At 37.1% G+C, this 144,179-nt stretch overlaps 2 protein-coding genes and 1 non-coding gene across 5 annotated transcripts; all 3 read right to left on the bottom strand.

Annotated features, from left to right (window-relative positions):
- Positions 1 to 61,964: 61,964 nt before the first annotated feature.
- Positions 61,965 to 82,403, bottom strand: LOC133882248 (MADS-box protein JOINTLESS-like). Of its 3 annotated transcripts, none has more exons than XM_062321371.1 (9): positions 82,301 to 82,403; positions 81,784 to 81,994; positions 73,913 to 73,994; positions 66,030 to 66,091; positions 65,840 to 65,939; positions 65,710 to 65,751; positions 62,847 to 62,885; positions 62,629 to 62,768; positions 61,965 to 62,338 (listed from the first exon to the last, which is right to left on the bottom strand). In XM_062321371.1, the coding sequence occupies exons 2-9, from the start codon at positions 81,963 to 81,965 to the stop codon at positions 62,320 to 62,322; spliced, it is 666 nt and encodes a 221-aa protein (XP_062177355.1). In that variant the 5' UTR covers positions 81,966 to 81,994; positions 82,301 to 82,403; the 3' UTR covers positions 61,965 to 62,319. The 3 variants fall into 3 exon arrangements, with proteins under 3 accessions (XP_062177355.1, XP_062177356.1, XP_062177357.1); XM_062321372.1 differs by having other exon boundaries at positions 62,629 to 62,762; XM_062321373.1 differs by having other exon boundaries at positions 62,629 to 62,759.
- A 14,919-nt stretch (positions 82,404 to 97,322) lies between these two features.
- Positions 97,323 to 143,968, bottom strand: LOC133882249 (MADS-box protein SVP-like). Its single transcript, XM_062321375.1, has 6 exons — positions 143,672 to 143,968; positions 105,970 to 106,048; positions 105,582 to 105,643; positions 105,391 to 105,489; positions 105,250 to 105,292; positions 97,323 to 97,512 (listed from the first exon to the last, which is right to left on the bottom strand). Exons 1-6 carry the CDS (start codon positions 143,851 to 143,853, stop codon positions 97,417 to 97,419), a joined length of 561 nt encoding a protein of 186 aa, XP_062177359.1. The 5' UTR covers positions 143,854 to 143,968; the 3' UTR covers positions 97,323 to 97,416.
- On the bottom strand, positions 121,115 to 121,219 carry LOC133882977 (small nucleolar RNA R71). Its single transcript, XR_009902791.1, has one exon. It is a non-coding gene; the product is annotated as a small nucleolar RNA R71 (small nucleolar RNA).
- Positions 143,969 to 144,179: the final 211 nt, after the last annotated feature.

The raw sequence follows: 144,179 nt of genomic DNA, 5'->3' as shown, positions 1-144,179 counted from the left end.
AGTTGGATCAACGCCACTCTTGCAGAGAAGGTTCTATCCACGGCGTATGGCATGACAACTTCTCGCCAGGTGTGGTCTCATCTCGCCAAGAAATTTGCATCTCAGTCCAAGTCTCATATTGCCCATCTCAAGCGACAGCTTCAGCATCTTCATCAAGGGTCGAAGTCATGTACTGAATTGCAAGCTGCCAAAGCATTGGCTGCTCAGTTGGCTGTGGCTAGAAAACCACTGGATGATGATGATCTCATTTCATTCATCATCAGTGGATTAAACAGCAATTATACTGCCTTTGTTACTTTCATGTCCTTTTCTACAAGAAATTCTGACATTTCCTTTGATGATTTTGAGACAGAATTACTCTCTCATGAACTCTTTTTGGAATCTCAACATCATTCGGTCCCTCCTTCACCAAATACTTTTGCTATGCATTCTAACAAATCTTCTTCCAAGCGTTTTGGCAATAGGATACCGAAGGGTTGTTTCTCATCACTTCAGAGGTACTCTTCTCCTTCATATCAGTCAAGGCCGCAAGTTCAAGTCTCCACCTACTCAGCTAAACCACCTGTTCCAGTGGCCTCACACTCAGCCCTGTCATCTTCACCTCTGCCTCATGCTCCATGTCAGATTTGCGGGAAACAAAATCATCAGGCGCTGGACTGTTTTCATTGCATGGATTACGCCTTTCAAGGCCGTTGTCCTCCTCCCCAACTTGCAGCTATGATTACTAGAAATAATGCTGCTCTTGAGGATCAACAGTGGTGTGCCAACAGCGGAGCCAATGCTCACATTACCGCTGACTTGGAAAATCTCCACCTGCAGACACCATTTAACGGTCCTGACAAGGTGGTTGTTGGAAATGGCTCGGGTCTTCAAATACAAAATACAGGTTCCTCAGGTCTCTGTGCTGCCACCAACAAGTTCAACCTTTCCTGAATTTTGCACTGTCCTTTAGTATAATGACAAGATAGTATGTGTTTGAAAATGGTCTGTATTTCTTGATGATATTACATTCAGTGTTGGTCATATATATACAATAACTTTGTACTGGTTTATTGCTTTGCAATCCCACTGATCGTGGGTGTATTAAAGATGATTGAATCAATTGTTCCTTATGTATTGTTGACAAATTTCCTTGCTGAGCTGCTTGCTGTGGGTGTGCCTTGATCATCGCATTGCATGCCTTGACAGGAAGATACTTGCCTTGTGTGATGTCTGTCATGAGCTGGTGCTAGGCGCGGGGAATCTTCACTGAGTATGGTATGGTCCTGAATAAACGGAAGTGCCTTAATATTTAGCAGCCGCTAATTTACTTTCTATCAATAGATTTTGCTTAGACAATAATAGTTATTTCATCTCGACTGGCTCTCATTTCTTTGTGGTTCACATGCAGACGGGCAAGGTTCTACTTGATGGACCCAGCATTGATGGTCTCTACCCAATAAATTTGCGGCAAGTCTCTCACATATCTCCTGGTTCCTACGTTGCCTTTCTTGGTGTTTCTGCATCTTTCAATCTTTGGCATGCCCGCTTGGGTCATGCAGCCTATCCAATTGTTACTCGCATTCTTCGTTCCAGTCGTCTTCCTGTTTCTGCTTCAGCAAATAAAGCGGCTGTGTGTGTGCCTTGTCGGTATGGGAAATCCAAACAACTTCGCTATGTTCCTTCTTCTCAAGTTACTTCTTCTCCATTGGAGCTAGTTCATTCGGATGTTTGGGTTTCTACTGTCTTCCTTGGTGGTTCTCACTACTATGTTCTCTTTATTGATGATTTTACACGGTTTTGTTAGTTGTATCCATTGGTCAATAAATCTGATGTATTTCTTTCCTTTACTGAGTTTAAATCTCTTGTTGAGAATCAATTTTCGTGTCAAATCAAACAACTCCAATCTGATAATGGTGGCGAGTATTTATCTCATTTATTTGTTAATTTTCTAGGTTCACATGGTATAATTCATCGACGTTCATGTCCTCATTCTTCTCCCCGAAATGGGTTGGCTGAACGCAAGCATCGACATATTAGGGAGATGGGTCTCTCTCCACTTGCTCAATCACATTTACCTTCCCAATTTTGGGTGGATGCTTTTCTTATGGCTATTTTTCTCATCAATCGACTTCCCACTCTTGTGTTAGACCATGAGACTCCCTTCTCCAAATTATTTCACTCTCCCCCAGACTATAACATCCTACGTGTGTTTGGGTGTGCATGTTACCCTCATCTGAGTCCATACATGTCTAATAAACTCTCTTTCAGAAGCAAGCAATGTTTATTTCTTGGGTTTTGTTCTAATCACAAAGGGTATCGTTGCTTTGATCCTGTCTCTCAACGTGTTTATTTGTCCAGGACTGTGGTATTTGATGAGACTTGTTTTCCTGCAAAAGGTGGACCTTTGTTGGCTACTACCTCAAGTGGAAGTGCACCTGCTGCTACCCCTGTGTTAATCTCGATGCCTCCATCCCTTATCAATTCGGTGACTCCACTGGTTTCTTCTCCTCCAGAAACTGTGACTTCTTCATTAGCAGGTTCTCCACCAGTCAATCAACATAACATGGAGCTTGTGTCTTCTCCAATTGCTCCAGCTACATCACTACCGGCTGGGCCACATACTACAGCTATCACTCTGGATTTCTCTCCACCCATGGCTCCACGGCATCCTATGCAGACTCGTTCCCAGACTGGGTTTCAATCCAAAATCTTTCCCAGACTATCAGCTATTTTATTCTACAAAGCCCAATACGGGCTCTACATTCAATGCTAAGCATCTCTGAACCCAACTGTTTTACTCAAGCTTCCAAATCACCTGAATGGATTAAGGCCATGCTTGCTGGATATGAAGCTCTTCTGGCCAACAACACATGGATGTTGTGCCCCATTCCTCCACATCGACGTATTATTCGCAACAAATGGGTTTTTAAACTCAAGCAAAATCCATATGGGTCTATTGAATGTTATAAAGCCCGTCTAGTGGCCAAAGGTTTTGATCAACAACATGGTGTAGACTACATCGAAACTTTTAGCCCGGTCATTAAGCCTGCTACTGTCCATGTTCTCTTAGCTCTTGCTGTGCAGTTTCAATGGTCGATTCAGCAGCGGGACATATCCAATGCATTTCTTCAGGGTCATATTCAAGAAGTGGTATTTATGGACCAACCCCAGGGCTTTATTCATCCTGATTTTCCGCATCATGTTTGTAAGTTGAACAAAGCCATCTATGGCTTGAAACAAGCACCTTGTACCTGGTTCACTAGACTCTCGGACTCACTGCTGGAATTGGGCTTTCTTCCATCTCTTGTTGATACTTCATTGTTTGTCTATCACCGTGGGAATGAACATTTGTTCATACTTATATATGTTGATGACATATTAATCACAGGGACTCATTATTCTCGCATAAGGCTGCTACTAGATCCTCTGAAGATGGATTTTGCATTGAAGGATCTTGGCTCTTTATCTCTCTTTCTTGGAATTCAAGCAACCCGTGACGCTCATGGCTTGCACTTACAGCAATCCTGTTAAATTTTAAAGTATATTTTCTAGAATCACAGTGATTAATTATTTTATTTTAAGTGATGTAGTGAGGAATTAATGTAATTTTAAATGGGGGGGACTCACTTGCACATGATGGATGACACATGTCATTCTCTCTTTCTTAGACTTTCCACCCTACCATCTTCTACCTTGGTCATCTAACCATCACTACCCTTATTCAACCCACTTCATCTTTCAATACAACCTTATACCTTCCCAAGGAACATTATTATCATTTCATGTACAAATTCGTTGTTCTTCCTTGGTCACATGAAAAGTCATGCTTATCTTCTTTGTTAAGTGTGAGAATACTCTAGAATCCTTCCCTAACCCTTATATATACCCTAGGCATGCTTCCAAGTCTCTCATTCCATCATATCCCACCAAAACCTTTTTCTATCTTGTGCAAGTATTCTCCAACCCAAGTTTTTTCTATTGTTGTATTATTTCATAAATAAGAAGTACATTTTCCATTTAGTTTTGATCTTTCTTCTATTTTTGGTTGTGAGTCCTTGGGCAAGTGTAACTTTGTTGCACTACTTGAGAATCGGTTGTTGCTAATATTTGGACACCGTATTTCTCTACATGGTATCATAGCTTCAAGGGTGGCGGTGATTCATCCTTGGTGAAGAAGATCAATTAGTGGTGTGGAAATGGATTCGGGTGGACGGTTTAACAATTTTGGGGTTGAGGTGCTCAATCATTCTAACTACAAGATATGGAGATCATGCATGGAGTCTTATCTTGTTGGAGAAGACTTATGGGAGGTTGTTGGTGGAGGTGATGTGAATCCTCCGGAAGATGCTCCAGAGAACGTTGATAACTTGGAGAAATGGCGGATAGCGAATGCAAAGGCGGAATCTATCTTGAAGAGATCTATTTCCCATGGGCTATTTGAGCATATCATTAGGTGTAAGTCGGCCGGAGAGATTTGGACTACCCTTGATGGGTTGTTCAATAAAAAGGATGTGGCTCGATTGCAACTAATGGAGAACGAGTTGGTAAATACAACTCAAGGCGATCTCTCTATTTCTCAGTTTTTCTTGAAGATTAAAAATCTTTGTTCGGAGATTTCTGCCCTTGATCCAGAGAAACCTATATCGGAGGCACAAATGAAACGTCATATTATTCGTGGTTTAAAAAGGGAATATATTCCCTATGTTACGTCTATTCAAGGATGGGCTGTTCAACCCACCTTGGTAGAGTTTGAAAGTCTTCTCACATCACAAGAATCATTGGCTCGACAAATGGTGGGATGCTCTATTCCGGGAAGTGAAGGAGATGCGCTCTTTTCCAATAAAAAGAAAATTTTTAGCAAAAGTTAAAACGATGGTTCTAGCTAGCATGAAGATGGTGGAGAATCGTTCGAGAAGCGAGATGTAAATAAAAAAAGTGTCAAGTGTTATCGATGTGGTAAACTTGGACACATAAAGAATAATTGCCGTGTGAAACTCAAAGGAGGATACGTAGCTAAGAAGGAAGGTGAACCTGAACATGAAGAAGAGTGGGGAAAGTGCTTTATGGCAGGAACCACTACGATTGATGCCTTGTCATCAATCGATTATAAAAATGATTGGGTCGTTGATTCAGGTTGCGGGCATCATCGCACAGGCGACGAATCCAATTTCTCAAGCTTCCGAGATTACAAAGGAAATGATGCAATCGTCACAGCGGACAACTCCATTCATCCTGTTGAGAAGGAAGGCGTCGTGACTATCAAAGGCAATGGAGATGAACAAATCACACTTAAAAGTGTGTTTCAAGTTCCCGGGATGAAAAAAAACCTCTTTTCAGTGGTCAATGCTGTTGATGCTGGTCACTATGTCTTGTTTGGGCCAAAGGATGTGAAGTTTCTTCAGAATATCAGAATCTTAGATGCAGTTGTCGTTCATACGGGTAAGAGAATTAAAGACTTATTTGTTTTAGCATCCACAGTTTCTTATATTGATAAAATGAGTACAAATGATGGAGCATCAATTTGGCATGCTAGATTGGGACATCTTAGCATGGATAAATTAAAAGTTATGGTTCTAAAAAATTTGGTGAATGGGTTGCCCATGTTGACTACTTTTGGTAGGGATAAAGTATGCGAGGGTTGTCAATATGGAAAAGCACATCGTCTTCCATTTGACAAATCATTTTCATGGTGCAAATCACCTTTAGAACTTATTCATGGTGATTTGATGGGGCCTTGTACTCACCATCATATTCGGGTTCTCTTTATATGCTTGTTCTTGTTGATGATTATACACGATTTACGTGGGTATATTTTATGAAAGAAAAATCCAAAGTATTCTCCAGGTTCAAAGAGTTCAAAGCAACTGTGAGTGTGCTCGACAAGAAGATTAAAAGGTTTCGAACTGACAATGGAGAAGAGTTCACTTCTATCAACTTTCACAATTTTTGTCAAGAGCAAGGCATTCGAAGGGAGCTTTCATGTGCATATACACCACAACAAAATGGTGTGGCAGAAAGGAAGATTCGGCACTTGGTGGAGACTTGCAATAGTTGGCTTTATGCATAGAACTTACCCAAAGCCTTATGGGCGGAGGGTATGGCATGTGCTGCTTATGTGATTAATCGGGTGCTTCTTAGCCCGATAAACATGAAATCACCATATGAGCTAATGTTTGAAGAAAAGCCTAGTGTCAAGCACTTCAAGGTTTTTGGCTCTATTTGTTATGTTCATGTGCCGGATGCAAAAAGAACTAAATTGGATGCCAAGGCTCATAAATGCATCTTTATTGGATATGATGAAAGAAAAAAAGGGTGGAAGTGCATGGAACCCGAGACCCATAAATTTATTGTTTCTCGAGATGTTGTATTTGATGAAGTCTCTTCATATTATAAGGCGGAAGGTGCTATTATTAGGAGTACTGCTGGTGACACTAGTATTCATAATCAGCCGCATACAAAAATCAGTTTACCATTGTCACCTAATGCTCCTATGCCATTAGACAGCTCTTCTTCTTCTTCTTTTTCACCTACGGAGGAGCAATCCAATAGGAGGAGCAGTGTTGATTGCCATGAGCTGGAAAGACAGCATGTTGATAAGGAAGAAGAAAGTGTACCACCTCTTAGGAGACCTAAGAGGAAAGTCATATTGCCGGCTCGGTATAGGGATGGAAATTTTGTGAGCATGCACTCATATTTTCTTGCTAATCCTATTGATGATTGTGAACCTTCTTGTTTTGATGAAGCCACTGGTGTTAAGGAGTGGAATAGTGCTATGAATGATGAGATGAATGCTCTCATAAAAAATCAAACATGGGATCTCGTGCCAAAGCCTAAAGAAGTGAAGCTTATTACTTGCAAATGGGTTTACAAAATCAAACATAAGGCAGATGTCAGTGTTGATAGATACAAGGCAAGGCTAGTTGCTCGCGGATTCTCACAAAAGTATGGGGAGAATTATGTTGAGACATTTAGTCCAGTTGCAAAGATGATTTTTGTTAGAGTTGTTATTTCCTTGGCAGCACATCATGAATGGAAGCTATGGCAACTTGATGTAAAAAATGCATTTTTATATGGTGAAGTTGACAAAGATATCTACATGGAGCAGCCTGATGGTTATGTTTCTCAGTTGCACCCGGAATATGTATGCAAGCTGAAGAAGGCCTTATATGGATTAAAGCAAGCACCTAGAGCTTGGTAAGGTAAGATTGCCGAATACTTACAATTTTGTGGCTATTTTGCTTCTAACTCAGATTCTAGTTTGTTTGTTAAGAAGCAAAGCAAGGTGCATGTCATTGTTCTCTTCTAGATTGATGACATGATTGTTACCGGCAACGATGATGAAGAAATTGCAAACCTTCGAGCTAAACTTTCTATTCGGTTTGAGATGAAAGATTTGGGGGAGCTTAGTCACTTTCTTGGTTTGAAAGTTAGCTCTCTCAAGGGTGGAATATTTGTGTCACAACAAGGTTATGCAAGGAAGCTTGTAGGAAGATTTGGGTTGAACCAAAGCAAGTGCTGCTCCACTCCTCTTGATACGAACATTAAGCTAAGGCGTGAAGAGGGCGAGCTTCTTCCCGATCCTCGCCCTTATCGGGTTCTTGTAGGAAGTTTGATCTACTTAACTATTACAAGACCCGACATTGCATTCTCGGTTGGCCTTATTAGTCGTTACATGCAAGCACCACAAAAACCACATTTGGAGGCGGCAAAACGTATCTTGAAGTATGTATATTCTACAATTGATATGGGTCTTTTCTTTAAGAATGGAGGTGCCTTTGAGCTACATGGATTTTCCGATGCTGATTTGGGTGGTGACTTGGATGACCAAAATTCTACATCCGGTTATGCTTTCTCATGTGGTTCATCTTATATTTCTTGGTGTAGTAAGAAACAAGATTCAGTTTCTCTTTCAACAACTGAAGCAGAGTACAAAGCGGCTTCTCTTGCTGCACAAGAATGTGTTTGGCTACGTCGGCTAATCGAGGATATTTATTCACCGATTCACAAACTAACAATTATCTATGGTGACAATCAAAGTGCTTTAAAGCTCGCAACAAATCCAGTTTGTCAAGCAAGGACGAAGCATATTGAGATTGAGCATCATTTTATTCGTGAAAAGGTGCTAATGGGTTTAATTGAAGTTTTGGAGGTGAGAAGTAAGGACAACATTGCTGACATCTTCAACAAGTCGCTTTCCAAAGGATCGTTTGAATCTCTAAGAGAGAAGCTTGGTATCATTTCTAGAAAATCACTTTAAAGGGGAGTGTTAAATTTTAAAGTGTATTTTCTTTTTTTTTTGATAAGTAATTGCAATTATATTAAAAAGCGCAAAGGGGCGCAACCCTTATACACGGGAAGTATACAAGAGAACCCCTAACAGGGATGAGCAGGGAAAAAATTTAAAAATTCTACATAAGTAAAAGAACTCAAACTATGATGGGGCGCTATCCAAGAATATAAAGTATTGAGCAACCGCTTCCGAAGCTCCACCATAGATGTCTCTACATCTTCAAATAGCCTAGCATTCCGCTCCCTCCAAATACACCACAGCAAGCATAAAGGAGCTAACCGCCAAGCTTCAATAGCTAGAGCACCCCCAAACGCCGCCCCCCAACAACTCAGCAACTCCAACACCGTACGTGGCATAACCCACTCGACCCCAAATAAGGTAAGGACAAAGCTCCAAAGAGCCTGGGCTACCTCACAGTGAAGCAACAAATGATCAATAGACTCCCCACTCTTTTTACATAAACAACACCACTCAATTACTATCACCTTCCTCTTACGCAAGTTATCATGCGTCAAAATTTTGCCCAAAGCAGCTGACCAAACGAAGAAGGCCACCCTAGTTGGAGCCTTAACACGCCAAATATTCTTCCAAGGGAAACACGGGACAACAGGGCCACCTTTCCTAATAAGCTCTTTGTAGAAGGATCTCACCTCAAATAGACCTTTTCTAGAGGGATTCCACACTATCCTGTCACCCTCCCCATGCCGAGCCGAACTGGAGTATAGACGATCGAAGAAAGAAATGACCATATCCACCTCCCAATCCTGAATATGTCTCGTGAAGAGAACATTCCACTGAATAGCCCCATTATGAACCACCAAATTATCTTCTACCGTCGCATCTTTATTCCTTGCTATACTAAAAAGAGCTGGAAAGCATTGCTCCAAGGATCTATCCCCACACCACCTATCTTGCCAAAAGTTAATATTTGATCCATTCCCCAGTTCGAACCGAACAAAGTTACGAAATTCCTCCCACCCCCTCCTAATATGCTTCCATACACCTACTCCAAATGAACCCGAAGCCTCTTTCGAACACCACCCCCCCTTTAAACTCTCAAACTTGGCATCAATCACCAATCGCCATAAAGCCTCTCTCTCCCTACCATATCTCCACAACCACTTACCCAAGAGAGCTCGATTGAATTGGATGAAATTGTGAACTCCCAACCCACCTGTAGGCAAAGGTGTGCATATCTTGTTCCAATTAACTAGATGAAATTTGGTCTCGTCACCAATGCCACCCCACAGAAAATCCTAGAATCCACAGTTATTAATTTTTTTGTTTGGAGTGATGTAGTGAGGAATTAATGTAATTTTAAATGGGGGGGACTCACTTGCACATGATGGATGACACATGTCATTCTCTCTTTCTCAGACTTTCCACCCTACCATCTTCTACCTTGGTCATCTAACCATCACTACCCTTATTCAACCCACTTCATCTTTCAATTCAACCTTATACCTTCCCAAGGAACATGATTATCATTTCATGTACAAATTCATTGTTCTTCCTTGGTCACATGAAAAGTCATGCTTATCTTCTTTGTTAAGTGTGAGAATACTCTAGAATCCTTCCCTAACCCTTATAGATACCCTAGGCATGCTTCCAAGTCTCTCATTCCATCATATCCCACCAAAACCTTTTTCAATCTTGTGCAAGTGTTCTCCAACCCAAGTTTTTTCTATTGTTGTATTATTTCATAAATAAGAAGTACATTTTCCATTTAGTTTTGATCTTTATTCTATTTTTGGTTGTGAGTCCTTGAGCTAGTGTAACTTTGTTGCACTACTTGAGAATCGGTTGTTCCTAATATTTGGACATCGTATTTCTCTACAAATCCAAGTATATCTTGGATCTTCTGCATAAGGCTTGTATGATTGGGGCCAAACCGTATAGATCCCCATGTGTTTCTGGTTCAAAGTTGTCTTCTCATGAAGGTGAACCTATTGCAAACATCTCAGAGTATCGCCAACTGGTTGGGGCTCTTCAATATTGCACCTTGACCCATTCAGAAATTGCATATTTAGTCAACCAACTTTGCCAATTTATGCACAAACCCAGCTCTAGTCATTGGACTGCCTTGAAACATGTTCTACGTTATCTTAATAGTTCTATTGATCATGGTTTGTATTACTCTAAAGGCTCCCTCTCTCTTCAAGCCTTTTGTGATTCCGATTGGGCGGGTGACCCGGATGATCGACGTTCTACCTCTGGCTTTGGGGTGTATCTTGGTCCATGTTTGGTTTCTTAGTGTGCTAAGAAGCAATATGTAGTTTCTAAATCCAACACAGAGGCTAAATATAGAGCCATGGCTGCTGCTACTGCTGAACTTTATTGGATTCGTATGTTACTTCGAGGCTTACATATTCCTCTTTTCCCTCCACCCACAATGTGGTGTGACAATCTTGGAGCTATGGCCCTAGCCTTGAATCCCGTTTATCATGCTTGAACAAAACATATTGAAGTTGATTATCATTTTATTAGGGAGAAAGTGCTTAACAAAGATATCTCTCTTCAATTTATTTCTACCCATGATCAACCGGCTGATATATTTACCAAGGGGCTTGCTACATCCCGATTCCTATTTCTTCATGACAAGCTTTTGGTCTTCAATTTTTCCATTCGCATGAGGGGGGGCGTTAAAAATACAAATATGATAACAGCAAGTGTTTGAGTAGATACGGAACTCCAATAGTTGCCTTAGTTATCTTATACGTTAATGGTCATTTACTTCCATACTATCATGTATTGAAGATAAGATAATTGTAACGTAACTTTCAGTTGTAAGGTCTATAGGCTCTTAGTCTCTTAAATGTACAACCTATATATGATCAATGATATACACTGTTTTGCTTAAGTTTTGCCAAATCAGTTTCACAACTTCTTTCACATTGGACCATAACTTGGTGAATCCAACTATCATTGAAATCGTCAAGACAGAATCCCATCTCACAAAATCATAGGCCTTTATTAAATCAACCTTCAAATCACACCAAAGGGATCCTTTATCTCGGTGGTAGTTTATCAAAAGCTCTTTGGCTAGAAGGATATTGTCTCCAATTTGCCTTCCACTGATAAAAGTTGTCTACTGCTTCCCAACAATATCACCAAGCACAATTCAAAGACGATTACTCACCACCTTACCTATGCACTTATAAATCATATTACAACAAGATATAGGCCAAAAGTCTCTCAATTAGGACAGACTAGGAACCTTGGCAATTGAATTAACCTTTCTAAGCATCCTACCCGAGCCAAAGAAAAATTTCACCACTGCAATGACATCCTTATAGAATACGGTACTTATTTGAATTTTGACTGCACACTTTTCCATTGATTTACACAGAATTGATACAACGCATTAGGTTAACAATACTTGGAATGCTGAGTGTAAAAAGGAAATGGAGATTTGTTTCCTTTGTTGTGTGTGACTAGCCGTTGGTGTTTTCCTTACGTGTATTAGCCATTAGGGATTGCCTTTCCTTTTGAGATTGTGTGTGAACTGTAGATTCCTCAATACGCCCCTGCAAGCAAGAGAAGGGACAAACCACGTTGAGCTTGGTAAGTGGGAGAGAGAAGTGAGGTGATGCAATCAGTTTGGTGAAGATGTCAGCCAAGTTGTCTTTGCTGGAAATTAAGCAATCGACTACGTTCTTGGAAGACACACAATCACGTAAGAAGTGAAAGTTAATCTCGATGTGTTTGGTACATGCATGGAAGACAAGATTTACCCTCAAGTAAGCGGCGCCAATGTTGTCGCACCATAAGGTAGGAGTAGGAAGGAACATGTCGAGATCACGAAAAAAAATTTGAAGCTAGATGAGTTCAGCAGTAGTAATAGCTAGTGTGTGGTATTCAGATTCGGTGCTGGAGCGGGCTATGATACGTTGTTTGCGAGAGGACCTTGAAATGAGATTGGGTCCAAGGAAGATACAGAAACCTCTAGTGGATTTTTTGTCATCTGGGCACCCAACCCAATCGACATCAAAGTATGCCTGAAGAGTTTGGGTAGGATACCGGCGAAGCAGTAGGCCATAGGAGACAATGGACTTGAGATACTGTCAGATACGCTTTACTGCTTGCATGTGGAGAGAAGTGGGCTTATGCAAGAATTGAGAGATGTTGTTGACGACGTTGAGAAGTTGGGGCGAGTGAGTGAGAGGTACTATAAGGTTGGAGTAGATGGGTCAATGAGCGGACCTCTAGAGAAGTGATATAGGGTGGGCAGAGGTCATGGAGAATTTGATAGGCTTGGCATCAAATTTGATGGCAATCAACATGGAGACATTGGACAAGAGTGGTAAGTTCATGCGGTTGACAGCCGATGAGGAGAATGTCATGAACATAGATGAGGATGTATGCTGTGTGTTGAGGTGTACGAAGAATTAACAAGGAAAAATCAAAGTAGAAGCTAACAAAGCCAAGTTTCAATAGGCCATCACTGAGCCGAGAGTACCAGGCACGAGGGCCTTGCTTATGACCATAGAGTGCCTTATGCAATTAATTTGCATACATGAGTGGGAAAGTACGGATGAGTGAAGCTAGGAGGCCGAATCATGTACACATCTTCTGAGAGCCAACAATGTAAGAAGGCATTCCTGAAATCAATATGACGAATAGGCCAATCGAAGGAGATAGCAAGGGAGAGAACAAGGCGGATGTAGGAGAAAATCATGCATAAGATTTGAAGATTATTTCTTGAATAAGAGCAGCCCAAAAATAGAAAGAATCATACAAAATATTTGAAGATTACTTTTAGAATAATATATTTTACTTTCTATATAAAAATCTTACTTTGTCTCCAACTTTACGGTTATGTTTTTTATTTTTATTTATTTATTTTTCTCTAAGTATTATGTTTGAAAAATACTCAAACTTTGCCTATATAAAGGCATGTCTGTATTATTCTAGAATCCAGTTTTGACGTATCAATTAAACTTAAGTCTTTCAAAGTTATTTCTTTGTTTGATTATTTGGGGCAATTAGGGTCTTTCTCTTCCCTATTAGTTATTTTCTCTTTTCCTGAATCTCCTTTTCAATCTTCAATTCTTAGTTTTTGCTGCCATCATACGTTGTTAAAACAATTTTAGTTCTACCCGAAGTCAGTTGTTATCAGAGCTCATGCGTCTTCTTGGGGTGAATTTTCATCAGTTTTCATGACTGGTGGTTGTGGTTTTTGTTGGGGTGGACTTGTTTCCAATGAGGAAGCCTCATATCATGAACACAGCTTACAAGACGTGATGATTGAAGATTTGCAGAGGCAGGTTGCGGAGTTAAACCAGCGTCTAGCAGCGCAAAACATGGAGATGTATTGGGATATTGATGGTCACAATTCAGAATTCAATTTCGAGAACCTATATCACAGTCTTGTTCTGGTTCAAGAATAGGGTGATTGAGGTGAAGAGTTTCAACATGAAGAAGGTGTTCAAGATCGTTCTCAATGTTTTGTAGATTGAAATTCTCCACAAATTTATGATACATATTCCTAACTGATTATTATCCTATCTGGTGCAGTACAACACCATCCACTCACCCTCGAAACCTCCACCCTTCCCCGAAGCTTCCTTGAACAACTTGTGTCTCTGAGACCCTGGGCGGCCTGCGACACTGTAGCTAGTGGCTATATGAGTCGTCACGTGGTGGCGTAGCTATCACGTCCCCCTTTAGGGGTTGCTTTGTGAGGTTGGGGATGGAAAGCCATTTCTTTGTGGAGACTAAATCTTTCCTCTTCTCAGTGGTGAATGGGTCAGATCGATGAGCTTAGGGTGGTGGAAAAGAGGAAAGGATTTTCTGTTGGGCTCGCGATGCACTGCTTGATTGGTTTCCATGGTGGAATAAGTATTGCGTGATACTGTTTTTGAGGATTTCATTAAATCCTATTGGGAGGGTTCAAAGGTGACAATTGTTCGAAGAAGTGGGAATAGATTCGGCCGGTTTTTGGAGGTGGCGGTCTACGCCATGGGCGGTTGAAAAGGGGTTACCCTATTTCCTTAAGGCCGGGATGGGAGGGACTAGAGCTGTGTTTCTGGGGAGCTGAGTAAAGCTCTGGCTTTTCTTGAAGCCACGGTAGAGGCTCCATCTTCTGGTGGAGATCCGGTAGGGGAATTTCTGGGAAAGGCAACAGGCCTTTTGTCGTTTGCGGAGGCGATGCGCTCGTAGTCAACCGTCCTTGCCTTAGGTGGTCGACCTCTAGTCCAGTCGGCGGAGGTGGATTGGTGCAAGGTGGAGAAGATTCTTTAGCTGGTTCTGGAGCAGGTGACGGTCTAGCAGACAGTGGATTGTTTCACCTTTGAGAGGACTCCTTCTGGTCCTTTGGGTAAAGATCATCATGCTGATGGCTCTAAGGATCAAAGTTGTAGAGGGTGCAGGAAGGCATGCTCGAAGTGTAAGGTTTCAGAGAGTGACGTCGAGTGTGAATGTGACGCTTAAGGGCAAGAGGAAGGGATCTTCAGGAAGCTTCTCAAGACTTTTAGTGACTGGCTGGATTGGGTGTGTGGGCGTTCAACGAACTTGGGCAGGACCTCTTTGATACGGACAGCAAGCTAGGGCGGATGTAGCACTATAGCAGCAACCCCTAAACCTAGCCGCATTTAACTAGAGCCGCCTCTAGCGTAATAAGAAGCCTCTAGCCAAATAAGGAATAGAATACTTCTCCATATTTTCTTTCCTTAAGTGTCTTAGCTAAATAAAGAATGTATTTCCATTCTTAGTTTATTTTCCTGCAATGTGTTATAACGGCTAGACCTAATGATTAAGTCTTATGACTTCATCTATTTAAGTGTAATCCTACTCAATAAATAAGCATGCTGAATTATAATCAAACATAGACCTTTTTGGTTGTTTTGGCGATCAAGGCTCTCTCGAAGTAGCCCATATCTTATTTTTCTTGCTCTTTTACTAGTTGATTGTATCAAGTGGTATCAGAGCCGGGGTTCCTCTCGTTAACAACATTGTTAAACCTTGAGGTCCAGTTTCCTTCACAAGAAACCATAAATATTTTGAGAAAAATTCCAGTTATTCACCATAGGCCGTTCCCGCAACAAGACCAAGGCCTACCTGGATTTTTTGGTGGAAGCAAGACCAGCCACGCCTTCATTCACCCACCGACACGAACAGCAAGCTATGGAAGGACGCATGGGCAGCTTGGAGCAATCTGTGCAGGCCTTAACAGCAGAAAACCAGCAACCTAGGGCCCAGATTACCGAGGCAATTGAGATGATGTCCGCTAGGGACCGACGTGATGCAGAGGAGAACGGGCTTAGGAGTCCACGTGCAGGAGAAGGAGAAGAATTCCAGGCTGGAGAACGGCCTCAGACATTCGGACGTCCCCATGTTAAGCTGGATTTCCCAAGATTCAATGGAGAAGAAGACCCAACCAGTTGGGTTTGTAGAGTGGAGCAGTTTTTCAGATTCCAAGGAACCCATTAGGAGGATAAGGCGGCTTTGGCTTCCTTCCATCTAGAGGGAGAGGCCCAACTATGGTTCCAAATCCTGCTACATGAAGGAAGGGAGATAGGCCGGCCAGAATTCAAGGAAGGGGTATTCGCTTGTTTTGGACGAACCCAATTCTACGATCCCTTTGGAGAGCTCACGAAATTTCAGCAAGAAGGAAGTATAAGGGATTACCAAGCCAAATTCGAGTCCCTACTCTCAAAAATAGGAAATTTATCACAAAGCCAATAAGTTAGTTGTTTTGTAAGCGGCCTAAAGGAGGAAATCAAGGTGGACGTCACTGCTGGATGACCCCTTACGCTCACCTCAACCATCGGCCTAGCAAGGGTCTATGAGCCCCGTAACATGGCTCTTGCTAAAAACATTCATTCGGACACGCAGAGACCACCATCAACCCCCCGGAGCATCATCGGCAAGCCACCGCTTCCAATCAAGAGGTTAACACCGGAAGAACTTAAGGAGAGGCAAGAGAAGGGTCTTCGTTTCAAGTGCAATGACAAGTATGGACCCAGGCATCGCTACAAGAAGTTGTTCATGATTGAGACATACTTGAGAGAAGATGGAGATGGGGATGGGATAGCACAAGATACAGAAGAGGTGGATACTTCGGAGGTTTCCTTGCATGCCATTACCGATAAGGACCCCATAGAAACCATGACTTATGGGAGGATTGGGCTATCAACATTTGTAGTACTCATTGATTCGGGCAGCACTCATACTTTCATGAGATTATCCCTTGCCCAAGGGTTAATTACAACCTGCAGAAGGAGGGGTGGATGTGACCATCGCCTCCGGGGAAAAGATCCCCAGTTCCGGTAAGTGTATTCAAATTCCAGTCGGGTTGCAGGTAATGATTTTTACCGTAGACTTTTATATTATGCCAGTAGAAGATTATGAAGTTGTGCTAGGCACTCAATGGTTGCGAATATTTTATATTTTGAGACCTTAGAGATGCAGTTTGAGTAGGATAAGGTGCCCATAATAATACATGGCATTAAGGGTAAGCCGAGCAGGTCAAAAGAGTTCAGGCCCCTCTATCTAGAAGCAGCCGAAAACAGCAAGAAGATGCTGGAGCAGAATGTGAAAAAGAATGAAGAAGAGTTGTAGCCAAGGGTGGAAGGGTAGGGAGGGAATTGTGTAAAGCTGGAACTCTTCCTTGGGGACAAGGAAGTTGTTAGGGGGGAGGGATGATATGGACAACAAGCTAGGGTTGATGTGGCACTGCAGCAACAACCCCTAACCCTAGCCGCATTTAACCCTAGCCGCCTCTAGCATAATAAGAAGCCTCTAGCCGAATAAGGAGTAGAATACTTCTCCATATTTTCTTTCCCTGAGTGTCTTAGCTAAATAACGAATGTATTTCCATTCTTAGTTTATTTTCCTGCAGTGTTATAACGGCTAGACCTAGTGGTTAAGTCTTATGACTTAGCCATCATCTATTTAAGTGTAATCCTACTCAATGAATAAGCATGCTGAATTATAATCAAACATAGACCTTCTTTGTTGTTTTGGAGATCAAGGCTCTCTTGAAGTAGCCCATATCTTATTTTCCTTGCTCTTTTACTAGTTGATTGTATCACTCTTCTTTTGGGCTGAAGCAAAAATTGGGTTATATGGGTTTAGGCCGGGTGTATAAGCACATTTTTTCAATGCTTAGAGGGGTTCATTTACAGGTTGGATCCAAGAGGATGGGCTTTATGCCCAACATCAAGAAAGCCAAAAAGATGGGTTTTGCGCCAATTTATGGATCCGACGCATTCTTAGCGGGTTTGTGTTCTGAACATTCGAGTTAAGGTGTGTCTTCGTCTTTAGCAGACATCGAGGGTTCTTCTCCAGTGCTGGAAGCTTTGGGCTTCTTGGTTGCTACTAGTCCTGCGTTTTTAGAGCATTCCTCTTCCATTCCTTTGGAGGTTTTTGCCTTAAGACTTCCTTGGATAAGTCTTCTGCAGAAGCCTATAGATGCCGAAGTTGCAATCTTGTTGTCGACGGCTGCTACTCTTTTCCCGTGTACTTCTGATGGATTTGCAGGTCTGGCGATCAAGTCTGGATCGTAGTCAGCAGGGTCTAGGCAGGTTTCGATGGGGGCTTCTCCATCGGCTTTGTGCTCTGGTGACCTTTCACAGGCTTGGAAGGCAGGTAATGGGTCAACTTTTTTCGGTGTCCTTTCAGGAGAGGCAGCGCTAGGTGATAGGCTCCGCCTTTCGAGTCTCGTGATGTCGGAGGCTAGGGCGCCTTTGAATCCATTAGATTCCAAGCCAGTGTTGAGGTATTATCGAAAGAAGGATGCAAAGTTGATCAGTTTGATTGTGGAGTCCGTGGAGGCATCCATTGTCTCTCCCGGAGGAGAGAGGCTTTCTTCGGTGGGGGTTTCTTGGTCTGAGTCCCGCTGGGCATGTTATCTCATGTCCTCTAAGATTGTCAAACCATCACAGATGGGTGATATGGATGGGGCTAGTGTTGAAGAGGAGGTACAGGTGGGGGTTTTAAGGTACCCCGAGGTTGTGCAGGATGCAAAAGCGTGTTATCACACTATAGGGATCCCTTTCAAGGGTGATGAGAATGGTTTTTTGGATTTCTTGACTTTGATTGATGAGGGTAAATGTCAAGAGGATCCTGCTTCTGTTCTTAAGACTAAAGGGAGTAGAGAGGTTAAGAATTTAGAATGTTTAATTGTCTTTAACTTTGATGCTAGGCGTGTTCGTTTTAGCCGAGGTAAAGGCAAAAGGATTTTTGATGTAATATAGTCTAGGGTGTTTTTTGTAGGTTTAGGGTTTTGGCTTTGGGTCTTGGTTTCTCGGCTATTGTGGGTTTTGTGGGTTTTCTCTTTTTCTTTTTTTGCTTGCTCGTGTTTAGTTTCCCTTGTATACTTTTTGTATGCTTAGAGGCGCCTACGCTTTTTTAATATATTTCTTTGCTTACCTATCAAAAAAAAGTTTTTTGTCATATGGTCAAGAGGTTGAACAAAAAGTGGATAATCATGTGTTTAATATATATATATATATATAGAAAAAACTTCACATTTGGAGGCAATAGGATATATCCAAGTGAATTTTCTAAAATGGTCATTAAAAGTAACATGATAGAGTGCACTATTATTTGACAAAATAGGGTGGGTCCCCAAACATCGAAAATTATTAATGTCAGAGGAACACTAGATTTATTTTTTAGACATGCAGGACAGACAAGCCACTAATCATTGGTCACAACAGGAAGTTGAAATTTGGACACGACTTGACAAAGTACCCGATTAGCGAGATGACGGAGACATTCGCGTTAGTTCATTGGAGAAGACACTGAATGGTGCAGCTAATGGAGATGAGAACCTGTGGTACAATCCATTTATACTCAGACTGCTGTGCAGAATTTTCCCAGACATGCGATCCTTGACAACAAAACAAGATGGGTAAAATTCCACAAAAGCATTATTATCATAAGTAAATTTTTAAACAAGTAATTTTTTTTTTTGTAATTTTGGGAAGATGTAAAACATGGGGTGAAATAAATGTTTTTTTTTTTTTTTGATAAGCATGGTGTGAAATAAAATTAAAGAGAAAGAATTTGGCGGTGCTAGTATTTATTATGGCGAGGCGAGTACCATTGTCCACTTGAATCTGATCAAGGCCATCATATTCCTCTGATTGGAGATTCAAATTGCTAAGATCAGAGGTGATATGGTGAGTACCATAGATGTCACAATACCATTTTAGGTCCCGTGGTTGGGATGAGGTACAACATAGGCAGTGGGGTTTGGGCGGCTTAGTAAGCTTGGTAAGACCAATGGTAGCAAACTAAGATTGTGAGGCCCATTTTTCCACAAACCTAATTAGTAGGTCTTGGGCCGAAAGGTGTGTTCATTCTTTTTTTTTTTTTTTGATAAGTAAGAAACCAATCTCATTAAAAGCTTAAGGCGCCCTTTAGTACACTGGGTGTATATAAGAAAAGCAAGCAAGAAAGACATCAAAACTAAATGAAAAATAGTGCACATAAGCCGTAGTCCAAAGGTACAACGTAAGATAAATCAAGGATAAAATCTCTGGCAAGGTACTTTCCAAATCCTCAAAGCTCCTATTGTTATTTTCCCTTCATAAACACCAAAAGAAACAAATAGGAGCCATTTTTGACACTACAACACTCATTGGCCTTCCAAAGGACCACCAACAAGCTAGCAAGTTGATAACCTGTCTAGGCATAACCCAAGACATCCTGAAACGACTGAAGAGAGTACTCCACAAAGCAAAAGTCACATCGCAATGAAGAAGAAGATGATCCACGGACACCCTAGTCTTCTTACACATATAGCATCTGTTTATCACAATAACATGCTACTTCTTGAGGTTATTTAGGGTAAGAATCTTGTAAAGAGCCATTGACCAAGCAAAAAGGGCCGCCCTTGAAAGAGTCTGAGTGCACTAAGGAAAGCGACTACCTCCAGAGCAAGCCAAGGAGTAAAAGGACTTGACCTTGAACAAACATTTTTTGGAGTAGACCCACTACATCTTGTCTTCGCTACCTCTTCTCACTTTAACTAAATGCAACGCCTGAAGAAAGAAAGCAAAAACATCCACCTCCCAATCGTGGGCCTCCCTAGTAAAGCTCACTTTCCACTAGTTGGAACCATCCAAAAACTTCTAATTATCCGCAACAGAGGTGTCCTTCACACAAGCAATACGAAATAAAGCTGAAAAAGCTACCTTAAGAGCCATGTCCCCACACCACAAATCATGCCAACAGTTGATCTTGGTTCCATCCCCCACAACAAATCTAGTGAAGCTTGAAAAAGAATCCCAACATTTTTGATGTTCTTCCACACCCCCACTCCAAAGACTCCTATTGGCTCAAGAGAGCACCACCCGCCCCATAAGCTGCCGTATTTGGAGTCCGCCACTACTCTCCACCATGCATTTCTCTCAATCCCATAATGCCACAACCACAACCATTCACATTCCAATGGTTCATTTTATTTGAACTCGAGAGTCTAGTAGCAAGGGTGTTATTGTGTTGCCCACACCCCTGTGATCAACAGCTATTGTTGGATGGAGAGAGGTTGGAATTGAGGTGGCCATGATGGAAATTTTTTACATGGGTGGAGACATTGGCGGCAGGAAAAATGGAATGATTGATGATGTTGCTCGAGCCTCATCTCATGGGCGAGCAACTGACCGAAGAGGTCATCCATGGTGAGAGGTTCAACTCGAGTAGTCACCAAAGTGACAAAGAGGTCATATTCGGGACCTAGGCCAGGGAGGAGATAAGAGGTGAACTCTTAATCGTTCAACAGCTAACCGGCGGCGGCAATTCGCTTAAGACAGTGGAAATAATCAGTGATAGAGGAATTTCCTTTCTTCACAATGGCAAGCTAATAGTGGAGGCTCATGGTGCGAGCACGGAAAGTGGAGGTGAAGGTGCATTCAAGGGTGGACCATAGGTCATAGGTGGCTTTGCAACCAAGGACCTGTGGAAAAATTTTGTCAAAAATGGAGGCCATGAGCATGCTGAGGATCGATTGATCCTGTCGAGCCCATCAAAGCGTGTCTAGGTTTGTGGTGATGGTGAGGGAGCCGTCAGTGGCGGTGGAGGTGTTTGGGTTTGGTGGGCTGTTGGTGTAGTCAACAAAACCGTAGAGGTCATGCCCTTGGAGGTAGGGTACGATTTGAGCATGCCACACAAGGATGTTTCCTTTGTTGAGCTTGGTGACGGATTGGGGGAAATTGAAGATGAGTGGTGTTGGGTTGTTCTGCTGCATGGGGGTTGGGTTTGTGGTGGCACAGGTTAAAGACAAAGAGGCCATGGATTTGCAGTAGGGGTGTTTGATAAAAAAAGCTCCAAAGAGAAAAGGGATGGAAGTGGTGCAAGGGGACGACGTGGGTCGTTCTTTTCATTGTTTTGATTCCATATAGAATCAGGTATTTCAATTGATTTTGTTGCACACTAATCTTATTAATTTACAGTCAAATTATACAGGTTGCAATTGGTTGTGATTACAAAATGGAAAGAAAATACAAAATTAATTTAAGTGAATTTTTGTTTTCCTTCATGAGATGTGCTAGCCGTTGGGTAATTGATTCTTGCCTTGTTGATGCTAGCCGTTTGGGCGATTTGAGTTTCCTTTGTTGGTGCTAGCCGTCGCTTGAGTGATTGTTTCCTTGTTGGGTGTGTTTCCTTGTGGGTTTGTTTGTTCATTACAGACAATGAAATATTCAGGCTCATTAAATAAATTCTCTCCCAGACAAGACAGTAAATTTATAAACAATCCACTTACTAATTCTCTCTATTTTTTATGTATTATTAGACTAATTCTCAATGCGGTTATTCTACTTGTGTTCTTAATGGTTTATCAAAGAGTGGAATAATTCTTTTTCTTCTCAAACAAAAATACTATTGACAATCTCAACTACTTCATAGATTGCACACACTTTGAACTTTCTCCACACATTCACAATGCAAGTCTAAAGGTGTTATTTGTTAGACGACACTAGGTTGATTTTAACAGGTAAATATGACTATAAAACATAGGAGAAGGAATTAACTAAGACCAAATCGAACCAATAAGCTAATTACAATGTAATGGGACAGGTATAAATTGAGGATAACAATAAGACGACACAGTTTGGTGGCTTCAAGATAAGGATTTGTCTTCTAAATTACTTATTTTTCACTCTTAAATCAAATGTTTTAATATCAGAATATATTCCTAAATTAGAGCATCACATCATTCATTTCAAAAATGCTGTCAACAGAGGGGAAATGCAAAATTACAGAGATCGCTAAGCATTAGAGCAAGAATTGAAACACCTAATTGAAGTTCTACAATAATTAAATGCAAGTCTATAATATGGGGGGAAAGGAAAATAGGGTTAAATATAATTTAGCCCCCTCAACTTACACTCATTTTTTTTTTAAAGCACCACGAACTGACAAGTGACATGCTTTGGCCCTTCAAACTGCCAATTTGTTACAACTTAGACCCGTCCTTCAGTTGACCATTATGTTGGATGGAAAATCAAATTTGACCAAAATATTTCGAAAATACCCTTATTTTGATCATTAAAAAACCAAAAAGTATCATTTGTCTTTTTCTACTAATTAATAAATAAAAGGGTAATTTTGATTTTTCAATGGTCAAACTAAGGGTATTTTCGAAATATTTTGATTAAATTTGATTTTCCATCCAACATAACAGTCAAGACTGGTGAAGGGGGCTAAATAATAACAGATTGACAATTTGAAGAGCCAAATCATGACACTTATCATTTTGTGGTGCTTCATAAAAAATAACTATTAGTTTAGGAGGCTAAATAATATTTAACCCAAGAAAATAATAAGTATAAGCAAATAGACTATGGTTAGCTGTGACGCAACAAAGTTAGTCACACATTAAATGAGTTGATGGGTTATAAAGTTGCTCATGAGTGTTAAGTTCTACATTATTTATTTTAAATAAAATTAGGCTTTATAAGTAATTATGTTTTTTTAGATTGATAGGGTAGATTGGCTTACACTTTTCCTAAATTGTTATAAATCGTATTAGAGCAACCAAGTAGCACCTAGTTATAATACCTTCTTTTTTTCTTCATTATTTGACGTGTCATAGTACATATATTTCAATCATCAAAAAGAAGTATTAACATCACGTCATAATACTTCTTCTTTTTTCTTTATTTGATGTGTTATAGTACATATTTTTCAATCCTCTTGTTTGTTCAGTCTTGTTGCTTAATGGTTCTTTATTTTGGGCAGCTAGCTCTACCATATCTCTTTCACAGAAAATGATGAAACCATGAGAGAATGCATGAATAAAACGATCTAAAGGTACACAAAATGGCATATTTTGCTATAAGTAGAAAAGATGTTTCTGTAAGTACAAAGATCGATGAGTGAGAGAGAGAGAGGGAAACCTTGAGCTCAAGGAGCTTTCCAGTTGAAGAAAAGACACAGAGTTATTTCAGCGTCAGAAAGGTAGCTCAGCCCCCTCCGCCTCCTAGAGAAAGTCACTTGCCTTGCCGTCGTCCTGTAGATCTTCTTGATCAGGATTTTTCTTTCTCATCCTTTCAAGGGAAAAATGGTCCGACCCTTTACATCAGACAAACCAAATTATCAGTCCACTGTTGTTTTCCATTAAAAATTTAGAGAGAGAGAGAGAGAGAGAGAGAGTTACGAAGTGATATGTAGAGAAATGCGAAATAGATTTTATGGGTTTCAGATGGTATAGAAGAAGAAATCAAAACTATACTTGTAGCAGAGAAGAATCACACTGCACTTGCTCCCAAGATAAAATTCAATCTACCCTTCACACAAAAATCTCTTCTGCAAGTGTTCTAGTGATAAAGCATCTCTGTAAATGAAAAATGTAGATAAAGAGAGAGGAGGGAGAAAGGAAAAAGGAAAAAGAAAGATGGGTTTTGCTTAAAAAAGTATCAAGAGACGCATTTTGCCAAATATAGCCAAGAATCTGAAACAAACCCTAGTTTGCACAAGCACCGCGGAGGTGAAGAAGAAGAGGAATGAAGCCTACCAATCCAAGTTCATCGAGCTTGCAACTTGCGAGGGGCGGCAGCGGCGACAGGGATTGGCCTGCTTTCCTTTCTTTCAAGGTTGTAGTCGTTTGCAGCGATGTTGACATCGCACACAGAACCAGGCACGAAGCCACCAATAGTTTTTCGCCATAGACGGATCTTAAAGAGAAGAAAGAGAATGTACGAGACAGAGGGAAATTAATTTAATGCGCATCTTAAAGATAATTATTTTATATAGTGAGGTTTGATTTCCGTGCAAATAGCCATGCCTCACATGTCAAAAAAAAATATAATAAAAAAAAAAAAAAAAAAAAAAAAAATAGCCATGCCCCATTCCCCGAGAGAAATTATGAGGTGTCTGTACCCTCGTACCAGTCATATCACCCGATTCACCCCCAAATCCCTCCGTTTGGGAGTTTCTAAGCATTTACAAACCAGGAATGGGGAGCTAGTTATTTTATATTTTTAGCTAAAATAGATAATAAAAAGGTAAAGAAAAATATTTCTATCCGATTATTCAAAATTAAATGCAAAATTCGTTCATAATTCGTAAACGATGTGGCGTTTGACATCGTAAATATACACATAATTATTTAATTGTGTAAAAGTCTAAAATAAAATAATAAAGGCGAAAGTAACTACGAATTAGCTCTAAGAGTTACATTGTGCTCATTAATTTGTTTGTCTAAAATACAAAAGTCCTTATTTATAGGATTTAGAGTAAATACAAATATAATAATCAAATCTTTATAGTTTGATTACAATTCTAATATTTAATTACAATTAATCTGTAAATAGAGAATATTTCAATATCAGCCAATGAAATATACAAAAAAATATAATTTTTTTTATATATATTTTCTAACAAATTTTTTCTCTCTTTTCTTGTTAATGAACATAGCAATCTCTCTCATACACTATTACTATCTCTCTCTTCTAAGCAACTTGCTGATTGGGCGATGATACCCTTGCCAGCAACAACGTCTTTGGGAGGCTTGCAATCCAGCCCTCGCCAGACCAGCGACCCTCCACCACCAACAAGAAGTTGCGGTAAGAAAATAAAGAAAAGAAATTCGTCTTCTTCGTCTTTCTTGTAGGACTGCTTCACGACGAAAAGAGAATAACAAAAAGAAGAGGAATCTGAAGAGGAACATGTAGAAGTACTTCAGGATGTGAATTAGGGGTTGGAAAATTTACAGACAAGGAGAGTACTAAACAAACAGAGAAATTTCTGTTTAACAATCCAAAATTAATCATTTGGTGATCCTTATTATTTATGGAGTTGTATGTGTATTGTAACCTAAGAGTAAGTATACATTAATTTGAATTCTACAGCCTATCATTATAACTGAAGATATCTACTTGTTTGAAATACATTCATGCTTATCTCATTTGATAAGGATGAGTCATAGTTGGTTGACAGCATCAATTAAGAGTCCTTAACTTTTAGCTTGGCTGTTGAGAGTGTTTGAGTTGAACTGCATTGGTGAAGAATCCTCAATAGGTAAAGTTCTAATAAGTACTAGATCCTGCGTTCTAGGTTTGGAGAGAGTGACCCGCCACCACTAACAGTATTTGTTGGGTTTTGGTTAATGGGTCTTGAATTTATTGTGGGTTTGGCTCCTGGAAATTTTGTGAGATTGCAGCTATAGGGTGGGCCTTGTTAATTTTGGGTTGTTGTGTTGAATTACTTTTATGTTTGGGTGTTTTGGTGTTGTCCACGTGTGGGTAGAAAGAGATGACTTTGATTTTAGGTTGCAATGGTTTCGATCCAGTGGAATGGATTTTGCTTTAGTTGAGGGGGCATTTTGATGTGATTTTCTTGGTTGTTGGTTGTGAGATGTTTAATTTTTTGGTGGAGAGGCATTTGATTTTCTTCTCATTTTTGGTGGAGAGGCGTTTGATTTTAGTCTGAATAAAAAAAAAAAAAAAAGTAAATATACTATTCTAATAAAATAGAAAATAAATTTAGATAAGCAACTGGATAGATAGATGTTTTTAGAGTATCCTCAATGGCTTAACCATTTTTCCTTTTTTGTTAAACTAGCTAACCCTTCCTCTGAAAACGCTCTGATCTACTAGATTATGCAAAGAAAAAAAATAAGATTTTTTCATGCATTGGTGAACAATGTCACTATACATGTAGGTTGACACTATTCAGCAATGCATAAATTTTTTTTTAGTTTATCTCTTCCTCTCTTTTTCTTTATGATTTTACTTCTTCCTCTTTTCATTTCTCTATTCCTTCCAACAAAAAACACACATTTCTTTGAAAAATATGATCATTAGAAAAAGAAAAAGAAAAAAAAATGATCGCTGAAAAAATACAATCCTTAGAAAATAAATAATAATAATAATAATAAATAATTTTTAAATGATCTAAAAAAAAAAAAAAGAGATAATCAGATGTAGGGTTGCATTTTAAAAGCCATTGGCTAAAATATATAAAGTAGCATTTAATTAGTCATTTTAGATAGAAAAGCCACTTAAATATATTTATGTTCTTTACTTCTTTTATAAGGATCGTATTTGTTCAACGGTCACTTTTTTTAAATGGTCATTTTTCAAACGGTCATATTTTTTATACAGTCATTTTTTAGCGAGCTTGCATCATACAGACAAACAACAATAAAATCCTCAACCTTTAAATCAAAATTAAATGAAACCCATTTGAAATCTCACAAAAACAAACCAAACCCACAAAAGACAATTCCTCACACTGGCATAAAAAGCGTACAATCAACCTCAAAATAAAAATTAGAACGAAACCCAGTTAAATTCACATCAAAATAAACCAAATCCACATAAATGCATACTCAGCTAAACCAAACCAAGGAAGTAGAATTGAGAAAGATTGGCCTCCTTGGTAGATAGCTCGGAGGTATAAGGGAGCACTAAGTTGAGAGTTAGCTTGGACGAGATAGAAGGAGTGGGAGGGCGAGGCTGCATGAAGGAGAGAGAGGTCTTGGTGGGTTCCAAGTTGGGACCACTTTCTTCCACATTGTGAGGCCCCAATTCTATACAATCGAATTGTAAGTAGTCATATTTGATCATTAACGTGACGTTAATTACGACATCAGAGATACAATCTCGCAGCATAATATATATTTATTTCTAAGAATACCCCACATGGTACAATAGAGTTGACGGAAATACTTAAAGATGAATATTAACTTATTTTAATTACACATAAATGCATACAAGATGTATCAAATAAAAGTAGTGCCCCTTACAGCACTTAGGCATACATAATTAAACAATACTAACATAAACTAGGTCATTGTCTTTTTACATAAACAAAATAAGATAAACATAAACATAACCATATAAAACTAGTTGCTCAGAGGTTAGCAAAAGACATGCAGTAGATGGTATAGTAACCATCAAAGTTGGCGAAGGGACCGTCGCCCTCATTCTTGGGCCAAAATTACTTATTTGAATTTGGATTTGTACCAAATGGACATTAAGACGACTTTTCTTCATGGAAAAGTAGATGACGAGATTTATATGGATCAACTAATTGGCTTCGTGGTCAAAGAACAAGAGTGCAACGTGTGCAAGCTCAAACGGTCCATTTATGACCTAAAGCTATCATCTAAACAAAGGTATCTTAGATTCGATCAAGACATCCTTTCAAATCAGTTTAAAAAGATTGAAGAAGATCATTATGTCTATGTTAAAAGGTCTAAGAGAAGTTTCATAATTTTGTCATTGTATGCCAATGACATATCATTGGCCGGGGATGATAAGGAGCTGTCACCACCAAAGGGTGGTTGTTCTCCACTTTTGAGATGAATGTCATGGATGAGGCAGATTACACTGTGGGAGTTAGATCTTCGGGGGTCATTCAAAGAAATTTTTAGGTTTGTTGAGACAAACCTATATCAAGAAGGTTCTTGAACACTTTCAAATGTATGATTGTAAGCCAACCCAATTGACACTCCTATTACTAAAGATGAGAACTTGTGTTAAGAGATGTGCATAAAGACTCAAGATGAGATAAAAAAGATGACTCATTTTTCATATGCTAACGCGGTATGCACCTTGATGTATGCTATGATGTGTAATCGGTAAGACATATTAATAATAGCTTAATTATGCATAATTATATCATTATTAAAAAGAATTTTCATACTTAGTTTGTGTTAATTCATGCATTTTTTATATGATTATAGAATAATATTCAATATTTTATTTTATGGTTAAAATGAGTTTTAATGCATGGATATGTTTTTGTAGAAATTTGGAATTAGTACTAGCAAAGAGCTTTACCGTCGCAAAAAAGATTGAGAGCTATTTTAGTGAGGGTAGAGAGGCTAGAGCTCAAGAGCCTTCTTAAACAGCATCCTCTTTGAGACTCAATTGCCTTGCCGTGGTCTTGTCGATCTTCTTGGTCTGAATTTTTCTTTCTCATCATTTTTTGAGAAAAATGGTCTGTCACTTGATACCAAACAAACCAAATTATCAGTCCACGATTGTTTTCTAAAAAAATTTAGAGAGAGATAGAGAGATACAAGTGATATGAAAAGAAATGCCAAACATATTTTATGGGTTTTAGAGATAGTATAGAAGAAAACTATAATTTTACCGAAGAGGAATAATTATCTTTCATAAAATCTAAACAAGTATAAGACCACATTAGCATAGCAAATTCGAAGTCCTAGAAAGGGAGTCATTACTCAAAATCAAAGTGTAATCTCTTAGAGAAAGGCATGTTATTTGTATATCTCTCATTTGACAAAAAGATTGATGAGAGATATCAAGGACGAAGGCAAAAAATATTTTGAGCAGGGACCAAGGCATTTTTTATAAAAAAAAAAAAACAAAAAACAAAAAAAAACAAAAACAAAAGAAATTGTACAAAATAAGTGTTTCATAATACATTAAGTTTCAGTCAACATACCTATCAAAATGGAACCCGTCATTTTTTTGAATCCCGAAAATCGTCTATGATTGAATCTATGTTAATTGTTGCAGCAACTTCTCTTTCGATGTACACTATTAGAGAATCCGTCAGAAACTCATATTCAATTTTGTTGCGAAGCCTAGTTTTGACAATATTCATGGCTAAAAATGCTCATTCTGTACTCTGTAGTTGCGGTAAAAACTAGAAGAGTAAGCACAAGTACAATAACTCGAAATACAAGTTGATAGATACTTGATTTTTCCGGTACTACCCAACCATTGACACAATTCAGAAAATATTTCACAATGCTTGGAAACTCGAATGTTGAACTACATTATGCTTATAATTGTTAAATTCTATTTTCAACTGTTCATTTTCAAGATCAGTAAAATCTTGTGAATAAAACTTGTTTACCAGCTGACAAATATCAACAATTCTAAAAGATTCACGTGCAACTCAAGGATCAAGAGCTGAGCCGAGAATAACCAACTCCACCGCATGCTCACTAAATCGGTGATTTAATTCTTGCAATTGAAAATCTATTGAGGCACAAAAAAATCCACTCGATGATGTTACTCAATTGTAAAGTCAGCTTGTTGATAGCGAGCTCGACCTCGTCTCTCAACATAACAAGCATTCATATCTAGGACATCTATATTGCGTTTCTCACAAAATGACTTCACATTGGTAAGTGAATCATTCAATTTATCATCTCTATATTGTTGAATATATGCTTTAGTTGACGAAACAAGATGCATGGCACTTAAAATGTTTTGATATTTTGATTGCAATTCTTGACATAGATGATTAGTGATCTGCATCGTTTCTTTCATGAGATGCAAGATGAAGACGAATTCAAATGAAGTTATTACCTGATAAATTGAATCTGCTTCTGCTCGTTGGGAAGAAGTAGTTCCCACATCAATGATTTTAAGAATAACTTCACAGGTTGGACTAAATTTTTTGATCAAGTTAGAAACCGATCTCAAGTGAGAACTCCAACGAGTATCTCTAGCCCGTTATAAAGTACTAATTTGATTAAGTCCCCTTCCACTCTCAATCTCATCAATTTCAATCAAGTAAGCAATTTCAGTAGTTTGGGAAATTCGCAATTCTTTAAATCATTTGCATGAGGCACAAATAATATTGACAATAGAATTCGAATTAGTGAAAAATTAATGAACAGGAATAAGTTCTTTTGATGCCACCACTAATGCCAATTGCAAACGACGTGCAAAACAATAAATGTAGTAGGCATATGGACGATCATTTGAAACTAAAAAGCTTGCAACCCATTCCATCCACCTTGCATGTTACTTGCGCCGTCATATCCTTGTCCTCGAGTATTTTCAATGGCTAACTTATGTTGAGATAATATAAAATATATACCCTTTGTAGGGTTAATGCTGCATTATTATGGACATGGACAAGCCCATAAAAAAGTTCCCGCACAAAACCATCTTTGTCGACAAATCTTAAAACTATAGCCATTTGCTCATTCATTGACTCATCACGAGTTTCATCAACAATTATGCAAAACTTTGCATTACCAGTTTCTTTGCGAATTGTCTCATTCACTTTGGTTGAAAAAATATGTAAAATTTCTTTTTGTATCATTGGTGATGTGTAAGAGGCATTTTTTTGGAGCTTCAGCTATCACTTCAGCAATCTGTTCATTATATGAAAACATCAAATTCAATATTTCAAGAAAATTTTCATAATTCGTTGAATCCACACTTTCATCCCAACCTCTAAAAGTAACACCTTGAAATGCAAGCACTCGAACAACATCAATTGAGGCTTTTAACTATAGTTGATTGTTTGCAATTTGTTCAGAAGTGAAATTTTCAAACACATTTTATATGTGTGGAGACTGATTCTTCAAGTCTTCGTATAACTTCTTAGCAATTTTGTGAAATGAATTAGGATTTTTTCCTATATGATTGAGAAAAGCACAATTTTTTCCATCTCTAACTTTCTTTCAATTCTTGAATCTATCTATAATGAATACACGTTGCGTAGGATGCTCAGATGGCTTATTAAAGAGAAAGCATGGTAAACAAAATGCTGCATCTTTTTTACGCGAATATTCAAGTCATGTAAAAGCTACAAAGATGATTTAGATCTCCGGATTTTGGGTACTTTGTGAGGATAAATTCATACGAACCAACTTTAATGTAAGCTCGGCAAATATCATCCCATTGATTAACATTATACTCCCATATCTGACAACGCAATTCAGGATCAAACTCCAATGAACTAATATCAAATTCATTGACGTCAACTCTTTGAGATTTTTTAGAAGAATTTTCAAAAACTACGATATTAGAAGTTGGCGATGATGCATCACCAACATTGGCATTTGAACTTTGTGTATTTTTTCTTTTGAAAAAATCAATTATTGTATTTGGCTTTCTCATCATATACAAATAAATTTACATGATTATATTGGAGTCTTTAGAAAAGCAAGAAAATATATTTGTAAGATAGCAATTAACAAACTCACATAAAGAACAAATTGAATATAATAGCTTTCACGTGTCAAATTCTCAAATTAATTGTTTAGACTTCTAAATATTTAATAACCATAATATCCAAATTACAATACCACTTATATTAGGAATTGAGCTTAGAAAACTAACCTCAAAAAGTGCGACTTGCGTAGAATGGTTTTGCACCGCTTTTATGTTGCGAATTAATTGTTGTTCTGTGTCGTAAAAATCAAATTAAATCAATAATTTTCAAAATCAAAATTTATAATACTATAATGTAAAAATTAATAATAATAATAATAATAAATCGTCAACAAGACATTCAATAATCATTAAATAAACTATTTAAGCTATTTAATAATTCTCACCCTTACTGATTTTTTCTTTTTTAATTAAACCATTAATTCTATTTGGACCACTTTTCAGATCTCCAACTTTAAACATTATTATAATTTATCAATAACACAAATTAATCTCACAAATGACACAAATAATCAGTCTCACTTTCACTGTTCTCAACTTCTCACGATTCACAAGTAAAATTAGGGGTTTTGAACTTTTGGTTTCTCCTAATTCTTTTACTATGGGCGTGAGGTTTGAAATTTCTAGGGTAATAAATTGCCTGAGCAATGTAGACACTTTTTGACTTGCTTGTCCATCGGTCTACTGTAGCAGATGGAGAAAAAGGCAAATACAATTATACAACGGATACAAATTATTTTCCTTTCCCTAACTTCTTGTCTTCTTCTCTTTCTCTAGACTCTTCTAAACTCTTCTTGTCTTCCTCTTCACATTTTCAATTTTTCCCAATTCACATTTTCAATTTTTTTTTTTTTTTTTTCCTTCAGCTCTTCACCATATGATCAGAAAAAATGATTTTCTTTTTAGGAATTTCAGATTTGAGAACTTACAAAACGATATTATGTTGGCTACGTTAGAGAAGAAGCACAAATCGACTGTTAATTCCCTGGCTCTAAGCACCGTGGGCGATGGGTCTGTTGACCCTGTTCTCTATTCCGGTGCCTGTGATTGGTTGATTCTTGTGTGGGAGAAAAATGGTGAATCCAGAAGTGGTGATGGGCTTGACGGCGGCTTTTGATGTCTATAGCAAATCTGTGGATAGTAGAGGGTTTTTTTTTTTTTGGTTTATTTGGTTAAGGCAAAAAATTTAATTGGGTAAGGGACAACATAATTTGTTGAGAAGGGGCTAATGAAAAATAACATTTCTCATTAGAAAGAGTACGTCAATTTTAGATGGAATGAATAGAAGGAAGAATCAAACTCCACTTGCTCCCAAAAAAAGAAGGAAAAGTGAAGAAAGATCTTCCACAAGTGTTCTAGTCATAAATTGTCTTGCATTCCTATAAGATAAATGCTACACACTTCTATATTCTATGATATGACTTTTAAAATCCTAATTGAACTAAAATCGAACAGTGATCCACATCCCAAATATAATGATCATTCTAAAAGTCAAGTCAAGAAATGTGCAAGTGAAAATATATGTAGTATTACTCTTTCTATAAATGGGAAATGTAGAGAATATGAAGAAAATAGCTAGAAAAAGAGAGATAGGTTTTGCTAAAAAAAAAAAGTATAAAGAGAGGCATTTTGCCAAATTTAGCCAAGAATTAAACATTGTGTTTGGTAAAGGCTTTTTAAAATTTCTTTTTAATAATAGTAATAAAGGATTGATGTGATATAAAGTAAAAAAAAAATTAAAAAATTTAAAGTTTTTTGTTAAAAAAAGTAAAAAAATTTTGTTTTGTACTGATTTTTTTTTAATATATATATATATATATATATATTTGTCAACTAAATTTTAAATTCATAAATTTAATAAAAAATTTAAAAATAAAATATAAATTTACTGCGCATCCACGATTAAGTTGATGATTTTTATGGGTTATTTTATAGGAATTGTGAGGTTTGATTTCCGTGCAGATAGCAATACCGCATTCCTCGAGAGAAAATTAATTATGGCATGTTTGTACCCTCGTAAACAGTCCTATCAGCCCAAATCCCTCCATTTCTAAATTTCGTACCTTTTTTTTTTTTTTTTTTTTTTTTTTTTTTTTTTAATTCTATCTTACAATTTTATTGTAAATATTAATTTAAAAATAATCTCAAAGTAAATTGAGATTTATGGGTAAACAATTATTTTAGACAAAAAAAATGCGGAGCATGTTTAATGGACTGTAACTAATTAAATAATTAAGTAGATAGCCTGTACTGCTTAGGAAAAATAAAAAAGTACACGGCCTTTAAGGTTATATATATTTCATCTCGAAATTTCCATTTCATTATATTTTATCTTTTGCTTCTTTTTATTTTTATTTTTAATTATTTTTCTTTTACCTTGGTTTGGTCATTCAGCTAGTTTTCTGGTCCGAATGAGTTTCCTTTCGACCACGTTATTAATTTGTTCATGACTCTTTTGAGTTCATCAAAAACATTAATGACAAATAAAAACTCTAATTGAAATCTCACTTCTCTGTATGTTCAATTTATTTTGAACCACTTCAATATGAAAGATAGCTACAATATGTCATTTCTCATATATATCCTTTTCTTTTATTTTTTGGCAAGTTCCATTTCTCATTAGTTCTTGCTTTATACAATTAACTTCAAATTTGTTCATAAGGTATAACATGTATATGAACACCATAAATTGTTTATTTGATTGTTTATTATTATTATTATCATGGCGACGAGCCCTTCCAAGGGAAAGTCATTTCGTGTACTCACCATTGAAGATTAAACCTTGGATCCGTGCAATGCACCTTGGCAACCACATGAATTGGTAAGTCACGGCTTTGCTGCTGGACATGGCCCCAAAGAATCATTTACACCCAAAGAGATTCGAATCTTAAACCTTGTGAGAATAACCACCAAAGTCCAAAGTCTTCACCACTTGAGCCCAACGCTATGGAGTTATGGGCACCATAAACTGTGAATACCCCAAACTTGGTGAAATTAGATTGACTAAAAGTATGTGAAAGACCAAAGACCAATGCACCATCAATTTGGTAGAGCAACATAAACTCAAGCAAACTCAAATGAACATTACAACCAACTAAAACAACCGGAGTAAATAAATCACCCGCATGTATATACATGCATTAAATACAAAAATAATATATAGGATTAGGGTTTAGAATTCTATTTGGCATAGGATTTGATTTTAAGAAAACCAAAGACAACACTCGGACAAAATTACCTCTACGGGTTTCGACTAGCCGGCTTGGGCTCAGGGCTCCAAAAAATAAATTCGATATCAATTCCATGAATTATCATATATACTATAAGTTTGGATGAAAATAAAACGTCCATGCAAACCATGTACATGTGGCTAGGGTTTAAAATTTCTACGGCTTTTAAAAATTTTCTAACCCTAACATTATTAAAATTAATTTTAATAACACATTACTGACATTTAGCCCATTGAGTTAGATTAATCTATTAATTCTAGGGTTGGGATGTTACAGATTTAGAGCTTGTTATTTTCCACTCTTCTTTTAATTGAAAAAAAAAATAAAAATTGTTAATTACATGCCTCACATGCAAATTAATTAGTAGATAAATACTAGTTCCTCACAAGCAAACGTTTCGCTCAACTGGCCAAAACAACCGATCCATGGTTGATCAGCAGCTGAAATAGATTTACATTTTATAAATACCACAGCTTTCTTTGGTTCTGCACGTTAGAATATAAGATATAGTTCCATAAATAGGTATGTATTACTTATAAAATTGATTGTAATTAAGTTTGATTATAATCAAATCATTTAATTTGATTACCATACTTATATTTAATTTTACCGACCCAAATTCTCCAATAAATATAAATTTCATCAAATAATAAGAGCAAGATGTAACCTTTTAGGCTCTTCTTAGTGGGGGATGTCGTAAGTGTCTAACTAACATCGAACCACCTAAAAATCTCTCTTTTCTCTCTATCTTTTCTTTTCTATTTCATTTTCATTTCATTATGACTTTCTTCACTGCATTCGTTATGCAGCTTGAATGTCTACTTCAGGTTGAACATAACGAACAGAAAACTTGCAATATTTCATGCACATTGATATTCACATTAACAAAGAAAATAAGATAAAAAAATGGCCTGGATGGAGAAATCATCCACTATGGAAACCCAAAAATAGGTCTATGGACCCTAATCAATTAATTAATAACTATTTTTTGTCCAATAAGCAGCAATGGTAATATGTCGTATATTTAGTAATTATTAATTTTGTTATGCCTTTCAGGTGGTTTTTGTTAGGGTTTTATTGTGAGGCTGACATTTATTGATAATTGGCAGCGTAGAGCCTTGCTTGGTCCTTAGTATCTCTCTATTGGTCATTTTTTATTGCTCATCCTTCTTCTACTTGCCCCTTCAATCTATTCTTTCCTCTCTCTTCTTCTCTCAATATGATGAAAAAAAAATCATATCTGCAAATCGCCCCATGTCTATCAAACCCTAAATTTCATTCCCAATACTTAACATTGTAAAACACTAATCTGAGTCTACATCAAACCCTAACGACCTTAATCCCACCATATTAGAGCAAGTAGTTGCAGGATTCAACCAAAATAAACCCTTATCAATAGTGAAAAAAATATACTTCATGCTCTGATAAATTCTGTCCGTTTGGCTTAAACTCAAATAATTCATGGATGGTTTAAAGTGACATGCATCCCTTAACATATGAGAAGCATGCACATTTTTTTTTAATAACATGTATTTTTCATACGTTTTGTTATTATAAACTGGTTTGTAGGAATTAACTATAAACCGGTTGCTAGCTAATATTTGTGCACATGCTTCGCAAATCCTTGTCCGAGAAAATGTTTCACACATTTTAGCTATTAAAGAAAATTAAGGATTAGTTACTTTGGAGGAGACAAAACACTTGATTAAGGTGATAAACAAACAATTGTGAGAAATATGAAATCCAACAAATTAAAGTACCTGTTTAATCTAAGACCATGAAGATAATGTTAGTCTACGGCTACTGATCGTTATATATAGAGGTCTATGGACAGTTATAAGCCTCAAAATATTTTAAGGTATCACACTTAATTGTCAGAATTTTCACCCCTTGCTATAGAGGGGTTCTCTAATTGATTATAATACTGTTATGACACTGAAAAATTCCGAAAAATGCAAAAATGAGAAGAACAATACCAACTATCCAAACTTAGAGAATAATAATAAAGCCCCACTTTCTAATAATATCAGATAATCCCCAAAATCACAAACAACTTCAAAGAATATAACTTTAAGGTCAAAATTCCCAGACTACTAAGAACAACGAACAATTATACAAAGATCAAACATAAGGGTAATTGATCTCACAACCCAAAAGAAATCCGCCTAAGGCCTAAGGGATACATAGTTGTAGAGATGACCACTCAAAGACAATTTTCATGAGATACATAGCAAAGAACACACTCACCACTCAAATGGAAAAATAGACTATAGATACAGAGCACTCAAACGAAGGAAACTCTTCAAAAAAAAAAAAAAAAAGAGTCAACGGCATAAACTTTTATTTTCTCAAACTTGAATGAAAAATAACACAGAACATGCATGGCTTTATGTAGGGCCTACTAAACTAGATGTAGTGTTGAATATCTCTTGTAGCAGGTGGTCCAGGTGGAAATTTATCAGGTACAATATGTAGGGTATCTATGATAGGAAGCAGCTCACTCTTCTCCTCATTTTCCTCTAAAACAAGAGCTTAGGTTTCACTAGACTCTACTATGGCCTTTTGGACTTCGGCCTTCGACAAAAAATTATTTCCCTTCCCTTTAGAAGGCTTGGGACAACTCCCTATTTTAGTAGGCCCTAGCACAAAGCTTCACTGAACCTTTCACAAAAGAATTGGCACTTTTGAACTCATCATGTACCACTTTTCTATAATATATACTGACAGGCATCCATAGGTATAACATTACATAATGCGTACCTCATCCGAATATTTCTTACCAATTACTTGAACAAGACAACGCTTGAGAATTTTTACCTCATTACCTTTGCGAAGAAGCCAAGAAAGCTTGTATGGTTGAGCTGATCTTCTGTTTTAAGATTCAATTTCTAGCTCCACCCACCATCTTTGTTGCCACAACATTCTCACGTACAGCTTTTCCCATCAATGATCACATCGCATACTTTGTCATGAGAAGTACACCTCGTATGGAAGATGTTGCGAAGCCAGTGGTTATCTTCTACATGGGCTGCACTCAAGCTCCTACAAACCAGCAAAGATTTCTCTTGGTCCGCATATACCACTTCCTCATCACAGATTGGTTGACCCAAAACTTCTTCTTCGCGTTCGTCTTCCTCCACAAGAGAAATAATTTTATAGTTAATTAGGACAATCTAAAGCAATGTGATGAATACCTTGGCATTTAAAATATGGATGATGTTACGATCTTAAGTAACTGAACGCGTAACTAGTTTATGAACTGGAAAATTATCAAGACCGTTCTTACTTAATTTTCCTATTTTAGAGGAAAGAAAGAAAAAACAATTCTAGTTGTAGGATTTTCGAGGAATCCTTGACCTCCTTTGTTAGAGCAATTAGAGAAGTTCTGGACTCGTACAAACACAAGGTTTGAATAATTTCTTAGTTACCTTCGTTCCATAGCAATGCAGCTTATTTAAAAAAATACAATAGAGTTCTACTTAAAACAGGACACTAAGACTCCTAGTAGCATACCCGTGACTTACATAAAGATAACTACTGACAAGAAGATTAACAAAGAAATAAAGATAACAGCTAAAAAGCTAGAGATAACCTGATAGATTGCTAACAACAAGCCAAATAGAATTGAACTACTAATACCCCACATAGATAAAGATAAACTAGAGAAATTACTATTGCATTGCAATCCACCACTCAGCATTCCAGCCCCTTAGCCACATACAAGTAACACTCCCTGACCCTTGAAATTGTCCTTGTCCTCAAGGACAAAAAATGGGAATCGATGCTGCATGTCTTCTAAGTTCTCCCAGGTGGCATCAACAGGTGACATTCCATCCCAGTGAATTAAAACCTCAGTAACTCCCTTTGAGGTGCGATAATCTAGTGTCGCCTTAGGTTTTGGTAGTAACCTTCCATCTGCATTGTCTACATAAGGCAATGTATCTTGTACCATAACAGCTCACCCACTTGCTTCTTTAATAAGGATACATGAAAAATAGGATGAATTTTGGATCTAGAGGGAAGATTGAGTTTGTAAGAAACCGCACCAATTCTGTCTAGAATCTGGTATGGGCCATAAAATCTGGGAGACAACTTCAAATTCTTTCTCACTGTTACTGACATTTGTCTATACAGCTGGAGGCGCAAATAGATCCAATCGCCAACATTAAATTCCTTCTCTTGGTGGTGTTGATCATAGTTTTTTTTTCTTCTCATTTTGGCTTGAGCTTCTTTCAGACGTTCTCAAGCTTCTTTAACAATGACATCTCAGCCTACCAATAGCTGTTCCACTGCTGCCACCTTCGATGTACCGGGCACATATGATAGCAAAGTAGGTGGTTCTCTTCCGTAGATAACCTGAAAAGGAGTGCACCCCAATGAAGAATGTAAACTTGTATTATAACAAAATTCCACTCAAGGCAGCCATTGAACCCAATCTCAAGGCTTAGAACTAGTAAAACACCGTAAATACATTTCAATGGTACGATTCACCACTTCCGTTTGGCCATCAGTTTGGGGATGATAAGTAGAACTGAAATTGAATTGTACTCCATTCAAGCGAAAGAGTTCTTTCCAAAACAAGCTTGTAAAGGCCGGGTCACGATCACATACAATGGTCTTTGGAATATCATGTAATTTGAAAATATGTTCAAAGAAAACTTGTGCCACAGCAGGGGCTGTATAAGGATGGCTGATGGGAGTAAAATGACCATACTTTGATAATCTATCAACTACCACAAATATGGCTGTTTTTCCCTTCGAGGTTGGCAAGCCATTTATGAAATCCATAGAAATATCGGTCCATATCGCCTCCGGAATTGGTAAGGGCTGTAACAGACCATTTGGTTGAGTAGTACCAACTTTTTGCCTTTGACACACATCACACCCTTGAATAAAACTCCGTATAGTACCTCGCATACCCACCCAATAGAAAACCGATCGTATCCTGTGGAGTGTTTTTGTGGAAGCCTTCATGAGTGCTACAATGATATTCCTTGATAACAATAGGAATAAGAGGTGAATCAGCTGCAAGATAGATTCTGTTTTTGAATAGAATCAGCCCACCTTTGTATTCCCAAACCCCTACAGCCTCGTTTGCCTCAATTTTCTTTACTAATTCCTGCAACTGTGGGTTGGAAGTAACTTATTCTTGAATTGGTTCCAACCAATGAGGTATGGGATGAGACATGGCAGCCAAGTCTCCATATTCAACCCTTCTTGAAAGTGCTTCTGCTGCTGTATTTTCTTCAGCCAACTCTTCATATTCAGCCATTCTTGAAAGTGCATCTGCTGCTGCATTTTCCACGCCCTTCTTATACTCAATGGAAAAATCATAACCAAGCAATTTAACCAACCATTTCTGCTGTCTGTAGTTGTGATAGCTTGCTGCCATAAATAGCGCAAACTTTGGTGATCTGTACGAATAATGAAGTGGCTGCCCAGCAAGTATGGTCTCCACTTTTGTACTGCAATGACTAACGCCAACATTTCCTTCTCATAGGTGGATAATTGGAGGTTCCGTCCCTGTAAAGCTTGGCTGAAATACACAATGGGCCACCTTTCCTACATTAAAACAGCCCCTATACCACTCCCACATGCATCACATTCAATTACAAACCCCTTAGAAAAATCTGGTAATGCCAAAACAGGAGCTCTAGTCACGGCCTTCTTCAACTCCTCAAAGGCATCCTCTGCTAATGGTGACCACCCAAAGGCATCCTTTTTGAGTAATTGGGTAAGGGGTCTCGGTAATTCTCCATATTTTCTAATGAATTTCCTATAATACCCTATTAATCCTAGGAACCCTCGTACAACCTTTATATTTTTAGGGCTAGGCCAACTCATCATTGCTTCTATTTTTTCTGGATCCATTGCTACCCCTTTTCGATAACAACATGGCCTAGATATTTTACTTCCTCCAAGCCAAATTGGCATTTTTCCCTCTTTACAAACAATTTGTTTTCTTTCAAAATTTCTAATACAACTCTTACATGACTCATGTGGTCCTTCCAGTTTGCACTATAGATTAATATGTTGTCAAAAAAAAAACAAGAACAAACTTACGTAAGAATTTGGAGAAGATGTCATTCATGAGTGCTTGGATGTAGATGGGGCATTGGTGAGGCCGAAAGGCATCACGAGAAATTCGTAGTGCCCTTGATGAGTCTGAAATGCTGTCTTGTCTACATCCCCGGCATGCATTCTGATTTGATGGTAACCGGACCTCAAGTCCAATTTAGAGAAAAATTTTGCTCCATGCAGTTCATCCAACAGCTCTTCAATCACCGGTATGGGGAATTTGTCCTTGACTGTGATATGGTTTAGTGCTCAATAATCAACACACATTCACCAAGAACCATCATGTTTCTTTACCAATAATACTGGTGATGAGTAAGGGCTAGTGCTAGGCCGAATCATCCCTGTTTCTAGTAATCTAGAAACTATCTTCTCAATCTCAGTTTTTTGATAGTGGGGATATCGATCTGGATGTACACTAACTGGATCCGTCCCGTGTTTAAGTGGAATGCAGTGATCATGATTCCTCCTAGGCGGCAGTCGTTGAGATTCCTCAAAAAGTTCTGCAAAATGCTCTAGCAATTGAAGCAAGTCCGGGTTATTCGAGCTAAGACCACCTTGAGTCATGCTCAGATTTATGGAAAACAGAATGAATCCCAGCTGCTGGTTTTGAACTCCCTGCAAAATTCCCTTAGAATCCACAAACCTATTCCTAGGTACACTCATCCCCCATAACTCCATGTCCTTCCCCTTCCATGTAAATTTCATATACAAGTTAGCAAAATCCCACATAATTTGTCCTAACATTCGTAGCCATTGGGCCCCTAGCACAGCTTCACAACCCTCCATTGGCAACTGAAAAAATTCCAGAATAAATTCAGCATCATTGATGCATACCTGGGCTCCAACGCATCGACCTTCACTGTGTATTCACTCCCCATTTGCTACAGCCACTTCAAAACTTGCAGCTACCCTTGCTTGTAGACCCAGTTTTCGTGCCATACCAGTACTCAAGAAGTTGTGCGTTGAGCCTGTATCCACCAACATCATGACCCTTCCTCCTTTGCATCGTCCTCGCACCTTCATCGTCTGAGGATGTGAGACTCCAGCCAACGCATTGAGAGAGATTTCCGGAGTTTCACCGCCATCGCCCATGGATTCTGGTTCCGCCTCAGCCCCATCGTCTTCTCCGTCCCCCAATTCCTCTGGGTAAATCCCTTCGATCAAGAACAACTTCTTGCAACGATGACCCGGTCGAAACTTCTCATCACAATTAAAACATAGCCCCTTCTTACGTCTTTCTTTCATCTCTGATTCACTAAGCCTTTTAATGGGTGGGCTGTTGTTCCTTGATGAAGATGAAGCTTGATAGGAATTGTGTGGTTGAGATGGCTTCTATTTGGAGTCAAAAGAAAATTGAGATTTCTTTTGTGCCATCACACGTGCCTCAAAGAGACGAGCTAGCCCCACAGCTGCAGTCAAAGTCATTGGCTTTGCAGCTTGCACTTCAGTCCAAATAGCTTCCTTCAACCCACTTACAAAGCATCCCACTTGATGCCCCTAAGAAAGTTTTCCCACTCTATTGAACAATTTCTCAAATAAACACTGATATTCCTTAACACTTCCAACTTGCCGCAATTTTGACAGATCTCCAAAAAAATCTTCAAATTGTGTAGGACCAAATCTTACATGCAATGCTCCCTCTAGAATTTCCCACGAAATATCTTCCATGTCTTCTTTGAATATCTGATACCACAATTGTGCCTCTTCCTCCAAATGATAGGCTGTCAATAATACCTTATTTTCTTCCTCCGTCTGCTGAAAATCAAAGTACTGTTCGACCCTACAAAGCCAACAGGTTGGATCCTCGGTTCCATCATAGCGCGGAAACTCCATCTTGGCCAATTTTGTATTGGATGACCCCTGTGATGAACCTAAACCTCCTTTATTTTTGCCATGTTTAGAGGATGATGTATCCTCATGGCTTTTCTTCTTTGACAGTGCCTCCTTCAGTTGTGCACTCATCTGAGCATTCAACCCTTCAATTAATTCTTGCATCTCTTTTCTGAGAGACCCCACTTCAGACTCTAGCCGTTCCAGACGTGGGTTTGACATGCTTGGCTCTGATACCACTTTGTTACAATCTTGAGTGACTGAACGCGTAACTGTTTTGTGAACTGGAAAATTACAAGGATCGTTCTTCCTTAATTTTCCCTATTTTAGAGGAAAGAAAGATAAAACAATTCTAGTTTGTAGGATTTTTGAGGAATCCTGGACCTCCTTTGTTATAGAAATTAGAGAAGCTCTGGACTCGTACAAACACAAGGTTTGAATAATTTCTTGGTTACCTTCATTCCATAGCAATGCAGCTTATTTAAAAAAATACAATAGAGTTCTACTTAAAACAGGACACTAAGACTCCTGGTAGCATACCCGTGACTTACACTACTAACAAGAAGATTAACAAAGAGATAAAGATAACTGCTAACAAGCTAGGGATAACCTGATAGACTACTAACAACAAGCAAAATAGAATTGAACTACTAATACCCCGCATAGATAAAGATAAACTAGAGAAGCTACTACTGCATTGCAATCCACCACTTAGCATTCCAGCCCCTTAGCCACATACACTTAACAGACGACTATTAAGGGTTGGAACTACTAGGACCAACTGCTGGAATTTTTGGTTTTGGAGGGGGTTTGGATGATGATGTCTTGGCAGAATTAATCTGAAGGGTCACGACTTATGGAACGAAGACCTTCCTTACGAGACTCTTTCAATTGCTTCTCAACCTTTGCTACAAGCTTCCACACATCGTTAAAACTCCAATAAAGCTGTAATTGCACCACATCACAAATTTAAGCACTAAACCCGCCAAGCTAACAGGCTATACATGGTTTGCTCCTCGAGCTTCACAACATCACACCACAACATTAGATACTCAAATTCATAAGTATAATCCTCGATCAATAGATAATTCTTTTTGTTTAAAACTATGAAACCTTTAAGGAAAGAATCTTTCTTGTAATTATCTAGAAGAAACTTCTTTTTAAGCACCTTAATCGCATCTTTCCCATGTCACAATTTGATTATTCCTTTCACGTGCTCTTCTCTTCTTAAAATGTTCCTTTAAGAATATATAATTTAAGAAAGATATGAGAACAAAAAAGAGAGACATAGAATTAAGGTGGTTCGGTCTATGGCCTATATCCACACATCAAAGCCTTTTTTTTTGCTACATCTTTCCTTAATTCATTTGATTATGTACAAGACTTTATTCTATTTATAGATAAATAGTTTGGACGTTACAAGTCTCTTCTACTTCTACATTAACAACAATAAATTTAATTTATCATCTTGTAACTCTTCTTTCTCGAGTTCTTGTAACTTCTATCTCTTGTGTGCTTGTACCTTTTGTCTCTTGAATAATTGTAACTCGTCCCAACAGATCCCACTAAATTGAGCCATGTTTCTTCAACTTGATTGCCCCAAATTTCACCTTGCAATGATCTTGTATATCCTTGTATTCAAAGATTCTCTCTACCGTATGCAACTAATCAATGAATTAATTTGGATGCGCTTTCCCTTCGAATTCTAGAGTATCAACTTTAATGTCCAATTCTCGTTGAAACCCATAGTTCTTTCGAGATCAATTGGATGTCAAGCATAAAATTGAAACTTTCTAAACTTTCTAAGTGTTTTACTAATCCAAATATTACGGTTCAATAACTAGAAAACACCCAAACTATTTCTTGAATGTTACATCCTCCTCATGTTACTGATTCTCGTTATGAATCATAGACACAATCACTGTCTTTGTATGATGGTTGTGGTTGTATTGTTGATTTCGGACACTCTGGTTGGGTCATTGAGTCTTTTATTGTCGTTGAGGGACCAACAATCTCTTTCGTCGCGCATTGGGTAGCGGCTCGGTCAATGGCTTGTCACGGATTGTATGGACCTATTCTGACTGTCCATCTTGCTCTGGCCAGCTACCCAATATAATATGATCTGGGGTACATGACTATAAGCTAGCCAATGGCCCAATATAATTTGGTTTCGGGTATGTGACCAATTGCCTAATGTAATATGATCTAGGGTACATGACCATATGCTAGCTAATTGCCCAAGAAGATATAGTTAAGGGTATATGACCTCAATCTCATCAATTGTCCAAGGTAATACGATTAAGGGTACATGATAATGCTATGGTTAATTGCCCAATATGATGTAATGTAAGCCGCATATCATTAGGAACAGTTCTTCACGAGTTGAGTTGTAGGCTTCCCGCAGTAGTATGCCAGGACTGTGCGTTCATATTCCTTCAATGATTGCACATTGGCTAGGTTAAGGGCTTTTTGTTGGCACCGTTCATTAGGATTATGGTCATCATCAACCTTACAATCGTGCATAAACAATTTGTAGAGCCCTTGTTGATATGATTCAATGGGATTTTGGTCGTCTAAAGACCTTTTGGTTGTACAGCAGCAATTGGTTTAATAAGATGTATGTCGGTTCACTGCCAACTCTTATCTGTCGAGAGTAGCTCGGTGGGGCCCTTTTGCTAACTCATTAAGATGAACTTGGGGCACTTCTTGAATCTGGTCTTCTTTTAGTTTGGCATTGAATGTAGGCCAGTGCTTTTTGGGTCCCAAAAAAGTAGCCCTCGGCATTTAGCAACCCACTTGTAACCTAGTTTTGGTTACGCTCAGCGAGTTGACAAATGACAATTTTAAATCAGTTATGTTGTGGTGCATGAGTCTTCAAATTTTTCTGCTTCCTAGAACTGTCGAAAAGAATTCATGTTCATCCATAACGGGATAGTGGCAGGTTTATGTCAATCAATCATTTTGTGGAGTTATTAGCCAGCCGTTATCCTTCGTTTATATGACTCCCCCCTTAGGCATCCTTTGGGTTCTTATGCCTTTTCATCATTTCTTGGGTTTGTTTTTGTAAGCCGTGTCACACTATTTTCTTTCAAACCTTGAACCTTTACTTATTCGTCTTTCCCCAAAGACAGATTTCCTGTTGGAGTATAAGAAGCTTGCTGCTTAAAAGATTCCACTGTTGGAAATCATTGAGAAGATCAATTCCAATGCATACCAGTTGAAACTTTCAAGTCATATCAAGACATCTGATGTATTCAACGTCAAGCATCTTTTACCATACATGGAAGACTTATTTGATGAGGGGGTGAAATTCAAGGGCGAATCCTCTCCAACCTAGGGAGGATGATCTAGACCAGTTGGTGTTTGATTTCATGAAGAAAACGGGCAAGGACGTTGGCGTTTAGACGAGGCCTAAAACCTGTCAGGACAAGTTTACTGCGAAGACATTGGAAAGGGGTCTAGAGAGCTTTGTTTAGCATGGAAATACGAGATGCTTGTTTGAACCAGGTCTAGACGACGAGGGGTTCATAGGAGATCCAAGACGTGCGTTCTGTAGTTCATTCGGAACAAGTCTCGAGGAGAAGTATCACGCTACTCATCCGAACAAGTTGATAGTCCCGTCCGGCGGATATCGCAAAAAACCAACTTAATTGTGTGTTTCAGTAAGGCTGCAAATCTATTTACTATTAAGCTAAATAAGGACGGCTTCGGCTGTCAGTTCTGTGTAATTTTCATGAGTTTTCAATAAGAAACAGTACTCTGGGAATGATTTTCTATCTATTTTCCTCAAATCATTGATTTTGTTCTTTGTTTTGGGAAGAGTTGTGACTTGTGAGTTATGTGTGTGTTAGTTCTGCTACCCACAACTTTTTTTTTTCCTCTATTCCAACTATGCCATTCAACTCAATTCCTCTTCTCTCTTCCCCACGACCTCTCCCTGTCCTCGCTGTATCCTTTCTCTTGCGCACATTTTGAACAGTCTCCATACATTCACAACACAAGTTAAGGTTTTGTTTGTTGTAAAATGACAGCAACTAACTTGATATTAACATGTACATATGACAAAATAGAAAAGAGCTATATAACTATTGGAAATTGGAAACCGCACACACACTAAGAGAGAGAATGAAAAGGAAGAAAAACAATAAATTAATAGCGAACTTTTTATTCTTTTACTTAACTTTTTGATTAAAAATATCTTGCTTACATGGGTATTTATAGGATACAAATGACTCTTCTAACTTCTTCCCATTAACTTCATTCATTTACATCTCATATAACTCACATGTAACTCCTATGTAAAATAACTCTTGAAAACCCAAAAGACGCAACCTCTTCAAGTCACTTAGTAACTTATAAGAATAATAAAAGACTCAAATAAATGTTTTTAAAATTAAGTTTATTATTCAACACCCCTTTTAAACTTAATTTCTAGTGACTCCAAGTAATGCTTGTAGCTTATTAAAAATCTCATTCTTTAAGAGCTTTGTAAAAATATCTACAAATTGATAATGAGTCTTCACAAACTTGAGTTGTACCCCCTTCTTGATAATACTCTTTAATAAAATGATATCTTGTGTCGATGTGTTTGTTCCGGTCATGGAATACCGGATTTTTTGCCAATGCAAGTGCCGACTTGTTGTCAAGAAAAATTTTCGTAGCATCCTCTTGTGGCATGTGTAGCTCTTTCAACAATTTCTTCAACCAACTTGCCTGACAAACACTTGATGTAGCTGCAACATATTCAGCTTCACATGTTGAAAGTGTCGCAATTAGTTGCTTTTTAGAACTCTAAGTAAATGCCGAACTCCCCAAATAGAAAACAAATCCAGTGGTGCTCTTTCTATCATCCACATCTTCAAGTCAATCACTATCACTATAATCCACAAGTTTGAATTCATTAAAAGATGGATAAAATAGACCAAAATCAATTGTACCTTTGGCATAACGAAGAATTCTTTTAGCCGCCTTGAAATGAGTTATGGTAGGTGACTCCATATAGCGACTAACAAGCCCAACACCATAGAGAATATCCGACCTTGTGCATGTCAAGTATCTCAAACTTTCAACTAAACTCCTGAAGATTATTGGATCCACCTTTTCTCCTTCTTCATGCTTTGATAATTTAATTCCACATTCTATCGGAATGTTAATAGGTTTGCAATTGTTCATCTTGAACTTTTTGAGCATTTCCCTTGCGAAACTTCCTTGAGAAATAAAAATTTCTTTCTCCATTTGCTTTACTTCAATTCCAAAATAATAGGACATGAGGCCAATATCTGTCATTTCGAATTCTTGAGTCATTACTTTCTTAAAATCCTGAAACATACTTGGATTGTTGCCTGTAAAAATTAAATCATCCACATACAAGCAAACAAACAAAATATTTTCATTTTTACACACCTTAGCATAAAGAGTATATTCATGAGGACATGAAGCCATTCTTTTGAAAATAGTTATCAATTCTACTATTCCATGCCCTTTGTGCTTGTTTTAAGCCGTACAACGCCTTTTTGAACTTGAAAACTTTCTCCTCATTCCCTTTGATGACATAGCCTATAGGTTGTTCAACATAAATTTCTTCTTCAAGAATTCCATTCAAGAAAGCGAATTTTACATCCATTTGATAAATCTTCCATTTATTTTGAGCCGCAAGAGAAATTACCATCCTTATAGTTTCCAATCATGCAATAGGAGCAAAAACTTCACCATAATCAATACCGGGTCGTTGACTATATCCCTTGACAACCAACCTTGCTTTGTATCTCTCGATTTCTCCTTTAGCATTCTTCTTTGCCTTGAACACCCACTTCACTCCAATGGGTTTTTGCTTTTCTGGAATAGTCGTCAACTCCCATGTGTTGTTCTTTTCAATTGCTTTGATTTCCTCATTTATGGCATTCCTCTAGTTTTCATCTTTCAATGCTTCTTCAAAAAACCTATTGGTTCACAATCCACAAAATGACAATAGAGAGTTAGATCATCATTTAAATTCTCTGTTACCTCATAGAGTTTTTGAAGACTTCTTATGTGTGGTGGCATTTCACTAGAACTTCCTCTCGAAGATGATGACAATGGTGTACTAAAATTTATTGGTGATGGAGAAGGCGTAGTGAACTCTTCGTTTCTTGACTCTTCTTCTTCTTCAAGAAAAGGAAAGAAATCATATTTTTCGTCCTCTTGAATGCTCCAATCCCAAAAGTATTCTTCATCAAACTCCACATCTCTATTAATTACAATTTTGCCAGAATTTGGATTGTAAAGCTTGTACTTTTTAAAACTTGAGTCATAGCCAATAAAAATGTACATCTTGCTTTTATCATCAAGCTTGAACCGCTCTTGATCCGGTACGTGTATATAGCCAATGCTTCCAAAAACTCGCAAATGAGAAACACTTGACTTTCTTCCGCTCCATGCTTCTTGTGGTGTTTTGTTCTATAGGCTTTTTGTAGGACAACGGTTTGATAAATATCTAGCACAATCAACAGCTTCCGCCCAAAATTCTTGAGGCATTCTCTTTGTCTTAAACATACTTCGAGCCATATTGAGAATTGTCCAATTCTTTCTTTTAACAACACCATTTTGTTGTGGTGATCTCAGAACCATTAAAGGACGATGAATTCCACTTGCTTCACAATATTCTTTAAATTCATTATATGTGAATTCGCCTCCTCTATCGGATCTCAAGGATATAATACAATAACCACTTTCTTTTTCTACAAAGTCTTTGAATTTTTTTAAAACTTCAAAAACTTAAGATTTTTCCTTCAAAAAATAGACTCAAGTTTTTCGACTAAAGTCATTAATGAAAAGGAGGAAGTAACGGTTTTTACCGAATGAAGATTGCTTAATTAGGCCTCAAATATTTGCGTGAACAAGTTAAAGAGGCTCATTTGCTCTTGTAGTAAATTCTTTTGAAAAGTTTTTTCGGAATTGTTTGCCGACAAGACATTCTTTGCAAAGTTGATCTGGTTGACTAATGGAAGGCAAGCCATTCACCATCTTCTTTTGTGCCAACAATTTTAATCCGCCAAAATTTTCATGTCCAAACCTCAAATGCCAAAGCCAAGATGAATCTTTCAAAAAAGTCTTGAGACATTTAGCCACATCCGCTTGAATATTTAATAAAAACATTCTATTGCTTGTCATGGGAACTTTGGCTATCAAATTCTTCATGTCATCTTTTAGTAAAAGACTAAGTTTTTTCATATGAATTTCATAGTCTTTTTCCAAAAGTGGTCCCAAGCTTAAAATATTACTTTTCATACTTGGAACAAAGTAAACATTTGTAATAAATTGATGTTCTCCATTTTTCAAGCAAATTAAGATTGCACCTTTCCCTTTTATTGGAACTTTAGAGAAGTCTCCAAAAGTAACATTCCAGCTTACCGATTCATCAAGCTCCACAAACTTGTTTTTGTCTCCACACATATGGTTGCTTGCAGCGTTATCAAGATACCACGAGTTCTTCTCTCCTCTTTCTTCTCATTTATAAGCTAGCAAAAAAGTGGGCTCTGCTTCCTCGTTTTTAGTATAATTAACTTTCTCTCCAACATTGTTAGTGTGGCTTCTACACTCCCAAGCATAATGACCATATTTTTTTGCAATTATAACATTGAACTTGAGATTTATCATACCTTCTTCCATATTGCTTCAAATTATTTCCTCTTCCTCGTCCGCTTGATGCTTGACCTCTCTCTTCGTAAATGAAACTATTTCGTCCGCCTCTTCCTCTACCACAGCCACGTCCTTGTCCTCTTTGACTCATTTCTTGTTCTTCTTCCATATCTAATGACCATATTTTTTGCAATTATAACATTTAACTTGAGATTTATCATACCTTCTTTCATATTGTTTCAAATTATTTCCTCTTCCTCTTCCTCTTCCTCTACCACGGCCACGGCCTCATCCAAGTCCTCATCCACGTCCTTGTCCTCTTTGACTCATTTCTGGTTCTTCTTCCTTATCTTTGAAACAGATATTTGTAGCAAGAACTTGTTCCAATGGCTCTTCTTTCTTCCGCTCCATGCTTCTTGTGGTGTTTTGTTCCATAAGCTTTTTGTAGGACAACGATTTGATAAATATACAGCACAATCAATAGCTTCCGCCCAAAATTCTTTAGGCATTCTCTTTGTCTTCAACATGCTTCGAGTCATATTGAGAATTGTCATATTCTTTCTTTCAACAACACCATTTTGTTGTGGTGATGTCGGAACCATTAAAAGACGACAAATTCCATTTGCTTCACAAAATTCTTTAAATTCATTAGATGTGAATTCGCCTACTCTATCGGATCTTAAAGATTTAATATAATAACCACTTTGTTTTTCTACAAAGACTATGAATTTTTTTAAAACTTCAAAAAATAAACCCAAGTTTTTCGACTAAAGTCATCAATGAAAATGAGAAAGTAACAGTTTTTACCAAATGAAGATAGCTTAATTGGTCCACAAACATCCGCATAAACAAGTTGAAGTGGCTCATTTGCTCTTGTAGTAGATTCTTTTGGAAAGCGTTTCCAAAATTGTTTGCCAACAAGACATCATTCACAAAGTTTTTCTGGTTGATTAATGGAATGCAAGCCATTCACCATCTTCTTTTGTGCCAACAATTTTAATCCGCCAAAATTTTCATGTCCAAACCTCAAATGCCAAAGCCAAGATGAATCTTTCAAACAAGTCTTGAGATATTTAGCCACATCCATTTGAATACTTGATAAAAACATTCTCTTGCTAGCTTGTCATGGGAACTTCGGCTATCAAATTTTTCTAGTCATCTCTTAGTAAAAGACTAAGTTCTTTTATATGAATTTCATAGTCTTTTTTCAAGAGTTGTCCCAAGCTTAAAATATTTGTAAACATTTGTAATAAATTGATGTTTTTCAAGCGAATTAAGATTGTACCTTTCCCTTTTATTGGAACTTTAGACAAGTCTCCAAAAGTAACATTCCCGCTAACCAATTCATCAAGCTCCACAAATTTGTTTTTGTCTCCACACATATGGTTGCTTGCAACGTTATCAAGATACCATGAGTTCTTCTCTCCTCTTTCTTCTCCGTTATAAGCTAGCAACAAAGTGGGCTCTGCTTCCTCGTTTTCAACATAATTAACTTTCTCTTCAACATTGTTAGTGTGGCTTCTACACTCCCAAGCATAATGACCATAGTTTTTGCAACTATAACATTTAACTTGAGATTTATCATACCTTCTTCCATATTGCTTCAAATTATTTCCTATTCCTCGTCCCCTTGATGCTTGACCTCTCTCTTCATAATTGAAAGTATTTCGTCTGCCTCTTCCTTTTCCTCTACCATGGCCACAGCCTCGTCCACGCCCACATCCTTGTCCTCTTTGACTCATTTCTTGTTCTTCTTCCTTATCTTTGAAACAGGTCTTTGTAGCAAGAACTTGTTCCAATGAGTCTTCTTTCTTCTTATTGAGCCTTTCTTCATGGGCTTGAAGAGATCCCATGAGTTGATCAATACTCATGGTTTCTGAATCTCTCGACTCTTCAATAGTGACAACAATATAGTAAAATCTTTGTTGCAAGGAACGAATGATCTTTTCAATGACTCGAACATCCTCCACTCTTTCTCCATATCTCTCCATCGCAAAACTTCAAATTCGCCTCTTAATGTTTGAAGGCGAACTTTCTTCACTTTATCAACTCCTTAGTAAGAGTTTTGGAGAATCTCCAATGCTTGCTAAGAGGTAGTTGCATTCGCCACCTTCTCAAACATAGCCTCATGTTGATTGTTCTTCCGAAGTTTTTGCAAAGCCTCTCTTTGATTAGGACTCAAAGAAGCTTCATCGCTAGGCTCACAGTAGCCTTTTTCTACAATCTCCTAAGTATCTTGAGATCCAAGCAATGCCTTCATACGAATGCACCAATTATCAAAATTGTCTTAGGAAAGGTGAGGGAATTGAAATGGAAAGGTTGAATTGGCCCTTTCTCCAGGATCAATAAGCTGTGCTCTAATACCAATTTGTTGAAAATTGGAAACCACATACACTAAGAGAGAATGAAAAGGAAGAGAGACAATAAATTGATAGAGGACTTTGTATTCTTTTATTCAACTTGATTAAAATAACTTGCTTACATGGGTATTTATAGGATACAAATGACCATTTTAACTTCTACACATTAACTTCATCCATTTACATCTCATATAACTCCCATGTAACTCCTATGTAAAATAACTCTTAAAAACCCAAAAGACAACCTCTTCAAGTCACTTAGTAACTTACAAGAATAATAAAAGACTCAAATAAATGTTCTTAAAATTAAGTTTATTATTCAACAATAGCAACATCAAACAAAACCTAGAAGCCAATTAATAAGACAACATTTTGGTGGCTTCGTGATATGGACTTGTCTTCTTAACACACATACTTTGCACTTTTAAATCAAAGATTTTAGTCCCAAAATATGTTCCTAAATAGTGCATCATGTCATTCATTTGGATATATATACTCTGAATATTATGAAGAAATACTTAAAGAAATGGTGTCAACAGATTAGTACAAGGACAACAAATTAAAGTGGACTCAATTAGGAGGAAGTGAATAAATGCAAAGAACGTTAGGAATGAAAGGAAAAGGCTGAAACACCGAATTGAAGTTTTACAAGAAGAAAATGCAACTTTAAAACATCTGGAAAAAAAAAAAAATATAGTAACTATAAGCTAATAGGCAATAGTTAGCAGCAACAGACATTAACCCATCAAGCTGATATTAATATCTCTCTTTCTCTCTTCCATGAGAATTGTTTGTGTTTTGCATAAACCATAAGATTAATTATGTAGTACTTTTTTATTTCCATGTGAAGTACCATAGTACATTCTTTCAGTCATTCGTCTAGTTTGTTCAGTCCTGGTACTTAATCGATCTTTATTTTGAGCGGCTGGCTGTCTCATCATCATCTCTCTCTAGAAATGATACAACCATTGGAGAATGAACAAACGAAAACGATTTGAAGGCATACACAATTAATAGGATGATGCATGAAAGAGAAACCTTGAGCTGGCGCACTCAAAGAGCAGTCCTGTAGCAGAAAAGACTATTTTAGCTTCGAAGAGTTGAAAGCCCCAAAACCTTCTAAGCAGCCCCGTCCTCCAGGAAAATGAGTAGAAAGAAGATGCATATATATCAACAAGATCCACAACACGATGGCAAGGCTCTTTACATCAAACCAACCAAATTATCAGCACCAAGTAGTTTTCTAGAATGAGAAAGTCTCTTTACATTGAAAAATTTAGAGAGAGAGAGAGAGAGATGCAAAATGGGTTTCAGATGGTACAGGAGAAATCAAAACTATACTTGTACCAAAGAGGATCTTTTATACAAGTTCAAATTTAGTATCAGATCAAACTAGTATCTTAGAGAGAACAAATTCGAGCTCCTGTGAATGGAAAAAAATAGTAATGGACAGAAGCTGAAATGTGAATAATAAAGAAAATCAAAAAATGAAAAAGCAGGAGTTTTCCTTTACACAAAACCTAAGTATGAGACTAGACTAGTGGTTTCACGGAGAGAAGAGGAGAGGGAAGAAAGATCTTCTAAAAATCAAATAATCAAACTGAAAAAAAAAAAAATCAATTAATTTCGTATATATATCTTCGACAACTCTTCCAGTTTTAAAGTATTCATGTACATGGAAAATGTAGAGAGAGGGAGAGTATTTAGATACTAAGAATAAAAGACAAAAAGAAAGTTTGCCAAACACAAGTCTTCCAGTTATAAAGCATTCCTGTTCATGAAAAATGTAGAGAGAGAGAGAGAGAGAGTTTGTCGATACTAAAAATAAAAGACAAAAAGAAAGATGGGTTTTGAAAACAGTTTGCCAAACACAAGTTGTAAAGCATTCCTGTACATGAAAAATGTCGAGAGAGAGAGAGAGAGAGAGAGTTTGTAGATACTAAGAATAAAAGACGGAAAGAAAGATGGTTTTTGCAGAAAACACGAGAAGAAAGATGGGTTTTGCAGAAAACACTTTGGCAAACCCCGCCAAGAATAAGAAATGAACCCTACCATTACCAATCCAAGCTCATTGAGTTTGCAAGGTGTTCGTCGTTTGTAGGGCTGTTGACATCTCACACAGAACCAGAAAATTAAAAGCCTTAAAGCCACCAATGTTCGAGAGAGAGGGAGACTGAAACAGAGTGAACAAGTTGAAAACTTTTTTCCTGTTTTGGCCAAGCAGAATGTTCTCTGAAATTTAGAGCTTGGCGATACGAAAAAAAAAAAAAATAGAAGAAGAAGAAGTAAAGGGAATTAATGGTCATCTGACTCATCTTTGCATGAAAAGTGAATGGTTTGCTTTCCGTACAAATGGCCATGCCGGATCACTGGACAGAAATTATATGACATGTTTGTACCCTCTTACACTTGTGTCCCCCGGAATCCTCCGGTTCGGATATTGTGGTAAATATCTACAGAAGATTTATTACTGTGTCGTCAAATCACAAGTTTTTCTTTTCTTTTCTTTTTTTGAAAAATAATAAATACTTTTCACCTATTTGTTTATACCGTTATTCTTTATTAGTAGACAATTATTTTCTTTGAAAAAAATAAAGAGAATTATTTTAAGGCATAAAAAAATGAAAAATAGTACGTATTATAATTTTATTTAACATTTGTTTAACAAGAAAGATGTGATATTCTTAATTAATTCTTAGACTAATCTTTATAAACTTTAAAATAGAAAAAAATATTCAATCGTTAATTTGAAATTTTATGTCAATATTATTGGACAATGTACAATAAATATATATATGCGCGCTTGTGTGGGGTTATGCTTTATTTTGAAAACTTGGTTTTGTTTAGTCTTTTGTTTTATTTTTGGATTTTATATTTTCAAGATAAATATTATCTACGTAAAATAAATGCCAAGAAAATAAAATTTGTTTCGATAGTTGTCATTTTCATTATTTTAATTGTCCAACTATTTTAATAACTTTCAATTTAAAATAAGGAAAAACTTCACTTATAACTCCTGATTTTTCATTACTTTTATAATTAAGTATTCAAATTTTAAAAATTGTCAATTTATGGTATCGATCATTCAATTTTTTTCAATTTCAACCTTCCGTAAGAATTTTTCATTAAATCTTGTCAAAATTCTTAAAATACCCCTATTTGTTTTAGGTGCTAATAAAAATTTAACGGAATTTGCAAAAATATCCATGCTTGAATTTAAAATTTTTTATAATATTTTTTTTTTAAAAAAAAAATAGGGGTATTTTAAAAATTTTAATAGGATTTAATGAAAAATTCAAATTAAGGGTTGAAATTGAAAAAAAAATAAAATAAAATTGAAAGATAGACACTTTAAAGTGATTCTTTTTAAAGTTTAAGTACTTAATTGCAAAAGAGATGAAAGATTAAAGGCTATAAGTGAAGGTTTTCCTTAAAACAACTACTTAGCACCATGTTATTGCTCATAAAAAATAAATAAATAAATTTAAAAAAATAAAAAACTGCTCTCTAAATGGTCTAAACTGCTCTCTTGATGATAAACTCGTAGCTTAATTACATGAATTCCGTACACAAACGTTGTAGAAAATAAATATGACCATGAAAATTTTAGAATTCATGTTATATATTAAACACTTTTAGTCGCGTCCATTAATTAGCACCATATATGTCTCAAGTACTAACACGATTTTGTAGCCTCTCGTAACAAGGACAGACTAAAGATAGAGGCCCACCAGAAATCCGGAGAAGGTCCTCACCGTTTCAAATGAAATAGAAAAAATCCAATTGATATATTTAGGAGGAGTGTAATAGTTCAAACAATTAAAATGATAATTTTACCTCCGGCCCCCTAAATGAACTAACCGGTTCCTCTCCATTTCAGAATCAGGTTAGTTTATTTATGAGGGAAAAATGGTTATTTTAAATTTTTGGACAATGAAGAGGATCCATTTTCCAAAAATCTTACATTGCATCAATGGTTTTAGTTACATTATTGTTAAAAAAAGAAAAAGAAAAAGATTACGGTAGAACAGCTTGTCAATCATCTAACGTTGTAGCTTCAGCAATGTAGTGCCCTTCCCAGTGTACTCATTGATGAAATGTCCTAATGGTATGCACCGGTAATATGTCTAAGTAAAGCAGTGCTACGGAGGAGCAAAATTTCCTGAATTCTCCATGGCATACTTGTAATTATTATAATTACAGGTATGCCATGGTCAAGCAATTTCCGGAAATTTAGCTTCACCCAAGTATTACCTGTCTAAGTACCCATATTACACAGTCCCCGATGAACCTTTTTGCACTATTGGCACGGTGGCCGTGGCTGGTTCCACTGATGCTGTCGGTGGGCTACGGCTGAAATGGGCAATGGGCGCCCATGGGCTGAGCTCTGAGTTAGGTAGCCTCTAACGACTATCCTCTTAACCACTGCCAATCCTTCGGATAAAGAGCATTGGACAAACGTCCTCTTCCTCTATTCAACCATTTCAGCCAGTCTCCTTGAGAGATTCTTCAAATAAGGAAGCTCGGTTTTCCTTCTTCATAAAAAAGAAATCATCTTCCTTTGTTCTGCCGTTGTGGCCTTGATCTTCTTGATCTGGAAGCAAGCCATCTGGGTCCTAATCCGAGGGTTCAGGCCTCTTTTGAACGTATTCCCCTTCTTATCCTCACCCGGGATGAGTAACATAATGTTAGAAGATATGAAGGGCTATAATATATGGAAAGTATAATATACTTTCCATATATTCCATATTTGATTGATATTGTAATATTCTACATTGATGGTGTGTTGTAATCAAATTATGGGGATTTAATTACTATATTTGATGAGAATTTGATTACCATATTTGTATTTACTTTACACCCTATAAATAGGGACCTCTGTATTGTAAACAATTAAGCAATAAAGAAGCACAATGTAGTCTATTATAAGCTTCCGCTTTCTCTCTTCCTCTCTCTCTTTCTTACATAAAATTCTCTTGTCTTTATTCTATTATTCTACTATTTGTCTTTAAGTTTTCCATCCTATCATATTTTCTTTCATGGTATCAGAGCTATAGGCTAACGCCAGTGTTTCATCTAATGGTCTTGTGAATTTTTTTTTTTTTTGTTTTCTTATATTTCATTTTTCTCTTGATAGTCATTATTTTGCAGATCTCCTCACCATAAATTTTGTGTATTATTGACAAAAAAAAAAAAAAAAAATCTCCTTTCCCCGCAGATGTCTTTTCTTTTTGTATTGTTGTTCCTTTTTTTTTTATTCCAAAAAAAAAAAATCAAATCAAATCAAATCTCACTCCAAAGCAGAACCTGTTTTTGCTTCTTTTTTGTTTTTCTTCATTTTCCTTTGGTTTGTGTTTTCTTTTTCTTTCTTTTTTTTCTTCTTCTTCAAACAAGTTGTGCGCGTGAGTTGGAGATAAGCTTTACTCCAACCCACGCCACCTGTGTCTCCTACAATCCAAAACCCTTGTCTTGTTCTTAATCTTTCATACACAGCAAGCATCAGATATTGCTTCTCTCATACACAGCATGCGTCAGATCTTACTTTGTTACTGTTGATCTCCGACAAACCTAGCCGAGTTTCGCACTTCACAGTCGGGATCGGTCTCTCTGCCGCCGTCCACTTCTCAGATTCGGCGCCTTCTCCTTCGGTTGTGCAGGCCCAACGTTGGCGCCCTTTCCTCTGGTCATCCATGGCCCGTTGCAAGTAGAGCTTCTCCTCACCCTCGCAGTCACCATCTTACCGCCCCTTTGCCGGCCGTCCATCAGTCCCACCGTCCCCTTCAAGGTTGTGCTCGTATCTGCTTTTATTCCTGCGAATTCTTGTAGGGTAAAATGTTTGTTGCTACTTTGGTTGTTGTTCAGGAGAGAGAGAGAGAGAAAAAAAAAAAAAAAAAAAAGATGTAGTTTTGGCAGTGAATGCCCAATGGGTAGTCTCGAGAAGATAAAAAAAAAAAATAGAAAAAAAAAAGAAGAAGAAAATAGAAGTGAAAAAAAAAAAAAAAAAAAATCAAAATCAAAAGAGGCCAAGTTGTCCATATTATTCTTGCCCATAGTTGGCTCATTTTCTTTTGGTCCATAGTTGGCACCATCTCTCTTTTCTTTTGGCATTTGAGGTATTCTCTAAAACCCATGCCCATTTCAGCCCATAGTTGGCTTACTTTCTTTTGGCCAAAAGTTGGCCCCATCTTTCTTTTCTTTTCACTTTCTTTGGCCCATAGTTGGCCCATTTTATTTTGGCATTTGAAAAGTGATATCATGCCTTATTTAGCCCATAGTTGGCTCACTTTTTCTTTTTGGCCCGTAATTGGCCCAATCTTTTTTTTCTTTTCTTTTCACTTTCTTTGGCCCATAGTTGGCCCATTGATATTTAAGGCGCATCTTCACCGTCGCCGACTTCCTTCATTCATCGTCGTTGACTGTCGTTGATCGTTGTCATCTCCAAAAGAAGAAGAATAAGCATTTATTGCAAACTCAAGATTCCAGAATCTTTCACCTTGAGTTTGAAGGGGGATGTTAGAAGATATGAAGGGCTAGAATATATGGAAAGTATAATATACTTTCCATATATTCCATATTTGATTGATATTGTAATATTCTACATTGATGGTGTGTTGTAATCAAATTATGGGGATTTAATTACTATATTTGATGAGAATTTGATTACCATATTTGTATTTACTTTACACCCTATAAATAGGGACCTCTGTATTGTAAACAATTAAGCAATAAAGAAGCACAATGTAGTCCATTATAAGCTTCCGCTTTCTCTCTTCCTCTCTCTCTTTCTTTCTCTTTCTTACATAAAATTCTCTTGTCTTTATTCTATTATTCTACTATTTGTCTTTAAGTTTTCCATCCTATCATATTTTCTTTCACATAATGAGCCACAGTAGCTGGGTGAACTTGGTGGCGTACTCAGCTACAATCACACCACCCTGTACTAGATCCATGAATTCTCTAGCCTTTGCCTTTTGTATCACCTTAGGAAACAAGTGGTCATTAAACTCCTCATATGAGGCCCAAGAAATGGCTCGCTCAAGAGAAGTCCCTTCCTTGTAGGGGTGTAAACTAGCCGATCCTGAGCGGGTATTGCCTGTTCGGGCTCGGCTCGTTTAACAAACAGTAAAGCTCGAGCTCGACACGAGCTGAAAAATCTTGTGCGAGCTCGGCTCGCGTAACAAAAACTATTGTCCAAGCTCGAGCTCGAGCTCGGCCATTTTGGTCGATCCTGAGCTCGAGTACTCGGCTCGAGCTCGGCTCGTATCATAATTTAAATTATTGACTTTAGCAAAAAAAAAAATTAAAAATTAAAATTAAACCACAAATTTTCAAAATAATGTGCACTTGCACGTATTAGAATTTTGCAATAAAAGCAAACAATAAGGCAATTGCCAATGAGTCTAGAATCTGAATTACAATTATCTATGAATCTATAATAAGTAATTAAATATGGTCAAATTGATCATTATGAATTTATGAGTCATAAATCATAATTCATAACTACCTACTAATAATACTAATATTATATGATCATACGATCTAAGTATTATCATATGATAGCATATTTAATGTATTAACATGATTTAACAACTCGTATGATCTTAAATCTTAGATCTTAGATCACGTGATGTAATGATTATTAAGTATTTAATGATAAACTCATAACATATAATAAAGTGATTGCATATTTTATATTTACATGTCATATGACACAATGTTATATTATTATATGATCATATAGCCATATAATCTTATTATATAACATGAATAATATGATTAAGTATACAAATTGTCATTATATCATATGACTAATAATTAATTATTGATATTATTCACTTTTATTATTTTATATACCTATAACCAATTAATATATACTAACTAATAACTATTGTTATTTATTACTTAATTTATGCTTGCATATAGTATATTATTTATTAATATACTATATTATAAAACTAGTTTTATATATATATATATACGAGTCGAGCCTTAATAAACGAGTCGATCCTTTTACGAGCGGGTTCACGAGCTTTAGTCGAGTCGAGTCGAGTTTATACGAGTTTGCATCGTTTAATAATCGAGTTTGATTTTCGTGTTCACGAGTAGCTCATTTAATAATCGATTCGAGCACGAGTCGAGTTTATTCGAGCCGATCTCGAGTAAGCTCACGAGTAGCTCAGCTCGTTTACACCCCTACTTCCTTGCTTGTTACCACCTCTTGGCTTCCCCAGAAAGCTTATAGGCAGTGTAAGTTAGATTATGCTCCTTTGTGCAATCGGTAGCCTCTAGAAGCTCCTCAATATCGTTGAGTCAATTCTTTGCGACAAGGTACTCTATGGTACCATTGAAATGATGAAAGTTGTAACACCCTAGTATCATATTAAGAAGATTAGTAACTCACATAGAGTAGATGATTTATAAAGATAGTCATGAATGTCAAATTCCATATTTTATAATTATTAGGTGAAACTGAGATTTATAAAGAATTCTGGAGAAACTTCAAATTGACTAAGTCCTTTTGGGATGATAGCGCAGATGTGGCTAGCGCTTTTTCTTGGGTCGTTACAAATGGTATCAGAGCCACTTAGTAATGCCAGACCATGTGGTACTGGAGTGTTGCATGACGTGGCCCTAACAAGGACGTCATGAGTTTAAGATATGGAACTTGTAATATCTTAGTTTCATATTGGGAAGATGAGTAACCCACATAGAGTGGGTGATTTATAAAGATAGTCATAAGTGCTAAGTCTCACATTGCCTACTTATTAGATAAAATTAGATTTATAAGAAATTTTAAAAAAACTCCAAATTGGCTAATCTTTTGGGGTGATAGCGTAAATGTGACTAGTGCTTTACCTTAGGTCGTTACAAAATAGTTGGCTATAAAATTCCCGAAACGAGCAAACTCTTCAAATTGGTTTTCACTTCATTACCAAATCCGTATATTATTTATTCTTCTGCATATTTTCATTTGGTGTATTTATACGTGGTCATTGTTTTGATTGATTGGGATCAATTGCAAATTGGGGGTCTAAATTCGTTTTTCATAAATCAATCATTTTGATAGGTTTGCCATTTTTTTGGTCGTATGAGATCGCCTAAAAGAATCTACTAATATGTAGGGCCATAACTTCAAATCTCTCTTTCTTTACAACAGTTAAAAAAAAATAAAAAATAAAAAAATAAAAAATAAAAAAAAATAAAAAATAAAAAAAAAAATTAACCCCTTGTAATCATTCAATATCAAAGTCAGACCAGAAACCAAGAATACAAAAAGCACTAGTTTAGAGAATGTGGATATCGTCAATAGCTTCATCAATGGTACATGATTTTATGCATCTCGTCAATAGCTTCTTTTGAAATCAGTCTCAACGGTACATATATATATATATATATATTAAGCATTATCTATTGCTGATCACCAAATTCTTTTGATCAACTTGTGGAAACAAATCTGTCTTACAAGAATTTTTCTTCAACAGTGAGCTGCATGGGTTTTACTCAGACATGCTTGTTTTTCAATTGAGGAAATGTGTCGCATGTAGTACTCGCTCTTGACCTTCTTTAATCTTTTTCGTTCAAACTCAGTAAGGGAAACTTAACCTGCAAGACATAAATAAAAGATATACCAAGGTAAATACTCTGTCTTGCCATTTTGTCACCGACCAAAGCTATTGATGGGTCCAAACGACCAATCTCACACAGAGACAGCAGCCACTAATTTCATATTATTCTTATATTTCTACATAATATAAGCCCAAGTGTTAAAACTATATATATGCTTATGTAAATATCAGTATCCCTGGATTGAATTCTTAATATTCTAACTACATATTATAACCAGAAAAGTAGAAAAACAAAATTAGTGTTGTAAATGTTGCAATTAAACTTACCCCAACTTGAGAGAAGTATCGTCGTTGTCTTGGTGTTGAGGAGGATCAGCTGAGCTGCAAATATTGGTGATTGGCACAGATGACTGACCTTGTTCAGTTACATGTGTTTTAATCATTAACTGATTCTCCATCTGCTGAAACTGACATTTTCCATCAATTGAGAAAGTAGGGAAACCAAAAAACAGAAAAAAGAAAAAAGGAAATTCACGACCTGATACCTGTTTTAGTCGCTGATTATCCTCCACCAGTTGGGCTCCCTGCATTTAAAGGGACAGCAAGTAACACAACTTACAGCCCAGCAACAACCTCACAAAAACAAAGGTAGGGCCAACCTCAGGCACCTACAACACATCATAAGAGAACAAAACCAACAACATAGAAACCCAAAGAGTAAAACTGATAGAATATTTTATTCTCTATTTTATTTTCTAATATTACGTTTCAGGTTTATTTCCTACCTAAATTAGTCTAGGGTTTTGCGTTCAGGTTCTCCATTTATAGAGACTATTGTAATACATTATGATATATGTTGATACAATATAATTTTAGGAATTCCCAAAGAAGCAGAAAATAGTATAATAGAAAATAACACAATCACACAAGACACCAAGATTTAAGTGGTTCGGCTTAACAAGCCTATATCCATTGGCGGAGCCAATCCAGAGTAAATTCATTACCAAAAGATGGGAGTACAAAATGTAATACAGAAAAATTTACTCAAACCCAAAAACACCCAAATCTCACTCATACATAAAAGAGAATTAAATAAAAAAGTGAAAATACTCTGCACCTTACGGCCAAAAAGTGAGAAAACTGAAAGGGAGCTGCTCTTTCTCTTCATTGTCATTCTCTCTTCTTGTTTTTCTTTTTCTCACGAAGTTACTGCGCTCTATCTTGCTCAAAATGACAGAATGTGTCTTTAAGATGTAGTGACTAAGTCAGTCAAAAAAACTTCACCATGAGGTGAAGTGTCGAATGCTTCTCCAAGAAGTAAAGAAGAGGCAAAATGTGGCTAAAGAATGACCTCAAAACAACCAATAAAAGGGGCCACCACAAGACTTGTGAAATACAAGACGTTTCCTTCTAGGGTTTATTTCCTACCTTTATAATATTCAAAGGTCTATTGTTCACTACTCTTAGGTTCTCTATTTATAGACTGTTGTAACACATTATGAAATACTCAATATACAGGATGTAGCTCATACGTGTCTCTCTGTTTCCGCTCGTACTCTCTCTCTTCCTTTCCTCAATATATCTCTTCAATATAATTAACATAGTGTCAGAGCCATTTTCTTGTGGCCTTCAACGTCCTTGACTTTTTCCAGGTGTTCTTTGCGTGCTCTACGACTGTCTCATAATTCTATTAATCCACACGCTGCCGCATGCCTCTAAAGTCACTGCCAATCTCTACCATGCCTTCACCGCAACTCAATCTGGAAAAATAATCTCAAAATCAACCTTGCGAGGTACAGATTGTCGAAGAACTGCCACCAACGGTGTCCAGACGCGCAGCCACGAGCTGTCTGAAGCCTCTACCATGCGCCTCCAAGCTTCCCTGGGTAATCACGAGCCGGTGTACCCCTTCAACGTGTCATATTCACTTATGCGCATCTATTCACGATCTTACAACGTGACACATTTCTTCCACGCGTGTTCATGGATTCGGGCCGCCCAATTCGTCATCCTGTATCGGGTCCTTTTTAACTTGATCCACTAGGCCCAATCTCTAACCCGGTCCATAGAGCTTTCATATCAGATCGACGTTGTAAACGCTCGGTTCATTGGGTTTAGTCAAGTTAACGACCTGACCCATGGGTTTAGTCCCAGTTTGCCCAAACCAGTCTAGAAAGCTCAGCCGAATAGGTCAACTAGTCAACCCGACCCATCAGGTTAGACCAAAATCCTCCACCCGGTTCAGCCTAGCTGCCCATGTCAGTCCCACTCTCAAATTGGTCTAGAAGGCTCAGCCGAATAGGCCAACCAATCAATCCGGCTCACCGGGTTAGACCTGGTTCAGCTGACCAGAGCAACTAGGTGGAACTCAACCCGGTAAAAAAAGAAACCCCGAATTCAACCTGGCTCAGTTGTGCAGTCCAGCTGGGTTAGCCCATACATGGGCCAAATCAATATCAACCTGATTAAGTTGGCCTCCGGCCCAAATCCACGACCATCTTTCTCAACCCGGTCTAGCAGGATCAAGGCCAATAGGATCCTATTTCAACCCGTCCAACTGGGCCCAATAAATCTAGCCCAGCCAGCTGCCGCCAGCCCTCGCCTGCTGCTAAACTCCAACCACTTCGGCGACTTTTTGGCAGCATATTCGACGAATTTTCTGCCATCTTCGGGCAGATTCTCCGGAGAAAAAAAATTTATTTTCCTTTTCCAAACTCAAGCTTACACCTTGAGTTTGAGAGGGATATTAGAACATTTTATTTTCTAATATTAGTTTTCCTTCTAGGGTCTATTTCCTACCTTAATTAGTCTAGAGTTTCTTGTTCACTACACTTAGGTTCTCTATTTATACAAACTATTGTAACACATTATATACTCAATATACAAGATACAGCCAATACGTGTCCCTCCGCTTCCGCTCTTCCTCTCTATTCCTTTCTTCAATATATTTAATATCAGGCACCTACAACACATCGCAAGAGAACAAAACCAACAACATAGAAACCCAAGGAGTAAAACACTAGTACTGTTAGAAAACCCCAGACCATAAAAATGTTTCTGTTAGTGAGTGAAGGAGAAAAGCCTTACAGGGAACACACTCTGAGTCTAACTGGCAAAACAATGCCTTGGAACGTTTCTGCTTCTTATAGAAAGTAACAAAGCCAATACACATACAAAGACCTTGGCATAACGAAGACAAATTGTCTCTCTATGATTTTTATGAACTTGCATCAACATATTAATTTCTAGTTATCAAAAACTTTGCTCTAAAATTAAGTAATTGTGTCCAACTACGTATTCACGAATATCATCACCTAAGAAAGCATAAAGATGTTTTACATTCTATATTTTTCAAAATTATGATAACTGCATGAAATGTCTTAAAACATTTAAAGTTTGGCACATGACCTTCCGCTTAAGGGCACTGATCTCTTCTAGAAATCTATCATCCTGAAACACGTAAAAGCTTGTCACATTAACAGAAATTTCATCGCTCCATTATAATGCCAGCAAACAGAGACAATAAAGAGAGACAAACCTTTGCCTTTAAAACGCGCCTCAAGCCGGCGTCGAGAAGTTCCTCTAGTTTCTGTAGTTCTTCTATATTCAATAGTTGGAGCTCTTCTCCCATCATCTGCCTGTTAGGTGAAATCATTTTAACATTAATTCAGTGTGGCATGTGCATGCGATTACTGTAACAACTTGATATAGCAATGTCCTTACAATACCTCAGTCCATGAGTCTTCTCCACGATTTCATTGCTCAACAAGGTGTAGGTACTGCTGTCAATCTAAAAGGGCACAAAGAGTAGTCATTCATGAAGATTTTTAGTATACGATCTGTCTGCAAGCACTTTTAATATAGCAATAGTTGCTAAATTTTATTTTATTTTTTGACATGTCCACACAAAAGGGGGAGGGGGGATTCGAATTAGTAACCTCCACTTCAAGAGGCATGGTCCCCAGCCGATTGAGCTACCCATTGGCGACCAATCGTTGCTAAATTAAGTAGGCATTTCCTGCCTTCCAATAGAAATATTTAAAGATGTCATAAATGTTAGGGTCATCATTCTGAAATTGCTACAAGTAGTTTGTTCTCAGAGTTGTTCCACAAAAGACATCTACCTTTCATATTATGGTACGATTTTCTTTTACATGTAAGTTTCAAAAAGTTACATGAAGAAAAAGTCAAATTGTGGAAAAGAAATTTGTATTTATGATGTATCAAAACTGAACAATAGAATGACCTATTTATAGTTGAAGAGGCCAAAATAATGGAAATACAATAATTACATAATCATAAAATATTTCCTAGCATATTTACGGTAACTAATATGGTAGCAGATATTATCATAATATGTGGAGAATAATTCCATAATATATTGAGAAGATTATGAAAATATTTTGTCATAATCATGGAAAATATATGGTAATGTATGAGAATATACAATAATATAGTACCACATGAAAATTTCAGATAACAGTTTAATAAACAATATTCCTGACTCATGTTTCCTTACGATTGCATTAACATTTACGTAAAAATTAAGGAAATAAGACTGAAAGACGTTGTAAATAATGTAAACCCATAAGTTTAGAGGTATAAATCAACTATTTGAAGAGACTTTTAAGGTTTCTATTGTTAATCTGAAGAGTAATGATTCACCACCACCCAAAGATACCAATTTTCACCACATTACTTATGTGGCAAAGTGGTCCCCCACTACCTTTTGAGTTTTATAAATAAAATAAGGTGGTGAAAAGTGGTTTTATTACAAAAAATCTAAAGATGAGGGTATTATGTCGTGGATAATGTTTTTTTGATAAGTAATAAACTGGTCTTATTAAAAGCGTAAGGCGCCCCAAAATACACTGGAAGTATACAAGAGAAAGCTCTTAGCTAGAAAGCGAAAAAGAAACAGCCGAAAAAAAGAAGAAAGAAAACCCAACAACCCTAAAAAAACCCAAAACCAACGGAAGACACCAACCCTACACCATTTGCACATTTCCTTTCCTACGCTGGGAGGACGCGCTAAAATCACTGTAGTTGATGGAGCTTACCAAATTCAAAACTTCCCTCTTACCCTTGGTCTTTTGACGTGTTGCCTTAACTCCCTGATGGAAGTCCTCTTCAATGGCTTCCAAAATTGCCAATGACGGATCCATATCCTCATCACTGTCCAACTCCCAATCCAAAGTCAAATCTGGATGTAAAACACCCAAGGGGCAAGTGAATGTGTAGCCTAATAGGGCAGCTTCGAATATGCACCACCACGTTTCAAATCTGGTGCGCCTGGACATAGGATGGTTGAATGTAGAAAAGGTGTGCTATGATAAGGGATTATTTATTGAATCTGAGGAGCATGTTGATGATAATTTTGTTGATACTGAACAACGGCCCACTTATGATGCTGGGGAAGAATGTGAGAAGGAGATTGTCCAAGGAGATGAGAGTCCTTTGTTATTTGTGACTAGAGCGTGTTTCGTACCCCTTAAGTCTAAAGAGGATGTCTAGCGCCCCAATATTATCTTCCAATCTACTTGTACCATTGAGGGTAGGTGCGCAAGCTTGTAATTGACTTGGGGATATATAAGAATATGGGTTTTGAGGAAGCTGTTTAGAAATTGGGGGTGTAGACAGAGAAGCATCTTAGTCCCTACAGATTGACTTAGCTCAAGAAAGGAAACGAGGTAATTGTCTCTAAACGTTGCTTGGTGTCCTTTTCTATTGGATCAAAATATAGAAATAGTGCATGGTGTGATATGATTAGTGTCCTTTTCTATGGATACTTGTAAGATGTTTGTTCGATGAGTTTGATGATGTGTTTCCTGATGATTTATCTGAGGGCTTATCGCCTTTGAGGGATATACAACATTGGATTGATTTGGTGTCTGGTTCTAGTCTACCTAATTATCCCATTATTGCATCAGCCCTAAGGAGTACAGAGAGCTTAGGCGTTAGGTGGAGGCCATGTTGTCTAAAGGCCATATCAGGGAGAGTCTATGTCCTTGTGCAATGCCCGCTTTGTTTATGCCCAAGAAAGATGGGTCATGGAGGATGTGTGGATAGCCATGCTATTAATAAGATTATAGTTAGGTACAAAATTACTATACCTCGGTTTGAAGAGTGGGTATGAATGACCTTACACCACATGGTATTACTAAGTTGGCTCTAAGACTATTTGTCAAAAACTATGGAAAGCACTAGCCATATTTACGCTATTGCTCCAAAGGTACTGGTCAAAGTTGCAATTCAAACTCCTTAAAATCACTTATAATGCATAGTCTCACCTATTAAAGAACCAATACGGAACTTATAAAGTAAAATTATTTAAAAAAAAAAAAAAAAAACTATTTTCTTGAGTGTCACAATTTTCAGAATTACTTTGTATAAAATACCTTTTATTTTCTTCTTCTTCCTTTTATTTTATTTTTTATTTTTTATAAACATCATAAAAAGAAGGAAATGATTAATTTTTTTTGATAAGTAATGAAAGTTTTATTAAAATAAAAGCGTAAGACGCCCCTAAGTACACAAGGAGAATACAAAGGAACAACCAAAGCTGACCCACAAAGAAAACCAACAAGCCCACAAAGACTAAACCCAAAAGAAACACCCAAGAAGCAGCCCACAAAAACCCAACGAAACCCCAACAAAACCAGCCCATAAAACCCAGAGACTAAAACAACAAAAACAACACGCCCTGGCTAGAACCAAAACCACTGGCTTCAAATTACATCATCAATAGTTAAATTACAGAAACTTAGGATCTTTTGTGGTAAATACATCACATTATAAATATGTTTTCTAATATTCATGACTATTCCATCCCAGCTAACATCAAAAGTATTAAGGATCCTACCTAGGAAATCAACTTCTACTCAAACTCTAGTGTTAAGCTAGATAAGGTTCAGTTATATTAGAATTCAAACTCTATGATAGATAGATAAGAGATAAGTTAGATAAGAGTTCTAGTTCTATTGTATAGGAAGTAGATGCAGTTATGTGTTGTTATTCAAACTCTCTTGTAATCTTCTATATATATCAATGAGAACTCACATAGATGAGTACGGTTTTATAGCCAAATTATCCTTGTTCTATCATGGTATCAGAGCCCTCTCACCGACTAACGTCGTGATCCATGGCCAATTCAGACTCCGAGTTATCTGCCTCGGCAGCCTCCAACGCTTCACAGCCTCCCCCGCCATCTACCCAACCCACAGTTGTCTTCACCGTCCCAAATATGAATCACAACCTTAGTATTAAACTCTCCAAAGGCAATTTCAATGCCTGGAAAACTCAGATTCTCGCATATATCAAGGGCCAAGACGCCTATGGCTTTCTTGATGGCTCCTCACTACCTCTTGCACAGACTATTCCCAATCCCAACTCAACTGCCGGTGCTCTTGCCACCATAGTCAACCCTGACTTCCTTGCCTGGACTCTGCGTGATCAGATGATCCTGAGCATCCTTATTTCCACCCTGTCCGAGCCCTACGTCGTCCATGCTATTGGATGTGTCTCGGCTGCTGCTCTCTAGAACACGTTTCTCACCATGTTTGCTTCTCAAGCTCGTGCCCGTGTCATGCAGATTTACTTTCAACTCGCCACTGTCAAGAAGGGCTCCAACTCAATCACTGAGTACTTCTAGACTATCAAGACGTTAAGCGACACCCTTGCGGCCGCCGGTCAGCCTCTCAATGATTTTGAGAGCGTGTCTTTTCTTCTCAAAGGTCTCGAGTCAAAATATGATCCCTTTGTGACGTCTGTCACAACCCGAGTCGATCCCTTGTCCATTGATGAACTCTACGGTTACCTTCTCGCCCACAAGATGCGCCTGGACCAGCAACTTCCAGCTGTTGATGCTCTTCCCCCGGCTGCAAACTTCACCACCCGCAGTTCACCATCTCGGGGACGTGGATTTCGCGGACCTGGTGGTTGTCCTTACAACCGAGGCCGTGGGTCTTACTCCAGCAACCGCGGCCGTAGTTCTTACTTCTCTCAAGATGCAGCTTCTTCCACTCGGCCTTCAGTCAGATTTGTGGCAAACCTGGTCACTCTGCTATTCGTTGTTACCATAGACAGGATATGTCCTTCTCTGAACAGACTCAGCCACCACAACAGCAGCTCTCTCCACAGGCCTACTATACATCTCCGGTTCTACCAGCTGAGGAATCTTGGTACCCCGACACTGGGGCTACCCATCATATGACGAATGCGTTGCAGCATCTTAATGTCTCTCATGAGGACTATCATGGACAGGATCAAATTCGTGAGTGATGGAACAGGTTTGCCTATATCTCATATTGGTTCAACTTCTTTAAATCTTTCTCGTCGTACTTTTGTCCTAAATCAACTCCTTCGGGTTCCCTTAATCTGTAAAAATCTCCTTTCAGTTAGACAATTTGCCCTTGATAATTCTGTCTTTTTTGAATTTCACTCATCTTACTTTGTAATCAAGGACTCTCAAACCGGGATCATCCTCCATCAAGGGCGCACTAAAGATGGTCTCTATCACCTTCTTCCCTCGTCTGGGTCTTCATCAATAAATCAAGCACTTGTTGGTGATTGTACATCACCTGCTTCTTGGCACAAGCGCTTAGGTCACCCTGCATTTCGAACAGTCCACAGAGTTATTTCTCAGTTTCCGCTTCCAGTTCATTCCAATAAGGCATTCACCCCTTGCAAGATCTGTCCACAAGCTAAGGGTCATCAATTGCCGTTTTCTTCTTCTACTTCCAGCATTTGTAAACCTCTAGAATTAGTTTATTCCGATGTATGGGGACCTTCCCCAACTCTTTCAATTAATGGAAATCGGTTTTATGTGTCCTTTATTGATGCTTATAGTCGTTACACTTGGGTTTATCCAATTCAAGCTAAATCTGATGTTATGCCAACCTTTCTCCAATTTCAAACCATGGCTGAACGTCTACTAAATTCCAAAATAATAAGCGTTCAATCTGATTGGGGTGGCGAATATTGCAACCTTCATTCTTATTTTCAAACTCATGGCATAACTCATCGTATCTCTTGCCCTCATACAGACCAACAACAAGGATGTGTAGAAAGAAAACATAGGCATCTTATTGACACTACTCTAGCTCTCTTGGGCTGAAAGCCATCTCCCTAAAAAATTCTGGGATGAGGCCTGTCTCACTTCATGCTATCTTATTAACCGATTGCCAACACCTTTGTTACAAAATAAATCACCTTTTGAGAAACTCTTTAATCAAATTCCGGATTATAAGTTTCTTAAGGTGTTCGGCTGTGCTTGCTGTCCAAACTTAAGACCCTATAATTCTCATAAATTTTCCCCACGTTCCAAAGAGTGTCTCTTTCTTGGGTATAGTCAACATCATAAAGGCTATAAATGTCTTCACATTGATTCTGGGCGGGTGTACATCTCCCGAGATGTCATCTTCCATGAAGATCAATTTCCTTTTGCTTCTGTCTCTTCTGTTTCTCCTTCTCCTTCACCAGTTCAGGCACCGGTTCTTCCTCCTTTACTTCCAACACCTCCTGTCACTTCTAAGCTACAAATTCCAGCAGTTGTCTCTTCTTCTAATTCTTTTTCCAGTTCTCCTTCTCCTACCTCTGCTAAGATTAGCCTGCCCAATTCTAACTCTCACACGGATAGTCCTCCTGTTCGGGTACATCCCATTCGTACAAGGTCGATGAATCAAATTTTTCAGCAAAGACAACTTACAGATGGCACCATCCGATACCCAGTTCCACAGGTTTTAGTGGCAGAAACACATTCAGCTCTTGTTGAACCAACTTGCTTCTCCAATGCAATAAAAGTTCCGGAATGGAGAAATGCTATGCAAGTTGAATTTAATGCTCTCCTTCAAAACCAAACTTGGTCTCTTGTTGCTAAGCAGCCTTCTCAGAATCTTGTAAGCTGTAAATGGGTATTCAAGCTTAAGAGGAAAGCTGATGGGTCCATAGAACGACATAAAGCACGTCTAGTTGCTAAGGGCTTTCATCAACAGGCCGGTGTTGATTTTGGAGAGACCTATAGTCCTGTTGTCAAGCCTACAACCATTCGGACAGTTCTTTCTCTTGCCTTTTCAGCAGGTTGGTCACTAAAGCAGATTGATATTCAGAATGCATTCTTGCATGGTTTTCTATCCGAGGATGTATACATGGTCCAACCACCTGGTTTTCTTCATCCTAGCTTTCCTAATCATGTGTGCAAGCTTCAAAAGGCGATTTATGGCTTAAAACCAGCCCCCCGTGCTTGGTTTTCTCGCCTCAGCAATAAGTTAATTCAGATTGGTTTTGTGGGTTCTAAGGCCGACACTTCTCTCTTCATTTATCGCACCAAGACAGTAACTATTTATCTCCTAATTTATGTCGATGACATAATAATCACAGCATCGGATCCAGCTGCAATTACAGAACTTTTGAAGCTTCTCAATGTTGATTTTGCCGTAAAAGATTTAGGTGATCTTCAGTATTTTTTAGGTGTTGAAGTCAATAAAGTTGAAGCGGGTCTTCTTCTCTCTCAGAAACGATATATATTGGATCTCTTGAAGAAAACAAAAATGCATGAAGCCAAGCCTATCTCTTCTCCAATGGCGTCTTCTTCAAGTCTCTCTGCCTTCTCTGGTGATCCAATGGAAGATCCAACCTTATATCGCAGCAGTGTAGGGTCATTACAGTATCTCTCCCTCACCAGACCAGATTTAGGGTTTGCAGTCAATAGAGTGTGCCAGTTTATGCACCGCCCTCTTCAGCCTCATTGGCAAGCAGTTAAAAGAATCCTTCGGTACTTGAAACACACGCTTTCTCATGGTCTTCTTATTAGTCGTACTTCTTCTCTTCAGTTGCAAGCATACTCGGATGCTGACTGGGCTGGATGTCCAAATGATCGACGATCCACAGGTGCATATTGTGTTTTTCTTGGTTCTAACTTGGTATCTTAGAGCTCACGCAAACAACCTACAGTATCTAGGTCCTCAACAGAAGCAAAGTATAAGGCAGTTGCAAACACTATTGCCGAACTCCTATGGATTCGTGCTTTACTTCAAGAACTTGGAATCAGTTTACATTCTCCACCAACACTTTGGTGTGATAATATTGGGGCTACATATATGTCGGTTAATCCGTTTTTTCATGCTCGTACAAAGCATGTGGTGATCAATTTTCACTTTGTTCGTGATCGGGTAGCTGATAAATCCTTGGAAATCCGGTTCATTCCTAGTTCAGATCAACTTGCTGATGTTCTTACTAAACCACTAGTCTCCCAACGTTTTCAGCAACTATGTTTCAAGCTCAACGTGCGATCTTCCCCGTTGATCTTGCGGGAGGGTATTAAGGATACTACCTAAGAAATCAACTTCTACTCAAACTCTAGTGTTAAGCTAGATAAGGTTCAGTTATATTAGAATTCAAACTCTATGATAGATAGATAAGAGATAAGTTAGATAAGAGTTCTAGTCCTATTGTATAGGAAGTAGATGCAGTTATGTGTTGTTATTCAAACTCTCTTGTAATCTTCTATATATATCAATGAGAACTCACATAGATGAGTATGGTTTTATAGCCAAATTATCCTTGTTCTATCAAAAAGAGACATTATTCACCCACTAAAAAGTATATATCTAACCTGGAACTCGAAAGATGGTTGGTCCATTTTGTCGAGATCCTTTGAATGCAGATTTTTTCGTGTTTCAATTACCTGCTGCATACTTCAAACAACAAACGAATAGCGATTTAGTTCATTCCTCTGTTTCCTAAAAATAAAATAAAAGTAGACATTAAGTTAAATTTTTTTAAAATATACTACTTTTACTTAAAATTTAAGATAGTTAATTTTTTCAAATGATATATATATACGGGCTGCTGACTGAAGATGTAAATCTCATATTCACATATCTGTTGATGTCTGAGCAGTTGAAGAAACCCCCTAGCTTCATGGAGAGGTATGAGCAGATAAATAATACTTTAGGAGGGGGTACTTGTGATTCTGCAAGTACTCGAGTTTGTTTGAATCTCGCTCGAGTGTCGCTCGATAGTTGTTCAACCAAGATGCTACGAGAGACAAACAGAAAGTTTCCATGATGATTTGCTCGACCTTCACTTGAGTGAGATTGCGACTAATTGCCAGACATAAAATTCACTCGAAACTCATACGATGATTCGGTCGATCGAGTTTGCGATTATTTTAATTAAAGGCTAGTTTTGTAATTTTTCTTTCTAAGTTGCAGCCCTAACTTCGATTTAAGCACAATAAAGACAACTTGGCCGCCTGGTTGATGTTATTCTTCAATTTGATTAATTAGAAACACTATTGAGAGAGTTTTTCCACCATTGCCTATAATTCTTAGAGTTTTCTAGGATTTTATACATGAGTTGTGAATTCTAGTCTGCAGATTCAACTTCTAACTATGCCACACTGCATAATTTGATATCATAGCCTTGATACTTTCCTACCATGGCACGTAGAGGAGCACATGGGGGAAGACATACAACCATTGGTTACAAACACAATGAAGCGCGATGATCTTGCAGAATCAGACGATCAATTGGTTTCAAGTTACACTAGAGGTATTGAACAACAGTTTCAAGACTTTAAATTTCATTCATCCTGATAATGTATCTGACGCCCATCAAAGGGCCCTACATTTGATGAAACTTTTAACTGCGAGGCCAGTAGGTGTCGTAGAAGGGAATAATGGTGGTATTAGTCACATAAATCCCACACCCCCTCACCGCAATGTTGTTCCCCTAACTGCACAGATTAGAGGGCAAGCAAAAGCGCAGACTAAAAGGACAGCTTCAACTAGTGCCCCTCCATGTTATTTCAAATGTAGTGAGCCGAGACATAGGATGGTTGATTGTAGGAAAGGAGACCGTTGTGGTAAGGGATTATTTCTTGTGTAATACCTCGAAAAAAAAAAATCCTTTTTATTAAACACGTGGATTTTAAAAAATCATTGGAGAGCATTAATTTCATTAGAATAAAATTTTGTAATAATGTTTTTACTAAAGAAAATAGCTTTTAAAATGCGTACAACAAGAAACTTTAAACCCTTGAGTAACCAAAGAGCTTATTTTATTTATTTGTGTGATTAAGGGCTGAAAACCCCAATTTTTGGGAGTGATTGATCAGTGCCTGCTTAGCATGCAAAATCAATGTGCCCAAAACATGAGGAGACACAGGTCTTTCCCTATAAAATGGCCAAGAATCCTAGGGAAAGTCATTTTGTTAGGTTTTTATGTTGCCCTATTTGTTGATCAAAACAAGTGTTGGAAGTCATTAATGTAACACCCAAAGAATTTATTAGGATAACTAAAAGTATTTTGGTATAAATATTGGTATTAAATTAGATAAAAGATTGAAACTGCCAGAGACTGCTCTTTGGTAGAACCTAGGACTAATTACCTATCTTCACAAGGGGCGAAAGGGCAGAGGGAATTGAACAGGTTGGCTTGGTCCATTAACTATGAGAAGAAAGGGGTTCACTTTGATAGAGGCAGGCATAAGGGTAGGGGTTCATCCCGTTTATATGACGCCTAAAATATTAATTTTTTTGATAAGTTTTTTTTTTTTTTTTTTTTTGGAACATTAAAGGGCTTAATGCGATTGAGAAAAGATTGGAGATTAGAGGGCTTCTAAGGGATTGGAAGACGGATATTTTATGCTTGGTAGAAACAAAGATGACAGTTATCCCAAGGGAGGTGGTGCAGAGTTTATGGGGTTGCTATCATGTTGAATGGTGCTATTTGAGTGCCAATGGAGCATCGGGTGGGATAGAAGGGTGGTGGAGAAAGTGTAGGAATGTGTAGGTAGATACATCGTTGCTTGTTCTTAGTGCAACTCTGGAGATAATGTAGTTTGGGCTTTGGAGGGGGGGGGGGGTTATGGTCCGAATGATGACAGGGATAGGATTACCATTAGATTGGGCGTGGGATGAGGATTTTGCGTTGGCTGGGGACTTTGGGGAGGAAGCTATGGCAATTCGAGATGCCATGGAAGAAGAATTTCAGCGAGACAAGATGATTGCGCGCCAAAAGTCCAAAGGAAAGAGAGAGCTCCTGAACCTGCATAGCTCCATCAATTATGGCGATGATTTTATTCCTGCCAGGCGTAGGAAAGGCAAGGCCCACGTGATGTAGGCTTTGGCGGGTTGTGGGTTGTTTTTCCGGTGCTTTTTGGTATTGCTTTGTAGTTCGGTTTGGGCTGGCTTGGGTTTTTGGGGTGTCTATTGGGGTGTCTATGGGTGTCTCTGGGTTTTGTTGTAGTGGGTGTTTTTTTGGGGGGAGGGGGGGGGGCGTTTTTAGGGTTTTGTGGGTGTTGTTAGGGTGTTTTGTCTTCTGGGCTTTCGCTTTCTAGTTAGGTGTCTCCTGTTGTATACTTCTAGTGTACGTAGGGGCGCCTTACGCTTTTAATAAAACTAATCTTACTTATCAAAAAAAATGATGACAGGGATAGGAGGGATTTGTGGGTTGAATTAGCTGGATTGATGAGTTCGTGGGAGTTGCCTTGGTGTATTGGGGAGGATTTTAACGTGGTTTGTTTTCCTAGTGAGAGGTCTAGTGGTGCCGGCTATTCTGCAGCCATGGAAGAGTTTTCAAACTTCATTTTCATGCATAATTTGGTGGATCTACCCCTTGAAGATAGCCAGTTTACTTGGTCAAATAATCAGGAAGGTCAAATATGGTCTAGAATCGATAGGTTCTTAGTTTCTCCGAAGTGGGAGGAACGCTTTCCTGATGTGTCATAGAGGAGATTGCCTAGACTTCTCTCTGATCACTTTCCTTTGTTTTTGGATTGTGGGGCACCAAGAGGGGGAAACAGGTATTTTAAGTTTGAGAACATGTGGCTGAATTATGAGGGTTTTGTTGAGCAGGTTTAAAAATGGTGGATGTCTTATGAGTTTTCTGGTTTACCAAGTTTCATTTTGGCTAATAAATTGAAGGCTTTGAAGACAGATTTGAAGAAACAGAATGAAGAAGTGTTTGGTGATATAGGGAAAAAGAAGAAGGAATTATTGGAGGGTATTCGAGAGTTGGATTTAGTTGAAGAATGCCGTTGCCTAGAGGAGGACGAAAAGGTTCGAAAGGTAGATATGTCGAGAGAGCTCGAGAAGGCTCTTCTTTTTGAGGAAATGAATTGGAGGCAAAAATCTAGAGCTTTGTGGTTGAAGGAAGGGAACAAGAACACAAATTTTTTTCATAGGGTGGCCAACTCACATCTTAAATTCAATCAAGTGGACTCTTTGAGTATTAATGGTACAATTTCCAAGAATCCTGTAGAGATTAAGGAGCATATAGTCCAATATTACAACAATCTGTACTTTGAGAATTGTTCATGGCGGCCTAGGGTGGAGGGCCTATCTTTCTTATCCATTGATGAGAATGAGAGCTTTTGGTTAGAAAGAGCGTTTGAGGAGAAGGAGGTGTGAGATGTGATCAGGGATTTGAATGGAGATAAGGCGCCAGGTCCTGATGGCTTCTCTTTTCTTTCTGAAGTGTTAGGATTTTTTAAAAACTGACATTATGGCTGTTTTTGCAGAATTTCATGCTCGAGGCAAGTTTGAAAAAAGCTTTAATGCTACTTTTGTCTCTTTGATTCCTAAGAAGGCTGGTGCCATGGAAGTGAGAGATTATCGCCCTATTAGTTTGGTAGGGGGGATCTACAAAATTATTTCAAAGGTCCTCGCGAACAGGTTTAAATCAGTTTTGGGCAAGATTATCTCCAACTCTCAAAATGCGTTTATTGGTGGTCGACAAATATTGGACTCAATGCTTATTGCCAACGAATGTGTGGATAGTCAAATTCGATTAGGGGACCCTGGGCTGCTGTGTAAGTTGGATCTGGAGAAGGCTTATGATCATGTGAATTGGGATTTCTTGCTCTGTGCCGCACCGTTGTGGATTTCTTGCTCTATTTACTTAACAATGCAAGGTTATATATTTTGATATATGTCTATATCATAAATTGTTGTGTGGGTGATGGGTCTCATATTCGCTTTTGGCATGATCTTTGGTGTGAGGACAAGCCTCTCAAGCTTTGTTATCCAGCTTTGTACTCTATTGCGCATTCTCCTGATGCTTGGGTGGTGGATAATTTGTCTGTGGTAGGAGGCGTGGTTCATTGGAATGTTCTCTTTACGCGCTATGCTCAGGATTGGGAGGTGGAGATGGTGATGTCCTTCTTTGATCAGTTATACTCTACTCGAGTTCGGCATGGGGAGGTTGATAAGGTGGTGTGGAATCTTTCCAAGATGAGGAATTTTGAAGTGAAGACTTTCTACAAAGCTTTAGTTTGTCACGAGGCAGCCTCTTTTCCTTGGAAGGGTATATGGCGTGTTAAAGCTCCGAAGCGGGTGGCTTTCTTCGTTTGGACAGCGGCTTTAAGAAATATCTTAACTCATGACAATTTACGTAGGCGTGGTATTGTGGTGGTAGAGTGGTGTGTTATGTGTAAGAAGTATGGGGAGTCTGTTGATCACATTCTTCTTCATTGTGATGTGGCGCGGGTTGTTTGGAGTTTTTTTTATAGCTTGTTTGGGGTGGAGTGGGTGATGCCTAGTAGTGTCTTGGATTTATTGACTGGTTGGGGCACTTTGCTGGGTCGTGGTCCTGTTTTCCGTATTTGGAAGCAGGTTCCTTTATGTGTTTTATGGGGCTTGTGGCGTGAGAGAAATTCTAGGCTTTTTGAGGATGTGGAGGTTTCAGTTGGGGCTCTTTGTAGAAATGTACTTAATATGTTATATCTTTGGGTGTCGGTGCATAGCCCAGGTAGTATGTTGTTCGCTGACTTTTTACTCTCTTGTTCTTTTATTTCCTCTGTATAGGGGCACTTTTGTATACTTCTTGTGTACTAGGGTTGCGCCCCTCTGCTCTTTTTAATGAATCCTTACTTATCAACAAAAAAAAAAAAAATTGTTGTGTTTGTTGTTTGTTTTCTTCTACTAAGTTGGGGTTTATATTGGGTAAACCATTACAACCCTTGTTGTTGTACTGGGATTTTCACTATTATCATCTCCTTGTCGTAGTTGGAAAGAATACAACTTCTCAAAGAAAGATACTACCACCTCCACCTCCCAATTCTAAACTGGTCTAGTAAAAATTACATTCAATTGAATAATCCTTTCTCGAATTGCATGTTATTCGCCACCCACACACCGTTCTTTGAGCAATACTAAACAAATCCGAATAAAATAACTTCAACGGATTATCGCCACACCAAACATCATGCCAAAAACCTAACCTTTGGTCAAATCGCCCTTACTCTCCTACCGATCGTCAATGTTTTAAATGCCAAGGATTCGGTTAGATCGCTTCCGATTGTTCTAAGCATAAAATTATTTCTCTTGTGGAAGAGGTGGACGAAGAAATAGAAGTCATCTATGCCGATCAAGGGAATCTATAATGGTTTGTGGGAGCTTGAGAGCAGGCCATTTGGAAGACGATGATTTGCTTCAAAATAATATTCTCATACTCGAGTTATAATTACTTCTCATGGCAAGGTATGTGATGTTATATTAATAGGGTAAGTTGTAAGAATGTTGTGGTGTTTCCTTGATTTCCTTGCTCGTTTCTCTAGTTAGGCATTTCCTTTTGTATACTCCCAATGTACTAAGGGGCATCTCACACTTTTAATAAGATTGACTTATTACTTATCAAAAAAAAGATATATGGTGGAAAAATTGAAGCATAAAATGGAAGATAGTCCTCAACCATACATGATTTCTTGACTTCACAAGGGTAATTAGGTAAGAGTACATAAACATTGCTTGGTTCAGTTTTCTTTTGGAAAGAAATATGCGGATGAAGTGCTGTCTAATGTTATTCCTATGAACGCATGGCATTTGTTACTTGTTCGTCCACAGCAATATGATAGAAAGGTTATTCATGATAGGTGTAAAAATACTTAATTATTCTTTTGTGAAAGATAGAGTGAGTGTGGTTTTAGAGCCTAATAAAATGGAGAGTTGTCCCAAGCCTCCTAAAGGGGAAGGAAATAATTTGTTGTCAAAAGCCGGAGTTGAGAAGGCCTTAATGGAGTCTACTTATCCTATGCCATGAGGAAAATGAGGACAAAAGGGAGTTACCTCTTATCATGGATACATTACTCCATGAGAAAAATGAGGACAAAAGGGTGTTACCTCTTATCATTGATACATTCTTAGCGCATGTGTGTTGATAGTAAAGCAGTGAATAAAATTACTATCAGGTTGCGGTTTCTTATTCTACAACTTGATGATCTCTCTGACCAATTGCATGGTACTATTGTTTCATTTGCAAGATTGATCTTCGAAGTGGGCATCATCAAATCCAAATGAGACCGGAGGATGAGTATATAGAATACCACTTTCAAGACTGGAGATGATTACTATACCATTCAAACTTTTTAATGGTTCTTGTAATTTTATGTGCCTCACGAATCATGTCTTTAAACCTTTTATTGAATTATTTTTTATAGTTTACTTTGATGATATCTTAATGTAGATCAAGCAGACAGATCAACACTTGCTGCATTTTCAGCAGAATTTTTCGAAGCTTCGAGAGAACAAAAGTTTTATACAAACTTGAAGAAGTAACACTTTTGCACAACCAGTCTGGTGCTCTTGGGTTTTGTGATCTCTAGTGAGGGAATTAAGATGGATTGGAGAAATCAAAAAAAAAAAAAAAAAAAAAAAAAAAAAGAAGAAGAAAGAGAAAGAAAGAAGATGGATTGGAGATAGGTGGAAGCAATCACAAGTTGGCCTGTTCCAAAATCTATTCATGCTATCAAAAGTTTTCATGAGTTAGCTAGTTTCTTTTTTATCGTTGTTTTATCTGAATTTTCAGCACTATTATTGTACCTACAACTAAATATTGCTGGGTTTTGAAGGTCGATCTTAAGAAGAATCAGGTGACTGAGGCTCCCGTTCTTATTTTACCATTCTTTGAAGTACCTTGTGATGCTTCTAATATGAGTCTTGACGCTGCTCTTAGTCAAGAAGGTAATTCCAATGTAATAGGACACGTGTAAATTGAGGATATATATCAACAAGACAACAAAATTTTGTAGCTTCATGATAACAATTTGTCTTCTAAAGCATGCGATATAATTCCAAACTATGTTCCTAAATTAGTGCATTAATATCATTCATGTGATAATATCGACATCAACTGTTTTAATCCCAAAAATATTTTCCTAAATTAGTCCACCGTATCATTCATTTGGGTATACGCTATATTTTAGTAAGACATCATTAGAAGGAGAATAAATTAAAGCGGAATCAATAAATTAATTATGAGGAAGTGCAAAACCGCAAAGACTGTCAACTCTAAAACATCGGGAAAGTAAAACATTGATTATACATGGTAAGTGAATAGGCTTATTGACGTATATTTTTCTCTTGCATGAAAGTTGAAAAATGTGCTTTGGAAAAACCATAAGACTCTTTATTTGATGAATCCTAAGTAGAAAGATGCGAGAGAGAGAGAGAGAGAGAGAGAGAGAGAGAGAGAGAGAGAAACCTTGAGCTGGCGTAGTGAAAGAGCTTTCCGGTAGCAGAAAAGACTATGAGAGCTATTTCAGCGCCGCAGAGAGTTGAGAGCTCCAGAGCCTTCTTAAACAGGCCCCTCCTCCTCTTAGAGAAAGTCACCTGCCTTGCCGTCGTGTTCTCGATCTTTTTTATCTGGATTTTCTTCCTCGTCATTTTTGCGACAAAAAATGATCCGACGATCCCTTTTACACCAAACCAATTAACCAAATTGTCAGTCCGATCGAAATCAAAACTATACTTTTTACTACAAAAGAGGAATAATTATCCTTCACAACTGTTTTCAATCAAAGTATCAGATCAAACAAGTATCTCAGACAGAGCAAATTCAAACTCCTACACATGAAAAATATAGAAAGGGAGAAGCTTTAATGCGAAATCATATAGAAAATCAAAACATCGGACAAAAAACAAGAATTAACCTTTACACAAAATTAAAGAAAACCAGTCTTTCCATAAAGAGAAAGAGTATAAGCTAAAATTTAACCTACCTTTCAGACAGCAATCAATTAATTTAGCAGATCTTCCACCAGTCTTCTAGCGATTAAGCATTCTATAAATGGAAAATGTGGAGAGAGAGAGAGAGAGAGAGAAAGAGAGAGAGAATCCAAGGAAAGAAGAAAGATGGGTTATGCACTTTTTCCAAATTTAGCCAAGAATCTCAAACCAACCCTAATTTTCAGAAGCACTGCGGGAGTGAAGAAGAAGAATAAAACCTAGCAATCCAAGCTTAATGAGTTTGCAAATTGCAAGGGGTGATGCCGTGGGAGATATATAGCGAATGGCATGAATTTCTAGCTTCATTGTTCGCCTACTTTTCCTTCTTGTCGTTTTGTGGGGCTGTTTAAATCAAGGCCACCAATGGCTTTCTGCGACCAGATGTTTAGGGAGAGAGAGAGAGAGAGAGAAAGTGAATGAGAAAGACATAAATAAAATTCACGTTTTTTTTTTTTTTTTTTTTTTGGGTCAGGCGGAGGGGGTTATCTGCAATTTTAGAAGGTTGTTGATTAAGATAGATAATAAAGTGCAGGATATTTTTTTATATGGTGCGGTTTTCTTTCCGTACAAATTGGCAGGCTGCATTACTGGGCCGGAATTATGACATCTTTGTTCCCATTACGTCCCCTCAACCGTCCATTCTCATGAGTCGCTCTATCAATGTAAATGTATATCTTAACTCTTAAGAAACTAATCGTCCGCTTAAGTTTGCGATTTCAAAAAATACGATTTAAAATCACAATTTTAAAATGTAAGATTTAAAAAAAATAATAATAATAATTTTTAAAAACACAGTTAAGCGTTTGGCAAAATCACAGTTTAGCATTTAAAATCGCAAATTAACCTTTAAAATTTCGCGTTTTCAAAAAAAATATCATCTTAACTGTGATTTGAAAAAGCATATTTTATGCGTTTTCAAATCGTAATTTTTAAAAACGCAGTTTCCAAACGATTCATGTTCTAGGATTTGGTTTAAAATCGCACTTATTGTCTAGGAAATCGCAATCCCAAACGCACCATAAAAAGAAAAAAGAAAAAAAAGCTTTTGAAGGTGACTCCGATCATACTCATCATGTCAGCTAGAAGATACAGTATTGTTTGTTTCTTGCTATTTCTAATCAAATTTTTTAGAAGGTCATCTATATCAGTAGTATTCTCGTAAAAACACGCTTAATTACAAAATTTTGATGAATTCATGACCATCACGGCTTTAAAACGCGTTGTATCAAGTATGATACATTTATACATATAAACACATCCACATTTTCAGGCGATGTGAGAAGTCACGCTAGCCAAATATGCACTATCACTCCAAAATGACTAGTTAATTTAGAATTTTTTTAGAATTCTTTATAAAGTCCAGTTTCACCTAGTAATTAGGTAATGTAGAACTTAACACACATAAATATCTTTATAAATCACCCACTATATATGAGTTATTCATATCTTCCCAATATTGGATCGAGGTGTTACATTTGCGATTTAAAAAAAAAAAAAGATTTTATACGTTTTTCAAATCACAATTTTTAAAAAAATGCAATTCGAAAGATTCATTCTTTGTAATTTAATTTAAAATCGTACTTTTTATCTATGAATTCGCAACGACAAACGCTCCCAAAGTAAAATGACTATATTAATCAAATTTAATTAATATTGTTGGTTTTTCACCTCAGCATCTAGGGAGTACCTAAAATGCATTAGTTATTATTTTGCATCATTAACTCCGAAAAAAAAAAAAAAAAAAAAAACTGTTATTCATTAGGTTTATGATTTTCCCTTTCTATTTAGGGCCTCCTTTTTGAGGTAATTCTTAATCAGGAAATGAATTAGAATATTATTTAAGCTAACAAAAGAAAAATAGTGGCCTATTTTTCCATGAATTACTTGCATATTAATTTTGCAGGAAAGCACCTCTGGAAACCTTCATCACAAGCGATCTACTGTATGCAAGCGGTCTCACAAGATTCACAAATGGCCCATTTTGGTTGGGTCTCAGAAGATTATTCCTCTACGATAATGGCAAAGGAAGATCTGTAGGGAAACAGTAGATTCTTTTGTTGTCTTTTGTTTTATTTTGTCTTTTTATCTTTTTAGACTTCTATGATAATGGAGGTGGGCACTTTTCTTTTCTTTTTTCTTTTTTTCTTTTTGTGATTTTCATTGCATTACTTAAAACAAACATACTCTATAATCTTACAATATCACGAATAAAAATAATAAAAAAAATAAATAAATAAATAAGAAGATATTCTTCTAGCCAAATTTGCTTCAATAATTGTTATAGAGCCGTCTTCACCAAACTATGAGCTGTTATATTAGCTTTCCTAGTGACGTGACAAACATGCCATGAATGGAAGCTATTTAGTAAGTCTTCGAGTCATTAATCAGATTACCCTATCGACTTTATGGTCGTTCTTCGAATTCCCTTCATAGCTATGCACAATTTTCAGAGATTTTGGTTGTGTACCCCTCACATGATCAACAAGAGATAATAGAGCAACAAAAAGTAGAGAAACCTCAAATAAACATAATTAGAACAGATGAACTACACAAGGTGAAGGTCATTGTAGCTAAGCATGGCAATTTTGACACGACCCGCGAATCCGACACGAATATATAGGGTTTGGGTTTAGGCTATAACCCGTTTATGACCCATCAACCCGTTTATGACACGTTTATGACCCACCAACCCTTTTATGACTCATCAACCTGTTTATAACATATTTATGACGCGATAATTACACATTTTTTATTAAATTAGTTAAATGGGTTGACACGCTAACCCGATGGGTTGACACCCCAACCAAATGGGTTGACACGACAACCCGAATTGCCAAGCCTAATTGTAGCCTCCTCACGACCTTTGCTTTGCCATTTTCAAACATAATTTTTTTAAAAAAAAAAAAAAAAATTCTCGGCATTCATAATTTTAAATATAATATAATATAAATTTTTAAAAATATGACCATTAAAATAAAATAAATATTAAAAATATATGACCGTTAGAAGAAAAAAAATTCAAAAAAAATTAAATAGAGAAATAATAAAATAATCTGAAAAAAATATTAGTTAAAGAGAATAGTTAAAATAATGAGACGGTTGGGGGTGCATTAAGAAAATAGCTTACCGAAAGAGAGAAAAATAATTTTTAGTTAATAAAATTTATCAAGGCTACTGAAATTAATTCTCACAACAACTATTGTACTAGCATATTTATTTTTTATTTAAGTATGAAAGCTCTTACAACTAACGAGTACTAAGAACAAGAGAGCAGGACCACAATGCAACAAATCTCATTATGGTTAATTAGACTCAGTGCTGTAGGTTTGGAAATAGTGCCCTTGTAAAATTGTTAAGAAAAAAGTAGGTGCATTTTCAAACTTATCACCTCATGGAATATTCATGAGGTTTTCCCAAAAAAAAAAAATTGAGAGGCGGAGCTAGCTTGGGGCTTGTACTCCCCAGACCCAAAAATACTATTCATACATGTAGATGTTGATGCGCTTAACAAAAATACTATATACGGATGTAGATAACGATTTTATGGTATGTGAATGTGGTTAATAATTATATCCCCATACATTTTATATATAATATATAATATATATCTTATATTTAATAAATTTATAAAAACGATGTTGTTTTGTTTTATATATAAGTTATGTTTACATTGGTTTTATTGGTTGTGTTACTTTCTTATGTAACACCTATGCAAAAAGGCTAAGTGAATGTGAAATCAATATAGGGCTTAACAAAATTAAAAGAAGCCAAAAACACTAAAAAATAACTTAAATTATTTTTAAAATCGTTTAATAATTAAAATATGACTTTATATGCGGATAGCAAATAATAACTGCCGAAATGCTGCTAGTAAAAATATGAGTGAATGTAGATATTTAAAAGTGATATACTATTTTACGGATACGATTACGGATAATACAAATACACATTCGCATCTGTATGTTCACCTCAAGGTCAAATGAGAGCGAGGTCAAATGTCAATCAAGCTTAAATCAAGAAGAGCCATTAAATGGAATCAAAGAAGAAAAGACAGACTAAGAAAATAATACATTAAAGTTCCTTAAAAAGGTGAAAAAGACAAATTAAGAAAATACATTAAATAGAATATATTAATACCGAACGCAACTTTAGTTTTCTTCAATTGGAACCATCGCAATGATTTTTTTTTTTTTTTTTTTTTTTTTTTTTTTTATCGCTTTAATTAATTAGCATATATACGTAACACTTCCGACGTCATACTTTTTTTTTTCGTGTACGTTGACGTCATAATTCTTAGCACACGCTTCTTCTGACACGTACTGACCTTAATCCATGAGTTATAATCAACCACATATGCATTTATGCACCACATATAATAAAACATCGTACGTAGTGTTAGAATACATTAATTTTTTAATTAAAAGAAAAAAAAATTTAAAAAAAAAAAAAAGAAAAAAGAGAAAAGAAAAGGAATGGCACGGCAGCCACCCGGCCAATTAAAAAAAAAATTAAAATTAAAATTTTTTAACTTTTTAGATTTATATATTATATATTATATATTATATAAACATATATTTTATTAACAGTGACATGTATCATTATTTTATTGATGTTGACATTATTGAAATCTGTCAAGTGTTTTGATGAAAATTTGACTGCAATGAGTGATTTAGTTTTATAAATGTATATTTTTAATATATTGATATTTTTTTTAATAAGAGTAACACATGTCATCATTTTATTAGTGTTGACGTTGACATTAACAGAATCCGTCAAGTATTTTACCAGAATTTGACTATAATTGCTAAATTGTTATTTTTTGCTTACCTTGAAGACATTTGAATTGTTTTTTATACCGCAATGAATGATTTGTAATTTAGGCCAACCACATGCATTGATTTTACATTTATCTTTTTTTTTTTTTAAAAAAAAAAATGTTTAGTTTAATTTATTTTTTTAGAGAATAAAGATATTATAGGAATATTTCAACAAAAATAGCATTTTTGACACACTTTGGTAGTTTGATTGGTTACATTAATACTTGAAAATTTAGAGGATTATTCTAAAATCAGTAGTTAGTTCAGGAGGCTTTTTTATATTTTTCGCTTGAGGAATGCTAGACATCCCAACACTTTTTTTCTTCTTCTAGAATTTGGTTCCAACCTGATCTGTCACAATCTCATGAGATCTATCATTTTGGGAAGTGTACCATAATCTCATATGATTGTGACACATCAGATTGAAACCAAATTTTTTAAAAAAATGTTGGGATGTCTAACATTTCTTTTTTCGCTTTATTTCTCTATCTCTTCCACTTTTGTTGTGTGATTTAGGTCCTAGCAAATTCAATGATTCAAGATACATAACATATATAAAGATCAAGCAACCCATATATATATATATGCGTAAATGACCCTATCGATCCATTGTTAAAAAATAAAAAATAAAAAAATAGTTCTAAAGAATTATTGCCTTCTATAACCTAATTATGAGAGACCGACCATGTGTCATTCCACAAAAAGTGGACAAAAGTATAACCATCTAAATTAAAATCGTAATATGGAAGATTGATCATCCATGAGTACTTATCATTCGAGGCACTGTTCCCTTCAATCATCAACCATGCACCGCATGTTAAAACATCCAAGGATGTCTAATTAACTGCAGGGATTATGCAATTTAACCTTTTCTATGGAACCATATATATATATATATTGTAATGGCATTTGAGAAAGTTAATTAATAGGAGAAAAGTACCTGTTATCGTGTGATTTTGTGCCTGGTGGATATAAAGATCGATCCTCGATCTGCAGAAAGCCGAAAACCAGAAAGTTAGCACAAACATATGCAATTGCTTAATTAATTAAAAAAAACATCAAATTTCATTGTTCCCAAACCCCTTGCTTTCTTCCTTTTAATTTGCTATTGCCATGCAGCTTGAATCTCTTACTTAAGGCAGAACATAATGAACAAATGATCCTGTCAAGTTTTTGCAAGATTGGATAATATTCTCTCTCTCTCTCTCTCTCTCTCTCTCTCACATATATATATATATATATATATATATATATATATATATATATATATAAAACCTAGAAATTGAGGTTAGGGTTTTTATTTTATTTATTTTTTAAAAAATAAAGAAGAATTTATTGAAGAAATCCAACAAGAACCAAAAAAAGGATCCGAGCAAGTAACCCCTAAAAAATAAGACCGACCTAAAAGCCGGATCGAGAGGGCCTACATACACAAGCAAGCACGTACCTACAATGAGGCAACACAAGCAAGAAAAACTAAAAAAATTACATCCAAAAACCCCAAGAACCAGCTAGAGAAAGATTAAACAGAGAATTACGAATACTCTTGAAATGACCCAAAACATAATCTCAGAAACAATGCACCAGGAGCCATTGTTTCTCCTAATTAAAAAATAATCTAGCATTTCCCTCGTGACATAAAGTGCGTGTACACTATACTAGCCAACATAATTCTGTATACAATTAAGGGAAAGGATTTGCCTAGAAGCGAGAAGTCATCCACAAATGTTTCAAAATTATTGTTTTATTCTACAACTCAAGTTTTAAGCACACCCACACCACCCTCTTTTTTGGGAAGGCAAAGAGAGGTCCAAGCCACTTTAGCCTATAAAAATTTAATCTCACCTCCTTTCCATTAGAAAGACATGAGGATCTTCTCCACTTCCCTAACAACTCCTTTGGTAAGAATAAAAAGGTTAGATCACAACACTTGCAAGGCAAAAAGAATGAAATTCATCAACTGAAGTCTTCATGCATAAGAGCAGGCTTTGCTTGCCCATCTCTTAGCCTTAGTTGCAATCCTCTCAACTAACACTGCACAATCAGCCTTGTTCAATTTGGATGAAGTAAGAAGAACCCTTAAATATCTCACTCATTGTTAAAGTATTTATTAAGTGATTAAATTTTTTTTTTTTTTTTTTTATCAACTTAAGATTTTGACATAAGTGGTGATTTTAACATGTTATAAGTGGTGATTTAACATGGTATCAAAGCCAAAGGTCTTGAATTCGAACATTGATTCTGTTATTTATCTTCATTTCAATTAAATATTTCACGTAATGAGACTTACCTATAAAAATGTAGTTTGAGCCCCACACGTGAAGGAGAATGTTAAAGTATTGATTAAGTGATTAAATTTACTTCTTCATATCAGCTTAAGCGTTTGAGATAAGTGGTAATTTAACACTTAATATCCTAAAATATCCAACATTTGACCGGCAATGCAACTCCACAAGTAAATAAACAACTCTAATTAGAGTTAGTAGCCAACACTAATATATATATATATATATATATATATATATATATATATATATATATTCCTAACATGATTCAAACACTCTTTACTCTCTGGAAAGAAACCCTTAATTAAGCACATCATTAATACAAATAGAGAATCTAATTAAGTTTAGTGATACAATATTGCTCAATATATCCATCACACCATGGCAGTGTTTGGCAACACCATGAGCATAATTAACACAATCGTGGGTTGTACTTTTTACACTTTATTTTTACATTTTTCAATATTAATCAACATCAAAACATTCTAACTTTTTTTACTTTTTATATTATATCAATAATTTTTTTATTACTATTCAAATAAAAAAATTTATTACAATACAAAACTTTTTTACTTTTCTATACAAATTCTTTTTACTTTATATCACATTTAGAACTTTTTACTAACTCAAAAATTCTTCCCCCCTACTCTGTTATGTTCCGTCACTTTGCCAAATATACCCCATAACCTTAGTGAACTAAAAATCGTTAGAACTGCCAAGACAAAATCCCATCTCACATAATCATAGACCTTTATTAAATCAACCTTCTTCAATCACACCTATGGGATCCAGTATCTCGGTGGTAGTATCTCAAAAGCTCTTGGGCTAGAAGGATATTATCCCCAATCTGTCTTCCACTGATAAAATTAAGTTGTCTACTGCTTCAAATTTGCAACAATATGATCAAACGATTATCAATCCATCACCTTATTTATGCACTTATGGATCGTATTAAAATAAGACAGGCCGAAAATCTTTCAATCGGTGAAGGTTAGGAACCCTCGGGATCAAAACCATGGAAGTAGACACTACAAGAAATTTGGTTTTTAGCAACGGCAAAAAGTCGTCAATGAAAGTTTGAAAGTTGTAGCCATTGCTTCTTCATAAATGGTTATTAGCGACAACTTTTTGTCATCACAAAAAACATAGGAACATAGGGCTTGTTTGGTAAGAGAAGGGGAAGAGAAGGAAAATTGGTAGTGGGAGTTAGAATTGATAGATGTGATATAAAGTAAAAAGAATTTGTATAGAAAAGTGAAAAAATTTTGTATTGTAGTGATTTTTTTTATTTAAATAATAATAAAAAATTATTGATGTGATATAAAGTTTAAATGTTTTAAAGTTAGTTATTTTTTGAATAAGTGAAAAAGGAGAATGAGAATTTCCCTCCCTTTGTCAAACAAGCCCATAAATATCTAATAACTGGTTACTAGTGACGACATTTCAGTCGTTGCTATTAAAATAGTTTGCTAAAGACCAAATTTATTGTAGTGAGAATAATTAACCTCTCTAAGCAGCCTACCCCAGGCAAATTAAAGAAAGATTTCTCCACTGCAATGGTGTGCGGGCCTACTATGTTCCAAGACTACTTAAAAAAATGGGCATTCATACCAGGAGCTTTGTTGTTCTTTAAGGAGAACTTAATTAATGTCCTCCTCAGAGATGTCCTTAGCCAGTTGAGCCTCCTAAAGAGCCTCCATGTCAATAGGACAAGACCTCTCCGAACCCCAAGAAGCCTATGAAAATAATTCAAAAAAGAGTAACTAACTTCAATTGTTTCCTTCAAAATAGAAACATTAATTAATTTTGCTTCTATCATGCAAACTCCTAATGGCTCTGAATTTTTTTTTTTTTAAAAAAGTGTTATGGTACGGTCACCTAAATTCAACCATGCTCTTAGAACCGAGATTTAATTTTGGCTTAAAAAAAGTTTATTCCGTCCCGCTAAGATCCCCGTACTCCTTAACAGCATTAACTTCTACAAATTAGAGATGATTCTAAAGGGTTGAGCTGAATTTGTCTTTGGATATTGAAGATATAAACCAGACTTTAAACAACATTTAGAAAGATAGTTGAATAGGTGTATGACAATATAATACAGAATTAAAAATTTAATCAACTACAAACAAACAATCACTGCAGACAGGGACGGAGGGAGGGGGGGGCTGGCAGGGGCCATGGCCCCCCCCCAAATTTCCTAAAAAAAAAAAATTTTAAGGTGAGAAAAAAAAATAATCTAAAAAATTAAAAATTTTAAGGTAAAAAAGAAAATTTAGCTTATTTGGCCCCTACCCAAAAAAAATTTTCGGCCATTGGCCCCTGCCCATAAAAACTTCTGGCTCCGTCCCTGACTACAGACATTTCCCAAATTTTCCAAATTCAAGACACTGTAACCAGCGACACATGAAACCCTTCAAGCTAGGTGATATTAACTTCTGGCGTGAAAGTTGAAATTGTGCTTTGAAGAGAAACCATAAGATTCGGTAGTACTTTTTTCTTTACTTTTGAACAGTTGGCTCACTCATACTCTCTATCTCTCGCCCTCAAGAAATGGATAAAACTATAGGATAATTACTGCACTAATTCACTATTTAAGTCGATAGGAAAATGTAAATTTAATCATTTAATTAATACTTTAACACTTTTCTTTATGTGTGAGCTCAAACTTTCTTTTAATAAATAAAGTTTAATACGTAAAATATTTAATTAAAATTGAATGAAATGAAAGAAATTCGGTTTAAATTCATAACCTTTGTTCTATTATCATATTAATTTTTAAAGCTTAAGATAATAAGAATAAATAAATTTAATATATATATATATAGACACACACAATGACATAATTTACTGTAAGTAGAAAAAATGTGTTTCACTAAGTAGAAAGATGCGAGAGAGAGAGAGAGAGAGAGAGAGAAGCCTTGAGCTGGCGTAGTCAAAGAGCTTTCCTGTGGAAGAAAAGTGAGAGCTATTTCACCGCCGCAGAGAGTTGAGAGCAAATAATACAAACTCATATACATGAAAAATATAGAAAATCAAAACATCAGGAAAAAAATTAAAATTAAAAGGAAAAAGAAATAGAAAAAGAAAAAGAAGTAACCATTACACAAAATTAAAGTGTTAGATCAGTAAACAAGTCTTTCCACAAAGAGAAAGAGTATATATATAACTTATAGAAAGAAGAAGGGAAAACAAGAAAAACAAGCTAAAATTTAACCTACCTTTCAGACAACAATCAACTAACTTAGCAGATCTTCCACCCTTCTAGTGATTAAGCATTCTATCAATGGAAACTGTGGAGAGAGAGAGAGAGAGAGAGAGAGAAACTGGTATGTAGTGTAGGGGAAAGAATAAAGAAAAAAGAAAGCAGTTCTCCAAATTTAGCCAAGAATCTACTAACCAACCCTAGTTTACAGAAGCACTGTGGAGGTGAAGAAGAAGAGGAATTAATGAACCATTGAACCCTACTTTTCTACCTTCATTGTCTATATTCTGTCTTTGTCATTTGTAGGGCTGTTGACAAAACTTTTAAGAATAGGGAGAGAGAGAGAGAGAGAAATAATAAAACCTTTTTTTTTTTTTTTTTAAGGAGAACATCCTAAATAAAGAAAAGTAAGTTTCAAATTTTGGCCAAGCAGGGGGGTTTATCTGCAATTTTAGATAATAAAGTGAATTATTTTTATTGGTTATTTTATATGGCTAGGTTTGCTTTCCGTACAGATTAAATTAAATTTTTATTTTTATTAATTTTATACCAATCAGTTCAACTGTCATAATTAAACCAAACATGATGGAATGTACACATCAGCCATTAATACCTTAACTCTTATCTTTCAAGAAATCCAACGAAAATTCAGAAACACCCCTCAGATTATTAACACAAATCAAATTAGATTTATGCTCGGTTTCTTTCGGCATAAAATGATTTCTAAAATATGATTTTGATATTTTTCAGAGTTTGGTAGGGGTAAAAATAATGGCCAATCGAAAAATTATTTTCGTTTGACCAAAAATACTTAATAAATTTCGAAAAATGATTTACGCTTTTTAAAGTGTAAATAATTTTCAGTAGATGGTAGATTCAGTCGACTCTCTCTTAAACAATGCAGTCGACTTTTACGTTCAAGCAGTTGACTATCTTCAGATTCTGACAAGCTAGATTCCGACACCGGTCGGTGCCGGAATTTGGCAACTGTCTCCGGATTCCGGCGGTACCGTGCCAGATTTCTGCCAGACTGGCCGGAGCGGCCGAATCTCCCACTATCTGGCCACATCCGGGTTCTGGCCGAGATCCTGGTCGGATCTGGCAGTTCTAGCCAAATCTCAGGCCAATCCGGCCGGATCTCGGCCATTTGGCCGGGATACTGACCGGATCAGGGCTAATTTTGGTCAGAACGGCCGGATCTTGAACTGATCCGGCCGTTCTGGCCTAATCTCCGGCAAGTCTGGCCGTTTTGTGTCGGATTCCGGTACAAATGGCCAGATTCCGACCACTTTTGCAAAAATTTGTATGTGTCAAATATAAAAAAAAATATTTTTATATTAACATCTTTTATTTTGTGAATAAAATTTAATTTTTTTAAATTAATATGATTAAATTAAAATATAAAAAGTATTTGTAATTTTCCGTACGCGTCAAACACCGAAAAATGGTTTCAACGGAAAATATTTTTCAAAAAAATTACTTCCCTAAAAATATTTTACGACATAATTCATTTTACACCGAAATAAACGGAGCATTAGATTGTGTTATTCTCTACTGAATTCACCAAATTGTATTTTTCTGAATCGCTATGTATATAGATTGTGTTATTCTCTATTGAATTCACCAAATTGTATTTTTCTGAATCGCTATGTATATATATGATTGGATTCTCCCATGGGGTAGCGGGCCACAAGCCACCCCAGCCAATGCAAGCCACCTCCAAAAGGGCACCCCACCTATAGCCTAGCTTAACGGTCGGGGATCCCTTAGATTTTTTTGTTTTTTTTTTTTTTAAAAAAAATTAATCAAATTAAAAAAATTAATAGTTTAACTTGAAGATGCAAAAACGTTGATGTGACACTAATTGAAGTGGCTTTATTGGACAGAAAGACACGAAATAACTCATTTCATGTTTATAAATAAAAAGCTTATGTAAGCATTAGATGCATACTAATTTGGAGCCCTCACTCTTGGCCATTGAGAAGATATTGGGAAAAAAGTTTGAGAGGTCTCAAAACCCTAACCGTAGCCCCTAGCTATGTGGTGCATGCAGTGAGATCCAGGATTTTGATTCAGAGAACTTATTTCAAGATTGTTTATTTTATTTTTAAATGAAAAAAAAAAACTAAAGTTAATAAAAAATAAACATAAAATCTTTTTTAAAAAAATAATACACCGATCGCAAATTGCACTCAGACAAGTCAGATATAAGCATATGCTACATTCTGGCCAATGTAACATTCATTTATTCTTAGTTATAGACCAGTACTAACATCAGTATATAGCTAGTTCAAGAATGGGACATCATATGCCTGTTTGGTTGCTGTTTTGGAAACATAAAACTGTTTCCAAAACAGCAAACCAATTTGATCACTCTAGTATTACGTTTGCCTACCTCTTTTGAAACACAAAAGGGGTGAAAATGAAAACACCTAAAACACCAAATCTGAGAACCATTTCAACCTGTTTTTGAGAACAGTTCTCACCAACAATGCGCGAAAAAAACAAACGCGACTTGATTTTAAGTACACAATAGCAGAGGCGTGGAGGAATTATGCTAAGGCTAGTTCAAGAATGGAACGCCCGCGTTGACAGAGACGGAGCTAGAAGCTCTTATGGAAGGCCGTCCCTGCATGTTGAACAGGGCGTAGAAGAAGGGAAATTCAATAAAATGCCATGAAAGTTCTGTGCAATAATATGAAAGTTTTATGATTTGGTATTTAAGGGTCCTTCAAACCAATTGTATAACGAACATTTGCACCATAGAGATTTTCTATCATTTATGGTCAACCCAACAATCCCAGAGTTACGAAAAATAAAAATCTTAAAACCCCCAATTCTACTTGGCAAGAACTGCATATCTCTATTATTTGTTAAAGCGAATAATTCCAACCCTAGTTTGCACACCAAGCATATATACTTGCACCATAAGACAACTACAAGATTACCGAATTAAAGTAGAAGATGACTGATGATAATCCAGTATAAATGAGATTCCAAATGCAATAGATTTTCCAATGAAACTAAAGATATTGAAAAAAGGAACAAGGATATATAAATCGGTTGTCGAAAATTTATCAAATTCACATAAGTGCATATGTACAAGTAAAAGAAAGGGAAAGGCAAGAATGTCACACGTAGCAGTGAGAGTAATAACTTCCACTCATTGTTCCTCTTCTTTTTGGAAAGATTTTTCTCACTAACCAAACAACAGCATTAAAAAGGGAGAAACTGAAGTAATGCAACAGGAAACAAGAACAAAGAAATAACAACCCCATTGCGAATAAATAATAGTTCCACGCAATTTCCTCTTCTTTTCTATACGTTTTTCTCAGTAACCAAACAACATGAAAAAGAAACATTGAGATAATCAGAAAGTTTCTCGAACATACAAATTTGGGAAACGAAGTCTCCGAAAAGCAGCGAAGCCGGGAGTGAAGCAATGGGGATGCAAGAAAGTTATAAAGCAATAATGAAAAAATAACCAAAAGCAATATTCCAAGAAAACAACAGTGAAACGATGGCACAATTATCACGTTGCTGATTCATACATACAGGCGATGACACAATTTTATCGTCTCTAGTATGTAAGTATCTGGGATCGACCACATAATTTGTTCATCGTTGATATGAACATATCAGTGACGACTTTGTGTCCTTGCTCATATGTGCCTTGTACATTTTTTAAATTTACATAGCTTTAGTGATTACAATTGCTTGATCGCCCCATTAAGCAAGATAAAGAGAGAAGACCAGTAAGATTATAAACGACATTCGTTAATGAAGGAGTCTGTTTATAAACGACACACCTACCAACACTTTGTCAAAGGTGTTTCTAGGATTACCAAGTTGTAGATACATGGGTGACAAACTGTAGAATTACTAATAATTCTGCAGCTCTTCATAGGTTAAGTATGTCTTCCAATATATGATTCCCAGAAATAAGTCAGACATGACAGCTTCATCCTGCTCATTTTATGCATATCGTACGTGATCAATAGCATCTCCCAAAATCAGTCTCAATGGTACATGCATTTGTCAACCACGCACCTTTTAGCCCCTTTATTTCCTGACTTCATTTCCCATCGGAACAAGTTGGCCATTGATTCATCCCCATAACATAATTAAGCATCTATAGCTGATCACCATATACACATGTGGGGCTTTATTTGATGACCAACTAGCGGAAACAAAAATTTATCTACAACACTGATGAGCTGGGTTGTAGTTAGCTAGACATGCTTGTTTTTCAATTGAGAAAGTCCATGTAGTACTCTTGATCTTCTTTATCTTTCAAAATCAGTTCGGGAAAGGTAACCTGCAAGACATAGAAAGATATACCAAGGTAATTAAATAGTATCACCCAGAGAGTGCAACCACTAATTAAGTTCATGTTATTCTTATATTTTTAGATAATATAAGATTAAAAGTTAGAAGAATATATTGTTATAACACTAAATAGCTAAACCCAAGGCAGATCCATCAGTTTGGTCAAGTTGTTGTAATATCGAAACTAAAACTATAAGCTTAGGTAACTATGAGGTCCCTAGATATTAAAATTGAACTTTAGGTATCCCTGGATTGAATTTCTTAATCTAAATACATATTAAACCAGAAAACCAGAGAAACAAAATTAGTTTGTAATGTTGCAAACTTACCCCCAACTTGAGAGAATTGTCGATGTCTTGGTGTTGAGGAGGATTAGCTGAACTGCAAATATTGCTGGACTCAGATGACTGACCTTGTTCAATTACACGTGTTATATTGTTAAACTGATTCTCCATCTGCTGAAAGAGACATTTCCATCAATTGATCAAAAGTAGGGTAACGAAGAAAGAAAGAAATTCAATTAGGCCTGATACCAGTTTTAGTCGTTGGTTATCCTCCATCAGTTGGGCTCCCTACATTTAAAAAATGAGATCAATCAACAGATAAAAAGAAAGAGAGTGAGAGAGAAATCTTACTAAGACATGTTAGCCTTAACCACTTAGGTGATTTAGCATGGCATATATGTTTTTTTGGATGAATGGTGATAAATTAAAGAATAAGAAGAACTACAAATAGGCAGTTGTCCCTCCCAAGAGCGTGGGGGGAACACCAACTAACACAATTTACAATCCCAACAACAACCTCAACAAAACAAAGTTAGGGCCAACCTCAGGCACAAGAGAACAAAACCAACAACATAGAAACCCATAGACTATATTTTTTTAGAGATACCGCAGGACATAAAAATGCTTCTGTTAGTGAGCGAAGGAGAAAAGCCATATAGGAAACACACTGAGTCTAACTTGCAAAACAATATCTTGTGTTAGGTTTTTTGTGATGGAAAATTGTTGGGGTATAAGTTTAGGTTTAGGGTTTAAGTTGGTCTTAAAATATGGTCTCAAACTTGGATGAAAACTGAAGATCAGTAATTGTTGATCGCAAGCTCAACCGAAAGATGTTTGAATATCGCATGCCATACAATATCGCATGCCATACAGGACATGCTTTCCTTTTGTATGCTAATTCAATATATAGAACAAGTACACGGCTAGAGCAACTCATGTTTTTGAGTAGCTCTTTGTCATTCCTAAACCAATTGCTAATATTTTTTTCATGGTATCAGAGCCCTGAAGCTCTTTACACATCTAGACAAATGGCTCAATCATCAACATCCTTTACCCTTTCTATTTGCAATCTTCATAGCCTCATCACAACAATCTCAACTAAACTCAATTCCAAAAATTATCTTGTATGGCAAATGACCTTCGTTCCATTAATCCAAAATCTCAAATTGATGAATCATCTTACCCATGGTCCGCCTGATACAACAACAACAAATGAGGCAAATAAAGAGGTGCCCAATCCTAAGTATGAAGAATGGCAATCCACAGATTTACTGCTACGTAGTTGGATCATAGGAACATTGTCAGAAGAAGCTCTTGGACACGTTGGCCAAAATACTGCACATGAAATGTGGGGCTGTCTTGAAGAAACCTATCTTCAAGCAACCAAAGAAAGAGAAGTTCAGTTAAAACGTCAACTTCAGATGCCCAAACCAGAGTCGACTTCCTTAGATGATTATCTCATTCTTTTTAAATCTATTTGTGATAATCATGCAGCTATAGATAAACCAATTTCTGATGAAGACAAGGCTGTGCAGTTGTCTCATTGTCTTGGGAAAAAATATGATGTATTTGTCACAACCATGCTGTCTAAACCTCCATTTCCCACATTTAGTCAATTTGTCATAGCCTTACAAGGCTACGACAAGAGGTATGGTTCCGAGACTAGTGCAGAAAAAGAGGGATTTAATCCCAATCCAAATCTTGCATTTTTTGGTCAACGAAATGGTGGAAGAGGTCGTGGATCAAATCGTGGCAGAAATCAAGGCTCAATTTTCAATTCCAGGGGACGTGGATTTTCTCCAGCGAACCAAGCCAACACTCAGTATGGTCATGGGTTCACTCATGGAACAAACCGGTCATCTGAACCTTTTCATAACAACAATATTGTTGGTCAGTCTGCGCAAGAAAAAGGCCCTCCCAATCATTCCAATTCTTCACGACCAAATCAACAGTAATCTCATTCAAATTCAGCACCTCAATGTCAGATTTGTGGGCGCATTGGACACGTCGCAGTAAAATGTTGGTATCGGTATGACTACTCCTATGATACCAATGAAAATCTCACTCAAGCGTTTGCTGCAATTACGGTATCTGATCCACATGACTTTGATCCAAATTGGTATACCGACACTGGAGCAAATTCTCATATGACTTATGATTCAAGTAATCTTGATGATCCTCAAACTTACACTAGTAATGATCATGTGATAGTTGGTGAAGGTTCACAGTTGTCTATTTCTCATATTCGTAACACTATATTAGACTCTTCCCATAGAAAATTAAAACTTCAAGATGTGCTTGTTGTGCTTGATATTAAGAATAATTTAATTTCGGTTAGTAAACTACCTAAAGATCTCTCATGTGCTATTGAATTTATTTCTTCTGGTTTTAAGATCAAGGACAAAATCACGGGGCTAATCCTAGCAATGGGACGTATGCAAGGTGACTTATATGCACTTCATGAAGAGGGAGCAATTACGGCTTTGGCAGCAGTAAAATCTGGACGAGCACCCGAGCCTCTTCGACATCAAAGGCTTGGGCATCCTCATTCCAAGCTTTTACACAATTTAGTTTCAAACAAAAATTATTGGTATATGTAGTTGGTTAAAATCTCAAAATATATGTAGCAGTTGTCAGATGGGAAAAAGTTGTCGCCTTCCCTTTTCTTTGCATAATAAAATTGAAACTGCTCCTTTAAAAAAAATCATTGTGATTTATGGGTACCAACCCCTATTGCCTCTGTCCAAAATTACAAATATTATGTGGATTTTGTCGATGATCATACTAGATATACATGGCTATATCCATTGAAAAAAAAATCTGATTTTTTCAACACTTTCTTAATTTTTCAATGCATGGTGGAAAATCAGTTTGGGTAAAAAATTAAAATTTTTCAGTGTGATGGAGGAGGTGAATTTGAATTAAAGGAAATTTTGTCTCACTTAGAAACAAATGGTATCGTTTGACATGTCTCTTGTCCAGGTACACCAGAACAAAAAGGCGTTGCCGAACGGAAGCACAGACGCATTGTCGAAACAGGCCTGACCATGCTATTTCATGCTTAATTACCCAAACATTTTTGGGTGGATGCTTTTATGACCGTTGTCTTTTTCATAAATCGACTACCATCCTCCGTTCTCAAAATGGAGACACCATTTTTTAAATTACATGGCACTCATCTTGATTATACCTCATTAAAGGATTTTGGATGTAGGTGATTTCCCTATTTACGTGACTATCCCAAGAACAAATTCACACCAAAATCATATTTGTGCGTGTTCCTTGGGTATAGTCCTATGCACAAAGGATATAGATGCCTTCATCCACCCTAAAAAAGAGTATACTTATCTCGCCATTTACTTTTTGATGAGTCAATATTTTTGTATGCTAATCCAACATCACTATTTTCCCCTGCACAACAAAGTAGTGTTTTCTCTATATTCACAGAACTTGCAGATGGTTTTTTCAAGCCTTCCTCTTTTGGGCTTTCCGATGCAACCCCTCCTCAAGCAAGTAGTGATGCATCAGCCCTAGTTGATGCAATACCTATGGATGTTGCCCCCTCACACGGTGAACCAAGCCTTTCAGATCGAGCTTTCTTGAACCAACCAAGTAGCAGCCCACCAGATGACTTCTTGAACCAACCGAGTAGTGGCCCACCTGATGACCAAGCCCAGATCACTTCCGCCGCTCCAAGATCTGTCTACCTTGGACTCGGTTCTAGATTTGGCAGCTCCATCTTGCTTGGACCCGTGTAGCAAACCAGCGCAGGTACACACCTAGGCCCCTCCAACAATAGCCGACATCACCAAATCACCGGTTCCCGCTCAGTTTTCTCAAGCCAATAGCCGTGCTGCTCAGCTTCCAGGAAGCCACAATTCTCAGCTTGTTGCAAACACCGAAAGCCCCGATTCTCATATTGTTGGCAGCACTGATGGCTTGCATAATTACACTCCAAGTTCCCTAGCCGACAGCTCTACGTCTCAGCCTGTAGAAGCACTGATTCTTAGTCCCCTTCCTCTGCAGCAGCCACTCCATTACGCAGTCCTCCCCTCCCTGCCACTCATGTACTCCCTCCTCCCATCCAGGTTCATCCAGGTGAGTTATACATTGATTTGCCTCCACTTCCTATGGAAGCACGAACTGGTGACCCTTCCTCCCTTAATGTTCATCCAATGATCACTCGGCGTAAAGCTCGCGCCCACCTTGGCCTTGTCAGTTCCCGATCACCAACTCCAACGGAACCTCGTAATCTTTCTTCAGCTCTCCAAAGTCCTCCTTGGCTCTAAGCTATGAAAGACGAGCTCACAGCTCTGCATTAGCAACGCACATGGGACCTTGTTCCTTGTAACAACTCAATGAATGTCATAGGCTCCCGATGGGTTTTCAAAACTAAACTCAAATCTGATGGCTCCATTGAGCGCTTTAAAGCAAGGTTAGTTGTCAATGGGTACAATCAACTGGAAGGTATCGACTTTACTGAAACTTTTAGTCCTGTTATTAAACCCACTACTATACGACTTGTACTCTCTTTGGCTATTATTCATGGATGGCCCATTCGACAACTTGGTGTTAAGAATGCATTCTTGCATGGCCATCTTAAAGAGGTTGTCTATATGGAGCAACCCCTTGGTTTCCCCAATCCTACTTCCCCTACTCATGTTTGTTGCCTTTGCAAGGCCATTTATGGGCTCAAATAAGCACCGTGTGCTTGGTTTGATTGATTTAGCTCATTTCTATTACATCTTGGCTTTTTAGTAGAGCTGACTCCTCTCTCTTTATATTCAGGTCTCATACTGCCCTTGTTCTACTTTTAGTTTACGTAGATGATATTATTATTACTAGCAATCAAGCTTCTTTTTTGGCTAACCTTATCTCACAGCTCAATTCTAAATTCTACATGAAAGATTTGGGACCTCTCCATTTTTTCTTTGGGATTGAAGTTATTCCATTTTCGGGTGGACTATTTCTCTCCCAACAACAGTATGCCAGAGACATCCTTTCCAAAGCATCCATGTCAAGTTGCAATCCTACTAGCACCCCTTTTGCTAAAAAGTCAAGCTACACAGTCAGGATGCCTCTCTCGTTGATGCCACCAATTACCGCATTCTTGTTGGTGTCTTACAGTATCTCACCTTGACACGACCTGATCTCACACACGCTGTGAATCTTGTCTGTCAATTTATGCATCGACCCGGACTATCTCATCTTCAAGTTGTCAAACGCATTTTGCGTTACTTACAGGGTACACTACATTATGGGATACGACTCCTCTCTCTTTCCTCTCTTAATCTTTATGGTTTTTCTGATGCCCTGACACGCGACGCTTGAACACTGGATACTCCATTTATTTGGGTGCTAATTGTCTTTCTTGGACCTCCAAGAAGCAGCCCACCGTCTCTGCTCTAGTGCTGAAGCTGAATACCGAGCTCTAGCTTCTACTGCCGCTGAACTTACTTGGATAACATATCTACTCTGCGACATTGGTCTTCCTCTGCATCAACCTCCTACTTTATTTTGTGACAACAACAGTGCACTTCATATGACAATCAATCCCGTTTTCCACGCTTGTACCAAGCATATCGAACTTGATGTTCACTATGTTCGCAAAAAAGTCATTGCAGGTCTCCTTATTACTCGCTATGTTCCTTCTACCTTACAAGTGGCTGATATTTTTACCTAGGCCCTTCCTAAGGACCACTTTCATATTCTTTGAACCAAGCTTGGAGTTCTGCCTCCGCCGCCCTCCAGCTTGAGAGATAAAACCAAAGATCGAGCTTCACCGTAAAATATGGGAGAAAATATGCCTTTGGTTTAGGAAGAAAATATCTCTAGAATATGGAAGTTACCATTGTGGCTCTTGTCTTAGAAAGTATCCATACATGTATTGAAGACCTTGGTGGACCCACGTTGAAGATTGGAGATGTTACTGTTGTGTGGGTCTTGACTTAGTAAATTACCATGTATTGAAGACATTGGTAGATCCATATGTTAGAAAGTTACCATTGTAGTTTTGCCTTCTACAATATCGCATGCCATACAGGACATGCTTTCCTTTTGTATGCTAATTCAATATATAGAACAAGTACACGGCTGGAGCAACTCATGTTTTTGAGTAGCTCTTTGTCATTCCTAAACCAATTGCTAATATTTTCTTCAATGTAAAGGTGAAAGGAGTTTTGAATTTTTTATGAGAAAAAAGTGAAGAAAGTTGTTTGGTAATGTAAGGAAAGGAGTTTGATTTTTTATTTTTTTTTTCTAAAGAAAAAAGAAAGGCAAAACAATGGTATTCCAAACAGGCCCAAAGTCTTTCTCAAGTCCTTGGATGAACAAGTTTGGATTTTTGTTGAAAAGGGTTGGATTCAACTTGAAACTAACATAAATTCGTGGTTAAGGAAAAATTAAATTGTTGTTATTGGAACAATAAGGGTTTACATGCTACTTTTATGGTTGTTTCATAAGAATTCATGATAATATTTATGTGAAACTACCAAATATGAATGGAGGATACTAGAGGTTACTCATGAAGGTACCAAGATTGTTAAAAGCTATAAACTTCATATGTTGACCTCTAGATTCAAAGAGATTAGGATGAAAGATGATGTAACCTTTGATGTGTTCTATGCCCATTGGAATGACATTGTGAAATCCAATTTCATCCAAGGTGAAAAGATACTTGAAAATAGGATTGTTAGGAAGGTCAGGAGGTATTTACCAGAGCCATTTAGACCGTACCTAAGGTCACTACTATTGAAGAAAGCAAGGACCTTAACACTATGAAAATTGAAAAACTTGTTATAGACCTATGAACTCACTCTGCCTCAACCCAAGAAAAAGATCGTAGCTTTGAAAACTATTAAGGAAAAGGCCAATGACTCCTTTGATGAGGAATTCATGGATGTTGAGGACTTTGCATTAATTGCCAAGAAGTTCAGAAAATGTTTCAGACCTAGAAAGGATGAATATCGGAAACCCTTCAAGTCGGTTGAAAAGTCCAAGGGTGACTCCAATGAGAGTTAACAAGAAAGAAAAAATATAAGAATAAGAAAGAAAAGAGTACTCAACGCATCAGGTGCCATGTGTGTTATGGCTTTGGACATGTTTGGGCTGAATGTCTTGACTATAAGAGGTTCAAAGATAAGGCCACGAATGCTGCTTTGAGTGATGAGTAAGATTCTAATCACTCAAATAAGCTTGTTGATAAGAAACACAATTACATGGCATTTACCGCTTTTGTGAGGTGTTGTAGTGGGTTTAGTGTGGATGACACATTTGACAATGGTGAGTCATCTTATGATGATTCAGATGAGGAGGTGGATTTGAAAGCTACATACAATAATACTTTTAAAGAATGTACTAAATTGAATAATTTGACTTTTAAAAAACTTAATGAAGTTGAGCATGAAAAATGGACTTTGATTGTAAAACTTTTTGATTCACATGCTTTGGTTGTTTCATTGAAAAATGAGAATTGTGTGCTTAATAGAAAGTCAAGTCACTTGAAAATGATTTGAGATGTCTAAAATCATTTCAAAAAGTTATCTAGATATAAACTTGATTGTTTGTTGTGTGTGATCTTCCATCCTGTCTACTTCACATACCTTTCATGTCACTAAAGGTAAGATTGCATTCGTCCTTTTTCTACTGATTAAAAAGCTGTGTGATAATTTGTCTAAGTCTAAGTGAGGGCCTCCTCTTAAGAGATAACATACTTTTAAGTTTGTCCCTACTTGTCATCACTATGGTAAAGTTAGTTACATTCGACCAAACTATCATTACTAAAAAAAATTTGTTGCGTTTTTTATTTTTTTATGCTTGCTTCTATTTTGGTAACTTTATCTATGGTGCTTGTCTTAATATTTGTTTAATTTGTTGATTCGGGTTGCGTGTCTAAGTGTATTTTTAATCTTAGAACAAGCTAGAAAAACTTTTGCTTCTTTTAGAAAATAACCTCAAATTTCTCCTTTTCGAAGTTATAGTAAATGCATGAAATATCTTGAAAATTATAAAAGCTTGGCACATGGCCTTCCGCTCAAGGGCACTGATCTCTTCTACAAATCTTTCATCCGGAAACACGTAAAAGCTTTGTATGTTAAGACTCATGTACAGAAATTTCATTGCTCCATTATAATGTCAGGAAACAGAGACAACAAAGAGAGACAAACCTTTGCAGTTAAAACGCGGCTCAAGCCTTCTTGGAGAAGTTGCTCTAGTTTCTCTAGTTCTTCCATTTTCAATCCTTGGAGCTCTTCTCCCTTCATTTGCCTGTAATCATTTGTAACATTAATTTAGTGAGGAATGTGCATGTCATTAATGTCTATAACAACTTGATATAGCAATTAATGTCGTTACAATACCTCAGTTCATGAGTCTTTCCCACGATTTCATCGCACAACAAGGAGTAGGTACTGTTGTCAAGCTAAAAGGGCACAAAGAGTTGCCATTCATGAAGATTATCAGTACATTGATCTGTTTGCAAGCACTTTTAATATAGCAATTAACGGTTGCTAAATTATATAGGCCTTTCCTGCCTTCAATTAGAAATATTTAAGGATGTTGTGAATGTTTGAGTCATCATTCTGGGATTTGTACAAGTGCTTTTCATATTATGGTATGATTTTCTTTTATTTGTACAAGTTTAATTAATAAATAATCTTGAAAGGTTATTTCTAATGGAAGGGCAAGAAATGGTCATTCCATCCTTGCTATATCTAACCTGCTAATATATATATATATATATCTAACCTGCAGCTCCAAAGATGGTTGGTCCATTTTGTTGAGATTCTTTGACTGCAGATTATATCTTTCAATTACCTGCTGCATACTTCAAACAACAAACGAATAGCTATTTAGTTACTTCCTCCTCTGTTTTCTTTAGAATAAAATGAAAGTGGAGATGAAAGTTACAAACTTCTAAAATATACTACTTTTCTTAAAATTGAAGATAATTAATGTTTTGCACATGATATAATAAATATCTTTCTTGACCTATGATTAATGTTGGCTGAAATTTTTATCATTACCTAAATTGATATTCACTTTGAAAATGCTAAAATCATACATGCTTAACAACTACGATCCAAGATAAGTGTAGAAGTTCCATTAACACAACTATAATAAACAACACATGCAATTATGATGGGCAAGACAATTGCAGTGGTGGTGTGACGACAATGGCAAAAAGTCACCATATTATTGTAACAATCGTGATTGTGACCATAAAGATTTGTATGTTCCTAAACATAAGAAACTTTACCATCATAGCAAGCCTAACACAAACTTTTCAATTTCTATTCTTCAATGTGTGACCTTTTTTTTTTTTTTTTGTTTTACTTGTGATGCTTGTTAGAGTACTGGTGACATTCATGGGTTGCTCTTTTTATCATAAGCTGAATAATGTTGAATTTCTCGACTTAAACCAATGTAATACCTTGGGTATACCATCTCCCATTTGATAGTTTTTGGTATTATGTGTGTCAAATTCACCGGTACGTAATTTCAGTTCATTTCTAGTATCGTATCCTCAGAAGGGTAAACAACAGTGTCTTTCTAATGCAGCATAACAAAGTGGAATCGTAAAGACAAACAACAACAGACTCGATCACAACTCTTCTCAAAACCAAGGAATTGAGCAAAATAAAAGACAACTCAAATTCTGAGTTATCATTATTTGAAACTGATAAAATGTAGCTTTTTTTTTTTTTTTTATTTTTTTATTTTTATCAAAGCTACGTTCTTAATTAGGTCACTTATAACATGTATTTATAGTAAACAAACTCCTAAACATAATAGAATATTGCAAAAAGTTGGTTAAAAAAAGCTATCACAGCCAGTTTGGACTGGTAAAAATTTTAGATTGTTCCAAGTTCCGTTCGAACTGCAACATGGAATGCCAGCAACTGCAACTCGATGAATCACCTCTTCCAAATCCAGTTTGAACTGCGATTTGGAACACTCGCTACAGTCTCATCGTTTCAACCTCAGCTCGAACTGCAATTTGGAATGCCAGCTAGTGGCACCACGTTCCAAATCTAGTTTGAATTGTGATTTGGAATGCCAATTGCTGGAAGTCCACTAAAAGTATCTTGCTTCAAATTTAATTTTAACTGGGATTTGGAACGCGAGTTACTGGAAGCATTCCAAAGCCTCTTCTCTAACTTGTTCAAACGAGCAAGTGACCTCATTTGAACGCCCATGTCTACTCCAGTCTTCTTCAAAAACTCATTCGCAGTCCGATCTACATCATCCTTCCCAGGTTGGAGGGAATTCGCTCTTGAATTCGATCACATCCTCATCAGAAGAATCTCCCGTGAACGAAACAAGATGCTTGACATTGAACACATCAGATGTTTTGATGTGACTAGGAAGCTTCAACTGGTGCGCATTAGAATTTATTTTCTCAATGATTTCCACCGGCCCAATCCTCCGAGCAGCTAGCTTCTTGTATTCTCCCACGGGAAATCTATCAAGACAGCCCACACAAAATCTCCTTCTTCAAACTCCATAGCTCGCCTCTTCTTATTCACGCTTGCTTTGTATTTGGCCACCGACTCTAGCAAGTTCTGAATAGTCATCTTGTGAACCTCTTGAAGCTGAGCAATCAAATCATCAGCTTTGCCATGTTGATGCAGGAGAAGATTGACTTTAGGGTGGATTTATTTTATGCATGTGTGTTTTAGTTTTTATTTTCAAATAAGGATTGAGTTTTCTTTTTCCATTAGGATTATGTATTTCTTTTGTAATTAGGATTTCTTTTCCTTTTCCTTGTTAAATTAGGAGGTACCTAGCTTATATAAAGGCATCTTGTGAACCTCTTGAAGCTGAGCAATCAAATAATCAGCTTTGCCATGTTGATGCAGGAGAAGATTGACTTTAGGGTGGATTTATTTTATGCATGTGTGTTTTAGTTTTCATTTTCAAATAAGGATTGAGTTTTCTTTTTCCATTAGGATTATGTATTTCTTTTCCAATTAGGATTTCTTTTCCTTTTCCTTGTTAAATTAGGAGGTACCTAGCCTATATAAAGGCATCTTGTGAACCTCTTGAAGCTGAGCAATCAAATCATCAGCTTTGCCATGTTGATGTAGGAGAAGATTGACTTTAGGGTGGATTTATTTTATGCATGTGTGTTTTAGTTTTCATTTTCAAATAAGGATTGAGTTTTCTTTTTCCATTAGGATTATGTATTTCTTTTCCAATTAGGATTTCTTTTCCTTTTCCTTGTTAAATTAGGAGGTACCTAGCCTATATAAAGGCATCTAGTCCTTGTTACTTTTCAATCAAGTTTTAAATTATCATTTAAATTTTAAGTCTTTCAGAGTTATTTCTCTGTTTACTTATTTGGGGCAATTAGGAGTTTTCTCTTCCCTATTTGTTATTTTCTCTCTTCCTGAATTTCCTTTTCTATCTTCTATTCATAGTTTCTGCTGCTATCATACGCTATTAGAACAATTTTGGTTCTGTCCCGCGTTAGTTGGTATCAGAACTTGCGCGTCTTCTTGGGGTAAAATTTTCATCAGCTTTCATGGCTGGTGGTCGTGGTCGGCGTGGACAGGCTTCGAATGAGGAAGTCCCCTACCATAAACTCCATGTACAAGACATGACGATTGAAGACTTGCAGAGGCAAGTTGCAGAGTTAACCCGGCGTCTAACAGCACAAAACTTGGAAAGGGATCGCGAGATGGATGGTCGGGATTTAGATTCCAGCTTTGAAAACCCGTATCATAATCCTGTTCTGGGTTGGGAACAGCTTGGTTGGGAACACCGATATGGAGACTTAGGCTTCAAAGTTGAGCTTCTAGAATTTTCTGGCACTCTACAAGACGAAGGCTTCATTGATTGGCTACAAGAAATAGAGCGGATCTTTGATTATTGATAAACATCGAATATTGCACATTCAAGCCCCTTAACTTATATATGTTAATTCCTTAACATTGTTATTTGTTTGATTTTGTGTTGTTTTATTGTTTTCAGGTTTTAAATAAAGATGCAATTAATTTCATTGATTTTGGGCTTAAAGCACACTTTGAGAAGACTTGGAATATATGTTTAAGCTTAACCAATCATAATAAAAGACCTATATGATGTGGTTAAGTTTAATCAAATCAAGTGAAGGATTAAATCGGAATTTCTCCATTAAGAGTCAAAATCGGATTGGATTCAAATTTGGATTCTGCATATGTCTCAGTCTTTGGATCATAACTTTTGCGTCAGATATTGGATTGAAATAAAATTGGTGGCGTTGGAAAGCTAATAAAAAATGCAACAAATATGTCAGAAATAAATTTTCTTAAATTTGGACGTTTACTATATCAAAATCGCCCCGCAAGAAAAGACCATAATTCTGGCCGAATTTGGAATCCTTTTCCTATTTGGATTAAAGTTTCAATCTCCTACTTGGACAAGAAGACTCAAGAGCGATTTTTATGGAATTCCAAGGGCTTATAGGACTTGTGTGCTCCCGATAAATAGACCCTTAAGCTTCAAGAGAATGTGTGCTTGGTGCTTGGGCTTGTGCTTAGATTTAGACAGAAAATTCTTCTTGGAGGCCTAACAAGTTGAAGAGGAGAATACCATGGCAGGAGGCCATCCCAGCACCACGATGAGCGGTTAAATTCCTAATAGGGTGTTGATGTAGCCTTTTCCAATTAACAATGGTTTAATTGTATTTTAGTTTGGGATTTTCTCTATGCATGATGGTTGTATAACTGTGAGAATTGATTTTAATGTTTATATTCAATCATTATGGATTTCTTTCCTTGTCTTAGAAAGTATTTTATATTGATTGAACTCAATCCTTCATATTTTCTGTGATTATGTGAATGATTGTTATACAACGGTTTTAATTGATATATGATCAAGAGAATTAGATAGACCATGCCTAGGAAAGACGGATTGTACTACAACCTAGTTTAGTGTAATTTAGGTAGACAGTCCGTGCCAACCGAAGATGGGTTATACTATTCCATTGATTGTGTGTATATCCTATTAAAGACGTAGCTAGTCCATGCCTAGGGAAGACGGGTCGTACCGCATCTTAGTGGTTAGGTGGACGGTCCGTGCCAACCGAAGATGGATTATACTTATTCTTTAGAGGTAATTTCTTGACTACTCGAGTGAGACGAGCCCTATATCATGCATAGTATGAATTTTCCTTATTAATTTACGATTGACCATTGTTATGTGGTGAGTGGTGAAATCAATCCCATATTCTTTATCTCATCCCTACTATTTTTAAATTTATGTCTTTTACTTTTATGTATTTATTTTAAGAAAACAAAAATCAAATATCTTTTTAATTAAGTTATTTTTAATCTTGAAAAACTTGATAGCAATACCCCTGCAGTCCTTGAGGTTCGACACCCTCTCTATAGCCTTATCCTACAAGGATTCGTCCTATTGCAAGTGGTTATTTATTATTGATATATTTTGGTAAACAAAAGACCACATCAATTATAAGGAGGTTCTAGATCGCATGAAGGTGAAGCTTGTTGCCATCAAGCTAAAGAGTCGTGCATCCGCTTGGTGGGAGCAATTGAAGAGATCACGGGATAGACCAGGCAAGTCAAAGATCTGTGATTGGGAGAAAATGAAGAAGAAGATGAAGGGGCACTTTTTACCCTTTAGATACACACGGACGTTGTTTCAACAGCTTCATATGTTGAGACAAGGTGCGAAATTTGTTGATGATTATACCGAAGAGTTCTACCAATTGGTTGCTCGAAACGACTTTTCAGAAACCGAGGAGCAGTTGGTGCCACAATACTTGGGCGATTTGCGGCAGTCCTTACAAGACGTCCTTAGTCTCCACTCCCTTTGGACGGTTTCTAAAGCCTACCAACGTGCCTTGATTGTAGAAAAGCAGCAAACCAGAAGCAATACCAGATCTACTACACTAAGAGGAGATTAGAATACATGAGGAGTCTGTCCTCCGGAACCTCGTCCTAATCCTCAACCTATGCAAGACCAAAGTTCCAACTCCAACATCTATTGTTTTAGATGTGGAGAGCCCGGTCATCGAGCGACCGATTGTCGAAAGCCTGCGAGCAGAATGGGTAAGAACCTCTCAATTGAAGATGAAATAGTATAAGAATTCAACATCGGAGATCCTATTTTTGATGATGGAAATGACGAGGAGAATGTGTACGGAGATGGGCACGAGATTCTTGTTGTCAGAAAAAGCTTGCTTGCTCTAAAAGATGACTCCGAAGAAGATTGGTTAAGAACCAATGCTTTTCATACCACATGCACGATCGCGGAAGAAGTGTACGAAGATTGGTTAGGAAGCTTCAGTTGAAGATTGATCACCATCCAAAACCATACAAATTGTCCTGGTTGAAAAAGGGAAGTGAGGTAACAGTAGATAAGAGGTGTTTGGTTTCTTTTTCAATTGGAAAGAAATATTTCGATAATGCATGGTCCAATGTAGTGTCTATGGATGCATGTCATTTATTACTAGGCAGACTGATAGGTGCTGAATGTGATACATTCAAGACCCTTAATTTACATATGTTAAGCTCTTAGTTTTGTATAGTTTGATGTTTTGTATTGTTGTTGTGTTTTCTTGTATTTTGCAGGTTTTGGAAGAAAATCCTTCAAATTCCAAGATAATAATGAAGTCGGCAAACTCACTTTTGGAAAGAATCAAATGCCAAATCAAATTTGACTATAAGAAAAAGAGAAGTCGGCAAAATCTTTTATTTTTGGAAAAAATCCAGAATGAGCATGTCTCAGTGTTTTGGTCATAAATTTCGAGTCAAGAATTGGATTGCAATACAATTGGTGGCGTTGGAAAGCTAATAAAAAAATTCAACAAATATGTCAGAAATAAATTTTTTTCTAATTCGAACATTTACTATGCCAAAATCACCCTGCAATAAATGACCGCAAATCTGGACGATTCCTATTCCGATTTGTACTAGGATTGCTTCCTAATTTGACAAGAAGCTCAAGAGACGATTTTTCTGGAATTTCAAGGGCTTCTAGGCTTGTTTTCTCCCTATAAATAGACCTCTAAGCTTTAAGAGAAGAGGTGAATTGGTGGACGGTGCATTGCATAATCCAAAGGGCATGTGCCTGTAAGCGAAGGTCCCAACGGGGTAGGTGAAGGTCGTCTTCTCTTGGTCTTAGAGATCAACTGCCACTTGATTATACCCGGAGAACCCATTTAGGAAACAGTAGTAGCTCTGTCTAGCAAGACGCTTCAGGATCTGATCAACGAATGGGAGTGGAAAGTGATCCTTCCGAGTATGGGAGTTGAGCTTGAGGTAGTCAATACAGATGCGCCATCCCGTGGTTGTGCGCTGAGGAATCAATTCACCAGCTGAGTTCTCTGTCACTGTGATGCCAGACATCTTTGGAACCACTTGGGTGGGGCTCACCCACTTGCCAACCGAAGATGGGTTCTATTCCATTGATTGTATGTATCCTATTAAAGACATAGTTAATCCATACCTAGAGAAGACGGGTCGTACCGCATCTTAGTTGCTAGGTGGATGGTCCATGCCAACCGAAGATGGATTATACTTATTTTTTAATATGGTAATTTCTTGTTTATTTATAGCATGCATACAATGAATTTCTCTAATTAATTATGATTAACCACTGATGTGCGGATAGAGGTGAAGTTAATACTCTTTCTCTCTCTCTTTATATTTCAATTCTCTTTTACGTTTATTTTATGCACTTTAGTTAATCACAAAATCAACAATCTTTTCTTCAGTTATTTTTAATCTTCATAAATTTGATAACAATACCCCTGCAGTCCTTGAGGTTCGACACCCTCTCTATAGCCTTATCCTACAAGGATTCATTCTATTGCGAGTGGTTAATTTATTATTGATATATTTTGGTAAACAAAAGACCGACATAAATTTTTGGCACCGTTGCCGGAGACTGCTTAACGGTTGCATTATTAAGTTTTAAAGATTATATCTAGCTTATTATTATTATTTTTTTCTTGTTTATTTTTACGCTTGATTTTCGTTTCTAATTTTTCTTTTAGTGTTTTTTTTTTCCCTTTTCCTTTTCCTCTCAGTTTTCTTCACTCAACGCCACCAACATCTGCAGCAGCTAAATTCCAGCATTCCTACGGGCCGTTTGTGAGCTTTTTATTCTGTTTTTATCTTTATTTTCTTTTGTTTCATGTTGGGTCGTCGTTCTCTATCATTGCCTTTAATTTCTTGCGACCCCGACATTGAACGCACTCTTAGACAACTTAGATCCGAAAGGAACTCTAATTTGCTAGGAAAGCACGCCACATAGACTATGGGTGACAATAACCCTATGACTTTGAGAGATCACTATCTCCCTACCACATACACTTCTCCCACGTGTCTCAAGCTGCCGGATGTTACCGAAACCCACTATGAGATTAAGCCTAGCACTATACAGAGTTTACTATCTTTTCTAGGACTTAGTACTAAAAATCCTTACGAGTTACTTAGTGAATTCCTAGCAATCTGTTCTACCATTAAATTGAGCGGGTTCACCGAGGACGCTCTAAGGATACGTCTCTTTCCCTTCTCCCTCAAGGAAAGAGCCAAACATTGGTTTCATTCCTTAGCACCAAACTCCATTATTTCTTGGGCTCAATTGCAACAAGAATTTCTGAAGAAGTATTTTCCCATAGGAAAGACCAATGATATTAGGAGAGCTATCACTAGCATCTCCCAATATGAGGAAGGACAACTGTATGAGACTTGGGAAAGACTCAAGGACCTACTTAGATCATGGCCACACCACGCTGTCCCGAAGTGGCAGCTAGTGCAAAGCTTCTATGAAAGCTTGATCAAGCCTAATAGACAAATGGTAGATGCATCTTGTGGGGGAACATTTATGATGAAAAGTGAGGACGAAGCATGGACATTGTTTGAAAATTTGAGTAATAATTCCATTCAGCATGCATCCACTAGACGTAGAGCACCTGCACCTAAAGCACCAAAGACTGAAGGACTTCTTGAAGTAGGACACTCTTCGGATATAGCCACTCAAGTAGTTGACGCTATCAATAGGAAGTTCGATCAATTGATGGTGGCTGGTTTTGCTCTTCATTCTGCTCACACGAACACACAGCACACACCATGTTCATTCTGTTTGAGTCCAATGCATCAAGTCAATGATTGTCCTACGGCTGCAAATTTTTCTGATGTTTCAATTGAGCAGGTTAATGCAGCATTTTCTCATCCGGGTAATGGTCCATAAGCCAATACTTATAACCCAGGGTGGAAAAATCATTGTAACTTCTCATGGAAGGCTCAAGTTGCAAGTAACTCGGTCCCAGAGGTGTACAACCAAGCTCAATCTATCAGGCAGCCCTATCAACCTTCTTCCACATAGAGGTCTGCACAGCAGCGATCTCAAGCTACACCATCTCCTCGGTTGGATTCTGATTTTCAAGATCAGATGTTGAAATTTATGAGCAATATGGATCAGACAGTGACCCCTCTCAATTTGAAAGCGGACTCTCAAAATTAGATCATGAACTCTCACTCTCACTCTCAATCCATCACCAAGTTAGAGGTGCAGATGAGATAGATGGCTAATACACTCAACCGGATGGAAGAGGGAGAACTTCCAACTCAACTAGTAGCCAGCCTGAAGGGAAACTACATGGCAGAAGCAAGTACTTCAAATCATCAGCAAATGCTAGCCGTCAACACATTGGGTGGTGGAAGAATGGTTGACAATCACGTGCAAGAAAAGGTGAATGAGCAAACTGAGATCCCACAGAATCTGCAAAAGGACACGGGTAAGCAAGTAAACACTAAGGCTTCTTCTCCCTCCGCCCCCACTCCTGAGATACTATATGAGCCCTGGGTCCCATTCCCAGAACGTCTCAAAGAACCTTCTCACTTCGGGAAACAAGGAAAGAAAATACAAGATATGGTGGAGGTCTTCAAACAGGTAAAAGTCAACATCCCACTCCTTGATGCCATCAAGCAAGTACCTGCCTATGCAAAATTCCTCAAGGACTTGTGTACTCAGAAAAGGAAAAGCAGAAATCATATTCCCAAGAAAGTCCTTACTGAGCACGTGAGCTCCCTGATTCAGTACAACACTCCTCTGAAGTTCAAGGATCCTGGATCCCCTACAATTTCATGTATCATCGGACAGAGTGAGATTGATAAAGCACTCCTAGATCTAGGAGCTGGTGTGAATTTACTTCCCTATTCAGTGTATTAGCAACTTGGCCTAGGGGAACTGAAGCCCACCACAGTGATTCTACAGTTGGCTGATCGGTCTACTAAGAAACCAAGAGGGGTTATAGAAGATATCATCATCCGAGTGGATAGGTTTTTCTTCCCAGTGGACTTCATCGTACTTGACACCGAGCCCGTTCCCAATCCTGAGAAACTGATCCCGGTCATCCTTGGGCTTCCTTTCTTAGCCACGGCCAATGCATGCATCAACTGTCGTACTCGAGTCATGGAGATCTCTTTTGGTAATATGAAGGTCAGGCTAAATATCTTCAATGCATTCCAGCATGCACCTGATCGGAATGAGTGTTTCTTTGTGGACAACATTGAAGAATATGTAGAAGATTCACTCCCTAGTCTTTTGACAAGGGATCCTTTGGAAGACTGCTTAACTCACTTTGGCTCTGAAGACTTCAACACCAATCAATACATTGATGAGGTAAATGCCTTGCTAGAGACAGCTGCCAGTGCAGATTTTCATCCATGGAGACTACCCAAGGAGCCCCTACCTCCAACTTCGAGCACTCCTCCTGTTCCTTCCCTTGAGTCTCCACCGAAGCTTGAATTGAAGCCACTGCCAGACAAGCTCAAGTATGCCTTCCTCGGCTCTAATGATAGCTTGCCGGTTATCCTTGCTTCAAATCTACAAAAGGACCAAGAAGACAGTTTATTAGCAGTATTGAAGAAGCATAAAGAGGCTTCTGGATGGACTGTAGCTGATTTGAAGGGCATCAACCCCTCCATTTGTATGCACCAGATTCATTTATAGGAAGATGCTCGACCCTTTCCTTGAGGCACAACGCCGACTGAGTCCCAATATGAAAGAGTTAGTGATGAAGGAGGTGGTCAAATTACTCGATGCAGGTATCATTTACCCCATCTCCGATAGCAAGTGGGTGAGCCCCACCCAAGTGGTTCCAAAGAAGTCTGACATCACAATGATAAGGAACTCAACTGGTGAATTGATTCCCCAGCGCAAAACCACGGGATGGCGCATTTGTATTGACTACCGCAAGCTCAACTCCCATACTTGGAAGGATCACTTCCCACTCCCATTCATTGATCAGATCCTGGAGCGTTTTGCTGGCCAGAGCTACTACTGTTTCTGATTGATCCCCAAGACCAAGAGAAGACGACCTTCACCTACCCCTTTGGCACCTTCGCTTAAAGGCGCATGCCCTTTGGATTATGCAATGCACCTGCCACTTTTCAGTGATGTATGATGTCGATCTTCTTAGACATGGTAGAAAAATTTATGGAGGTATTTATGGATGATTTCTCTGTTTTTGGTTCCTCCTTTGATACATGTCTCCACAATCTATCACTTGTGCTTCAACGTTGCAAAGAAACAAATCTGATCTTAAGCTGGGAGAAGAACCACTTCATGGTGCAAGAGGGAATAGTTCTGGGCCATATAGTATCTAAAAGAGGAATTGAGGTGGACTGGGCCAAAGTTGAGCTGATTGAAAATCTACCGCCACCGACTTCAGTGAAGCAGATTCGTTCCTTCCTTGGGCATGCCAACTTCTATCGCCGCTTCATCAAGGATTTCAGTAAGATTTCAAGACCCTTGTGTCATTTACTTGCCAATGATACTACTTTCCACTTTGATGATGCATGTGTAGAGGCATTCCATAAGCTTCAATCTATGATATCTTCTGCTCCTATCATGAAGCCTCCCGACTGGTCTTTGCCGTTTGAAATCATGTGTGATGCATCTGATTATGCCGTGGGTGCAGTCTTGGGACAGCGTGAAGGCAAGCTTCCTCACGTCATCTATTATGCTAGCAAGACTCTGATGGATGCTGAAGTCAATTACACAACAACAGAGAAAGAGCTGCTAGCCGTTGTCTTTGCCTTGAATAAATTCCGCTCATATCTTCTGGGATCCAAGGTAATCATCTACTCTGATCATGCGGCTCTACGCCATTTGCTGGCCAAGAAAGTACTAATCCCCGGTTGATTCGATGGATACTTCTTCTGCAAGAATTCGACATCGAAATATGGGACAAGAAGGGAACTAAGAATGTTGTCGCCGACCACCTATCACGGATTCTATTTGAGACATCTCAGCCAATTCCAGTTGATGATTCGTTCCCGGATGAGCAACTATTTCAGATTACTCCGAGGGAGCCGCCTTGGTATGCTAATATGGTTAACTACTTAGCCACAGGTCGGATCCCTTCTCATTGGTCCAAACAAGACAAGGACCGCTTCTTCAAGCAAGTCTGATCTTATTTTTGGGAAGATCCGGAGTTATTCAAGTATTGTGTTGATCAGATAATCTGTCGTTGTGTCCCTGAGAGTGAATTCCACAGTATTCTTACATTCTGCCATTCACTAGCTTGTGGAGGACACTTCAATGCCAAGAAAACTGCAGAAAAGGTTCTATAGAGCGGATTCACATGGCCTACCTTGTTCAAAGATGCCTATGAGTTTTGTTGGGATTGTGAGAGGTGTGAACGCCTTGGAGCTATGTCTCGGAGGGACATGATGCCGCTAAACCCTATCCTAATTGTTGAAATCTTTGATGTATGGGGTACCGACTTCATGGGACCCTTCCCACCATCTTTTGGGTTTGAGTATATTCTTGTGGGGGTGGATTATGTCTCTAAATGGGTCGAAGCTCTGGCCACCAAGACTAATGATCACAAGGTTGTGGTCAAGTTCATCCAGACCAACATTTTCAGTCAATTCGATAACCCTCGGGCTATCATTAGTGATGGAGGTAAGCACTTTTGCAACCGGTTTCTCAAGACCTTACTCTTTAAATACTTTGTCAAACACAAAGTAGCCACTCCCTATTGATAAGTCTTGAATTATTAGATTCAAGACCCCTTAATTTGCATTTGTTAGACCTAGTTTGTGTTGTATATATAACGTTTTGTTGTAGTTTTGGTTTATGTCTTATTTTCAGGTCTTAGTTGAAATCTAGTTCAAAACACTTGAATTAGACCTGAAAATACATCAAGGGCAATTTGGTCATTTCCAGAGTTCGAGGCTGATCCTGAAAAGATGAAAAATCGTCCAAGGCATTTCGATCGATCGATTATTTGTACAGCTAATAATTCAATCGATCGACTTTCAGTCGACTCAACTTCGATCGATCCAAATGCGATCGATCGATTCTCAAAGCACAACATTTTCGATTGATCACCTTCTCATCTTCCAGAAGGTCCAGATATTTCCAAATCTTTGTGCGATCCAAATCAAAAGTTGGGTTTAATGGACAGAAATGGACGACGACCAGCTCTGTTTGTGCGGCTAGAATTGATCCTTGATGAGTCCCTTGTAAATTAAATCTTTATATATATGAGATTAGGGTTTTAGGTTAAAACATGCTTCTTTTGGGGTTTTCGAATTTTCTTAGGTGTATCAACTTAATTTCTTGTATTTCTAGTTTACTTTGATGCTACTCTCTGGACAGAAATCCAGATAACTTGTTTCATTTGTTGTTTTTCCTTTAAATTTCATGTTCTAGCTTAGGTTTATTTTCTTTCCTTGTAATCCGAATTTCTTAAGTTTTAATCTACTGTTTTAGTTTATTTTCATCTTGTTTCTTTACTGTTTTTCATAGATTTCATGCTTATAGTAGATTCCATTATGCATAGCTAAATTAGTTCTTAGGGTTTGGTCAAAATCCTCTCCAAAAACCATGAAGTGTTCTTGAGGTTCTTAGGATTTTCTAGATGTGTTTGATGATTGTGAAGGATTAGAGGATCTCAAAACCCATGCTAAAAGGTTTTGTTTTCAAGATTCCAATCTAATTATTCATGAAAAAGAGTTAAACTTGTCTATAAGTTTTTCTTAGATTTCTTGAGTAAAACCAACGTTCTTGGGAACAAGAACGATGTTTTTTGCAATGGTTCTATTTGACATGATGTGTGTTTACTCATTAAAGTTACCTTATAGGGTATGCTAGGGAGCATCGGTCATTTCATACCTTTAGTAGTGTAAAATGTCTTTCCATTGTAGTTTAATCTTTACATGGAATAGACTGGTGCAAAACTAGATGCTTTATCATTGTGGCCTAGTTAGGGTTTGCATGTATTGTGTATGCTTATTAGGATGTGTTGTAGAGTAGTAAGCTAGGGAGCATTAATCACTCCACACCTTTCGTAGTGTAAACGTTTTTCAATTATAGACTAATCTTTACGTGGAGTTGATTAATGTAAAACTAGGTGCTTTATAACTACGTCTTAACGAAAGTGTTTTCATGTCGAGGTCGTTGTAATGGTTGATGCCCATTACGCGCTCATATCATGCATATTAGGAAGATCCATATAGACTTTAAGCATTTCATTGGTTGAGGATTGGACAAGATCAATACCCTAAGTTTCCTTTAAGTTTGTTTTCAATTTCCGCTTTTCTTTACTTTACTTGTTGTAGCTTCAATTTTACAACCTTTACTTTGTTTTTATTTTTAAGTTAAGTTAAATACACTCTATAAGTATCCCGTTACGCAAAACAACCCATAATCTCTGTGGACCGATCACCCTTACTATAGTACAATCGATACGTACTATTGCAAGTGGTTCAAACTTATAAATTTAAAATCCACGTAGTCGATTAGCGCACTAATTATTTTTTGGCGCCGTTGCCGGGGATTAACGGTTGTTTATGGGATATTTAGGATTGTATTTAGTTTGATTTAGTACATATTGTATATTTTGTTTATAAGCTGTTTTCCTTATTGCCTACTTTTTGTTTTTGTTGTTTTTAGTGCATAATTCGGTTCTGTCTATTTTCTGTAGAATTCTGTTTTTGCAGAAAAATCGATCGATCGATTTCAGTAACCTAAAAATTTTCGATCGATCGACTTTCGATCGATCGACATAAAATTGGATCGATCGAATTTTGTTTCAGAGCAGCACTGCTTTTCTGCTGTCTCTTGACCGAATATACATTTAATTCTTCCTTTCCTGTGCATATTTAGACTTTAATTTTATTTAGATTTATTTTTCTGCATTCCTCTTGCATTTTTTCTTTTCTGCAAAGAATCGATCGATCGACTATAAAAGTGATCGAACGAAATTTTCGATCGATCGAAATAAAGTTTGATCGAGCTACTTTTCTTGCAGTAGCACTCTAGCTGCTGCCGTACTGCCTCGCTGCAGAACCGGTTAGTTTTCATTCTTTTTTCATTTCATTTCTTTTTTGTACCTTGTATATATAGATTAGTTTTTGTTGGTGCATGTTTGGTCGTCGTTCATTATCATTGCCTATTTTTTCATATGACCCAAACTTAGAGCGGATTTCTAGACGAAGTAGATCCAAACGAAACTCATGTATAAGAGCCCATTCTAAATCACCAATGGCTGAAGAACCAAAGCCTGTGTTGTTGAGGGACCACTATGTTCCCTCGACATACACACCTACTTCAAGCCTTCAGTTGCCAGACATTACAGCAGCTCATTTTGAAATTAAGTCCGGATTCATTCAAATGCTTCCATTATTTTACGGACTTAGTACTGAGGACCCTTATAAGCATTTAGATGAATTCATTGAAATCTGCTCCACCATAAGGTTGCAGAATTTTTCAGAGGATGCTTTAAGGATGCGCCTGTTTCCGTTCTCCTTAAAAGATAAACCTAAGTATTGGTTAAATTCCCTAGAGACCAACTCCATTACTTATTGGGCTCAAATGCAACACGAGTTCCTTAAGAAGTACTTTACCATAGGGAAAACAAATCAAATACGAAGAGACATTACTAGCTTTTCGCAAATAGAGGGAGAACCTTTTCATGAAACTTGGGAGAGGATGAAGGACCTTTACGAAAGTGTCCACATCATGCTGTTCCCAAGTGGCAATTAGTACAATGCTTCTATGATGGCTTGACTGAGCCTCATAGATAGATGGTAGATGCCTCATGTGGGGGTACTTTTATGTTGAAGAGTGAGGATGATGCATGGACACTTTTTGAAAATCTGTCTAAAAACTCTTTACACCATTCATCATCCGGTTGTAGGACAAACGCTCAGAGCCAAACTCTTTATGAGGTATCCCAACCTCCTAGTAATTCTACATTTGAGGAAAAGGTGTTGACTAGTCTCAGTAAATTTGAGTCTCAGACTCAGATTCTGAATTCCCATTCTCAGTTTATAGCAAAGTTAGAAGTCCAACTTGGACAACTAGCTAAGTCCTTTAATGAGAGAGAGATAGGGAAGTGTTCTAGTCCACCAGTTACTAATCCTACGAGTGGAGGGGTAGTCATTAATTCAAAGGTGGGAGAGACAAAGACAGAATCAATAGGGCAATTAGAAAAGACAAAACTTGCCAAAGGTAAGGGAGTGTTTACCGAAGCACCACACTCTACAACACATTTCCTTGAGGCACATTTTAAACCTGAAGTGCCTTATCCATTAAGTCTCAAGGATCCGAATGGGCACGAAACGATAAATTTTTCCCAACCACTGCCAAACACAAATCCATTCATTAGCAGTGAGTTTTGACGGGTCTGGCTGAAGACGTTAAACTTAGCACTCCTGGGAGGCACCTCATTCATTTTGTTTGAGTGTTTATATTTCATGCTTGTTATTTTTATGTTTTTTATTGATCTGTTTTTATTTTTTTTCAAAGGGATTTCGATCGATCTATTTTTGTTTCGATTGATGGAGATGCGATCAATCGATTTTTAGATCGATCAATCGACATCGGCCCAGTAGGCCACATGATCAGTTTTTAATCACCCGTGCGCCTCATTTTTCCCCAGACCCGAGAGCACTTCTCCTCAAACCTCTCGGACTCTTCTTCCCAACTTTTTCATTTTCCAAAAGTTATATTACTCTTTTTATTTTCTTGTATATTAATCTTGTTTTTAGTTTTCTTTTTAAGGTTAAGTGTTCCTACCTCTAAGTTTGGGGGTATGCTTTGAGCCATACCTCCCCATTCAGGTTTTCTTTATCTTTAAACCATGCTTTCATTTTATATACATTGGGGACAATGTGTTATTTTAAGTTTGGGGATATAGAAATACACTTAGTCTAAATTTTGTAAATTTTGTACACAAATTTTTCTATTTTTCAAATTTCTTTGTGAATATCTTTGTTGTTTTGTAGAAACTAGTTGATTTATAATTGTGATTTGCTTTTCATTGACAATTTTAAAATTGTGAACACATGATCACACAATTAGAGAGTCTAAGTCTGCTTAATTACTTTTGGCTATGAGATTCACATGTAAAAATTTGAAAAATCATGACATACATTGGCATATTGTTGTGGGGTATGTACTTAAGTTAATACCTTGCATATGGTTTTTAGTGTCTTGGAAAACTAAGATTACTTGTTAGATGGATGACGTGGGCATATATAGTATAAAACAAAAAAAATAAAAAATAAAAAATAAAAAATAAAAAATAAAAAATAAAAAATAAAACTTCATTGAGTAACCGGGCCTCTTGCCTCATTAAGCAGTGAGTGTTTGCGTCAAAAGATGCAAGTTAATAATAAATGGTTAGTTTGACTTCGTAGTTTTTTTTTACTTGAGTTATTAAGCCCTTAAGGATGTTCTTACATCTAGTGCCATAAAACCATCTGGTTTGGGAGTCACTGGCCTAACACTTGGTACATAGGTCATTTAGAAGCGTAAAGGAGTTGAGCATTGCACAACCATAATAAATAATGTAAATAAAGTATGCTTATGCCTTAGTTATTCCATCTAGCGAGAGATATAAAGAATTTTGAGACATTGGAGCATGTATGTAGGTTATATTCTTTGAAAGCTCCATAACTGTATGTTAATATCAAACTGCATCATTCCTAACATGTGAGATCTTAGCCGGCCTTTTGTAAGTAAGTAGACTATGATTTTTTGAACTGTGTGAAAATGGAGTTTATTAGTTTAAAGTTGTTCATGAATTATGAACCATTGTTGTAATGATACTTCTTTCTATTATGTAACATGTATATCTTGTAAAGATAATGTTTGTAGATAGCATTTCTGCTAAACCTTCACGAGACTTCGCTCGTCTACTAGGGTAGCCTAGGGGTTTAAAATTCTTGTTGCATGTGCTAAATGCAATCGCGTTTCCTACGAAAGAGGATGTAGATTAGTGTTTATATTTTAATTTCTAGTTGTAATGCTAGGGATTAGCATTATGTAAGTTTGGGGGTGTGATAAGTCTTGAATTATTCGATTCAAGACCCCTTAATTTGCATTTGTTAGACCTAGTTTGTATTGTATATATAACGTTTTGTTGTAGTTTTGGTTTATGTCTTATTTTCAGGTCTTAGTTGAAATCTAGTTCAAAACACTTGAATTAGACCTGAAAATACATCAAGGGCAATTTGGTCATTTCCAGAGTTCGAGGCTGATCCTGAAAAGATGAAAAATCGCCCAAGGCATTTCGATCGATCGATTATTTGTACGGCTAATAATTTGATCGATCGACTTTCAGTCGACTCAACTTCGATCGATGCAGATGCAATCGATCGATTCTCAGAGCACAACATTTTCGATCGATCGACTTCACATCTTCCAGAAGGTCCAGATATTTCCAAATCTTTGTGCGATCCAAATCAAAAGTTGGGTTAATGGACAGAAATGGACGGCGACCAGCTCTGTTTGTGCGGCTAGAATTGATCCTTGATGAGTCCCTTGTAAATTAAATCTCTATATATATGAGATTAGGGTTTTAGGTTAAAACATGCATCTTTTGGGGTTTTCGGATTTTCTCAGGTGTATCAACTTAATTTCTTGTATTTCTAGTTTACTTTGATGTTACTCTTTGGACCGAAATCCAGAGAGCTTGTTTCCTTTGTTGTTTTTCCTTTAAATTTCATGTTCTAGCTTAGGTTTATTTTCTTTCCTTGTAATCCGAATTTCTTAAGTTTTAATCTACTGTTTTAGTTTATTTTCATCTTGTTTCTTTACTGTTTTTCATAGATTTCATGCTTAGATTAGATTCCATTATGCAAAGCTAAATTAGTTCTTAGGGTTTGATCAAAATCCTCTCCAAAAACCATAAAGTGGTCTTGTGGTTCTTAGGATTTTCTAGATGTGTTTGATGATTGTGAAGGACTAGAGGATCTCAAAACCCATGCTAAAAGGTTTTGTTTTCAAGATTCCAATCTAATTATTCATGAAAAAGAGTTAAACTTGTCTATGAGTTTTTCTTAGATTTCTTGAGTAAAACCAACGTTCTTGGAAACAAGAACGATGTCTTTTGCAATGGTTCTATTTGACATGATGTGTGTTTACTCATTAGAGTTACCTTATAGGGTATGCTAGGGAGCATCAGTCATTTCATACCTTTGGTAGTGTAAAATGTATTTCCATTGTAGTTTAATCTTTACATGGAATAGACCGGTGCAAAACTAGATGCTTTATCATTGTGGCCTAGTTAGGGTTTGCATGTATTGTGTATACTTATTAGGATGTGTTGTAGAGTAGTAAGCTAGGGAGCATTAATCACTCCACACCTTTCGTAGTGTAAATGTTTTTCAATTATAGACTAATCTTTACGTGGAGTCGATTAATGTAAAACTAGGTGCTTTATAACTACGTCTTAACGAAAGTGTTTTCATGTCGAGGTCGTCGTAATGGTTGACGCCCATTACACGCTCATATCATGCATATTAGGAAGATCCATATAGACTTTAAGCATCTCATTGGTTGAGGATTGGACAAGATTAATACCCTAAGTTTCCTTTAAGTTTGTTTTCAATTTCCGCTTTTCTTTACTTTACTTGTTGTAGCTTCAATTTTACAACCTTTACTTTGTTTTTATTTTTAAGTTAAGTTAAATACATTCTATAAGTATCCCGTTATGCAAAACAACCCATAATCTCTGTAAACCGATCACCCTTACAATAGTATAATCGATACGTACTATTGTGAGTGGTTCAAACTTATAAATTTAAAATTCATGTAGTCGATTAGCGCACTACCACCTACCATCCTCAAACTAGTGGCCAAGTGGAAATTTCAAACAGGGAGATCAAGCACATTCTAGAGAAGACAATTAGGCCTGACTGCAAGGATTGGTCCTTGCGCCTCAATGATGCATTATGGGCCTATCGCACAGCTTACAAGACACCAATCGGTATGTCTCCATACCGGATTGTTTACGGCAAGGCATGCCACCTTCCTGTGGAACTAGAGCACAAATCTCTGTGGGCAATCAAGTAGTTCAACTTTGACATGAAAGAAGCTGGCTCTCACCAGAAACTTTAGTTGACAGAATTGGAGGAGCTGCGCAATGATGCATACGACAGTGCCCTCATTTACAAGGAAAAAACAAAGGCATTTCATAACCAACATATTTTTCCCAAGTCCTTTGTGCCGGAACAAAAGGTATGGCTTTTCAATTCCCAACTCCGGCTCTTTCCTGGGAAGCTCCGCTCAAGATGGGGCCCTTTCATAGTCAAGTCGGTGTCTCCACATGGCGCCGTTGAATTACGGGACCCAAAGGATGACACTTTGTTCAAAGTCAACGGCCAAAGATCGAAGCCCTACATAGAGGGCATTGCACAGAATAGAGATGTTGCTTCCATCCACTTGACGGATCCCACCTACTTGGACTAGAGGATTCTTTCTTACACTTCCTCGTTTTTATTTTTGATTTCTTTGTGGATCTGGTTTGTCTGGCTAAAGACGTTAAACTTAGCGCTAATGGGAGGCAACCCACTTTACTAATACTTCTCCTGTTGATTTTCTTGATGCCTATTATACAGCTGGAGTAGTGCTTTCTTTTTCAGGACATGCATTATTGCGTTGAAGTTTGGGGGAGTACAATCAGCCTAATTTTTTTTCCTTCCACCCGGTATTGTATCTCTATCTATACATTGGGAACAATGTATCGTTTAAGTTTGGGGGTGGGAAAAACATTTTGTTGTCCTGTTGTAGATATTGTGACTGCCTGATCATTTTATTTCTAAGAATTTGGTTGAACTTTAATTCTGATTTGTATTTCATTGTTGAGCTTAACATGATGAACACATGATCACTTGACTAGAGAATTAAGAAGTTTTGTTATTTTCTTTCGCAGCATGAGATATTACTTGTTTCAATTTGATTCTCACAATCACACTAGCACGTAGTCTGTGGGGTATGAAATTTGAAATCAGTTATGTCTGTTATCAATGTCTTTGATAAGTGTTGAATGTTGCACATTCAAGCTCCATAACTTATATATGTTAATTCCTTAGCATTGTTATTTGTTTGATTTTGTGTTGTTTTAATGTTTTCAGGTTTTAAATAAAGATACAATTAATTCCATTGATTTTGGGCTTAAAGCACACTTTGAGAAGATCTAGAAGATATTGGTAAGCTTAACCAATCATAATAGAAGACTTATATGATGTGGTTAAGTTTAATCAAATCAATAGAAGGATTAAATCGAAATTTCTCCAATAAGAGTCAAAATCGGATTGGATTCAAATTTGGATTCTGCACATGTCTCAGTATTTGGATCATAACATTTGCCTCAAATATTGGATTGCAATGAAATTGATGGCGTTGGAAACCTAATAAAAAAATCAATAAATATGTCAGAAATAGCTTTTTCCCAATTTGGATGATTACTATGCAAAAATTGCCCCGCAATAAAATACCGCAATTCTGGACGAATTTGGAATCCTTTTCCTACTTGGATTGAAGTTTCAATTTCTTACTTGGACTAAGAAGACTCAAGAGACGATTGTTTTGGAATTCCAAGGGCTTCTAGGCCTCTCCTAGTCTCTATAAATAGACCCTTAAGTTTCAAGAGAAGGGGTGTTTGTGCTTAGCTTTAGACAGAAAATTCTTCTTAGAGGCTTAACAAGTTGAAGAGGAGAAGAACATGGCAGGAGGCCATCCCAGCATCACGATGAGCGGCTAAATTCCTAATAGGGTGTTGATGTAGCCCTTTCCAAGTAACAATGGTTTAATTGTATTTTAATTTGGTATTTTCTATATGCATGATGGTTGTATAACTGTGAGAATTGATCTTAATGTTTATATTCAATCCTTATGAATTTCTTTTCTTGTCTTAGAAAGTCTTTTATATTGATTGAACTCAATCCTTCATATTTTCTGTGATTATGTGAATGATTGTTATACAACGGTTTTAATTGACATCTGATCAAGAGAGTTAGATAAACCATGCCTAAGGAAGACGGATTGTACTACACCCTAATTTAGTGTAATTTAGGTAGATAGTTTGTACCAACCGAAGATGGATTATACTATTCCATTGATTGTGTGTATCCTATTAAAGACGTAGCTAATCCATACCTAGGGAAGACGGGTCGTACCGCATCTTAGTGGTTAGGTGGACAGTCCGTGCCAACCGAAGATGAATTATACTTATTCTTTAGAAGTAATTTCTTGACTACTAGAGTGAGACGAGCCCTATATCATGCATAGTATGAATTTTCCTTATTAATTTATGATTGACCATTGTTAGGCGGTGAGTGGTGAAATCAATCCCCTATTCTTTATCTCATCCCTACTCTCTTTAAATTTATGTCTTTTACTTTTATGCATTTATTTTTAGAAAAAACAAATCAAACATCTTTTTAATTTAGTTATATTTAATCTTGAAAAAGTTGATAGCAATACCCCTGCAGTCCTTGAGGTTCGACACCCTTTCTATAGCCTTATCCTACAAGGATTCGTTCTATTGCGAGTGGTTAATTTTATTATTGATATATTTTGGTAAACAAAAGACCACATCAATCTTGGATGCAGTTGGGTAACTTATTGGAGGAATAACCTTGGTATAAATAAAAAAAAAAAAAATGAGAAAAAAAAGAGAGAATAATATTGATCACTTTGAGCTTTTCACTAAGTAACCGGACCTCTTGCCTCATTAAGCATTGAGTGTTCGCGTCAAGAAGTGGAAGTTTACTTTGTTGATAAAATGGCTAAGTTTAGCTTCGTAGCCTTTTTGACTCGAGTTAGTAAGTTTTTAAGGTGTTTTACACCTAGTGCCCTAAAACCATCTGGTTTGGGAATCATTGACCTAACACTCATTACATGGGTCAATTAGAAAGCTTAAGGGAGCTAAGTATTGCACAGCCTCCATATATGTATAAATAATAATAATAATAATAAATATATAGGTCTTAGTTGTTTTATCTAATGGGGAGTCCAACGAATTTTGAGTATTGAACCGTTCATGATTGAGATTAGTTTTTGAAACCCCATGACTATGTGTTAAGTTCACTTTACACTAGTTGAATCTTGTGATATCTCATAATGCCATATTAGTATCTTAATTTTTAATTCCCTGAAATTGTGAAGATGAAGTTTATTTTGTTAAGCTTGCTAATGAATGAGAATTATTGTTTTCTGATACTTCATCTTATGAATAACATGGTAGGAACAATGTTTGTGGGTATCATTACTGGCAAACCCTCACGAGACTTTACTCGTCCACTAGGGAATCCTAGGGGGTTTAAAAGGCTTGTTTCATACGCTAAATGCAATCGTACATCTCACGAAAGAATGATTTATCTTATTGTTTTAGTTTTCCTTTTATTTTTAGTTTTGTATTGCTAAGAGACTAGCAATATGTAAGTTTGAGAATATGATAAGTGTTGAATGTGATACATTCAAGCCCATTAATTTACATATGTTATGCTCTTAGTTTTGTATAGTTTGATGTTTTGTATTGTTTTTGTGTTTTCTTATATTTTACAGGTTTTGGAAGAAAGTCCTTCAAATTCCAAGATAATAATGAAGTCGGAAAACTCACTTTTGGAAAGAATCAAATGCCAAATCAAATTTGACTTTAAGAAAAAGAGAAGTCGCCAAAATCTTTTATTTTTGGAAAGAATCCAGAATGAGCATGTCTCAGTGTTTTGGTCTTAACTTTTGGCTCAAGAATTGGATTTCAATGAAATTGGTGGCATTGGAAAGCTATTAAGAAATGAAACAAATATGTCAGAAATAGATTTTTCCTAATTCGAATGTTTACTATGCCAAAATTGCCCTGTAATAAATGACCGCAAATCTGGACGATTCCTATTCCGATTTGTACTAAGATTGCTTCCTAATTTGACAAGAAGCTCAAGAAACGATTTTTCTGGAATTTCAAGGGCTTCTAGGGCTTGTTTGCTCCCTATAAATTGACCCCTAAGCTTCAAGAGAAGGGGTGCTTGCGCTTGTGCTTAGCTTTAGACAGAAAAAACTTCTTGAAGGCTTGAAGAGTTAAAAAGAAGTAATTATGGCAGGAGGCCATTGCAGCAGCGTCATGAGCAGCTAAAAACCTTTGTAGGGTATTGATGTAGCCCTATCCAAGCACAATGGTTTGATTGTATTTTAATTTCGAAAATTTCAGTTTATGCATGTTGGTTGTATAATTATGAGAATTGCTACAATTTGATATTGTTCTTCATCTTTCAATGTAATTGTTCTTTAGTTCATAATCAATATTGGTAGAATTCTTCTCTTGTCTTAGAAAGTTTTTTAACCCTTATTGAACTCAAATCACTCTTACTTTCTGTGATTATAAGAATGATGATTATACAACGGGTTTAATTGAAATACGATCAAGAGGATTAGATAGACAATGCCTAGGGAAGACGGATCGTACTACACCATAGTTTAGTGTAATTTAGGTAGACGATCCGTGCCAACCGAAGATGGCACGGATTGTATGTATCCTATTTAAGACATAGCTAATCCATACCTAGGGAAGACGGGTCGTACCGCATGTTAGTGGCTTGGTGGACGGTCTGTACCAACCAAATATGGATTATACTTATCTTTAATATGGTAATTTCTTGTTTATTTAGCATGCATAGAATGAATTTCTCTAATTAATTATGATTAACCATTGATGTGCGGATAGCGGTGAAGTCAATACTCTACTCTTTCTCTCTCTTATATTTCAATTCTCTTTTACGTTTATTTTATGCACTTTAGTTAATCACAACATCAACAATCTTTTCTTTAGTTATTTTTAATCTTCATAAATTTGATAACAATGCCCCTGCAGTTCTTGAGGTTCGACACCCTCTCTATAGCCTTATCCTATAAGGATTCGTTCTATTGTGAGCGGTTAATTTATTATTGATATATTTTGGTAAACAAAAGACCTACATCACAGACCTTGGTAGTATGATCGAGGTGTTGTCCATAACGGGCGGCGAAATACCTATACTTTGAGCATCAAGGGAAAGAAGGTGATGTTAGCACCTCGCGCGAGGAGGAGTCATCCCTGTACCAATGACTGAGAAGGGCGTTAATCTCCTGTCATTGTCTTGGTTCCTGGAGGAAATAAAAGAGCGCGCTGTGTATGCATTGATGACATGTGAAAAGGGTTCTAGAGTAGATGATGATGTGTCAATAGAGTTACGAGAGGTGTTGATAGAGTTTGCTAATTTGATGCCAGAGGAACTATCCCTTGGTTTGCTACCCACGAGAGATATACAGCACCACATCGACTTTGTGCCAAGGTCAAGCTTGACGAATCGACCAGCTTATCGCCTCAATTCGAAAGAATCTGAAGAATTGCAACGCTAAGTGACAGAGTTGTTGAAAATAGGTTACATTCGAGAGAGCATGAGTCCATGCGCAGTTCCCGCTCTCTTAGTTACAAAGAATGATTGATCGTGGCGCATGTGTGTTGATAGCAGAGCCATCAATTAAATCATGGTGAAGTATAGATTCTCAATTCCTAGTTTAGACGACATGCTAGATCAGTTAGCAGGTTCTCAGTTTTTTTTTTTTTTTTTTTTTTTTTTCAATATTGACCTTACGAGCGGGTATCACCAGATCAGAATCAGGCCTGGAGATGAGTGGAAAATGGCATTCAAAACACATCATAGGTTGTACAAGTGGATGGTTATGCCTTTTGGGCTATCCAACGCACCTAGCACGTTCATGTGGTTCATGCATCAGGTGTTGCTGCCTTACATGTGAAAGTTCGTTGTTGTATACTTTGACGATATCCTCATTTATAGCCCCTTGCATGAGAGGTTTTTGAAACACTATAGAAAGAGTGTTTATATGTCAATCGGAAGAAGTGTTCATTTCTTACTACAAACGTTACTTTTCTTGGTTTTGTTGTATCTACTGATGGTATTCATGAAGATCAGTCTAAAGTGACAACAATTTTAGAGTGGCCAACACCTAAGAGTATACATGGAGTTTCCACGAATTGGCGTCAATCTACCAACAGTTCTTCCAAAATTTCAGTGCATTGATTGCACCAATCACAAAGTGCTTAATAAAGGGTCGAACTTTCCAATGGACTGAAGAAGCCGATATAAGTTTTCAATTGGTGAAACAGAAGATGACAAGCACCTGTTCTCACACTTCTAGATTTCGAAAGGATTTTCGAAGTCAACTGTGATGCATTTGGCGTTGGTATTGGCGGTGTCCTAACCAAGAGGGGCGTTCGATCCCTTTTTCAGTGAAAAGTTGTCAGGGTCAAAGAAGAATTATTCCACCTATGATTCGGAGTTCTACGCCATTGTACAGTCTTTGAAGCATTGGCGTCACTACCTGGTGCAAAAGGAATTCATCCTTATCACTGATCATGAGGCCCTCAAGTATATCAATGGCCAGCAGAAGCTCAACCACAGACATGCCAAATGGGTTGCCTACTGTCAGGAATTCACTTTTTCCTTACGACACCAATTTGGGACCTTGAATAAAGTTGCTGATGCATTGAGTAGGCGGGTTGCACTTCTTACTACGATACATACGAAAGTTATGGGTTTTGATACTTTCCGAGAGTTGTATACAGCAAATCCTTCATTCGGGAAGATATTTGCTAAGGTGTCTGTAAGTAAGCGTAGTGATTGTGTTATTCTTAATGGTTATCTGTTCCATGGTTTACAGTTATGCATTCCATATAGTTCATTGAGGGAACAGATAATACGAGAGTTACATGGAGAAGGTCACTTTGGGAGAGACAAAACTTTGGCTTTTGTCTCATCAGACTATTATTGGCCCAAGCTAACTAGTGATGTGGCACGTTATGTGGAACGATGTTTTATTTGCCAGAGGTCCAAGGGAGCCCTCACAAATGCTGGTCTATACACCCCATTACCTGTGCCTGATGGCCCATGGCTCGACGTGAGCATAGATTTTGTTTTGGGTTTACTTCGCACACAAAGGAGCATGGATTCTATCCTTGTGGTGGTGGATCGATTTTCCAAGATGACCCATTTTGTAGCTTGCTAGAAGACGATGGATGCCACCCGAATTGCTCACCTATATTTTTGGGAGATTATTCGCATGCATGGGGTTCCAAGATCGTACTGAGATACAAAATTCATGAGCCATTTTTGGAAGAGTCTGTGGGAAAGGATAGGGACCAAGCTTAATTTCAGTAGTGCCTACCATCCCCAAACAGATGGTTAGATAGAGGTGGTGAATTGGAGCTTGGGAAATCTTTTGAGAAGTTTAGCGGGAAATAAGCCAAAGCAGTGTGATTTGGCTTTATCACATGCAGAGTTTGCTTACAACCGGTCCAAGAACAGAACGACTCAGCTGAGCCCTTTTGACTTCGTGTACGGGCAGAATCCGTTAGGAGTGCTTGACTTGACACCCATTCCCTGTATTGGTAGATTGAGTATTAAGGCTGACGAAATGGTAGACTATCTTCGAGGAGTTCATGACCAAGTCAAGAAAGTGATAGATAGCAATGCCACGTACAAAGCACATAATGACAGGTGCTGAATGTTACACATTCAAGCCCCTTAATTTACATATGTTAAGCTTTTAGTTTTGTTATAGTTTAATGTTTTGTGTTGTTTTTGTGTTTTCTTGTATTTTACAGGCTTTGGAAGTAAATCCATCAAATTTCAAGATTATAACGAAGTCGGCAAACTCACTTTTGGATAGATTCAACCCCAAATCAATTTTGAATTTAAGGAAAGAGAAGTTGGCAAAAATTCTTTATTTTTGGAAAGAATCCAGAACGAGCACGTCTCAGTAATTTAATCATAACTTTCGACTCAAGTATCATATTGCAACAACATTTATGGCGTTGGAAAGATAATAAGAAATTCAACAAATATGTCAGAAATAGGTTTTTTCTAATTCGTATGTTTACCATGCCAAAATTGCCCCGCAATAAAAGATCGCAAATCTGTACGAATTTTAGAATCCTTTTCCTACTTGGATAGAAATTTCAGAAAAGGAAAAGACTTGTAATTATTCTATTTGGACTAGAAGACCTACTTAGAATTGTAATAGGAATTCTAGAGCTTCTCTAATCCCTATAAATAGGCCTCTAGCCTTTGAAGAAAAGACGCACAAGCTTTGAGGAAGAATCAAAGACTACATCAAGGAGGTTCTTTCTAGTTTTTATTTTCTGTATGTATATAATTTTATTTTATATTAGTTGTAACTAATACTTTAGTTAGGGCTCGATTGAAGCCCTAATCATGTCTCTTTAAGTCTTTCAATTTGCATTGCTACAATTTATATATTGATGCTTAACTTGATTAATTATAGTTTCTTGAATTCCTCGCATGTTTATGTTTGGCCATCATATGCATGTGGTATGGATTTGTTATTTATGTCAATTTGGATGACCGAGTCCTGGGCATAATAGAGTAACGAAAGAACCCCGACACAGGTTCTTGCATTAATCAACATAAAGACAACTGGAATAGATACCATATTCCAATCTAAGTGTGTTTATCGATTTCCAAAGATTTATGCTTCCTTGAAGAACAACTTAGTAGATACCATGCTAAATCTTTCAAGGAAGAAAAGAGTTAGAGTAGATACCATGCCTAACTCGTTGCTTAGGGAAATCAATAGCTTTAGGAGAAGATACCATTCCCTTGTGACTGGTAAACATTAAGCATCATGTTATGATTGTAGTATTGTGCATATTGCGAATCTTATTTGAGTATGATTAGCGGTGAATATCGAAGCCCTACCTTTTCTTATTATTATTTTTAATTCAATCTTTTATCTCGTCTTATGAAACATATCTCTTTTAGGAATATCTTTTTAAGCATAATTTACCAATCCTCGTGGGAATAATCTCGTATTTGCCTGCTATACTATTGTTTTGATCTTGTGCCCTTGCGAGTAAAACGTACAAGTATTTGCCTATTTATTTAGGTAGATATTTGCACAACAAGTTTTTGGCGCCGTTGCCGGGGATTGTGTTAAATTATGTTTTTAAAGTTTTTCCTTTTATTTTAGTTATTTCTGTTTATGATCATCTTAAAAAAAAAAAGAAAAAAAAAGAAGAAGTTATTTTCCTTTAATTTAAATTTTTTATTTTTGTGGTCCTGTTGTTATTTTAATTTCTTTTTGTTATTTTATTCATGTGGGGAGATATTCCTACACCCCATAAACCGTGTTCATATTGCTTTAATCCTTATCATTATGTTAGAGATTGTCTTGAAATGAGACAATTTTCTAACTATCATTATGAGCATATGGACACACCGTTCTCTAGACCGAGTAATCATTTCTACTCTGATCCCTATAACCCGGCATGGAGCCAACAGTCTAATTTCTCGAAGCAAGGACTCAAAGGAAAAGGCGTCTATGAAGTGAATGTCAATAATGGAGTTCAAACTCAGATGGCTACCCTGGAGAGGAAACTAGATGTGCTAGTGAAAGTCATGACTACTCATAACATCTCTCCCATTCAACAGATTGCTCAAGTTGAGGTATGTGCCATATGTTCTCATTCTTACCACACCACTGAGACTTGTCCCATGTCTTCATTTACAGCTCAGAAGCAAGCGAACTATGTGGACCAGAATAACTATCCTCCAAGGAACAATCCATACTCCAACACCTACAATGTAGGGTGGCAAACCCACCCCAATTTTTCATGGAGTAACACTCAGAATGTGCAAAATCCCCAAGGGCAGCAAAGAAATTTCCAGCAGCAAAATAACTATCAAGCTCCACCACAAGCGGTCCAATCGAATCCAAAGCCAAAGAAGAATGACCTTGAAGATGCTCTACTCAAATTTTTGACTGAGCAACAACAGACCAATGCTCAAATCAGTCAATCTATCCAAATATTGGAAACACAAGTGGGGCAATTGGCCAAAGAGTTAAGTGAGAGAAAAATGGGCGAATTCCCAATGGAAGCTGACTATGAACAAATCATCAACCACCTCAAAAGAGAAAGCGAAGAAGAGCTTCAAAGTCAGTTGGTGGCTAATCCTAGTAGATATTACGTGGAGGATTGGAGTTCTTCCTATCATGAGCAAGCTATCACAACATTGAGGAATGAAGAAGTGGTCGAAAATCATAAGGAAGAGGGGAAGGAGGAGCATATTGAGGTCACACATGATCTACATCAGGAAAAAGGCAAGGAAGTGAGTACTGAGGTTTCTTCAGCATCAACTCCTATTCCTGAATTACCAAGAGGCCATGAGAATAGTCTGTTACTGCTATTAGACGAGCAAACTGAGGTCATCAAAGTAGAAAAACTCTTTAAGTATTCTCGTCATAATATTCCAGTTCATGATTCCCTTCCGGATGAGAAGCTATTCGAAAATTCTCAGAGTGATTTACCTCGATTTGTGAACATTAGGAACTACCTTTTTGTAGGTAGAATTCATTCTCTATAGTCCAAGAGAAGAAAAGATTGGTGCTTCAAGTTTAAAACTCAAAAGTTACTACCAACAGCGCTAGAGCAGTCCAAGAGCTCAAGTACATCTGCCTAGATTAGTGGTATTGAGGCCACTGCATGCACTGGAAATCCATATCCTTAAAGAATTCTGGTTTTGTTTTTAATTATAGTTCATTTTATTTTGGTTAATTTTAGTTTTATTGTGGTTAATTTTAGTTTCTATTCTTTTTTATTTTTTAGTTTTCATTTCCTTGGTTTTGTTTTTCTAGTTTTGTTTTTCAGGGACAAGTGTTTTTGCATTCAAGTTTGGGGATATGTTATGAGCCATACCTAGTCCAACCAATTTTCTCATCTCCCAAGTATGATCTTTCCATTCTATCTACACATTGAGGACAATGTGTAATTTAAGTTTGGGGGTATGGGACACACACACATTTTCTCACTTTTTGTTTTTTTAAAAAAAAAATTGAAATTGCATGTTCATGTTATTTTTAAGACTTTGGTTGATCTAAAAATTGTAATTGGTGAGCTTAGAATGTTGAACACATGATCATTTGAAATTTATTCTAAAGTCCTACTACTTACTTTTGGCATCTAAGGTTCATTTGTGTCAATCTAAACTATCACAAGCACATTAGCATATAATTTGTGAGGCATGATATATGAACCTGATTGTGTATTTTTCAATGTCTTGAGTGAAGCTAGGCGACTTGTTGAATGGATACCTTGGCATATTTATAATAATAATAATAGTAAAAAGAAAAAGAAAAAGAAAAAAAACCATTTTGAAGCTTTCATTGAGTAACTGGACTTCTTGCCTTATTAAGCATTGAATGTTCACGTCAAAAAGTGAGAAATTTGGATTGGTTAAAGTCATGACTAGTTTAGTTTTGTAGCCTTTTTGACTCGAGTTAGTAAGCTCTTATGGGTGTTTCCACACCTAGTGCCTTAAAGCCATCTGGTTTGGGAGCATTAGCCTAACACTTGTTGCATGGGTCAATTAGAAAGCTTAAGAGAACTAAGCATTGCACAGTCTGACCAAAAAAGAAAAAAAAGAAAAAAAAAAGAGAGAATAAAGCTCTTGCTATTATGCCTTGGTTATTCAATTTGATGGGGATCTCAGTGAATTTTGATATATTGAATCATTGCACATTGGAATTAATTTGAAGCCTCATGATTATGTGTTAGTTCACCTTACACTGAATTGAACTTATGATGCCTGGGCTTATCGTTTGTAAGTGGTTAGACTTGGAATTCTATTTTATATTGAAGATGGAGTTTATCTTTCTAAGCTTGCTAATGTATGAGACCATAATTTTGGTGACACTTAACTCTTTGGAATAAACATGAATTTTAGCATAATGTTTGTAGGTATCATTCATGGCAAACCCTCACGAGACTTCACTCGTCCACTAGGGAGTCCTAGGGGTTTAAAAGGCTTATTGCATACGCTAAATGCAATCGTGTTTCCCACGACAGAGGAGGTAGAGTAGTTATTGTTTTAGTTTTCCTTTTATTTTCAATTTTGCATTGCTAAGGGACTAACAATATGTAAGTTCAGGGGTGTGATAAGTGCTGAATGTTACACATTCAAGCCCCTTAATTTACATATGTTAAGCTCTTAGTTTTGTTATAGTTTGATGTTTTGTGTTGTTTTTGTGTTTTCTTGTATTTTACAGGTTTTGGAAGTAAATCCATCAAATTCCAAGATTATAACGAAGTCGGCAAACTCACTTTTGGATAGATTCAACTCCAAATCAATTTTGAATTTAAGGAAAGAGAAGTTGGCAAAAATTCGTTATTTTTGAAAAGAATCCAGAATGAGTACGTCTCAGTAATTTAATCATAACTTTCGGCTCAAGTATCAGATTGCAACAAAATTTGTGGCGTTGGAAAGATAATAAGAAACTCAACAAATATGTCAGAAATAGGTTTTTCCTAATTCTGATGTTTACTATGCCAAAATCGCCCCGCAATAAAAGACCGCAAATTTGTACGAATTTTGGAATCCTTTTCCTACTTGGATAGAAATTTCAGAAAAGGAAAAGACTTGTAATTATTCTATTTGGACTAGAAGACCTATTTAGAATTGTAATAGGAATTCTAGAGCTTCTAGAGCTTCTCTAATCCCTATAAATAGGCCTCTAGCCTTTGAAGAAAAGACACACAAGCTTTGAGGAAGAATCAAAGACTACATCAAGGAGGTTCTTTCTAGTTTTTATTTTCTTCCTTTATTTATTTTTTGTATGTATATAATTTTAGTTTATATTAGTTGTAACTAATACTTTAGTTAGGGCTCGATTGAAGCCCTAATCATGTCTCTTTAAGTCTTTCAATTTGCATTGCTACAATTTATATATTGATGCTTAACTTGATTAATTATAGTTTCTTGAATTCCACGCATGTTTATGTTTGGCCATCATATGCATGTGGTATGGATTTGTTATTTATGTCAATTTGGATGACCGAGTCCTGGGCATAATAGAGTAACGAAAGAACCCCGACACAGGTTCTTGGATTAATCAACATAAAGACAACTGGAATAGATACCATATTCCAATCTGAGTGTGTTTATCGATTTCCAAAGATTTATGCTTCCTTGAAGAACAACTTGGTAGATACCATGCTAAATCCTTCAAGGAAGAAAAGAGTTAGAGTAGATACTATGTCTAACTCGTTGCTTGGGGAAATCAATAGCTTTAGGAGAAGATACCATTCCCTTGTTGCTGGTAAACATTAAGCATCATGTATTGCGAATCTCATTTATTTAGGTAGATATTTGCACAACAATAGACAAAAGGTAACTTTTGAGGTTGGTGATTTGGTTTGGGCTGTACTCACACGTGATCGCTTCCTTGTCAGTGAGTATAACAAGTTGCGAGAGAGAGATTGGGCCTTGTGAGATTATGCAAAAGATAAATGCTAATGCATATCGGCTAGGCTCGGCAATTTTTGAGGCGACCCACGAACCCGGCACGAACACAACACGAAAATACAGGGTTTGGGTTTGGCAATATTGGGTTCGGCAATATTGGGTTTGGGTCAAAATCGGGTTGACCCGATTATGACCCGTTTATAATCGTGTTTGGCGGGTCAACCCGCCGGTTGACTCGTGAACACGATTATGACACGGTTCTGTTAAAAAAAAAAAAATAAATTTGTGAAGAATGGAGAAGTGAGAACCCTAGCCGCATGCCTTTTGAGTTTTGGCCCTTTTCCTTTTCCTCATTTCTGCCTTCACAGAATCACAGCTTCACTCGTTCACCGTTCATGCACACAGCCGGCAGCCACGGCCCACGACGCCTCACTGACTTCAGCCTTCACGCGGCGCCCTTCACGGCCATGGCTTGGATGCAATGGGCTTCACGCTCATCTTCTTCAGACGAAGACGAAGATGAAAACGATCCTTCTTCTTCTTCGGACGATTCGGATGGGTTACCCAGGTCGTGTTCAGGTAACTCGGTTGGCAATCGGGTTGTATTCGGGTTTAAGGATTCAACCCGATTAATAATCGGGTCGGGTCGTGTTGGACCCGATTGTGTAATCGGGTCTGTCGGGTTGACACCAATCCGACCCGCCGACTTGAATTGCCAAGCCTAATATCGGCTACGTCTTCCAAGTCATTTAAAGACCTCTAATGTGTTCAGCGTAAAGCACTTGACTCCATGTTTTGTTGATGCTGACAGAGACAACTTAAACTTGAGGACAAGTTCTTTCCTACTTAGGGAGACTGATGCAGGAGAAGATTGACTTAAGGGTGGATTTATTTTATGCATGTGTGTTTTAGTTTTCCTTTTCCAATAAGGATTGGGTTTTCCTTTTCCATTAAGATTATGTATTTCTTTTCCAATTTGGATTTCTTTTCCTTTTCCTTGTTAAATTAGGAGGTACGTAGCCTATATAAAGGCATCCAGTCTTTGTTATTTTTCAATCAAGTTTTGAGTTATCAATTAAATTTTAAGTCTTTTAGAGTTATTTCTCTGTTTACTTATTTGGGGCAATTAGGGGTTTTCTCTTCCCTATTTATTATTTTCTCCCTTCTTGAATTCATTTTTCTATCTTCTATTCATAGTTTTTACTGCTATCATACGTTGTCAGAACAATCTTGGTTTTCTCCCGCGTCACATGTAAACTTTTCAAGTAAGGAACTGGTGCTAGATCCAACGGCGCACGAGGATTAGTTGCATAGACAATGTAAAATGGGCTAAACCCGATACTTCGATTAGTTGGTCTATCATAGGCAAATTCCGCATGGTATAAATTTTAATCCCATGACTTGAAATGCTCACCAACCAAGCTCCTAAGTAAACCTCCAAACGAATGGTTGACAACCTCCGTTTGCCCATCGGTTTGAGGATGATAGGCACTGCTAAAATCAAGGTTTGTATTGGATGACTTCCATAAACACCTCCAAAGATGGCTGGGGAACCTGGTGTCCTGATTAGAAACTATGGACAATGGCAAACAGTGAAGTTGATAGGCCTCCCGAAAATACAATTGTGCCTCATTTACATCATCAAATGTCTTCTTGTAGGCAATAAAGTGAACCATCTTAGAAAACCAATCAGCCACAACAAATATTGAATTATTACCTCGTTGTGTCCTCGGTACCCTAGCACAAAGTCCACCTTTTTAGCTAGAATGGCTAACGAAAAGATCAAAACATGCCTCTATCGGCTTCTCTACAGCCATATGCAAAACCCATTGACCTACACTTTCATGCCATGTGGTGCGACATTGTAGCTCAATGCATCACTTTTTTCTTTTTTTATCATTTCTCCTCCCTTCTCTCTCTCTCTCTCTCTCTCTCTAACATTTATCTCGCCCCTCATTCCTTGCGCCTTCATGGACGAAAACGAAAGTTTGCTTCTCTTCCTTCAACTCTCAATGACTAGCATTGTGCTTCGGAGCTAGAGTGTTACAATCCTTGTGTCTCACATTGGTAAAATCTAATATTAACCATATGTATATAAGATCTTGAACATCATTTCCTTGCAAGCCAATTTTCAAGGGTGAGTTCTACCTAAGGTTTGTATCATTTGGTGTCAGAGCCAAACCCCACGTCACAGTTCGAGTCACGGAGGGATGATTTATGGTATGGATTAAAATACTAATAGGTGAGTGGGGCCGCTAAAAGATAAAAAGCTACCATTGGGTCAGTGTCGATAGAGTGGGCTATAACGACCCACCCCTCCAATGACACAATATTGTTCGCTTTTAGCTCCCCTAAACCAGACTTTCCAGGAGTTCATTTTGGACCTTTGGCATAGGGTTTAGTTTAGGTTTTTTATTTTCTCTCTTCTCAGATCCCACTGTTGCGCTGCACTCTCAATATCGTCTTCCAGTCACTCTCTGTATTCCCATCTCTGCCTTAGACCAAACCGAAAATTTCCCATCTTTCCCTTTTCAGGTCAGTTCGTACATACCTAGTTACGACATTGTTGTATGAAAAAGAAACAATAGCATTTGAAGATGTTACTGGATCTTTCTTGTCATATGAAATACAGAGAAAACCTGTCAACGATTTGGCTAATGGGTTTGTGGAGAGGTTTGAGCCAAAGCGCAGAAGGGATAAGTCAAAAGAGAAGATTGTGAGATGTAGGGAGTCTCGTACTAAGTCACGATCGGCACAAGATGAAGAATCTCGATCAGACGCAAAAGATATATAGTGCTATTATTATCACAATAAATAGCACTACAGAAGATTTTGCAGAGTGTTGAAACATGATTAGAAAGATAAAAAGAATCAGAAAGGTTCCATAGATTCAGTCATGTGGCCAATGAGGAGTCCGATGACAGTGAGGTTAGGGTAGATCTTCCTTTAGTTTCCTCAAATACAGATTCTTGGGTTTTCGCTTTCACTTTGTTCATATCATGTGTCTGAATAGGTAGTGGTTTGAGACGTTTAATTTTGTAATATTGGTACTATTCTGATGGGTAATGATGCTAAGTGTAAGGCTATTGCGATAAGTACCATAAAAGTCAAGATCTTTGATGGGATTGTGAGTACACTCACTAATGTTAGATATGTTACAGAAGTTAAGTAAAATATTTTATCCTTTAGCACATTGGATTCTTTGGGTTATTGTTAAAATAGATAAAGGTAATTTGGTGGTAATGAAGGGTAAGAAAATTGACACTTCATATAAGTTACACGGAAACACAGTTACAAGTAGTGTTGTGGCATCCACTTCGATAGAACCAAATAATGATGATACGGTTTTGTGGCATATGAAGTTTGGCCATTTAGGCGAGTTAACTATGTTTAAGCTTAAATGACAGAATTTGTTGTGAAGTCATGTAAATTGAGTTTCTGCAAATACTGTGTGTATGGGAAGCAACAAAGAGTCAGTTTTAAGGTGGCGTCTCATACAAGTAAAAGTGTTCTCGACTATGTTAACTCGGATGTTTGAGGACTAGTGGCACTATCTTTAAACGGAACTGCTTATTATTTTGTCACTTTCATTGCTGATATTTCAAAGAAGGTTTGGATTTATTTCACGAAGCACAAGTAAGAGGTATTACCATCTTCAAGTTGTGGAAGGCTTAGGTGGAAAATCATACTAGAAGAAAAGTGAAGTATTTAAGATTCAACAATGGATTGGAGCACAGAGACACTAAATTCTTGGAATTATGCAAAACAAAAGGCATTACTCGTCACTTCACGGTTGAAGAATCTCGATCAGAACACATTTGCCGAAAGGATGAATAAAACACTATTGGAAAAGGTGAGATGCATGAGGTTGAATCGAGGATTGCCAAAGAGTTTTTGGGCTGCGGTAATTAATGATGCATGCTTTGTCACCAACCGATCTTTATCTATAAAAATTAATTTTAAGGTTTTAAAATAAGTATGGTCAGATAAACTGTTTGATTATACATTTTTAAATATATTCTGTTGTCCTATATACGTTCACGTGGGAAATGAGATGAGTCAAAATTAGATCTAAAGTCAATAAAGTGTATATATCTTGGTTTGGTCTTACATAAATGCTGCCACCATCTCAGTAGGAGGACAATAAATGTCGATTCAATTGTGGGGAAGTGCAAAAACACAAAGATCGTTAGGAATGAAAGGAAACGTTGACACGTACACTAAATAGAAGCTTGTACAATTACTAAATTTAATAGGCAAATAGGTGTCAATATCACAAGACACATCAAACTCATCAAGCAAATATCGATTCAATTACGGGGAAGTGCAAAAACACAAAGATCGTTAGGAATGAAAGGAAACGTTGACACGTACACCAAATAGAAGCTTGTACAATTACTAAAAATTAATAGGCAAACAGGTGTCAATTTCACAAGACACATCAAACCCATCAAGCAGATATTAACGTCTCTTTCTCTATCAGGAAAGTTGAAAAATGTGCTTCGCAGAAGCGACGTACTTCACTATAAGAGCATTTTCAACTTTTTTACTTATTCATTTATCTGTACACATTTTAAAAGATTTTTTATTCTATAGTTTATTCTATTTAAATATTATTTTTTTAAGAAAGAATTTGAAAGGAAGAGTGAGAGAGAGAGAGAGTGAAAGATGAAAAATGAGATATAAAAAATAGTAAAAAATTCTTTGCAAATGCTTATTTACTATTCACACTAAAAAGGGAAAAATCATATATATTCTGCCTATTCACAATAGAAATTACGAGTCATTTAGCTACTATGTCGGAGATACTCTGAGTAGAAAAAATTTGTTTGTCTAAGTAGAGAGATGCGTGTACGTGAGAGAGAGAGAGAAACCTTGAGCTGGCGTATTCAAAGAGCTTTCCGGTGGAAGAAAAGACAATGAGAGCTATTTCAGCGTCACAGAGAGTTGAGAGCTCCAGAGCCTTCTTAAACAGCCCCTTCCTCCTCTTAGCGAAAGTCACCTGCCTGGCCATCGTGTTGTCGATCTTTTTGATCTCGATTCTCTTCCTCGTCATTTTTGCTCCAAAAAATTATCAAACCAACCAAATTGTCAGTCCAAATGAACAAATAATTCTAGGAAGAGTTATGTAGAAAGAAATACGAATTAAATAGATGTTATGTCTGTCAGATAGGACAAATTAAAGAGGAATAATAATTATATTATATTATATCCTTCACAAATGTTTTAATTAATCGAAGTATCAGATCAAACCAGTGTCTCAGAGAGAGCAATTAAATTCAAACTCCTACACATGAAAAGTATAGAAAGGGCGAAGCTTTAATGTGAATCATGTTGAAAATAAAAACATCAGAAAAAAGAATTAGCCTTTACACAAAATTA

Source organism: Alnus glutinosa, chromosome 11 (assembly GCF_958979055.1).
Source record: "Alnus glutinosa chromosome 11, dhAlnGlut1.1, whole genome shotgun sequence".
Lineage (NCBI taxonomy): Eukaryota > Viridiplantae > Streptophyta > Magnoliopsida > Fagales > Betulaceae > Alnus > Alnus glutinosa.
The sequence above is the reverse complement of the archived record's forward strand: the minus strand, read 5'-3'. Positions and strand labels throughout refer to the sequence as shown.

What these genes read in the sequence shown, in the direction of transcription:
- LOC133882249 (XM_062321375.1), bottom strand. Translation starts at nt 143,853, where the DNA reads ATGACGAGGAAGAGAATCGAGATCAAAAAGATCGACAACACGATGGCC. An exon ending in GGAAAGACTCATGAACTGAG is followed by an intron (nt 105,490 to 105,581) that starts GTATTGTAACGA and finishes AAATGATTACAG; the next exon opens with GCAAATGAAGGGAGAAGAGC. An exon ending in AGCCGCGTTTTAACTGCAAA is followed by an intron (nt 105,293 to 105,390) that starts GGTTTGTCTCTC and finishes TTACGTGTTTCC; the next exon opens with GGATGAAAGATTTGTAGAAG.
- LOC133882248 (XM_062321371.1), bottom strand. Translation starts at nt 81,965, where the DNA reads ATGACGAGGAAGAAAATCCAGATAAAAAAGATCGAGAACACGACGGCA. An exon ending in TTTCACTACGCCAGCTCAAG is followed by an intron (nt 73,995 to 81,783) that starts GTTTCTCTCTCT and finishes TGTTGTTTGAAG; the next exon opens with TATGCAGCAGGTAATTGAAA. An exon ending in TCAGTGCCCTTAAGCGGAAG is followed by an intron (nt 62,886 to 65,709) that starts GTCATGTGCCAA and finishes CTTTAAATGCAG; the next exon opens with GGAGCCCAACTGGTGGAGGA.